The 144,179-nt window shown below is 39.9% G+C and overlaps 9 protein-coding genes and 1 long non-coding RNA gene across 13 annotated transcripts; 6 read left to right on the top strand and 4 right to left on the bottom strand.

Moving 5' to 3' along the window:
* The first annotated feature begins 42,095 nt into the window (after positions 1-42,095).
* LOC136749391 (uncharacterized) lies at positions 42,096-43,552 on the top strand. The gene is made up of 3 exons (XR_010816745.1): positions 42,096-42,207; positions 42,716-42,898; positions 43,474-43,552. It is a non-coding gene; the product is annotated as an uncharacterized LOC136749391 (long non-coding RNA).
* A 374-nt stretch (positions 43,553-43,926) lies between these two features.
* On the bottom strand, positions 43,927-56,404 carry LOC136749390 (complement component receptor 1-like protein). 3 transcript variants are annotated; one of them, XM_066703652.1, is made up of 8 exons: positions 56,260-56,404; positions 55,774-55,881; positions 47,445-47,544; positions 45,706-45,779; positions 44,904-45,083; positions 44,402-44,602; positions 44,233-44,280; positions 43,927-44,141 (listed from the first exon to the last, which is right to left on the bottom strand). In XM_066703652.1, exons 1-8 carry the CDS (start codon positions 56,327-56,329, stop codon positions 44,098-44,100), a joined length of 825 nt encoding a protein of 274 aa, XP_066559749.1. In that variant the 5' UTR covers positions 56,330-56,404; the 3' UTR covers positions 43,927-44,097. The 3 variants fall into 3 exon arrangements, with proteins under 3 accessions (XP_066559749.1, XP_066559747.1, XP_066559748.1); XM_066703650.1 differs by having other exon boundaries at positions 55,774-55,956; positions 56,260-56,403; XM_066703651.1 differs by having other exon boundaries at positions 44,402-44,578; positions 55,774-55,956; positions 56,260-56,400.
* Positions 56,405-56,925: 521 nt separating this feature from the next.
* Positions 56,926-66,435, bottom strand: phtf1 (putative homeodomain transcription factor 1). 2 transcript variants are annotated; one of them, XM_066703649.1, is made up of 17 exons: positions 66,357-66,435; positions 64,925-64,995; positions 64,661-64,717; positions 64,333-64,402; positions 64,005-64,163; positions 63,565-63,721; positions 63,298-63,394; positions 62,957-63,109; positions 62,350-62,568; positions 61,791-61,919; positions 60,994-61,263; positions 60,488-60,619; positions 60,219-60,305; positions 59,609-59,764; positions 58,876-58,971; positions 58,500-58,625; positions 56,926-58,008 (listed from the first exon to the last, which is right to left on the bottom strand). In XM_066703649.1, exons 2-17 carry the CDS (start codon positions 64,967-64,969, stop codon positions 57,988-57,990), a joined length of 1,974 nt encoding a protein of 657 aa, XP_066559746.1. In that variant the 5' UTR covers positions 64,970-64,995; positions 66,357-66,435; the 3' UTR covers positions 56,926-57,987. The 2 variants fall into 2 exon arrangements, with proteins under 2 accessions (XP_066559746.1, XP_066559745.1); XM_066703648.1 differs by having other exon boundaries at positions 65,989-66,390.
* Positions 66,436-68,439: 2,004 nt separating this feature from the next.
* Positions 68,440-90,308, top strand: LOC136749388 (solute carrier family 26 member 9). The gene is made up of 21 exons (XM_066703646.1): positions 68,440-68,501; positions 69,870-70,082; positions 70,722-70,861; positions 71,446-71,556; positions 71,889-72,064; positions 72,575-72,739; positions 73,057-73,209; positions 73,519-73,601; positions 74,021-74,168; positions 74,427-74,540; positions 74,765-74,842; positions 75,363-75,458; positions 77,816-77,922; positions 78,400-78,469; positions 78,785-78,877; positions 81,453-81,584; positions 82,554-82,799; positions 83,590-83,644; positions 84,721-84,866; positions 85,897-85,956; positions 86,814-90,308. Exons 2-21 carry the CDS (start codon positions 69,958-69,960, stop codon positions 86,823-86,825), a joined length of 2,310 nt encoding a protein of 769 aa, XP_066559743.1. The 5' UTR covers positions 68,440-68,501; positions 69,870-69,957; the 3' UTR covers positions 86,826-90,308.
* A 134-nt stretch (positions 90,309-90,442) lies between these two features.
* LOC136749387 (chitinase-3-like protein 1) lies at positions 90,443-98,994 on the top strand. Its single transcript, XM_066703645.1, has 10 exons — positions 90,443-90,491; positions 90,940-90,972; positions 91,967-92,177; positions 92,785-92,838; positions 95,141-95,306; positions 96,053-96,180; positions 96,646-96,766; positions 97,309-97,491; positions 98,059-98,178; positions 98,480-98,994. The coding sequence occupies exons 1-10, from the start codon at positions 90,476-90,478 to the stop codon at positions 98,738-98,740; spliced, it is 1,293 nt and encodes a 430-aa protein (XP_066559742.1). The 5' UTR covers positions 90,443-90,475; the 3' UTR covers positions 98,741-98,994.
* Positions 98,995-101,587: 2,593 nt separating this feature from the next.
* ora1 (olfactory receptor class A related 1) lies at positions 101,588-102,547 on the bottom strand. The gene has a single exon (XM_066705693.1). The coding sequence runs from the start codon at positions 102,545-102,547 to the stop codon at positions 101,588-101,590; it is 960 nt and encodes a 319-aa protein (XP_066561790.1).
* A 3,630-nt stretch (positions 102,548-106,177) lies between these two features.
* LOC136750526 (olfactory receptor class A-like protein 1) lies at positions 106,178-107,149 on the top strand. The gene has a single exon (XM_066705682.1). It carries the CDS (start codon positions 106,178-106,180, stop codon positions 107,147-107,149), a length of 972 nt encoding a protein of 323 aa, XP_066561779.1.
* A 5,804-nt stretch (positions 107,150-112,953) lies between these two features.
* On the top strand, positions 112,954-113,925 carry LOC136750525 (olfactory receptor class A-like protein 1). The gene has a single exon (XM_066705681.1). The coding sequence runs from the start codon at positions 112,954-112,956 to the stop codon at positions 113,923-113,925; it is 972 nt and encodes a 323-aa protein (XP_066561778.1).
* Positions 113,926-130,442: 16,517 nt separating this feature from the next.
* On the top strand, positions 130,443-131,414 carry LOC136750518 (olfactory receptor class A-like protein 1). Its single transcript, XM_066705676.1, has one exon. The coding sequence runs from the start codon at positions 130,443-130,445 to the stop codon at positions 131,412-131,414; it is 972 nt and encodes a 323-aa protein (XP_066561773.1).
* A 9,094-nt stretch (positions 131,415-140,508) lies between these two features.
* On the bottom strand, positions 140,509-141,463 carry LOC136750517 (olfactory receptor class A-like protein 1). Its single transcript, XM_066705675.1, has 2 exons — positions 141,041-141,463; positions 140,509-140,856 (listed from the first exon to the last, which is right to left on the bottom strand). The coding sequence occupies exons 1-2, from the start codon at positions 141,461-141,463 to the stop codon at positions 140,509-140,511; spliced, it is 771 nt and encodes a 256-aa protein (XP_066561772.1).
* Positions 141,464-144,179: the final 2,716 nt, after the last annotated feature.

Raw genomic sequence — 144,179 nt, 5'->3', positions numbered from 1 at the left:
CTAGTCTAACTGTCAAATTAATACTAGTCTAATGGTTTTATGCAATAAGCCCCTGTATGAAAGTGAAGGGCATCACTCTGAACTACTGTAAAAATCCGCTCATTTTAACATCATGTCCCTAATGACCCTGGTACAAAGTTTTTTGATGGAAAAAGAAGCACCCCCTTGTGAGATTATTTCTTCTGGGAATCAGATTTACCGGAATAAAAAGGAGTATATGCTGGAAAATAGGTAACTTAAAAAATTCTATCGGGCCCCTCCAATTAAGGTCAAAGCTATTTTATTAAAACCCTCTTAGAAAATGGTGGCACGGTTGTGTCCCAAACTCTCGATAATGTAGTGTGGTGCTACTCTTGCTCTCAGCCTCTCTACAATGAGATAGCAACTAAAATCTAAAATCTTAAATTTGTGGAAGGCGTGCCTGCTTTGCTCTGTGACGGTGAGCTGTTACCTCAAAGTAAAACTAATAATGGTAATCGATGATTTGATGGAAACATCTAGTGAATATCGTGAAGTGGAAAAAGCTTTTACAAAGTACACACATCATAGGAATTTAAACATAATTTATTTAGTTCAAATTTGTTTTAATCAAGTGTTACGAGCTCCCCCACTTCTTGGTCTAGGATCTAGGGGTAGAAAGTGTGGGGGGAAAACGCAACATAATGCGCCTGCACAAGTGGCTGCGGAAAGTGTGGTGAGAGGAGCGAGCAGTGGGGAGACAGATGGGGCCACGGACAATGGTGTAAAATAATAAATATTTATTGTAGACACAACAATACTGAAGACCGGGGCATGACAAATACCCCGGATAAAACACAATAATGGAGAATACACAGATCCGAAGGGAGGACGAACACACGGGTGCCAAATCAAAGAAATAAACAAAACCCCAACCTATTTAAGCCCTTACGGCAGAACCCACCTAGTCTATCCCAAAAATACACATTGCGGCACCCTGCGATGGACTAACCTGGTGTATTTCAACAAAACCCAATCCTACGTGATGAATATGTAAGCCCTGGGGCGTCTTACCTACCTACCTTGCCCTCCCCAGGCTTACTACAATGGGATTGACACAGATAAGATATACACCAACAATACACACGAAAGCTGCAGGCATAACCATAGCAAACACACAAAGCTCTCGACAGCACAGACAACATACTTAGAATAACGAGCCTCCAGCGGGACAGAATGGGAGGAGTTCAAGTAGTCAGGGATCCTCCTCTGATTGGCTGACCCAGGACAGCACGGGAAACAAACGGACCAATGACGAGTGAAGATGGAGGAACCCGGACCTGAGAGAGACAGCGGGGGAAACACAGCGCCAACAAGAAAACGACACCGCACAGAGTGCACAAGTGCAGGGTTGTAACATCAAGGTATAAAAAGAAGTACTATTAATTTAAATGCTAATTATATAATTATAATTATTTTTTAAAATCCTATGGATGAACTGCAGGTGAACATCTTGTCCCCATCAAATGTACCCCCACCATTCAAAATGATTTTTGGAATAATTCGAAGACGCGACCAGAAAACCCAATGGTTACTTGCTAGTGGACTTAAAAGCTCAAACCCCTGAAGACCTTAGAACAAATTTGTGTCCCCCAGATTGGCAGGTGATGTACGTGTTAACGAGAAAAAAATAATTAAGAATGTCTGTTAGCATTAAAAGAGATCTGCCTCTTTAGAAATGTTATTCGAGGGGAGTCCGCGCCAGAGGAAAGCTGTACTATCAGCCATCCCTATCAAGCTGCCATTGGCCCCTGCGCTCGTCACTCAGAACATGTCCTTTCCCCTTTCGGGTCTATGAAATATGACTTCAGTGCAGGTTCATACTCTTTTGCCAGGAGCAGGACTCCCACGCGACCTTGCAACCCTTGAGCTGTACTTCCTTTTTCAGAAAACAGGTTGCATTCGCAACCTATCATTATCTTTCAGTTTGGAAACACTGCCCAAGGGGGAGGGGTTACTGTATAACAAAACCGACAAAAAAACAAGAGATCCGATTTGGAGAGGTTGAGCTTGAGATGGTGTGAGTGCATCCAGGCTGAAATAGCAGACAAACGGGAAGAGCTGCGGATGTCTGCAATCTTGGAGGAGAAGAAGGAGGCGAAATCATCAGCAGTGAGAGATGAGGGAGGAGGAGGGGGAGGGGGCAAGGAGGGAGGAGAAGGTGGAGAAGAGTTTGCAGGGTTGTTGACAGTGGATTTGAAGAGTGATTGGAAGTAAGACTTCTTGGCTGAGTGGAGGTGAGTGAGGGGGAGAATGTAGACTGTAGAGAGTGGTAGACTTCAAGGGCAGCTGGGAGTTTGGTCCTTTTCCACTTCTGTTCGGCAGCACGCAGACTAGTTCGGGTTGAGTGGAGAACAGCAGAGATCCAAGGCTGAGGAGGGGAGGGACGGGCAGGACGAGACGTGAGAGGACAGAGATAGTCAAGGGAGGAGAACAAGGAGGAGGTAGCACATTTGACAGATAGATGGGAAAAACAGTCAATGGAGAGTGTTGAAGGGGAGCAGCCTCTAGAGAAGATGAGATCAAGCTGGCAACCTGCCCTGTGAGTGGGGGGAGACTGGGAGAGAGAGAAGTTAAAGGAGTTAAGGAGAGGAAGAAGTACGGCACAGTGGGAAGGGTTGGAGAGGTGGATGTTGAAGTCTCCCAGGAGGATGGTAGGTGAGGACAGCGAGGGGAGGGAGGAGAGAAGAAAGTCAAGTTCATCCAGGAAGGAGGTGAGTGGACCAGGTGAACGGTAGAGAACTAGAAGGAAGAGGTGAGAGGGAGAGGTGATTTCCAGTGCAATGAATTCAAAGCTGTGGGTCGTGATAGAGGAGAGAGAGGGGGGGACAGAGAAGAGGAGAGAAGGGGAGAGCAGGAGCCCTGTTCCTCCTACCCGCCCTGTAAGACGAGGGGAATAGGTCAGGATGAACAGAGAGGATAATGCAGCAGGGGTGGTAGAGTTGTCTGGGGAAATCCATGTCTCGGTGAGAGTGAGGAAATCCAGAGAGTGGTGGGAGGCGAAGGCGGAGATTAAATCGGCTTTGTTGGATGCTGAGTGGCAGTTCCACAGACCTCTAGAGAGTGGAATAGAGGGGAGGGAGGAGGAGGGGAGAGGCAGAGAGATGAGGTTGGAGGGATTAGGGAAACAATGGCGCGCAGGTGCATGCCGAAAAGACGGAGAGAGCAGGACAGGAATCTGAGAGATCATCATGGTTGCCTGTTGTTGCTGTGCAGCATCTCCTCGCAGTCTTTTCCTCGCTGGAGTCTCCGCAGCTAGAGTCCCTGCCCTTTGGAGATGGGGCCCTTGTGATTCCCACAGCTGGAGTCCCTGCCCTTAGGAGATGGGGCCCTTCAGAAGGGGGGCACTGAAGGCTGCTGGCGCTGACTGCTGGCGCAGAGGTGTGGGGGGCTGGTAAATACGACACCTGTAACTAATTAGGACAGTGCACACCTGTGTTGCGTTGAATGATACAAAGCTGGTCAGGATGGCCCTCCCTCCCACGCAGGACTGCTAATAGCACAATTACTTGCACAATATCCGGCATGGGCAATCAAGCAACTAATGTGGCCTCCGCGCATTATCATTGGCAGTGGACCCCTGATCCAATAGGAGCAGGGCCACAGACCCAGTGAAAATCACAACATAATACATAGCCGGCTAGTCAGAGTAGCCGAGCTGAACAACAATATACAATATATACATATTGCGTGACAGCAAGATCTTCACGTTGTCATCGCACAGCACAGGAGCATCCTACTCAATTAGTACAGAGTAGTACAGAGTGGAAGAGCTCCACTGTGCTGACAACTTAAATTTCGTACAAATGAACTATATACACCACCAGGTGCAGGAACCAACTCATGCGCCACCCATGGAACACAGGAGCAGTTGACGCCTGCTGGTTAGACACAGGCAACATCAGCCCTACTGTGCTGACAAATTAACTATATACACTGCGGAATATGATAGCCTGCTCAAGTGCTTACCGCTGAGGACAACAGCAGCGGACTCCTGCTCTATGGCACAGCCAGAGCGGACCACAGACCTGCTGACCAAGGAACTATGTACTTAGCGATGCAGCAAAACTCGAGCGCCATCAGCTGGGAACAGCAGCAGTGAGCTCCAGTCTACACAAGCTAGAATGGAGCCACAGTCCTGCTGTTTACACATATTATATATATACAGCTCTGCAAAAAATTGAGACCACTGCAAAATGATCAGTTTCTCTAGTTTTACTATTTATAGGTATGTGTTTGGGTAAAATTAACGTTTTTGTTTTATTCTATAAACTACTCACAACATTTCTCTCAAATTTATTTATTTGCAGAAAATGACTTGTCAAAATTACAAAAAGATGCAGTGTTGTCAAACGTCGAATAATGTAAAGAAAATAAGTTCATATTCATTTTTAAACAATGCAATATGCATGTTCAGAAATCAATATTTGGTGGAATAACCCTGATTTTCAATTACAGCTTTCATGCGTATTGCCATGCTCTCCACCAGTCTTTCACATTGATGTTGGGTGACTTTATGCCACTCCTAGTGCAAAAATTCAAGCAGCTTGGATTTGTTTGATGGCTTGTGACCATCCATCTTCCTCTTGATCACATTCCAGAGGTGTTCAATGGGGTTCAGATCTGGAGATTGGGCTGGCCATGACAGGGTCTTGATCTGGTGGTCCTGCTTGATTGACCTGGCTGTGTGGCATGGAGCATTTTCCTACAATCCTCAGAGCTGGGGAACATTGTCAGAGCAGAAGTTTTCTGCCAGGACAACCTTTTACGTGGCTTGATTCATACGTCCTTCACAAAGACAGATCTGCCAGATTCCAGCCTTACTGAAGCACCCCCAAATCATCACTGATCCTCCACCAAATTTCACAGTGGGTGTGAGACACTGTGGCTTGTAGGCCTCTCCAGGTTTCCGTCTAACCATTAGAAGACCAGGTGTTGGGCAAAGCTGAAACTTGGACTCATCAGAGAAGATGACCTTACTCCAGTCCTCTATGGTCCAATCTATGGTCTTTAGCAAACCTCAGCCTGGCTCTTGTTTGCTTCTCATTGATGGAGGGCTTTTTTTTCAACCCTGCCCCTAGGAGCCTGTTTTGAACTGTCCTTGCCGTGCACTTCAACCCAGCTGCCATTTGCCATTCTTTTTGTAGGTCACTTGTGCCCCGTTTCGGACGCTTAAATGGGTGATTCCACTGGCTAAGCATCTGGATGCATCCGTGTTTGTGGACGGTTAACAATCTGGTGCTAGACGTGTCCGTAAGTGTCCGTGCAGCCCACTGAGGACATGATTCGCTTTCAGAATTGGAGGTGTGCACTTGACTTGCAGACAGAAGAAGACAGGGAAGAGATCAGATACATTATGTCGGAAGATATAATCTCAAGTGCCGTGTGCGATCACGAAGAAATTACAGTTTTATTAGCAGCAAGGAGTGAAATTCACATACAGAAACAATGACTGCTTACAGTTAATATCCGAGTGTATTAAAAACTTGGATTTCACAGGACCGTTGCAGTGCCATGACTAGTTAAAAATAAACTGAAGGATAATAATCGCATCGGTATCAGCCGATGTTATTAATATTTTATGAACAGCTGGATGGTGTTTCAGGCTGTGTTTTGTCAATGGTGTGCAGGACAATCCACAGAGACAGTCAGTATGAAGGCGAACACGATTCAGTTAACGTGTGTCCATTTACAAGCTAAATTAATGAATAAATAAATACAGCAGATCTGGGTTTCATTTATTATGCTGTTTACAATCATGTAAAGCAGAAAGAATAAAATAGAAAGTCCTCTCCACGTCAGGCTGTATCGCTCGTACTGTTGTTCTCTGTCTCTGTTTTTAACACAAACACAAACACAAATCAAACCCACAGTTGCTGCTCCTCCCATCAGAGGGACGGACTTCACAACGGCCTGGTTTTGCAAAAAAAGCTCTGGGACGGCATGGCACAGCACGGACACTTAAGCCAGCGGAACCGAGGCATTGATGTCATCCTATGGTTGTTGAGTGACATTCGATTGAGTTGGTGGTCATCTCGGTCAGTGGAGAGTCATTTTTGCCCTCTGCTGGTCTGTAGCTTTGTTGTCCCCTATGTCTGCTGCTTGACCTTGTTCTTATGAACCACCATCTTTGAAATTTTAAGGATGGAAGCAACCCAACGTTCACTGTATCCCTCTGCCAGTAAAGCCAGAATTGAACGCTTCTTTCCTTGCTCAAAACTTTCCTTTTCAACTCTTTTGGCATGGTCAATAGTTATTTTGTTATTTCAGTTACTTTTGAGGTACTACTAGCACTGTTTTTGCCATACAGCTGGTCCTATTGCAAGAGGATAGTGATGACCACAGCAGTGGTTTTTCTACTTTTCCTCATTAAATAAGATTTGGTTCAGGTGATCACCTAATCAGTACCTCATTCAGTAGAATGAGATGTGCCTGTGTTGGAATTCAACAGACACTGGAATGGAATGACTGCCATACATGTAGAAATGCTGATTTAAGAAAAATTTGCAGTGGTCTCTTAATTTTTTCCAGAGCTGTATATACAGAGTGGGGTACAGGCCAGACGCATTCACCACCGCAACACAATGCATAATGAACAAATTATATACAGGGCGGCCATGTAAGGCAACGTACCTGTAGGCCACCTGACAGACCCTGGGAACACATCGACAGGGCTGTCAGCATGACCAGGAGTAGCTCGAGTGCGTGCTCGGCTGGAAGGCATAGTCCGGTGGAAGGGAAGACACGGTTCAATAGCTCCTTCAGGATAGCTCCTTGGAAAAGTGCGTCCAGCACTACATCAATCCGGACATGACATGCGGAGATGGCTGCCAGATACACTTTGAGCGTGGACTGGGACTTGCCCTGGTCCAACAGCTCCTGTAGAAATTGTAATATGACCCCAATGGGGCAATTAATTGTGTCTTGGCACCAGGTGCTAAACATCTGCCAGCAGTAGGAATACTGCAACTTCATAGAGGGAGCTCTCGCCGACTGAATAGTGGCTACTACCGCGTGACAGACCCCGGGCAATCAATCGCTCCCACTCAGGGGCCAGGCCCAGAGCTGGAGGAGGCCCGGATTGAGGTGCCAAAGTGTGCCCTGCACCTGGGACAACAAGTCCGCTCTCACTGGGAGCTGCCAAGACTCTCTGTGGAGGAGGGCGATCAGGTCTGCAAACCGGAATCTGCGAGGCCACCGTGGGGCTATCAGCAGAACTGTCGCTCGTTCTCTCCTGACCTTCTCCAGGACCAACGGGAGAAGGGGGAACGGAAGCAATGCATAAAGGAGACAGTGCAGCCATGTGTGGGCTAGCACACCAACCCCTAGGGTTCCTGAGCGGTCTCGGACGGAAAACCATAGAGAGCAGTGTGTGGATCCACGTCCGCCCTGCCAAACCAGCTCCACAGTTGCTGTATCACAAGTGGGTGAAGGCGCCATTCTGAGACCGGGGGGCCTCCCTGGGAGAGGAGGTCCCCGGCCATGTTGGACAGGCCTGGGAGGTAAACTGCTCTGATGGAGCGGAACCATGGCTGCGCCCACAGAAGCAGACGGCATGCTAGACAGTACAGTCTGTGCGACTGGCGACCCCGCAGTTGTAGTCTTTAGAGAGGGGTGGTGGGTGGGGCCCACGAGTAAGTCTCACCCCCTCTGTGCTTAGAGTTAGTTTTGGCGCTGTACACAAGCTTTCTTAAATCCCTCCTTTACAGTAATTGATAGTGTAAATTGATTGCTTAACATAATAGTGTTTTCGGGGTTCCAAAGCAATTCAATAAGCCATTTAGCTTAATGGCCTTAGTGCCCTGGCAAATTGGGCATCCCCTTAAGGCCAAGTGGCCTTGCTTTTCAAATCACAAAATTCTAAGCCTGGTTAGCGGTCATTAGTACCTGTGTGTGACATAGTTCAACAGTCCATGAAACAGATTTTTTTTAACAAACAGCAATGCTGATAATATAGTCCGTTTATATTTTTAATTATCGGGGCTCATCAGACAAAAAGCAGTTTTGTAACTAATCATTTTAATTTTAATGTCCACCCTGTTGAGCATAAGTTTTTCTAGAAAAAATGTGTTAATTAGTTAATTAATATTATTATTATTATTATTATTATTAGCTATTTCTTATCAGACGCCCTTATCCAGGGCGACTTACAAAACATAAGAGCATTATAAAAGTGTCAAGAATTACAGAACAAAATGTAGTACAAATTACAAGTTCAAAATTACAAAATTACATGACCCATTAGCTCGAATATACGGCTTTTGATTGAAAAGGCAGACATTTTTTGTAGGCCCTCGTTGGCCCCCCCTGGCTCCTTGGCATCTTTGAAGAACACCCCGGGGCTTAACTGCATGTTTAGGGTCTCCTTGCTATTATTAAGGATGCACTCCATCAAGGTTGTGTAGGGGTAGGTATTACTGCTTGGACTGATATTCCCCAGGATCACATCCACCTAATTGATGACCCCCAACTTTTGCATCCTTCTTAATATTGTCACTGTCTTCTTCCACAACTTTACAGTTGATTAAAATAAATGTGTTATACAAATCAATAAAATCTTCTCCATTACCAGCTATGTCAAACTGCAGAGGGGCCGTGTATGAATGACGAGTTGAAAGAGGCGACATCTCCACAGTTTTATCTATATGCATTAGTGCAGGTGAGGTTGGAAGTCCTAATGGGCTTTGTTACAACCTTTGTTACTTTGTGTGCTGTCGTTGTTTTTTTCGTTTGCGCTCTGTCTCTCTCTCAGGTCTTGGCTCCTCCCTCGTCACTCATCATTGGTCCGGTTGTTTCTTGAGCTGTCCTTTGTCATCCAATCAGAGGAGGCTCTGTGACTGCTTCACCCCTCCCATTTTCTCCAGCAGTAGGCTCGTCATTCTGAATGTGTTGTCTGTGCTGCTCAGTGCTTTGTGCGTTTGCTGTTGCTATACCTGTGGGTTTTGTTTGTATTATCTTGTGTATATCTTATTGTTTCAATCCCACTGTTACCCATCCCTGTAATAAGCCTGGGGAGGGCGAGGTAGGTAGGTAAGACGCTCCAGGGCTTATATTCACAACACGTAGGGTTGGGTTTCTGTTTCAACACACTAGGCTAGTCCTTCAAGGGATGCCACAATGTGTATTTTTGGGCTAGGCTAGGAGAGTGTTGCCTTAGTGGCTTAAATAGGTGAAGGTTTTCTTTATTTCATTGATTTGGCACCCGTGTGTTCATCCTCCCTTTAGTTCTGTGAATCTATTATTGATTGTGTTTTATCTGGGGTATTTGTTAACACTGTACTGTGCTGGAGCCGCTGCAGTGCGGAGCTCGGAGGCTTGAATCCCAGACGGGGAGCTCTGACCTGCATCAGCTACATCTGCAATAAGTTTGTATAAATATGCATAAAAAGGGCTACATTGTGGTAATTAGCTAGATCGTCTGGTTCATCAGGTTGGCCCCTAGTTTAAGTTAGTGAGGGAAGATGATGATTTAGTTATGTTGAAATATGAATTCCAGAGTATGGAACCTCTGTACCTGAATGAGAATTTATTATGTGAGGTACGACAGTGGTGAGGGTGAAGGGTATGGCAGTTTCTTGTGTTGTATTGATGGATTTCAGAATGAATGTGAAAAAAGCTATTGAAGGGTTCAGGTAGGCTGTCTGGCAGGGATGAATATTTGTTGAAGAAAGTGCATGACAGAATTATGTTCATGCTATAGATAGACAAGATATTACGTTTCTTAACAAACAAATATGGGTAAATCAAACTGTAGTATAGAGTTAGTAAGCACGCCTGATAACTCATACCCCTAATCTTTATGATGATACCAATAGATTTAATCACTTTGCTGTAAACAAAGTTAATATGATCTTTCCAATTCAATTCAACTAGAACTCTAGAATGTCGGCATGTTATAATACCTGTTATACAGTATGTTAATAAATATATTATAACATAGTTTAGCAAAATATATTAATACAAATGTCTAATAATATATTAATCATTTCTAATAATAGCATATATCACGACAGAGAAAATACCGTCAGCACTCCCTGGATCATATCCCGTCGGCCAGGATACACAGATGAAGAAGCAACACGTTTATTATACAAAATAATAAATACAAGTTAACTCTGAGCTCTCCTCTCACATGAAGTGAAGAAAAGAAAATAGTTATTAAAGTTGGAAGAAGCATTTTTGTATCTTGTGATGAACAATAGGTTACAATAGTTTCTATTGGATGTGATCTCATTAAAATCCAGTTGTACAGGTTTTCAGTTTAGCACATACATAATAATACAGTCATTGGTTAAGTCTCCAAGAGATTGAAAATACAAAGGACTGGTTGATTAGACTGCCCTCTCAGGGAGCAGTTGGACAAGAATTCAAAAGATTATAGCTCTATACAATTCAAGAAACAATTAACCATTTTAGAGAGATTGTCAGGGAACTAAATACACTAGCAAATAAAATTTATGACAAAACAGTTAGGCAAGATTTTATTTTGTATGATGAAAATATGAAATATTCAATATATATATATATATATATATATATATATATATATATATATATATACATATATATATATATAGTCAGGGAACTATATACACTAGCAAATTAAATTTAAATAGTTAATAAATTATGATATATATATTTATTTCAATATTTATGTATTTATGCTTCCATAATAGATTGCAATTAAAATGTAATTTATATATTTGTAATTGTTTAGTATAAAACTTAAAATCTTACATTATTGTCATTTAGCAGACCCTTTTTATCAAGGGCAACTTACATTTGTACCCATTATACAGCTGGGCATTTTACTGGAGCAATCTAAGTAAGTATCTAAGTACCTTGCTCAAGGGTACAACAGCACTGCCCCACCCAGTTATGAATCCAGAGCCCTAACCACTACTCCACAGTGCTGCCTAATAAAATAAGATTAAAATTAAAATAAGATTAAGATTTAAGATAAATAAAACTAATAAAAACACCATTATTTTTTAAATGCCACATTACAAAATATATACAAAATAATATCTTACAATATAAGAAACACACATTCATGATCTAATAGAAGAAAGCCCATAGCTTATAAGAATCTTCAGATAGTTTTGTGTTTTTAATTATATCACCAGTGTTTACCAAATATTATTTGAAATGTATTTATGCATAGGCGTAGGTTTAGGGGGGGAAGGCGGGGACATGTTCATTGTTCAGAGAATGTTACATTTCCCCCCCCAATAATGTGTGGCCGGCTCCATAGGTCCCCCTCCAATTCTGAAACCAAACCTACGCCACTCTCTTTATGCATGTTTCTTTAATTTGGTTTGTTTGTATGTGTACTATTATTATTTATTATTTATTATTATTATTATTATTATTATTCATACAATCACAGAAGTATGTTTGTGTATATATATATATATATATATATATATATATACACACACACACACACACACAGACGGGTGACAAATTAAAGGAAAAACCTGGAGTGGAGGAACATAATAAATGCAGATGCCTCCAAATAGGTGTACTGCAGGATACAATTAAGCAATTAACATCCTGTCATGCTCTGTGGCATGTATTAAAATGCTGAGCAGGCCCAGATGACCTAGATTTTGGATCAAGATTGCAAGAGGAAAGGATCTAAGTGACTTTGAAAGAGGGGTCATTATTTGGGCACGAATTGCAGGATCTTCAGTCACACAGATGCTCAACTGGCTAGTGTTCTCGACAAGTGGGCGAGTGCATGTGTGGTGACACCAAGAGAATGGGACAGGCCTGACTGCTGGATCCCTACAGTGAGGGGGTCCGGAGGCTCTGTTATGCTGTGGGGGGCATTTTCCTGGCATGGTTTTGGTCCACTTGTCCCCTTACAGGGAAGGGTCACTGCAAATCATTACACAGTTATTCTGAGTGATCACCTTTATCCTGTGGTGAAACATTTCTATCCTGATGGAAGTGGTCTCTTCCAGGATGACAATGCTCCCATCCACAGGGCACAAGGGCTCAAGGGCTCACTGAATGGTCTGATGAGTATGAAAATGATGTGAATCATATGCTATAGTCTTCGCAGTCACCAGATCTCAACCCAATTGAACTCCTATGGGAGATTTTGGACCGACGTGTTAGACAGTGCTGTCCACCACCATCATCAAAACACCAAAGGACGGAATATCTTTTGGAAGAATGGTGTTCATCCCTCCAGTAGAGTCCAGAGACTCGTAGAATTTGTGCCAAGAGCATTGAAGCTGTTCTGGCGGCTCGTGGTGCCCAACACCTTACTGAGACACTTTATGTTGGTTGTTCCTTTAATTTGTCACCCGTCTGCACATATGCATACATACATATATGCATATATTAAGAGCATGAGCTAAATAAGTTATAGTATAATTAACAATACCAGTAGCAGTAATTGACCCCATTTGAAAAAAATATGCATGCATAGGATACTACTTATCTTACAGTTCTGTATTCATAATGCTGGTAATTACCAGGGATGGAACACAAACTAAAATGCAAACTACTCCTCTTTAAGGGTTCATGTAAAAAGAAATATATTAAATATGTTAACTAACTTTTCAAGATAAAATAATACATTAAATATGATTTAATGTATAAACTGTTTAAAATTGACTTCAGAATACACCTTTTACTGTTATGTAGCAACTACATTTAAAGAGTTTACTGATGAAGAAAATTATTAATTATTATGATCATATTCTTTTGTAATGAGGGGTGTCCCTTCATTGGTTTCTTCATTTGCCTTTATTTTCCTCATCAAAAATCTCCACAACTGTCTCAGCTTCCCCTTCTGTTTCCCCCTGTTATTTTTTTCAGTTTCCACAAATTTATTTTTCTGCTCTATAATATCTCCCCAAGTTAAACCATGTTCTGCATCCCAAACCGGCTCTGATTTGTACTGGGGCAGACACACCTTTATTTCATTGATTCTGATATCTTGTCTGGCCTCTCCAAGCTCTTCGCTGCCACAGTCGGCTGTGTCATGTGTCATGACATTCATTCGCACTGTATTGGACTCGCTGGCCGTGGTGTCCACAGACCTGTACAGGCTCTTCTGGAACTCCCCAATTTTCTGCTTCACCAGGTCATGCCTGAACTTCTCCAAGGCCTCTTCGGCCTTAGTCTCCAGATCTGCCAGGTACAGGTCTTTGTGTGGAATCTCTGGCTTTTTGTAACAGCAGAAATGCAACACCAGATAGATGATCAGCAGGAAAATGAAACTCACAAAACCAATGGACTGTGGGGAGAAAGACACACAATTAATCAATAGGATCAGAAATTACACAGAGATACAGTGACACAGTATAGATACAACCACAGAGCCTGAAGTCACAAATAATCAAGGTTAGCTAAATTAACTACAGCTACCTGCTCCCAGAGTCACGGTTCTTTCTGCAATGTCTTAAGGCATCTAGACTCTGTTCTCAGTCAGGACAGAGCTTATAATGGTTTGTCCCAACAGTAATTCCCAGCACTGGTCCTGTGTGGTATCCATTCCAGCTGAGCTCTTGATCACCCAGGCTAATCAAAGTCTTTAACTGAACCTGCACAAAAGCCTTATTAACACTAATTTCAGCTCTTCATCAGATCATTTTGCATTGAAATGTAGTATTAACCTTGTGCTGTGCTGCACTCTACTGTACCAAGTTCTGGGTTATAATCAGCTGTTTCACTGACCAGGTGTGTCGAGTTTGTAACCAGATCTTAGTTTTTTGTGTATAAAAGCCTCTGACTTTTAAAATGAAGGCAGAGCGACTTTGGGATCTTCTTGATTCACTGTTCCTCTCCACGCTGCGTGTATTAAAGGCATTGCAACTAACGTCCAACCTGATTGAAGATTGTTCTTCCACAATTAACAGGAAGTGAAGATAGAAGATAAATTCAGGACAGACTGAATCACATGGTTATGGGCATATTCTTTACAGAGTGATTACAAGACTTTTTAACTATCCTGTGCATACCAATTTATCTATCTATCTATGCATGCATATATATATAGATATAGGCATCATACAGTTGCAGGAATTGTTGGTATTCATATTAGCATTAAGACAAAGAGGAAGATGTACTCACTTGAGAAATGGCTGTATACTTTGCTATGTCCTGTGTTGTGGTGTTTTTCTTCTTCCCATTCTCACACTCATCCACAAAGCAGCAAGTGAAGAATCCTCCATCGATTAAAAGGAAGAAACACCAGCAGAGGCCCGGGTACAAGACTTGGAATACTTTTATGACACTGGTCCAATTTTTGCAGTTACAGGAGTAGCTGCACACCATCCATGACTTCAGCTTCAGCAGAGCAGTGAAAATGGACAGAATGATGAATGGGCCGAAAAACCACAGGCAGACAATTAAAGTCTTCAAGTCTTCCTCGCAGGGACATTTGAACTCATTCTGCACGATCACTTTGATCAGGGCCAGACAGAGAACCACTGACACTTTCTCCAGCAATTGGTGTAAAGTTTCATTCAGGTATATAGAAGATATGACTTTATAGAGATCTTGCATTGTTGGGAAATAAAATGAGCACACAAGGCTTTTCAATTGTACTTTGTAATTTTTTTAACAATATATATATATACACACACACATCAATCTATATCTAACTCTATCTATCTATTTGACTGTATCTCTATCTCTATCTCTATCTCAATATATCTATGTGTCTGTCTATGTGTGTCTGTAGATCTCTTGTTTCCTTACTGGATCCTTTTAGTTGGGGGTGCTGGAACTGCCCAATAGTAGATCTTCTATTTTTGCAGATGGGGCTGGACAGCACAGACAAATGCACAGGATAGCAACACTGATTCCAAAATGAACCAAATAATAAAAAAATAAAATAAAGAGGTACTTAAGAATACCCACAAATGTGTCCAGAGAAATATTCCTCAAATCTGTGAGAAAACAATGAAACATACACATTACATTTGAAGGAGATTACAATGTCTCTGTAGGTCATTTTGTATTTGACAATAATGGTTTGTTTGCCTCCAAAGCATTAATAAAAACAACAGCAACAATTAATTATAAGAGTTTTGAGAATTTGCTCCGTTTTATCTGACGTTAAATCACAGAGCAGGTTTCCCTGACTGAGTACCTCCGGTGACTAAGAAGCGCAGCTCTGAATCGAGTGAAGACAATAGTAAGAAGCAGACCTTGACAGTTCTGCCTCGACATGAAATACAACTTCAGATCTCTGTGAAAGGAGCTGAATTCTGAAATTGTCTGAGTGGAACTGAATCCCACTGAGAGGGAGAAGGATGTTCAGTCAGGGTGCAAAAACAAATCAGAATATAAATCTTTCAACTTTTTATTTTTTCCTGAATTTGAAACAAATTAAACTCAAATGCTTATTCTTGGGTATTACAGTGGAGCAGTGGTTGGCGCTGTGGCTTCACAGCACCTGGGACACAGTTTTGATTTTGGCCTGCCTGTTTGGAGCTTGCCTTTTCTCTGTAACTCTGCTTAGCTTTTCTCTGTGGGTCCTGGTTTCCTCCCAGATACCAAAGACATCCTGCTAAAGTTGATTGACTTCTATAAATTGCTGTGTATGTGCTGCCCTGTGATGGACTGGCTTGCTGTCCAGGGTGTACCCTAATTTGGTCCCTGTGCCCGTTGGGTTGGACTCTGTATCACTGTGACCCTGTACTGGATGAAGTGGTTATTGATAATAGATGAATGCTTATTCTTTCTTGATAGTATTCAATTATTTTACACCATTTCATAATGCTATATAATTAATATATATTAGAGTACATAAAGAAATTTGCCAAAATGTGAAAACAAAAACAGTTTCCCAAACACCTGTATATAACCTCTCCTGTTGTACTGTCCCAGCAGAGTCACGGCTCAATATGCGATATGTAACTAGAATGGTGTTCTAAACTGCAGCCAGCTTTCCAGGACATAGATGTGTCCTATATGTGCAAACATTTAAAAATCCAGGTAATCTAACTGCAGTGTCCAATTTACAGGTAATTATGACGGCGATAAAATATCATGCTATCTTTTGAAACACTTTTTGCAAGGCAGCTGGTTTGATACAGTCATTTCTGACAGTAAATATAGAACCCACGATCTTGCTCTGATTTTTTAACTTGATGGTCCCAGAGATAAAATGTAGCGTAGCATAAAAGCAGTTCAATTTGGGTATGTAATTTCAGGCAGAAATTTTGATTTAGGGCCCTATCCAGAAGAGGATAAACTGTTTGCAATCAAACACAAGATTATTACACATAAATAATGTGTAATTTCTCATTACAGAATTCTAGATTTCATAAACAAAACTCCAGAACCTTGTGGACAATCCCTCAGTTTAACTATGAATCCTACACTTTTCATAAACAGTTGATTTAGTTTTCAATTAAAAACAAAAAAATAAGCATAATAATAATAATAAATACACACATATATAATAATAAAAAAAATAGTAATAAATTACCTGATGAAGTAAGGGAGCTTGTACATCTGACACCAGAACTCTAATGAAGGAAGATGGACTAAAAGTTTGTGCTGATATTAAATGCAACCCTCTGACCTCATGGCAGAGGAACTAGTGGCCAAAGATCTTCCATGTTATCAAAAGGAACTGAAACAGGAAGACGTGACACTAAAAGTAAAGTGGTCAGCACTGACCCACCTAGGAGAACAGCATAATTATTTTAAAAAATAGCCATAATAAAGTAATACTGGAGTTGAGAAACGTTGTGGAAGTAGTGTCCGGTTGTAAGATCTTCATCGTGAAACTGAAAATAAGTAAAATATACCGGTTTATATATTTACATTTTCTATAGAAAAAATACTGTCTTTAACAACCATGCTGTCATTGTTACAATGTATTTTCAACAATAATTACATTATTATAACACAAACATGTACAGTACGGGCTAACGCATGTTATCATGCATGGTATCTCTGTTGATAGCACTACATAAAAAAAGTATTTAACGTTTGTGCTGGAAGAAAGATCAATCTCATTTCTCATTCTATCTGCTTGATACTGTCTGAAACTGATTACTTCCAGACAGTTTAATAACTTTAAACTTGCTATGACTGTCTCATTCAATTATTTATATAAAAACAATTGCATTACTTTACACCTCAAGTAAATTCCTTATTTTCCTTCATATTCCCTTTCAATAATCTTAGAAAGCAGGCCTTAACTGATTTTGACTCCTGATTGACTCCAATCCAGTAAAAATGCAGTAGGCTTAACAAACTATTCAGGTAGAGAGATGGGAAAAAAAAAATACTGAAAATTATACACTACCGGTCAAAAGGTTTAGAACACCAAAATTTTTCCAGTTTTTATTGAAATGTACACAGTTTAATGTCTCAATGTACTAATTAAAGCATAGAACAAATAAACAATTGGAGATCAAAAATAAATCATGGAATTGTTTTGTTTAACAAAATTGAATCTACATTTTTGACTCATCAGAGCAGCCACCTTTTGCAGATATAGCAGCTGAACACACTCATGGCATTCTTTCTACAATGGAAATCAAATATTGTTTGGAAAGTTCTTCTCAACACTGTTGTAGAAGTTCCCACAACGTTCCCACAACTTGTAGGTTGCTTTGCTTTCATCCTTCTGTCCAGTTCATCCCAAACCAGCTCGATGGCCTGGAGGTATGTTTTGGGTCATTATCTTGCTGTAGGATGAACCCCTGACCAACTAGGCGTATACCAGAGGGTATTGCATGGCACTGCAAAATGCTGTGGTAGCCGTTTTGGTTCAGGGTGCCACTCACTCGCCGACTCTGGATCCAGCAAAAGAGCCCCAGACCATCATCTCCTCCGTGTTTGACAGTTGGTGTCACACACTGAGGAATCATCCTTTCACCTACTCGATGGCTAAATTATGTGGTTTAAATCAGAAGCAAGTAACAGTAAATTCAACAAGACTTATGTTCTCACGTCCGTCACATCAAAATCACGCACAGAATGCAATGTCTATGTAGCGGCACCACTTGTACTGTTTGGTAAAGAATAAACTCCCAATATTGAAAGAATATCTCCATGCTTTGCGTGCACATGTATGTGTATGTCCTACTGTCCTTAGATGCACAGAGCTTTACTGTAAGGCAGAGTTGTAATGATTGTAAACCCACACAGACTGGCATATATTCCTCAAATTAAATCAGTCTGCACTCCTTCAACCAGCCTGAGGTGTGGCGCTACAATCGGGGCTCAGTTGCCTAGCAACAGTGCAATACATCAATTAACAAATTGACTCTATTATCCCCACCACCAGAAGAAAATAAAATCCATAAACTCATGCCCACAACCAAACATTACAAAAGCCAAAAAGCTGCATGATATCATGTATGGCAAGAGGAAAGCCTGAGCTTTTGTTTTGATACTAAACATCATGATGTTCAGCAGACCCTGATACGGTCACAGTGATACACTATATGTTTTAGTGAAGTTACATGCTAATGTGGCTGTGGTTGTAGTTTCTCTTTGTTGGTCCTGGTTTCCTGGCTCATTCATATTGTATTATTTTTTCAATACTATCTTTGTAATCTTATTTTAATTTACTTTATCTTTTACTGCATTTTTCCCCTTCTAAAAGTAACATGTGGGCTTCAATCTTATGATAAATGGGATGCAGGTTGCGTGTCCCTGATATAGACCCTTTTGACTACTTTTCCCTGTGTTGACAATATGGTATTTGTAACTTCTGATTGGCTTTGTGGTGGAGCATCACATATACAGTGAGGGAAAAAAGTATTTGATCCCCTGCTGATTTTGTACGTTTGCCCACTGACAAAGAAATGATCAGTCTATAATTTTAATGGTAGGTGTATTTTAACAGTGAGAGACAGACTAACAACAACACAAATCCAGAAAAACACATTTCAAAAAAGTTATAAAATGATTTGCATGTTAATGAGGGAAATAAGTATTTGAGCCCTTCGACTTAGTACTTGGTGGCAAAACCCTTGTTGGCAATCACAGAGGTCAGACGTTTCTTGTAGTTGGCCACCAGGTTTGCACACATCTCAGGAGGGATTTTGTCCCACTCCTCTTTGCAGATCCTCTCCAAGTCATTAAGGTTTCGAGGCTGACGTTTGGCAACTCGAACCTTCAGCTCCCTCCACAGATTTTCTATGGGATTAAGGTCTGGAGACTCTCTCACTCCAGGACCTTAATGTGCTTCTTCTTGAGCCACTCCTTTGTTGTCTTGGCTGTGTGTTTTGGGTCATTGTCATGCTGGAATACCCATCCACGACCCATTTTCAATGCCCTGGCTGAGGGAAGGAGGTTCTCACCCAAGATTTGACGGTACATGGCCCCGTCCATCGTCCCTTTGATGCGGTGCAGTTGTCCTGTCCCCTTAGCAGAAAAACACCCCCAAAGCATAATGTTTCCACCTCCATGTTTGACGGTGGGGATGGTGTTCTTGTGGTGATTCCTCCTCCTCTAAACACGGAGAGTTGAGTTGATGCCAAAGAGCTTGATTTTGGTCTCATCTGACCACAACACTTTCACCCAGTTCTCCTCTGAATCATTCAGATGTTCATTGGGCCTGTACATGTGCTTTCTTGAGCAGGGGGACCTTGCGGGCGCACGGCGTAGTGTGTTACCAATTGTTTTCTTGGTGTCTATGGTCCCAGCTGCCTTGAGATCATTAAAAAGATCCTCCCGTGTAGTTCTGGGCTGATTCCTCACCGTTCTCATGATCATTGAAACTCCACGAGGTGAGATCTTGCATGGAGCCCCAGACCGAGGGAGCCTGACAGTTATTTTGTGTTTCTTCCATTTGCGAATAATCGCACCAACTGTTGTCACCTTCTCACCAAGCTGCTTGGCGATGGTCTTGTAGCCCATTCCAGCCTTGTGTAGGTCTACAATCTTGTCCCTGACATCCTTGGACAGCTCTTTGGTCTTGGCCATGGTGGAGAGTTTGGAATCTGATTGTTTGATTGCTTCTGTGGACAGGTGTCTTTTATACAGGTAACGAGCTGAGATTAGGAGCTCTCCCTTTAAGAGAGTGCTCCTAATCTCAGCTCGTTACCTGTATAAAAGACACCTGGGAGCCAGAAATCTTGCTGATTGATAGGGGATCAAATACTTATTTCCCTCATTAACATGCAAATCAATTTATAACTTTTTTGAAATGCGTTTTTCTGGATTTTGTTGTTGTTATTCTGTCTCTCACTGTTAAAATACACCTACCATTAAAATTATAGACTGATCATTTCTTTGTCAGTGGGCATATAATCAAAAGCATAATTAAACATAATTAAAATCATCCTGTAATACACTGTGCATTTTATTCCTGTTTTGACACAACCATGGGTTGGTGTTCTCCATACAGCCCTAGTCAGATCTCATTGTCTAGGCTATACTATAAGACCCAGACTGGAGCCAGCACTGTGTGAACTGTACTATAGGGCCCAGATTGGAGCCAGCGCTGTGTGGGTCTCAGTATCTGCTTATGAAGTCTAATCAACACTGCTTAGCTCATCATGTGGTTACCAATGAGACTGAAAACAAGAGTAGGAAAGCTAGACTTTCAGTTCCTCACTGACAACACAAACACTAAACCTCAGAGCAGAGGAGCTAGTGAGGACTGTTTAAGCTAGAGATTCCTTTCCCAGCACGCAACTACTTACTGATATGAAAACATATGAAACATATAGTGTTACAGGTGGAACAGCCCAGCCATCTAAAGTAGAGATATCAAGCCTCAATGTAGGCTCAATGTCGATATCAAAGACACTTGCAAACAGATACAAGATATCCCTCCCGCCCACTTGATATCACCAGATGAAATAGGCTTTATAAAAGGTAGATATTGTTGATTAAAATTCCCCAAACTTTTTTGAAACAAATACGAAAACTGTGGTGTGATGATTTTTAACTTTTTACAGAATTCACTTTTAAAGTACTGTTGGTATGTCAAAACAACTATCTGTGTGGTTTTTATTTGTAACTTTCAACACTAAGTATATAAAAAACAAGTCTGAAGATGACACCTCTGTGAATGTATGCGTGACGCCACACCAGGACAAGCTCACCAAGCTGTTTTGCTGCAACAAAAACCTTTACCAAAAATAATTATGGTAAATAGATGTATAATATATGGTTGCATCCAGGTACATATCAACAGCGTCTCTTCATTGTTAAGGCCTTAAAATACTTACACTTACAGTGAAGAAACTAGACTAGCTATTTTGTATAGAATTCCCCAGCTAGGAGAGCGCACCTTTCTCTGTGATATGCTGCTATGTAGGGTTGCCACCTGGCCCCACAATCCCAGGACATTTTGAAACAGAATGGGATTTGAAAATTAGCTGCTAAATTGAAATAAACAAACGTGTTAATTATCTCTACTAAAATGTATCTGGTTGCTGAATGACAACAAACTGAGTGCAAAAAACAAATAATTCTGATGATCAGAATATACATATACATAAATATACACAGATCAGCCATAACATTATGACCACCTGCCTAATATTGTGTAGGTTCCCCTTTTGCCGCCAAAACAGCCTTGACCCGTCGAGGCATGGACTCCACTAGACCTCTGAAGGTCTGCTGTGGTATCTGGCACCAAGACGTTAGCAGCAGATCCTTTAAGTCCTGTAAGTTGCGAGGTGGGGCCTCCATGGATCTGACTTGTTTGTCCAGCACATCCCAGAGATGCTTGATTGGACCTGGTGAATTTGGAGGCCAAGTCAACACCTTTCAATGAAAAGCTGTACATGGTCTGCAACAATGCTTAGGTAGGTGGTACGTGTCAAAATAACATCCACATGAATGGCAAGAGGTTTCCAAGATTTCCCAGCAGAACATTGCCCAAAGCATCACACTGCCTCCACCGGCTTGCCTTCTTCCCATAGTGCATCCTGGTGCCGTGTGTTCTCCAGGTAAGCGACACACACGCACCCGGCCATCCACGTGATGTAAAAGAAAACGTGATTCATTAGACCAGGCCACCTTCTTCCATTGCTCCGTGGTCCAGTTCTGATGCTCACGTGTCCATTGAACTTTTTCAGCAATTTGAGCTACAGTAGCTCTTCTGTTGGATCGGACCACACGGGCCAGCCTTCGCTCCCCACATGCATCAATGAGCCTTGGCCGCCCATGACCCTTGTCGTCGGTTCACTGCTTTTCCTTCCTTGGACCACTTTTGATAGGTACTGACCACTGCAGACCGGAAACACCCCACAAGAGCTGCAGTTTTGGAGATGCTCTGACACAGTCGTCTAGCCATCACAATTTGGCCCTTGTCAAAGTCGCTCAGATCCTTACGCTTGCCATTTTTCCTGCTTCTAACACATCAACTTTGAGGACAAAATGATCACTTGCTGCCTAATATATCCCACCCACTGACAGGTGCCATGATAACGAGATTATCAGTGTTATGCACTTCACCTGTCAGTGGTCATAATGTTATGGCTGATCGGTGTATATATATTGCTGGACAATGGACAAACTACATACAGGGCGGCCTAGCAAGGCAAGAGCACCTGTGTGGCCACGTGAGCAGTCCCGGCATCTCTGCTCTACAGGGCAGTATTTACAAGAACAGGAGCAGTTCCCATGTGTGCTTAACTGGAGGGCATAGTCCAGGAAGCGATGTGAGTTTTTCAAGCTCCCTCTGAGTCTACCAGTATACGCTGACATAGGAGGGTAAGCAGGTAGATAGTTCAAGGCTGCTCCTTCACAAGCCCATGCTATAGATTCCAGTTGAGTTCAACCAGGATTGGGTGCTGCTATTTGACAGACAGGCAGGGGGTAAAAGTGCAAACACTGACTTTGTCTAGTCATATTTTAATGAATGAAAATGCTAAAGCATTTAGTCGTTGTCATTTTGGATAATTTTAGTCATATTTTCGTCTTCGTTAACTAAAATGAAAAACAGTTCGCTGATGAACATTTTCATCATTAATTTCGTCAACAAAACTAACTGCTGACAAAGAAGGAAAATTAGGGGGCAGAGGGATTGCAAGCTAAGATGCACTAGGAACCGAGAGAGAGAGAGAAAGACCCTGACGCTACAGCCCTGAAAGTAGGCAGAGGGAAAGAAGGCTCTATGACCACGATACCTGCTGCTTTAGGAAATGCAGTGAGATTGGACATACAGTATATCATGGCAATGTCATGTCACGGATGATCCCATGCCAACTGAAGCTGCAAGTGTTATACCAGGCTCCCAGCAATGCCACCTACTGATGGCATTTTCAAGCGGACATGCAGAACGAGCCATAAAATTCCCACTGACCATTGACAATCGCCAAGTGCTGGCAGCACTGGACTCTGGTAGTATGGTCACTCTGGTGGGATGCTCCACTATCGTGCTGAAACTGCTACAGTCAAGTGATGCCCTTACTATCTTGTTTATCTATGGCGATACCAAACAATATCCAACAGCTGTGTGGGGTCAATTGTAATGTCTGACTCCTTGTAGAAGCATTATTAGTCTCTGAGTAATGGAGCAAAAGGTTAAATAAATGTTGGAACTGTCCCAGGTCTCCCCTATGAAGGTATGGAATGCCGTTTGAGTCAATATTAAATAAATAAATAAATATGGCTATAAAATAAATGAATAAATAAATAAATGAGGCAATAAATATAAAAATAAATATATAAATGAGTCAATATATATTTTTTTAATTATGTTTTTCATAATGCCACATTTCAGAAATTCATGGCACTATTTCATAATGCCACATTTCTGTATTTGATGGCACTATTTCATAATGACACATTTCCATTTGGGATATTCAAATGAATGGGCGTGGTTTCTTACAGATTCAGACCAAAGCAGCAGAACATCGAGTCTGTATCGCTGCTGTGCGTCAATACGGAGGACGGCGGAGGCTCGACACGCCCTGCTGCTCTTAGCGCAACAAACTTATCAACAGAGTTTATCGGCGGATACTATTTTGGCTCGTATTGAAGGCTTTTTTTGAAATACTCGGGCGTATAAGTGCTCTGGTGGCAAAAACACTTATAATACATGTAAACGCCTAAGACGCGAGGGTCAGTAAACAATTAAACATGACTGACATTTAACACTCATGCAATCTGGTGTAGCAATATGATATACAGAGAGATGGGAGAAACGGAGCATGAGTGGTATATTTTCCACCAGAAAATCGATATGACAGGAGACAGGTAGATAGCAAGGTTTTTCATCAGTTAAAACTAAAACGTTAATGTCAATGTCTTTACACATAAACTTGATCAGTCCACAATACATAGTATATACTACTCCCTTGATAACATCCATCTAATTACGTTTTCTTCAGTTATTATTTTCATAATGTATGTTTCATTACATTCTCAACACCGATTAGCGTTGAGGCGGGGGATGCGATTTGATTTGATTTGGGCTGATTCTCTTGGCTCCGGGAGTGGCGGTGTGGAGGCACTGCGCAGGCGCGGGCGGGATCCCTGTGTGACGTGAGCAGCAGCTGCTGGCAACACAACGCGACCTGCGCTTTGGGAGTCGAAGAGGGATGAACGACGGCGAATGCGCATTAAAATAAAAGTATAAGGATTAAGTTGCTTTTTAACCATAATTTGCGGTGCTCTGTACATATCTACTTATTCTGTTTAGTTATATTTGTATTCCATTCTATATGTAATATATAAATATTGGGGAAAATACACGTTTTCACTGCTGGCTGGTGTATTTGTGCAATTCCAGAAAAAAATAAAGATTGTAACTTAGACAATGGGGGGTGAAATGCAATGTACAGACCCAAATTGAACAGCTCAAGGGGTTAGATGCATCAAATTTATGTCATTGCAATTGTTTCTGGGCATCTAGTGGTGCCTGGGCAAAACGGTAAAAACTGACTTTTTGACTGTAAAATAAGGAAATTATTGTAATATGAAATAGAAGTAAAAATTAAATACATTTCTCCACAGTACTGGGGAGAAGAATAAACAAAAAACAAAGGCAACTGCTGACACTTATACATCTTCATTACCTAATGCATATTATGGTCCATGACTTTTGGAGAAGTTGTTTGCTTACTTTCTTCCTGTTATTCTGATTTGGTCTGATTTAAGGTTAAGACTTTTTAAACAAGAACATTCATCACCCTGAATTTAACTGAGAGAATGATCCTAATGATTGAATTTTACAATTAAAAAAATGGGTAAATACTACCGACTTCTGTACACAGGTACAAGCAAGACACGTCAATACTCGTGGCAAGTGTGGTAATACAGTAGTGACTTCTAACAATGAGTTTACCTCTATAATACATACAAGGTTAACGGATGTACCAACTACTGTTGTAAAAGTATTCAAGCTGAATTAATAGAGAAGCCCCACAAAAGTGTGTGTTGGGGTGGCCGGGATTTGAGGCTCAAAGACAGAACCACAGGTAACAAAAACAACACTTTTATTGAAGGAACACAAAGTAAACTGGCATGAAGGCCAAAACAAAAGTGAACAAAACAAACTACACACAGGATGGAAACAGTCTTCACTGTGGTATAACAAAACAACACACACACCTTGCTTGCAATCCAAACTCTCTAACCCCTGATGGTTTGCACACACAAGTATGGTCGTCACCTACAATATATGTTAAAATGTGTGATGGAAAACAGACAATACAATTTGAATTCCATTATCTAACATGTAGGGCAATCAGTCTCCCGAGGTAATTATTGGTCAGTATTAATGAATGACATAAATCATTACATTGTAATTACTGGCTATTGGTAAAACTCAAAATTTAGTAACAAGCACAGAAAGTCTGTCTACATATAACATTATATGGATCGTCTTAATTGTATAACAGCAAAACAACAATGTTACATTAGTTTATTGCAGGTACATTGTACATTTCCGAAGATTACCTTTAAGAATATACATTTGAATACTGAAAAAATTAAGTCGGCCTGCACACATCCAAATTTAAACACCAGACACGAGTTTTCGAATATCATTACCTTTCACAGTCCAGGATGTAGGAAGTCTCTTACTGTACTTGTGTAAATTGTAATTGGAATTTGTAAAATGTATTATTTTGAATTGCTATGTTTTAGCTAAGTTGAATTTGTAATGATTGATGCCTTGTACTTCTCTGTATTTTTGCACTTATGTTGTAAGTCGCCCTGGATAAGGGCGTCTGCCAAGAAATAATAATAATAATAATAATAATAATAATAATAATAATAATAATAATAATAACTTAAAGGCTTTTTAAGTAAAAAAAATCTTTCTGCCCATTTCCCTGCAGACGATATGTTTTGTATGAAACTGTTATTCACATTTGTTTAATATGGAGAAAGACAAACTAAATGTAGCAGTATACGCATGGCTAACACATTGGAAACATGTACCGATGGCTTAGACAATTATTTGTTTTTAAAATGCATTGACACAAAAGATTTGGTTTGTAAAAATCGGTATCTCTTTCCATAAAAACTGACATATCTACACATTTGGAGGACAGCATGTAGTAAGGCTCTCACGAGTATGTAGCCCTGCGCCCTCGGCCGTGCGGGAGCTGCGCTGTGAGAGCAGCCAGTCAGTTCACATTTTATAGTTTATTTTGGTACTTTTATCAATTTCAATTTTCAAATGATTTTAAATACAAAAAACCCATAAACACACATATATAAGTAGATAACTGTGTGAGAGAAAATTCTAAAGCCACTTCCATGTAGCTTATGAACTGAGACACGTTAAGCAGTTTCACTCGTAGCCCTTCAATGTTTGACCAGATTTTGATATCGCAGATGTCAGAAAAAAACACCACAGCTGATGTGAATGGTATTGCGAGTTATATCAAATATAAAGCTTGGGTATGAACTACTGATATGTTTGAACATTAAACCAGATTTTGTGAGGTCCTGCGCACTTCGTACTGCGTGTTTAACGTGCGTTTGATATTGTGTTCAGTTAAACGCCTGCTCTTTCGTACAGGACTGGCAGGTGTGGGTCTTGTCATAAGAAAAGTTAGGATCCAATGGTTAGTAGAGTAAAGCACGTTAAGCTATTCCCACATTCACCGCATTTAGCATTAGGCACAATTCACCTTGCTTACGCTAGGGATTAACACGTGGTTACGTTTTAAGTACAGTTAACCACCTTAAGGCCTTTCCACATTAAGCGATATTGACATATATGCAGCGCTTAACGTCATACTCGTATTGTTAATGTTACTTAAATGTCTCCATACTTTATTGATGGCATTAGGAAGTTTCCAAATGTAAACATACACAGTTAGAAAAGTAATGGTCATGTGTGAAGCACATTACGATTCTTTTAACGTTAGGTCTTTTAGACTCTCCCGTAAATATCACGGCACTACAGCAGGATGCTCTTTCATTTCTAAGTACAAATAATGTTGTAATGAATATCGTGTGTTTTGTATTCGACGCTACCAGTTTGATGCGCTAAGAGCAGCAGGGCGTGTCGAGCCTCCGCCGTCCTCCGTATTGACGCACAGCAGCGATACAGACTCGATGTTCTGCTGCTTTGGTCTGAATCTGTAAGAAACCACGCCCATTCATTTGAATATCCCAAATGGAAATGTGTCATTATGAAATAGTGCCATCAAATACAGAAATGTGGCATTATGAAAAACATAATAAAAAATACTATTTATTTATATATTGACTCATTTATATATTTATTGCCTCATTTATTTATTTATTTATTTCATAGCCATATTTATTAATTTTTTATTTAATATTGACTCAAACGCCATTCCATATGGAGGAGCACACCGCACATAGCCTATCTGGTATGCGTACAATGCTTGTATCTCCCCAACCACAACAGCTAGCGTTTTCAAATGAACTTTCACATGAAGAGGACCAATTGTGAATTATTTCACAGACTTTGTTTTACTTGTGAATCATAAGCATAATTTGTGAAAATCAATAACACACCGCACATTGCCTGTGTGGCATGCGTAAAATGTCTGTGTCTCCCAACCATAATAGGTAGCGTGTTCAAATCAACTTTCACACGAAGAGGACCAATTGTGAATTCTATCACAACCTTGGTTTTACTTGTGAATCATGAGAATAATTTGTGAAAATCAATAACATCACATATATGCAACCAAACTCTCTCTCTCTCTCTCAAATTCAAAACAAGCTTTATTGGCATAATATGTTTTCACACAAGTATTGCCAAAGCAATTGGGTACATTGGAATGATATACAATAACATTAAGAACTTTACAAATATAAAATAAAATATATTGTTATGTACATGTATTTTACATGGTTAGTGAGCTGTGCTGCAGGCTGTGATGTACTCACTGAGCCGCGCCTCTGTGCTGAGCTGGGGGGAGTCAGGGCGAATGCGCCTCTGTCTCTACCTCCCCGGGTCCACACTGTCTGCAAAATCGAGAGGGACAGTAGTCCCCGCCGCCAAGTTTCGAGGAACTGCAATCCCACTAGAGCTCGTATAGTTTTGGTTTTAACAAAATCACCCACAAATAACATTCAGCTTTAGATTGGAAAGGGAATATTTTTAAACATACATTATTTGTTTACGGACTTGAACGTGACAATAGGTGCATTCCCCAGTGTGTCTATAGTTAAAATAAATATGCAATGTATGTAATAAGGTAGAATAATGTTTTATCAATTGTCATCACAATTTTACACAAAACTATTCTGTGCAATAAATCAAAAATATTAGTTAATTAATGTATTTAATATTAATAATCTTTAGTTTTTAATTGCATTTAAAAACATCAAAATATATTCTCATTAACACTGTAATCAGTTTACCTCCGTGCTCTAGCCCAGCTCACCTTGCTGCAGAGTTTCTCTCTCAGCATTGGAAGCGCCGCTTGTTCAGCACATACTCTGTCTGTATTCGAAACCACATACTATAGATACTACACGTACTACATACCAACATCCCAACATTACTGAAATGTTGGTATTTAGTACGTGTAATATCTGTAGTATGCGGTTTCGTCAGGGCGGGGGTTCATCTCAGTTAGTTGTGAGAGGGCTGGCCTGCTCCAAATGATACGTTAGCTATATATTTATTTTGTAAACTCCACATTTAAAATGTATATTTATATTTAACGTTTAGATTTAATATTTATATTACACCTTTAGATTTAACATTTATTTTAAAGCTATATATTTATTTTGTGACTCAGAGATTTAAAGTTTAAGTAAAATATTTATTTAAAAGTTAAATGTTTAGTTTGCAAAGCCAATATTTAGGATTTAGCTAAATATTTAATCAAACGATAATTTATCTAATTGTTTATCTAATTTATTTAAGTGTTTATTAAATATATATATATATATTTACTTATAAAATCTGGAAAAAATCTAAAGATTTAAGTTAAATCTATGAAAAAAGACACTTGAAAAAGTGTGCACTGTTTTACTGTCATACCTCAAGCCTGACCTCACTGCTAGATGCCACCCTTGCCTCTGCCAACCTGCATCAGCTACACCATCACTCACCTGCCCATGTCCTTCCCCAGTGATGAGGCCAAAATCACCTTTATTATTACACTTCTAACCAGGAAAGCTCTCCAGTGGGCTTCTGCTGTGTGGGCTCAACATGGAAAGGTAACCCATTCCTTGACAACCTTCCTAGATCACTTCAGAGAAGTATTTATCCAGCCGACGGGAAGGACTTCAGGGAACAGCTACTTACACTTCAGCAGGGCACCCTGTCAGCAGCGGACTACACTCTTCAAATCCATACCCTGGCAGCAAGTAGCAGATGGAATGAGCGCACCCTCCTCACCATCTTCTGACGGGGTCTTTATTCAGATCTCCAAACAGAACTTGTGTGTCGTGATAATGGCCTTGGATTGGAGCAGCTCATTCAGTTAGCTGTACAACTGGATAATCTGCTTAAAACCAGGAGGAAACGGTCCACACCGGACCTGCCCCATCAACCCGCCAGACCCAGTCCCACACCCAGTCTCATTAATGAGGGAGAAACGCCTGTCTGTGGAAGAAAGACAACGAAGACTCCAACAGCGTCTCTGTATGTATTGTGGCCAGTCTGGTCACTTTTGTGACTTCTGCCCTGACCATCTCAGTATCCCCGTGATGCCCCAAGATAATGGCATGAGTATGAGACACTGTCCGCTTGTAACTGCTGTTCAATGTCGTGTTCAAGCCAAGACCCAGTTGGGTACTCACTAGCGCTTGACTTAGGATAAAATAAGTGCAGGAACTGACAAATTGCACATTAGACTATGTTCATCAAAATGTATGTGTTAAGAAGGCTTGTTCCATTAAAGTAGCCTATCAAAAAGAAGTAATATACAGTTAAGGCCTATACATTTACACAGCTTGTATAATGTGCATAACAAGAGTCAAGGTCAATAGTTTGATAAAAATAGAACTTATATTATATCTCAAATCCACAACAGAATAATAATCAAAAGCCTGCATACAAGGATCAAATATAACACTGGGAAAAATGAAGTTAACATTGAGATTCTGGAGGGCTGAGACAATTAGGCAATAACACATCGCTCTCCCGGAGCTGAAACGTCAAGAGGAACAAAACATCTGCAAAGGCTTATTTATGTAATATTTAAGAACAGAACATCTGCGAAAGCAAATAGTATAAACTGTTAAGGCCTATACACTTATACAGGCCTTATACATGCATAACAAGACTAAAGGTAAAAAGTTTGGTAAAAAATAAAACATATTATGTCTCAAATCCACAACTGAATAATAATCAAAAGCCTCCATGCCTGTACAGAATATAACACTGGTAAAAATTAAGTAAGCATTGAAATTCTGGAGGGCTGAAACAACAACAATAATGTTTAACAATTCGCTGTCCAGGTGCTGAAACGTTGAGGTTAACGGAACATCTGCCAAGGCTGAGGCATAAAGTAGATTAGTTGGTCTCCACTTCTGCCCAACCCTAACAATGGATTAAATGTAGGCGGCCTATTAGCAGAGAAACGGCATTAAATCTTCAAAACAAGCTCCACATAGGCTTGTTGTCTATATGTTCTATGGCAGCAGCAGGGCAGTCTGTTGTGTTGGCGTGTCTTCTTCCTTTACTCAGCCATGCTTTCACATATGGCAAAGGTTGGAACAGCTGGAGCGGTGGCCCATTGCATCTAAGGAAATGCAGATTGGAAAGCTGGTATATTGCAAGTGCATTTCACTTGTTTGTTAAGACGGGCCGTACAAGCCATTATTCATTCTGGGCTTCTCACATACATACATTCTCCTTTCATATACATATATTTTCACTCTCACATACATTCATTCTCCTCTCACATACATATATTTTCACTCACACATTCATACTTTAGCTCTCATGCACATGCAGTCAATGTATACATGTAACATTATATATAATATATGGATGTAAGAAGAGAATATATGTATGTGAGAGCAGAATGTATGTATGTGTGAGAGAGTATAGTGGAAACGGAAGGCAGGTCATTTATCGCGCTGTGATTGGCTGAGAAGCTTGTACTGGGTCTTGTTCAGGTCACGGTCAGCGTGGACGGTTAAAATTAGCACAGAAATACAACTTGTACGTGCAAAACTATACTTATGGTTTTTATTTTATGCTTACAATTCAATTCGCACGATTGATCTCCATTCTCATCACATATGGCTGACCACACGGCAGCAGAGGCAGTCTACGAAAGCTTAACGTGGTTTATGGCTAGACTAACACTTTCCAAACTGTTACACAAAGGATGGGATGTTTAAAGTGTCGTGTTAAGCCCTAGCCAGACGTAACTGTGCTTAATGTTGAACTCACGTGTTGTACTGTACTTTAAAATGTAACCATTTATTCAAACTTTATCATTAACTAGACTGGGACCACCCAGGCTGATAGACAAAATATGTAATTTTCAAACTGATATTAAAAGCAAAAGTAACTTGTTAAGCCTTGTTGCAGTGAAGTGTGAATCGTGCTTCATATTGAAAGCTTATACACTCACCTAAAGGATTATTAGGAACACCTGTTCAATTTCTCATTAATGCAATTATCTAACCAACCAATCACATGGCAGTTGCTTCAATGCATTTTGGGGTGTGGTCCTGGTCAAGACAATCTCCTGAACTCCAAACTGAATGTCTGAATGGGAAAGAAAGGTGATTTAAGCAATTTTGAGCGTGGCATGGTTGTTGGTGCCACACGAGCCGGTCTGAGTATTTCACAATCTGCTCAGTTACTGGGATTTTCACGCACAACCATTTCTAGGGTTTACAAAGAATGGTGTGAAAAGGGAAAAACATCCAGTATGCGGCAGTCCTGTGGGCGAAAATGCCTTGTTGATGCTAGAGGTCAGAGGAGAATGGGCCGACTGATTCAAGCTGATAGAAGAGCAACTTTGACTGAAATAACCACTCGTTACAACTGAGGTATGCAGAAAAGCATTTGTGAAGCCACAACACGTACAACCTTGAGGCGGATGGGCTACAACAGCAGAAGACCCCACCGGGTACCACTCATCTCCACTACAAATAGGAAAAAGAGGCTACAATTTGCACAAGCTCACCAAAATTGGACAGTTGAAGACTGGAAAAATGTTGCCTGGTCTGATGAGTCTCGATTTCTGTTGAGACATTCAGATGGTAGAGTCAGAATTTGGCGTAAACAGAATGAGAACATGGATCCATCATGCCTTGTTACCACTGTGCAGGCTGGTGGTGGTGGTGTAATGGTGTGGGGGATGTTTTCTTGGCACACTTTAGGCTCCTTAGTGCCAATTGGGCATCGTTTAAATGCCACGGCCTACCTGAGCATTGTTTCTGACCATGTCCATCCCTTTATGACCACCATGTACCCATCCTCTGATGGCTACTTCCAGCAGGATAATGCATCATGTCACAAAGGTCGAATCATTTCATATTGGTTTCTTGAACATGAACATGAGTTCACTGTACTAAACTGGCCCCCACAGTCACCAGATCTCAACCCAATAGAGCATCTTTGGGATGTGGTGGAACGGGAGCTTCGTGCCCTGGATGTGCATCCCACAAATCTCCATCAAATGCAAGATGCTATCCTATCAATATGGGCCAACATTTCTACAGAATGCTTTCAGCACCTTGTTGAATCAATGCCACGTAGAATTAAGGCAGTTCTGAAGGCGAAAGGGGGTCAAACACAGTATTAGTATGGTGTTCCTAATAATCCTTTAGGTGAGTGTATGTGGTTATTGGTTATTAAGTGAAGCACCTACCAGGCCTGTACAAATGAAGAGGCGTTTAACTTAACACAGTCAATATCAACTTCAAGTCAGTCTTGTCATTTATTAAATCTGGATATCAATCTGGATTTAAGTACAGTAAACCACATTAAGCACAATGCAGCTTGGCTACAATAAAATAGGGCTTAGAAAAGACAAGGCAGTTATGCTTTTAATGTCATTTTAAACATCCAATATTTTGTGTAACAGTTTGGAAAGTCAGTCTTGTCATTTATTGTTTTAATACAGTAAGTCACGTTGAGCGTTTTCTACATTAAGTGATACTCACCTTAAGTGAATTAATATACGCAGAGCCTAATGTCATAATCATATTGTTTATGTTAGTAAAAACATATCCATTATTTATTCATAGTAGGACGTGCCTAAGTAATGGTTATGCTTAAAGCACATTAATCCACGTCAAGCTTTTTTAAACCGACTCTGCTGCCGTGTAGTCAGCCATGTGTGACGAGGATCGAGATCGACAGTGCGGTGATCATCTAGGATGCCTGATCTCCGCGCCGTGTTTTAGTCCGTGTGAAAACAGTCAAAAAGAGCTGCGAGCGTGTAGAGAGAACTGCGCATGTGTAAACGAGATTGAACGAGAGCAGAATTGAATTGTAAGCGTCAAATAAAAACCGTAAGTATAGTTTTGCACGTACAAGTTGTATTTCTGTGCTAATTTTAACCGTCCACGCTGAACATGACCTGAACAAGACCCAGTACAATCTTCTCAGCCAATCACAGCGCGATAAATGACCTGCCTTCCGTTTCCACTATACTCTCTCACACATACATACATTCTGCTCTCACATACATATATTCTCTTCTTACATCCATATATTATATATAATGTTACATGTATACATTGACTGCATGTGCATGAGAGCTAAAGTATGAATGTGTGAGTGAAAATATATGTGAGAGGAGAATATATGTATGTGAGAGTGAAAATATATGTGAGAGGAGAATGAATGTATGTGAGAGTGAAAATATATGTATGTGAGAGGAGAATGTATTATTATTTTTATTTATTTATTGGCAGATGCCCTTATCCAGGGCGACTTACAACATAAGTGCAAAACAAAGTGCAAAAATACAGCTAAGTACAAGGCATCAATCATTACAAATTCAATTTAGCTAAAACATAGCAATTCAAACTAATACATTTTACAAATTCCAATTTACAATTTACACAAGTACAGTAAGTGAGGTCCTACATCCTGGACGGTGAAAGCTAAGTGCTGTCAAGATGTAGGGTCACAGTCAAGGGCTACGGGAAAGGGAGCAAGGAGGAACACAATCAAGAACGTGCTATCTAGCAGGGATGTATGTATGTGAGAGTGAAAATATATGTATGTGAAAGGAGAATGTATGTATTTGAGAGTGAAAATATATGTATGTGAAAGGAGAATGTATGTGAGAAGCCCAGAATGAATAATGGCTTGTATGGCCCCTCATAGTTTGTCAGTATGTCATTCATGCTGCTAAAAGCACATTTGCATTCACTGGTGGATATGGCAATGGTATTCACGGCCTTCATCAGAGGTGACAAAGAAATTGGCGTTTTTGTAGCTTTGGAGTCTTTGAAGTCTCGGAATCCCCGAACACTCGCAGTTCCATCTACTGTGAACACTTCACACAGGTGTCTTACCGCTTTATCTCCAAACTGAATGTCCAGCTTTTCAGGCTACGATTCTGGATACAGGACCCTTACATCTTCTATTATCCCTCTGTCTCTTTGCCTGCTCTTGGTGTCTGTTGCGCCGACGTGGGAGGAGATAGTTGGGGTTAGTCTGCTCTTCATGTTCTCTGCCAGACTTCTGAAGAATTGGGATGCATTTATCCTCATCACCTGTTTGTTTTCATGGAGCTCAACATCCTTGAAGGCCATTCCCTCAATTGCTGCTCAGCATGGGCACCTGGAATGTTGACCATTGACTCGAACACCTGTACCGTTCGATCAAGCTGCTTGTCAGCTAAAGGGAGATTCATGTCCAGCTGCTGGAACTGGCAGGAGAGGTCACTTAGCTCCACCAAAGCATCATACATCAGTCCTAAATTGTTGACAAAGGCGACAAACGTAAGGATGTCATCAAGGCCTTTGTACTTTGCTCTCTCTTTGCACTCCCTCTAAGCATCGGTGGAGGCTTTACTGAAGTGATCATGGAGCACAGCGTAATTTACCCAGACCGCACAGACACTTCTTTCGCTGGATGCTGCCCAATGGATGGAGAGAAAATGGCTGATGGTAAAGATGCGCTGTCCTACTTCCCGTGCGCACTCATTTAGCTCACTTTGTTTTTTGGGGAGGCATGGTAGAGGGAGTACAACTTATCAAAAAAGATTAGGAAATTATGAATTCTCATCACCTCTTTGGCAACGTCTCCAACAGCCAACTCTATTCTGTGATTAGAGCAGTGCGCAGCTGTGTGGCAACCCCAGCTCACTTGCCCAGCATGACAGAGGCTCCATCACAGGCAAATGCAGCCAAGCACTGCCCTAAGAATCAGTAAAACCATGTCCATGGAGACATTGTAGCAGTGCTTATACAATGTCTTCTGCTGAGGTTCCATCCAGGTCAAGCATATCAAAGAAAAACGTATCTGGTTCAGCCTCCGCGACTCCTGACCTCAGACACACAACAAGTGCAGACTTTCGGTTTACTGTTGTGGACTCGTCTATCAAAGACAAACTTTACTTTTATTTTTCACAATGTCATCCAACACTTTCTTCCTCATTTCCTATGCAATATGGTCAATCACATTGGCACATGCCTTATTAGAGTGAAGAACTCTCCCCATCTCCAGTCCATTTATCTCTTGCAACATTATATCAGTCGGCAGGTGGGTGTAAGGGGGACCCATTCTTAGCTATTTTGTAAGCTGTACGAAAGACACAAGCAGTAGTGTGTATCTCTTCTCTAGACATCTTGTCAATTTGCTTTTGCATGTTGTTTTTCTGAGCTGCTGTTATTTCGACTGCTTTTGCATGAGAAGCAGAATGTTTGTGCTCAAATATCTTTTATCGTAGAGAACACTGCTGCTTTTCTCTATCGGTGCCATACGGTGATATGGTGCACTCTCCCCATTCCAATGACAGCTTGAGCCCTTGTGTTGTGTTAGGTCCAAAAGACTTAATTCCACAGATGGTACAGCCTAAACTCATATGTTTAACTACAAGCCATTAATTCACTTTGCAGAAATATGCTGTTTGCACATCTGACCAATAAGATTGTGGTAGGCCTTAATTTTTGTTGTGTGCTGATGGCTTTGTGTTGTTGGGCACAGTAGCAGAACTCGCAGCCTTGGGTGTTGTTGGACAGTTGAGGCCAGGAATATCTGGAGCGAAGGGTCAGAAATGTCAGCGTTGTCTGAATCGAGCAATATATTATTCTGTTTATCCACTGCACTTACTAAACTAATGTCATAAATGTCTCAGAGTACATTTGAACACAGTCTGCTGTGCTAGATTCAGGGTTCGCGGCCAACTTCATTAACTGGGCGACAGTAAATCGGCTTCGCATCACTCCCTCACTGTGTGACCAGAGCACAGAGCAATTGACAATCAGCCTATCGGTTCTCAGCAAACCATCCCCATCAGTCTTCACATTGGACTCATGCACTCGGAAACTTTGCACTACCTGGTTATTGATCCCCAGGGGGCTGACATCATTCTTGGACTTCCATGGCTCACCCACCACAATCCCACTATCTCCTGGAAGAAGGGAGAAATACTTTCCTGTGGACCCCTCTGTCTTTTTCTTGCAGAGCAACACACATCGAGAGCCCTCTCCTTTCCACTCCTTCAGAATTTCCCTCTGAATACCAGGACCTGACAATGGTTTTCAATAAAACTCTGGCTTCTTGATTACCTCCCCATTGGTCATGGGACTGCGCCATCGACCTCCTCCCGGGCACTACTCCTCCCAGGGGTCGCATATATCCTCTTTCCCTCCTGGAGTCTCAAGCCATAGGGGAGTACATCAGGGAGGCTCTGGAACTGGGATGCGCATAAAACAAATGTTAGAAATGTACGGCTTTGTGAGGTCTCAGGACCTTAAAATCATGTTCTTTTTCACTGTATAAGAAACATTTTCAGTATTGATTTACAGAATGAGCAAGAGGAACAATTCTTTAAACATGAAATTGTTACTTATGTTAGGAAACTGGCAACAAATGCTACCAATGAAACATTTAGAAGACTCTGGAGCTGTATGAAACTTGGACTTGGGAGAGAATAGGGAAAGTAATTTGTTGAATTTGCAAAGCGGTATGTAGGAATGTAGGTCTCTAGGTGATGAAAGAGACAAAATTGATAGGGAACGGAAAGAGAGGGGGCTTCAATTGTATGAGGCTGAAGTTAAGATTTCTAAATTAAGACAGGAATTGAATAAGACTTCAGAAAAACAGACCCGTCTGAGAAATGTAAACAAGAGGTTGAGACGTAGAGAGGAACATAAAGAAAAGTTTCAAAAAGAGTCAGATTATTACAGAAGTGAGACTCAACTCCGACAGCAGAATATTGAGTTTGAATCAGCAACTGACTAACTAGAGAAAAGTATTGCTGATTTAACAGATGGAATGCAGAAGCTTAGGCACAGTAGAAAGAAAGAGAGCATGAAAGCTCATTACTACAAAAGGAAATCATCAATGCAATGCAGTTCAAGTTAAGAGATTACAGACAAAGTTAGTCAGTTGAACGAAGAAGTGCTTTACTGGCAGGGGGATTATGAGGAAGTTATGGCAGAACTGGCTAGGTTTTTAGAAGTAAAGACCACTACGTATTGTAAAGGCAAATACACTGATGCAGTTAGGGAAGTGTATATCGACTTGGTTACACATATGGGTATCAGTGCACAAAAGGCCTCACAGGTGTTAGGGTAGTATTGGAAAAAATGTCAGACGCTCAGGTAGTCAGACTCCCTGGGGCAACTTTCTGTAAATATATGGTTTTGGAAGCTAGACAGGTATCATTATAGCATGTGCAGAGTAAATTTCGAAGTGAAAATGATTTAACGATCTGCACAGATAGGACCAGGAAGTTAGGGCATAAGTATTGCACTGCAGACATTTTCTTTAAGGATGGTACACAGATGCATAGGGCTCAGGGAGCAAGCATCAGGCTCTGCTCAGTGTACTTTTGACACAGTGAGAGAGATGCTCCATGATGTTGTTAGAAGTGGAGGAGGTATGATAACCAATCTTGTTGGAGACAGGGCCAGTACTGAGAAGAAGTTGAAGGGTTGAAGGGTTCAATCAGTTTAGTGAGGCTGACAAGGCTAGGCTTAGTAGTTGTTATGCGGGTTACATTTAGTTGATGGGTTAGCACATCAGGCTAATGTCACACTGTCTATGGTGGAAACAAAGCAGGCAGTTTGTTTGCCTAGTGTTCACAAAATCTCTGGAGAAAGTGCGACTGTTTGATTAGAACTGTTTGCAAAGTAGTGCAAGAGAGAAGATATGAGAAAAGCAGTAAACCAGTCCAATTCCAATTCCAGTCCAAGAGTTTGTACCAATTGTACCTTTTAAAGGTAACCGCATTAATGTAACTTTTTACAATGTGGCTGGTGTTTTCTTTCTTCATTCTGATCTGCTGGAATCCACTTGTGAAATTCAGCATGAAAATAAATTGGTGGATGCAATAATGCAGGACATCAATGTTACATGGTACATGGCAGGAAGCAGGGCTCCAGAGTTAGTCTGCAAGTTTATGACAGAGACACTTTTGAGAGATTTGTCCAAAAAGGACCACATTCTTCAAATTAATGTTAGATATCAGGACCTTGTGCTTAAATGGCAAACAGATGGACTGAGATTTGTTAATGGAGACATACAGTTATTTCCTGATATTGAAGTGTGTAATGATCCAGTCTTTGCCAAACTCACAGAGGAGTCAACTCTCCACAGATTGAGTTAATTCTAGCCAGTCTTGTTAAGGTGTGCTGTAGGATGTTAGCTGATCATCTAGAGCAGGGATGGCGAACCTTTTTTGGCTGGAGTGCCCAAAGTCTGGTTTGTATACTTTGCTAAGTGGCAAAGGGTGCCAATGATAAATTAGGGATATAAGAGTTTATACAGAGACTTAACAGCATTTTTATTAATCAATATTTATATATATATATATTTTGTTGTACTTAAGTTATTAAGCTAACATGAAAACAAAACAAACTGCAATACAGAAAAATGTATAAACTATGGACAGATAGAACCATCCCACCCACCTGCCCTCATCCCTCTGTAGTCTGGAGAGCAAGTGCAGCTCCAGTCTGCTAATGGGAGTCTGCAGCAGAATATGAAGCTGAATGAAGGGAGGCACATTACCTTCCCAAAAAAAGATTATAAATGTGCAGGTCCAATTTTTGCTCACAGATTGTCAATTTACAAATATATATAAAAAAAGCAATAGTAAGAGCACTTCACTAGCTCAATCATTTTTTGAACATGTCCCTTTTTATTTTCATCATACAATGAATACATCATGTAAATGTTGCAGTATTGCTACAGTGCAGTAATCACATTTCATCATGCATTAAGTTTGAATATTATAATGCTAAAGTACATTAAAAAAAAAACATTCAAATCACGATCTACCCCCAAAACAGATTCCCACAGATTCCCCCATTGCCCTGATGTTACACATCCCAAATTCTTCTCTTCTCTGACCTTCACACTTCAGTCTCTTAATGTTCTCAGCATCTCTGTACATTCCTGCCATTGTAGACGGTCTCTTTGAGACTGTTCCTCAACGCTCTTGTTCTCTGGCCTGCTGTTCCTCCCGAAACCGTTGTAGCTCCGAGTTGCAAAGTGTCCTGCCCCCCGAAAGGCAGCGGGTCTGAGAAGGACGGACCCATGGGAAGGACCGTTCGACTACCACACCGTGCTGAGCTACAGCTGTGAGAGGGGGATGCTCTTCGGGAACAGAGAGATTCACTGCACTGAGAATGGGACCTGGAGCGGCCCACTGCCAAAGTGTAAAGGTACCAGTCTTTCTCTTGCTTTTATTCAGACTGATCTTATGTCTGGTCAAACAGGAGACCACACTAAGTGATTTTTGTCGGTGACTGCTATTTCACCTTTTCTTTTCCATTTCAAGCACTCAATCCTATCAAGTTTAAAACGGTTTCCAACAAGGGTGAAGCTATTCCGTACAGTGGCTCATTGAGGACATGAAAAAAAAAAAAAAAGCCCGAGTTGTTATGTCGTGATCACGAGATAACGTTACCACTCGCTATCAGAGAAAGCGGAAGTGATGTCATTTTCATGAGACAGTGCTGAGACTGGGGCAGTGCTGTCAACACATTCGGGTTTATTTTCAACAAGGCTAATGCAGACACATTGTTTTATGCCTTTCAATAATTGAAGTGATCCTGAAACTGTCGCGAGTTTCATTACAACACAACTTCTTGGTTGATGTATAAGCTACACACTGGACTGAAATTTGGGTAATGCATTTAAGCTTCTGTGAAGTTTGCTTATTCTCTCCGTATCTCGCTTCTTTTCTATGTGTATTGTGGTTTCCTCCCATTTCCACCAAGTCCAAAGACATGCGGTTCAGGTTAATTGTCTCTCAAAGTGCCTGTTGTGAGTGTGTGTCCGCGGTGCCAGTAGCAGTTCAGCCGAGTGGGACCGCTGCGCACTGTTCTTAAAGCAAACTGAATGCACTGCATTTGTTTTAGTTTTCTTAACACAACTCCTAAAAACTATCCAAACTACAATCATAATAATCATAAACATGTTCATAGTAGCATATTTTTTACGTGTGCCTATTCGTAAATACACTCATGCTACGTAATGAACACATTACAAATGAGGTAACCCCTCAGAACAGCTTTAAGCCTCCTTCACAGTAAGGTTATGTGTCGTGGTGTAGCGGCTGAACGCGGCGCTGGGGGAGTGAAAGCACAGTGGTCCCTTCTGATAAGCATGACATTGTTTGTGTATGGTTTTATACAGTTTTAACTGTTACATATGTAGCAGTCTCATTCCAGTGTACGTTTTTCACTTTGATTACTTTGATTAAATACACCTATATCACATTTGCACATTTTGTGTTCTCCTCCTCCAGTCCCCGTGCAGTTCGATGTTTAATTGAATAATTGAATAGAGTATTTAAAGCCCCTGTGTCGCCAGTTAAGGGGTGGCCACTCCTTTGATGTGTAGTCCTTCAATAAACCCGAATGTGTTGACAGCACTGCCCCAGTCTCAGCATTGAGAAAATGACATCACTTCCGCTTTCTGATAGCCCGTTATGTCGAGTTAACACGAGGTAATTTATCTCGTGATCACGACAAAACAACTCGTTATGTCATGATCACGAGAACCAGAGGGGCTTTTTTTTTTTTTTATGTCCTCAACGAGCCACCGTAATTCCGGTTATTTTGTGAGGAGAGTTATGCAATCGCAGGAGAGGGTTTTTGTATCTTGTGAATATATTACACCAAACTCATTCTGAACGGCAGAGGTAGCAGAAAAAAGAACAAGGAGGGATATTTATATAACATGCTGTGATGTCAGTTTTACTCAATCATACAAATTGACTTTTATTTTAGTTGTATTATAAATTGATATAGTTAAACCAGTGGTGTTTATTCATTATAAATCAGGTTGTATTACTTCTTTTGAGTGGTGGCCAAAAAAAAAAGACTTATCAAAGAATATTAGTGTTAATTTAAATAATGTTTTGAATTTCCTAATTAGATGTATAATCTACTGCCACTGCAGAATTAATGCCTGATGATATTTTTCCTACATCAATAATATTGCAGCATTGTGACAAGATATGAGATGCAACATCTATAACATACGTACTGTTCTTCTTGCAGAGATTAATTGTATGAATCCCATTGTGAGGAATGCGAGAAAGACAAGCGGACATGTATCTTATACATACAGAGACTCTGTGTCCTTTGCTTGTGAGAAGGGCTTTCGCCTCAATGGATCTGGTTCTGTGACGTGCAATCAGTACGGCAAATGGAGTCCTTGCATGCCAAAATGTGACAGTAAGTACTGCACAGGGTTTCCATTTTGAGTGCTATACCGCTAGTATAACTGGTAACCTTTCAAAGTCATTTCTCACTTTTAAAGTACAGTACAGTCTGTACGCTGACTGCACCTAATCTTAATTTTCACTGGTAGCCTCTAGGCCTCGCTTTGATGCTGAGCCGTTGGGGTTGACTTTGTCCTTCTTGCTCAGGATTTTGAATTAAACCTGAATCAGTACAGATCTGACTTCTTTTGATTTTCCATTGAGACTAAATAAATTATTTTCTTCTTTGACAGTCTTTTTTGTGTTGTTTTGTCCAACCAAAATGGCACACAACAATTTAAAGGATACATTGCATTGTGGCATATCATTTTGACGATACTTGACATAACTTATAGTATAGTGCACTATATACTAGACTTCACTGCAATACCTGAAAGGGACATGTGTATAAAAACCCTGCTGTCGTTGTGGCCTTGCGAGTTGGTCATGTTTCACAGCAGTAATTTCTGTTAATTTTACAGGAGTTGTTTGCCCTCCTCCTGTGTTGCCTAATGGTGGAATAAAATCTCGTTCCAAAAATCTAAATACACACGGATGCATTGTGCACTTTTACTGTGACGCTGGATACAGGCTTCAAGGCAGTGGCAGGGTTACCTGTGGGGACAATGGGCAATGGCACCCTTCTCTTCCAACATGCACAAAAAGTAAGTGTGAATACCAACTTTAAATGTGAGTTATTCCTTTTTTCCCATTGAGGTGAGAGGTCTCTTTTATGTACTCTTTCTATACTAACACTCTACAAACACAATGTCCTTTTGTGGTGTCGTGTGTTTTCATGCGCTGTGTGCTCTTGCAGTTAGAGATTCTCTGCCAAGCTATTGCACTTGTTAATCATGTGATCTATGATAGAGAGAGTTCTATGTGAACTAGATGTTCAGTATTCATTCACTTGGCACTGTCTGTCCTTTTTTTTTCATACCAAAGTTAATTGCCTTTATCCTAATGTATATGCTATTGCATACTAGTCTGACTTCAAGCAGCAACATGTGACTGGAGACCATACCACTTGGTTGTGAACATGGATTAAGGTTTAATAGTGAAAGCAAAGAGATCTGAGCTCAGTTGTACTCGGATCTCCCATGTTAATACAAAACTCAAAGCTGTAGATGAGAGAGATGGTTGGGAGCAATTACACTTACATGCATTATTTAGCAATTTATATACTGTCTGTGTAAAAGCCTTTTTATTTTTGAACCCCTTTTTGTGCTTTTGGTAACAGGATATAGATCTTACTCAAGATACTGAGCTGATCAGTCCTCAACACCTGGCACACAGGACTCCGCATTATTTTCTTACTGGATGCTAAGCCATGTGACTGCATTGAGAGAGCTCTCCTCTGAACTCTATACAGATTCAGCTATAAATGTAACCAGGTGTGGTTTATTAATCCTTACAGTATACTTTTCAGTGGTGAAGTGATGTGGAAAATCTGTCACACTTTCTTTTGCATTCAATTATGAATAATATTATGATCATTTGAAAATGGTTAGTTCATTGTTGTTTTTTTTTTTTTTAATTTGTCAACATAAAGTGAATTGCTACTAAATGGACTTTAAAAAGCACCCCATTACACATATAACAATTACAATAAAAAATTGCTGTTTCATGTAACTGATGCTTGTATGTATTATCACTGTTTCCCGCAGAAAATTACAAAGCAATTACTAGGGCATTTGTGTTTTAATAGTTTTATTTTATTTTTTTTATTTTTGTTTTTCTGACAGGCAGCACTGATTTTTGGTGGGCCGTCTGGCCTGAATATAGCTGCGGGAAACCCTGATTATGACAGACCTGTACACAGTAGCATTATTCCACTGAAGACTTGAACTGAGGTAGGTGTCACTCAAAGATTACGCAACCACTTCTTAAATTGGCACCACAAATTACCTGTAAAATAAAACGCATAAAAAATGTATATGTTATTTAAATTGAAAGACCAACAACAAACTACTTTTAAATAGTTTTAAAAGGGCTTTACATTCTTCTGCTGGATCTGTCGGTGGCTCGGTGGTTGGTGGCTCAAAACCTATGAAGGACAGAAGGAACCGTTACATCAATAACATATTTTTCAATTCAATCAATTCACTGTTCATAGGAGACTGTATTAGCATGTCATGCACAGTGAAATGACAGTTTTTAAAACTTACGATGACAATGAAGAATTGCTGGAGACCAGCCATGCTCCTCACATGTGATGCTTCCAGATCCTTCCATCTCATAGCCAGGATTGCAGGAGAATGTCACAACATCCCTGTATTCGTAAGGATTTTTCCGTCCCCTCCAGATTCGTCCATTTGGCAGGGAAGGATCAGGGCAGGTAATAGCTGTGATAAGGGAGTCATTTTCATCTGACAGCCGGTAAAACATGGTAAAAAATAGTTGCATTGATTTTTAGCTTGTGTTATAGTAGAACAAAATGTGAAATGTCAATTTTACACTAATCCTTTATAATGTGATTGACTGTTTATATGGACAATTGATTTATAATTACTGATCCAATGATAAAAGAGAACTGTTTATAACAAAGGCTTGCATTGGAATTTCCCTGCGACTCTTTAACTTCCATGTCCACGAAATCCCAAAAGGGTTTTCAATACGCAATGCGATATTCCCTACTGGAGTCAAAATCAAATGCATGTTTTACAGTACCTTTGCACTGGGGAGGAGGGCCGCTGTAGTTCCCATAGTTCGTACAAAATATTTCACTTTCCCCAATCAAGTGGAATTTGTTACACCTGTACTCAATTACATCTCTGTACTGCACACGTGTAGGGATAACGTTGACGACTTCACCGTGTTCAATTTGTGGAGGTGGGGGACACGTAACCACTGTAAGAAGCACACATGCAGTCAGCGTAAAAAGACAGAGAAAAACATTTATTTTATTACACATCACACCTGAGTCAAAACACCCCTCTTAATAAGTGTAATACCATGTTTTATGAGTGGAAAAGGCATCTGTGTACATTAAATAAAGTGTTCATTAGGCCTGATGTATGAAAGGGATTTGATTTAGTTGAAGCCAATGGAGTATTTGTGTCTCAGACTATGACGCGTCTGTTGTGATTTAGCCAGGTTACTGGCACACTGGGTTATAAGGCTGTAGTCGATGTAGTAAGTGTACATGAGGCAGGGCTGTTCAGGGTACATAGCACCAGTCTGGTACCTGAATACTCAGTAACCCTCTTATCAGCACCTCTTGCAGCACTCTATATTTATATCTTACAGGATGTGTGTATATACTTTATACATGTGTGAGTGAGTATGCGTTTGTGTGTATCTGTATAGACGCACATTGTATAATATTGTAGACAGTTTTATGGAAGGAAACCTTTGGAGCCTCTCTCTTGGATTCTTGTATAAGTTGTATAAGTAACCATATAGAAAAAAACATAGAGATGATATTGCTTCTGGAGGGACATGTAAATGGGGCTAGTGTGAATCTACATACCCTCACATACAGGGATGTTGACACTCCAGCCAGACTGAAGGCATTCTCTGGTTTTTCTACCTACCAAGTTGTACCTGTACACAGACCAAAGAAAAATATATAATAGATTTAATGCAAGTAAAAGGCATAACCTCCAATTACTGCACCTGAGGCTAAATATGGGTTCATTTTCCATTGTATTTAAATATATATATACACTCACCTAAAGGATTATTAGGAACACCATACTAATACTGTGTTTGACTCCCTTTCGCCTTCAGAACTGCCTTAATTCTACGTGGCATTGATTCAACAAGGTGCTGAAAGCATTCTTTAGAAATGTTGGCCCATATTGATAGGATAGCATCTTGCAGTTGATGGAGATTTGTGGGATGCACATCCAGGGCACGAAGCTCCCGTTCCACCACATCCCAAAGATGCTCTATTGGGTTGAGATCTGGTGACTGTGGGGGCCAGTTTAGTACAGTGAACTCATTGTCATGTTCAAGAAACCAATTTGAAATGATTCGACCTTTGTGACATGGTGCATTATCCTGCTGGAAGTAGCCATCAGAGGATGGGTACATGGTGGTCATAAAGGGATGGACATGGTCAGAAACAATGCTCAGGTAGGCCGTGGCATTTAAACGATGCCCAATTGGCACTAAGGGGCCTAAAGTGTGCCAAGAAAACATCCCCCACACCATTACACCACCACCACCAGCCTGCACAGTGGTAACAAGGCATGATGGATCCATGTTCTCATTCTGTTTACGCCAAATTCTGACTCTACCATCTGAATGTCTCAACAGAAATCGAGACTCATCAGACCAGGCAACATTTTTCCAGTCTTCAACTGTCCAATTTTGGTGAGCTTGTGCAAATTGTAGCCTCTTTTTCCTATTTGTAGTGGAGATGAGTGGTACCCGGTGGGGTCTTCTGCTGTTGTAGCCCATCCGCCCATGTACGTGTTGTGGCTTCACAAATGCTTTGCTGCATACCTCGGTTGTAACGAGTGGTTATTTCAGTCAAAGTTGCTCTTCTATCAGCTTGAATCAGTCGGCCCATTCTCCTCTGACCTCTAGCATCAACAAGGCATTTTCGCCCACAGGACCGCCGCATACTGGATGTTTTTCCCTTTTCACACCATTCTTTGTAAACCCTAGAAATGGTTGTGCGTGAAAATCCCAGTAACTGAGCAGATTGTGAAATACTCAGACCGGCCCGTCTGGCACCAACAACCATGCCACGCTCAAAATTGCTTAAATCACCTTTCTTTCCCATTCAGACATTCAGTTTGGAGTTCAGGAGATTGTCTTGACCAGGACCACACCCCTAAATGCATTGAAGCAACTGCCATGTGATTGGTTGGTTAGATAATTGCATTAATGAGAAATTGAACAGGTGTTCCTAATAATCCTTGTATATAGGTAGGTTGCTTTTTTTAAACATCCTTCTCCTCAATGGCTAAAAAGTCTTAAAAGTCATCAGTCACTTGGATTAGCTCTCTTTATCTCTTTGTATACTGGTGACAGCCCAAAACAAACACCTATATCAGTTTAATTTATAGCTTTAATTAATAATTGTCAACTGAATTTTAACATATAGAAATAAGGTTAGGTAAACTTGAGTCCATAAGATATTCATGTTATTTATATCCATCCATCCACAAAACCGCTCCTGGTGAGGGTCGCGGGGGTGTTATTTATATTTGCATTGCAATTTCAAATTGGAAATTGGGTTGAATGTCTGCTACTCACCCTTCATTACAAGAAGCCCAAACCGTTGACCCAAAATGGATACCCTCACTGATAATAAATTGTCCATTCAGTATTTCTCCAGGTGATCCACAGGAAATGGCTAAATAAAAAATAAAGTGAATTACTGTATTTTGCATTGTAGGGCCTGGGAATTACTACACTATACATCTCATTAATCTGAGTATGTACAAGTTTGACCACATATACATTAATATAATGCATACTGGTCCATCCCATCTATCTATATATGCAACATTTATACAGTGCCTTTGCAAAATTATTCAGACCCTGACAAATTCTCTCATATTACTGACTTACAAATGGTACAAAGTTTAATTCGGTTTGATATTTTATTTTAAAACACTGCAATTCAAAATCAATTATTGTACAGTGACATTGGAGAAATTTGTAAGACAAATAAATTGAAATATGTTGCTTGCATAAGTATTCAACCCCTGTGCTGTGGAAGCTCACAATTTACACAGATTAAAGAAATTGCCTTAATGGTCACAATTACATTATTGGCCTCCAACTGTGAACCCTTAACGTTGTTGCCACATTTTCGGGATAAAAACACTATAATCAGCCAACTAAATTATAGTTGCTACAGCAAACGAAATGTTTTGCTCACAAATTATAGTAACTACTTGCCTTCAATGTTACCTACGGAAGCCTATTAGCGCCACAGATATGTTTTTTTATTGCGTTACTTATTATGAGATAATATTGCGTCATTTCGCAATAATTAAGTAGGCTATGCTTCCAGATTCAGATCAGAAGTAGCACGGTAAGCTTTATTCAGATTTAATAATAATGTGCAAAATACAGAATGCACCTAATGTAAATGAAATGTATGAAACACGAGGCTAGTCAGACTTAACATAGCAGGATTTGCGGCATGGACAGTGGACGTGGTCTCTTGTTTTTTATAAATGCCGGTGGCAAAATTAAAGATTAAATAAGTTTATGATTGCCTGCTTTCTCCTTTTTCTGTATTGCAGATTCTCCTATATGGCAGCTCTTGACCTCTCAAGCCGTATTTTCAACTGGGGTTAGGACAGAAAGATGATTTAGAAACATTCAACATTTGGAAAGATGCAATTCAGTGGTTCGCAGGCTGCAGTATTTACGTGTGTGACATAACACCTCTGTGGAAACCTAAAACCCCCTCCTCTTCTCTCATTTGAGCCCTCTTTAACTCCTTTCTCCTCTCCTCTATCACTCTGACCTCCAAATAAGCAGACTTATCTCATAATAACGCAATAGTTATTGTGAAATTACACAATATTATCTCATAATAATGCAATAATTATTGTGAAATACCACAATATTATCTCATAATAATGCAAGAATATATATATTTTTTTCTCTATGGTGCTAATGGGCTTCTGTAGTTTCCTTCCATATCCAATTTGAATCCAAAACTAGACTGTAGTTTTCCCTTTAGAGGCTTGTAACCCTGCAGTTTGTGCGGGGATATTGTAGCTCTTGTGAATCTTATGTGATTCACCTTTATCATTTCACACAAAGTGCAGGACAGAGCAGTTTCACCGATTTTTAATTTGAGTTACTCTGTGTTACTGAATACACTGTGCATACCAGTTCTGACTTCAGTTCTGACTAGATATATGTATTAAATATGCCTACTGCATTTTAGCTTAATAAACGCAAATCAAGTTCAAGTCGCAATCTCTACCTCACCTACAGTCTACAGCAGGGGTTGTCAATTGTTTTTTGTCAGGTTCCAAATGTCTTGGTCAAGGTGTGGAAGGAAAGTTAGAAATATCTATTTTGCTCTGTTGTATACTTAAGAAAGATAAGGTCAAGTCAGAAGGTCAGGCCAGAAGGTAGCTTGTTTTCTGTTATTTACGATGAGAATCTCGGAGACAATGTCAAACAATATGATTTCAGTGTCTGCTCCTTAATCCTTGTATTGACCCATGGACTCTGTCCTTAAATAATATATTCTGCTTAGCAAGCTTTTAAGATAACAAAAGTAATTACTTATTAATTGTAACCAGATCTTTGTTTTCTGTCTATAAAAAGCTCTGACTTTTAACATGAAAGCAGAGCGACTTTTGGATCTTCTTGATTCACTGTTCCTCTCCACGCTGCGTGTATTAAAGGCATTGCAACTAACGTTCCAACCTGATTGAAGATGTTTTTTCTTCCACAAAGGTATAGTCAAGGTCCAAACTCCAGAGGGGGGGGGAAAACAATCACACCTCCAAATGCCCCTTTCCAACACACACACACACACACACACACACAGTCTGGGAAGTAGTAATATACCCCATTGCTTACATTTAGTACATTCATTTGACAAAGTACAAAAACAAAACATTAAAAAAAAAATGTAAATGTGTCAAAGCAGTTTCAGACCACTTTTAATTGTTTTAATGTGATCAAGATTATTGTAGGCATATACAGTGGGGGGAAAAAAGTATTTGATCCCCTGCTGATTTTGTATGTTTGCCCACTGACAAAGAAATGATCAGTCTATAATTTTAATGGTAGGTGTATTTTAACAGTGAGAGACAGAATAACAACAAAAAAATCCAGAAAAATGCATTTAAAAAAAAGTTATAAATTGATTTTCATGTTAATGAGGGAAATAAGTATTTGACCCCTTCGACTTAGTACTTGGTGGCAAAACCCTTGTTGGCAATCACAGAAGTCAGACATTTCTTGTAGTTGGCCACCAGGTTTGCACACATCTCAGGAGGGATTTTGTCCCACTCCTCTTTGCAGATCCTCTCCAAGTCATTAAGGTTTCGAGGCTGACGTTTGGCAACTCGAACCTTCAGCTCCCTCCACAGATTTTCTATGGGATTAAGGTCTGGAGACTGGCTATGCCACTAAAGGACCTTAATGTGCTTCTTCTTGAGCCACTCCTTTGTTGCCTTGGCTGTGTGTTTTGGGTCATTGTCATGCTGGAATACCCATCCACGACCCATTTTCAATGCCCTGGCTGAGGGAAGGAGGTTCTCACCCAAGATTTGACGGTACATGGCCCCGTCCATCGTCCCTTTGATGCGGTGCAGTTGTCCTGTCCCCTTAGCAGAAAAACACCCCCAAAGCATAATGTTTCCTCCTCCATGTTTGACGGTGGAGATGGTGTTCTTGGGGTCATTCCTCCTCCTCCAAACACGGTGAGTTGAGTTGATGCCAAAGAGCTCGATTTTGGTCTCATCTGACCACAATACTTTGAATACCTCTGAATCATTCAGATGTTCATTGGCAAACTTCAGACAGGGCCTGTACATGTACTTTCTTGAGCAGGGGGACCTTGCGGGTGCTGCAGGATTTCAGTCCTTCACGGTGTAGTGTTACCAATTGTTTTCTTGGTGACTATGGTCCCAGCTGCCTTGAGATCATTAACAAGATCCTCCCGTGTAGTTCTGGGCTGATTCCTCACCGTTCTCATGATCATTGAAACTCCACGAGGTGAATTCTTGCACGGAGCCCCAGACTGAGGGAGACTGACAGTTATTTTGTGTTTCTTCCATTTGCGAATAATCGCACAAACTGTTGTCACCTTCTCACCAAGCTGCTTGGCGATGGTCTTGTAGCCCATTCCAGCCTTGTGTAGGTCTACAATCTTGTCCCTGACATCCTTGGACAGCTCTTTGGTCTTGGCCATGGTGGAGAGTTTGGAATCTGATTGATTGATAAATACTTATTTCCCTCATTAACATGCAAATCAATTTATAACTTTTTTGAAATGCGTTTTTCTGGATTTTTTTGTTGTTATTCTGTCTCTCACTGTTAAAATACACCTACCATTAAAATTATAGACTGATCATTTCTTTGTCAGTGGGGAAACGTATTAAATTCAAGACTTTACCGCTTCCCTTCATCACTGTCTACTGTTCAAAATTAATGTTGCAAAATAAGGGGAAAGAGGATTGAGGAATTCCGGGCTGGGGGGCCGTTCCCCAAAAGAGTTGAGACCTGAAATGTGCCATTCTGAGTAATTTCAAAGTCGAAAAACTCAGATTTGGACCAGGGGCGGATCTAGAAAAATGTTGATGGGGGGGCCAGGCTGGGGCACAGACTCGGAGAAGGGGGGCATATTTAAGTAATGTAAAAAGTAAAACTGTAAAAATTTCAGCCCTATATTCTAGGAAATAATTAACTGTACATAATTAATAACAAAATTGTTTATTTTGTGTAAAAAGGAATGCTAAACAAGCAACTTCACATGTGATAACAAATAACTTACATTTGCAGAAGCACATAGCCTATGGTAGATGCAATGCAACAAGCAATGTAGTTTCCCACCATATATAGATGTGCATAGGATATAACAACTTCATTGATAACAGTAGAAATTAGCTCTTGAGCCCAGTGAGAAGCTGTAGCAGAGCATTTATTCCTCATTTCTACAGTTAAACTAGCAGCCAAATTGTTTCCCCAACATCACATAGAGGCGTATTACATATACAGAGTATTACAGTTTTAAACATTCAAATATTAAACACTACTACTACTATTACTACTACTACTAATAATAATAATAATAAGTACCTTGTACAACTTTGGTAGGCAGCATTCAGAATTTAACACATAACAGAGGCAATAAAGTGCAGTTAATTAAAGGATAAGTGGTGTTTATCTTTTCCTATTTACCCTTCAAAATGTTCATTTTAATTACAGGTTTTTGTAAACCTCAATGAATTTGTCCATTATGATTAATCTTTCCTCATTATAGAATCTGGGTTTAAAAGTTGATTTATTCTTATTATCAGTTTAACTATTTATCAGTAAAACACTATAATGGCATTTGTTAATTTATCTTTTTGTGTTCACTTCATGTGAATACAGCATAAACATTTTTTACAGGTTTACAAAGTCAGATCTGAAACATTGACCAATTAAATATTATTTTTCATTAAACAGCAGGCAGCTTTTAAAATTGTGTCATATCTATATTACATTTACAAATGAACAGTAGAAGTATTAATCATTATAACGTTACATTTACAGTATAAGGTTACACCTCTCTACAATAGGCCTAGCTTAAAAACAGGCATGTAGCCTAGCAAAGTAATTGGCAGGACCATGCTCTATTTGACATAACACTCACTTTGGCCAGGGTTTTTCTAATTTATGATATGACATAACGTTACATGTAACAAACCCGTAGTATTGATTTTTTGAAAATTACACAGAACTTTCGCTTTACTAACATGCTGGCATGCATGGTGTGTTCGTACGCCGTCGGGTCATTATGGGAAACTCTTCCTTTGGATCTGGCTTGCCAGCTTTTAACTTAGCGTTAACTTCTAGCGTTAGCTGCCCCAGGACTGTCTCCTGAGCAATGTTAGACAGTCACAGTGAGACTACCTTTCTTTTAGTCTTAACTTAGCGTCCCATAACTTTCCCTATTAAATGCTACACATACCAAACTTCAGTATACTTACTTATGCCTATGTTCTCCTTTCCTGCACCAGCAAAATCGTCTAAATAAAATTAGTTGAACGTACCTCCATGCACCGTCTTGCTAACTTTGGCTGCGCTCACTATTTACTCCGGTAACAACACGTCGCTGGAACAGTGGTTCCGCCCCGATGCGGACTATTCCACAACCACAACAATCAGAGGGGTGAATGCAGATGTCATGCTTTATGCATAAAATTAAATATAAATAATTTGGCCAACATCAAAGCAATGTAAAATTATAGTTATTGTTAAGAAAACTACTACTACTACTACTTGTAGATAGTGAATAACAACAACTTATCACATTCCTACTCTGAAGGGGGTGGCACTTGGGGTGGCTCTTAGATTCTAGGGGTGGCCCATGCCACCCCGGGCTAACCCGCTGGCCCCGCCCCTGATTTGGACTCAAACATATCTATGCGTCACAACCACACGTCACCAGCGATAAATCACACATCAACCGACATTATACATGCAGACTAAAAGCTGTTTCTGGTGCTTGTCAATCACAGATCTATTTCAGTGGGTCTCTGTGATTGAAACGGGTGAGGATGCACAATTTTATATTCGTGCACCTGCTAGAAATATGCGTCTTCATTGGAAACCAGCTGTTTCCACCCCTGATGCAGGAGTTTCTAGGTGAATACAAGCTATGGCATCGTGACCCCCCACCTCCTAGTCATATGTATGCACTTTTATATTTTGGAGGCGAGGTTTAAATATGTCCACAAGTCAAACGATCCGCAGTTGAGCTGTTTATTTATAGAAATTAGGAAAACAAAGCGAATAGCTGTGTTTCTGGCGAGTACAAAGTGCCGCTCCTGCCCCAGTCCAGAATGTGTCCAGAGACGCGAACTGGGAATCTGCGCGTCATCAACTGCTCACTGACGAACAGCAGCTCTACAGAACATGCGGTATGAATACGTCACATCCGATTGACGCATAACCAGGAAGGGCTGCTACTAGGCTCCACACAATACAAGCACTGAGTGCAACAAACCCCCGCAACAATATATACAAAAATCATGATAACTTAATTAAAATTATTCTCACGGTCCGCCTATTGACTACCCCTGGTCTACAGTGTTTTCATGTGCTTGAGAAACACAAGCATTGAATAGCTTTACAGCTGGTGTCTTCTTCCAACTGTAGTTAGATTGAGTGGACACAGAGTGATTACGCCGCAAATAAACACTTGTTTCGTGTATTTGTTTTGACTGTGAAATACACGTTACAAAAAAAAAAAGCAATTTGATGTTATTTATACCAATCACTTTAATGTTTCATGTTTCATATTTCTATTTAAATAGCCTACTCCATTTGTGCTAGTTTTATTCGATCGTTTTGGTTGCAGATCGAAATGTCGGCGCTTCTAGTGTTAACCAATCCACCAATCGCCAATCATTATAATGAAAAATAAAATAAAAATAGATCTGCTCTACTAGATAGAGAAAATATTGATCGTTGATTAATAGACCCGATTAATCGATTTTGCCCTAGTACAAAATAATATCCAAGTGCGTGGATATCCCAGTGAGTGCAGCTGGATCAGTATTCGGAAAGTGGAAGCTGCATCTCACCACCCAGGCACTGCCTAGAAAAAAACGTCCTCAAACCTCAGTGCTCAAACAAGGAGACTTGTGAGAGAAGCCACAGAGAGGCAAATAATACCTATGTAGGAGCTACAGAGTGGAGTGGGTGGGATTGGAGTAATGGTGCACCAGTCAACCATATCAAGAGCTCTGCATAACTCTGGCCTGTGTTGGAGGGTGGCAAGGAAGAAGCCGTTACTCAAATAGTACCATCTGAAAGCAGATCTGTGATGTGGGAAAAGGTTTTGTGTTCAGATGAGCTATGTGTGACACAAACCTAACATTGCCCACGCCTCAAGACACCCCATCCCTACAGTCAAGTATGGTGGTGTCAGCATCATGCTGTGGTTTTGGTTCTCATCAGCAGGGACTGGGCACCTTGTTATAACTGAAGGAACAATGGATGGAGCACAATACAGGGAAATACTACAAGATAACACATTTCAATCTGCTAAAACACTGAAACCTGGGAGAAAATTAAACTTTCAGCAGGACAATGATCTCAAGCACAAGACCAAAGCAACACTGGAGTGGCTCAAGAACAAAAAGGTGAATGTCCTACAGTGTCCCAGTTAAAGTCTTGATCTCAATCCCACTGAGAATCTGTGGCATTGTTGGAAAGTTGCGGTCCACAAGTGTCGTCCAACCAACCTAAACAACCTGGAGCAAATCTGCCTTGAAGAATGGGCCAAAATCACTCTGACACTGTGTGCAAAGCTGGTATATACCTACCCCAAAAGACTTAAAGCTGTTATTGCAGTGAAAGGTGACCTTATCAAATATTACAATTTGGGGGTTGAATACTTATGCAAGCAACATATTTCAGTTTTTAATTTTTCTTACAATTTTCCCAACATAAAACCCATGTCACCTTACAATAATTGATTTTGAGTTTTGAAATTTCTAGGTACCATTTGTAATTCAGGAATATGAAATAATTGGTCAGGGTTTGGATACGTTTGCAAGACACTGTATATGCAAAATTATTATAATAATTACCAAGAAAAAGCCACAGAGGAAGTAAGTGAGTTACTAATGCACAGGCCAAATTAAAACTCATCAACCAATCACAACTTCTGATACTAATAATTGATGGCAACCTTTAGATTGACAGAAGACTCTTCCTTTGCCCCAGCACAAAATATCAACTTCAAGCTGTGTTTATTGGCAAGTTTCATGTGGTCCAAACCTAGGTTTGCCACAATCACATTACATAAGAATGGTCCCTTTTCGTTTTTCTGCACCTGTGTCAATGGCACAATGGCTCTGTGGGTGTTTCCAGCTTTACTTACGTTTGCAGAGCAGTGTTGGTGTGGTCCAGCCCTTGTTGATGCAGGTGCTCTTGGGGGAGCCGCCACGGTTCTGGTATCCATGAGCACATTTGTATTTCACAGATGCACCTTCAGGAAAAACATCCATAGGCTTTATGTCTGTCAAGACCATGAGGGGCACTCCTGGAGGAGGACTGCATTGCCCTTAAAATGAACAAGAACACACAACTGTGTTGAGTATGTCATCAGATTACCCCAACCATTCCCTTGCCCTGCATCCCGTGTAATAAATTAAAATGACTCCAATTACATTAGTTATTATTACATTATATGTATTGGTTCTCTGTGGTGCCTTGAAGAACTATGAATAAATAACCATCCCTAAACAATACTTTTACAAGAAATGCTGGACAAAATCAAAATGTTTCAAACCAGGGATTTGCTTTCTGAAGTGCTGCAGTATGTTCATTCATGTTAAAGTAGTTCCTAAAAGGGTTTTCTACTTACCTTTCACCTCCCCAGAGCACACCACCAGAACAAGAACAATCTTAAGAGCAAAGCCATTCTGTTTGGTCATGTCTATTTGCTGCGCTTCACAGTAATCACTAGCTTTCAAACAAGAGGCTCCTCTTGTATTGCAGGGGAAATGTGTGCTGTGTTACACATTGCAAAACCTATATTTGCTCTAGATTGAACCTTGATCACTTCTGTCATTTCTTTGCATGCAGCTTGTAGTCCAGTATTCATTGCATAACATGGTAAATAGAACAACAATGCGAAAACAAAAGTTGTCTGTACATACAGTACTGTCACAATCCGAATGTTAAACAAACTGAGTATGTGTGGATTTCCCAATTTTAAAAAGTAAAGATAAATTAACCATTGTCCAATGTGTATATTTGCTCTGTGCTTAAACAGGTAAAATCTTCAGCATGAAAATATTAAGGGTGTACCACTTAATTTGTTTAGCTAAGTCTACCCATCCAAGCTGCTGTATTAAAGCTGGGTTGTTCAGCTGATTGTGTGTAGGATTTCCCAGAAGGTTACTGGTGCTTGTGAGATGAGAGCGCCATACGTCCTCCCAATGATGGTATAGGTCTGCTGTCTGTGCTCTGGACTCGCAGTGATCTGAGTCGAATCCTAATCCTTGTACAAAATTACATGAAAACGGAACAGATTTGTTTTTTATTTTAATAAAAGCTTCCTCACAAAATGTAATGTTTAACCACTCAAGTCTTTTTGTCAACACTTGTAATGTTAAAGCATTTCTCCTAGGTATGTGTCATCCTTTGCTTAATCAGGCAGCGGATGTGGGTATTTGTGCATCTTACACAACAAACTGGCAGACTTTTGTTTTCAAAAGTGGTAAATATGAAGAGTTCACTGTAATTTTTGGATCCTTGTCACAGTAAACAACAGTACTAAATTACCATCACAGATAAGTCAGTTTTTTTGTGTTTTTCTGATAAATGGAACCTCGATGATTCATTTCCTTATGATGTAGTAATTCACGCTCTTGGTCCAGCCAGGGTCAATGGACTGCAGGGAGACTTGTCAGAAAGCTCAGATCATTGCTGTATCTCACACCGTTTGCTCACTTTCTGTCATCAGCTCAAGGTCCGTGTGATTTTGCTGTGTAAATACTTCTAGAGAGAGGCCATACGTGAGTCTGAAACAAGTCCATCAAAGTTAATCAAAGCCCATATGAAGTTCATCAAAAGCTCACGCATGCTGTGCATTAGTTTCAAAGATGCACAGTGTTCAAGGCAGACCAGACCCGACATTAAATGACATTACAATGCTGTTTTATGTGTATCAGTTCTAGTAGATCTCATGTCCCACTTTTACCACATTAAGGCTTTAGTGATTGCTAAACTGGCTTTAAAATGTGCACAAGCTGATCAGGAACCCCTGGAGATAAACGGGGGTTTAATTTGGCTCTTACACAGCAGGTGCCATGGATTGATGCTTATTATATACAATCTTAGAGGTGTGTACATGTAGGCATTCGTTTCAAGGTAGAGTTTGTGGATCGAGCCCATGTATCCCGGTGTGGCAGTTATTAGTGATTTCTTCCTGGATGCCGATTCCTCATGGTTCACTGGAAGGCTGAAAAAAGTGCCATTTCTTGGCCACCGTGTCACAGTGACATCTGCAAGGCTGGGTCACCCTGAAGGCAAGCGATCCTGTAGTGTATCTACCAGGCAGCCAAAAAGCACGGTTGGTGTGGTCACATTAAGACTTTATCTTCCATAACTGAAAGACAAATACAATTACCACAACGGATAAACAAACAGATCAGAACAATCAGCATAATAAAATAAGATATATGATTGTTTTAAATTATCAAGCTCTGAGGAAACCTACACCCTTTGTGACTGTTTTATGCTCAGTGGAATTACCATTTTTATTTTTATTTATAGCCTTCCCAACTGTGCAAGTTTGACAAGAAGGATATAGACCACATCCTCCAAATGGGTTTTACCAAGCTAGTGGTCGATTCTTTCACTGCAAGCCCCCAGCACAAACAGCAGAGCCATAGCATCGTGGGGGGGGACTGACAAAAGCTCTCACCGATAACTCTGAAAAGCTCAATTAAGCAATATGGGTCACTGCTGCATAAAAAGCCAACAAAAAACATTCAACTCAAGTCTAGCTGACCCCCCAATAGTTTAGCAGCGCTGTCAGAGCAATCAAACTCAAGATGAACCACCGTAGAGTTCTTTATCTGACAAGAGTTCACTCACTCGGATGTTAAAGCCCAGTAGGTCACTGACTACTCCAGAAACCGCAGACAGGATGACCACACGGGTGATGTTGTAGATGAGAGGGTTCACAGTTAGTCCGTACAACCGGAAGGGGGTGTCTAGCTCCTGAGACACAGGGATCAGAGTGAAAACAATGATTAATACAAGAGATTGCTTTAATGATGCTGCTCTGGAATGGACACTAACTATACTTGTGACTCCCACCCACTGGATCATTTGTCACTCATAATTGCTGTCACAGATATTAACACATATTTCCAATGTCTGGTCTGGGGGCGGGGGGATTATTCTGGAAAGGCATTGTTCATTCTTGTTTTCCGCTGAATGGATTTTAAGTTTAGCAGACTAAACTTACTTTCATTAGTTTTACAGCCAGTTTCAAAACATTGTTCACGATGTTCAGCTCTTCTTTCTTGTTGGGTTTCTTTTCCATCTTCAGATACAAGTTAATCTGAAAAGGAAAAAAAAAATTGTTAAATTCTGACTGATTGCCTAGATGTTTGATGTTTTAGGTGTTAGAGTAATGCTGCACCAAACTAGTATTCAATGCTTCTCAGCTGCATGCTGGGATAGCGGTACTGTCACGGCCACAGACCAGCACTCTTCTCCCAGTCCAAGCACCTCCACTTTTCCCCACTAGATGTCACCATCAACCTTCCTTACTACTCACATGTCCCAGCTCCCTTCATTCAATCAATCAACATTCCTGAACACCATGTGCACTTGTTCAATCACCCTCTGCCCCCATTCACCATGCACCTCCCAAACCTGGTTCCTTGCTTCCCTCTGGCCCCTATATAATCCCCTCACCGTCTGTCACAAGTCGTGAAGTTTTGTTAGTGTTAGCTACATCTCTGAGCAGTCTCCCCGTGCCTTGTGTCATTGACCACCTGACTGACATCCCAACCATGACCTTGCTCTTCCTGTTTGCCTGATTGCCTGACCCTTGCCTGTGATCATGACCACATCTTTGCCTTACGACTGATAGCCCTGTCCTGCCATTATCCGACCCCCAGCCTGTCTTGACCATCCCACCAGTACCGCAACTGGGTTCCCCTGATCCCGTGCCCGCGGTACGTAACATGTACCTGTTCTGTGAGCAACACGGACACGTTGCTGTACTTGCGGTTGGTCTCCGAGCCCAAGGTGGTGAGGCGCAGCAGGAAGATGGCGAGAGACGAACCCCAGATCAGCAGCTCCCAGTTACTCACTGAGTCCAGGAAGGTGTGATGACTGTGCAGGAGCTGAGCGGAGAGGAGAAACAATAACAAGTAACCTCAGAAGCCCTGATATTATTTATTCAAATGAACGAAAAAGTAATATGCATACAACAGTATCAACTGCTTTTCCTGTGGGTTATGGTTATTTTATAACTATGGCCAAAATACACTTGCTCTCCTATTGCTTTTTATACGCATTGATTCAGTACTTAATTAAAACTCCTTAACAGTAATGAATATGTATTATAGCTGTGAAAAGACAAGTTTAATATAGTATTTCTGCAGAAACTGATGTCCTTTGTCTGTCTTTTCTCTGCCTCATTTTGTGCTTGCTCTCTGTTGCATGGCTGCTAGTTTTCATTAAGAAGAGCCGTATCTCCAGTTCAATTGAAAACAAGGGTCTGTTTTCTCTGTGTCTGAAATCCTAACGGTTCATATGCAGGACACATGTGGTGCTCTCGTTGCTGAATGTGCTGACCTGGGCACAGCAGATGAAGGCCACAGACAGAGCCAGCAGGAAGACAGAAGAGACGATGACGTCAACCGAGCGCTGGGGCCCTCGTCTCTGCAATAACAAGTCAGCAGTCAACATAAGAGCCATCAACTGCTAAAACAAGTACAATGCCACCCCCTGGTGACCACCTCAACACATTGCACTATCGAACAGGCACTATATATGTGCTTTCTGTAAGTGTATTGTGGTTGGGCGTTGTGCTGGGTGTTCTGTTTAAGCAGGTACTCAGTCACCTTGAGGAAGGAGCGCAGGGACAGCCATATCTTGATGTTCTGCACCTTCTTCAGCCTGAAGTGTGGGATCTCAGACTTCTTGGCCTTCCGGGCAGATGTCAAGTGACTGAAGAGCTTGGCAAAGAGGAGCCGCTACACGAAAATGGAAGGAAGGTGTCAAACATTTAATCTCCCCTCTAGCTAAATGAACTCGGGAAAGTCTACATGGGTGGGCAGCTTGTTCCACACCCCTAAAACTCTTTTTGTAAAGAAGTGCTGCAAGACTAGAGAGATTCCATCAATGATAATATAATAAGACATAGGGATGAGAATAAGACCACCCTCTGTGCAACATTTTGGTTCAATTCTGGTTTCATGAGCTCGGGGATCCACTGTAAAGTATATTTAAACTGAACAAGTCAGTCTGTGAAAGGTTTCCTGAAATAATGTCACAAAACTGGAAATGGCCAGCGTCTGATGTTGACAGAAACATAGGAACCTCCTGCTGGTTAAAACCGGCTGCTCACCTGCTTATATGTCCTCTCCGCCACGCACATCATGAAGAAGAAGAGCCAGGTGAGGCAGAAACGTTCCAGCAGGGTGATGAGGACAAGGCTTTGTGCACACAGGTTAGTCGGCCCCCAGGCCAGGCCCAGGAGCTCGGGGGCCGAGAGGGAGCCCAGCCGCACCGTGTCCAGCCTCCGTGCGAGCCGGAACGCCAGGGGCAGCAGAGCCAGCACCACAGTCACCCCTCCACCCAGCATCAGGTAGCCCAGGCCCTGCTCCTCATCCTTCACCTGTACCACCAGGGAACGCCACACTTAAAGGTCAATTAGCTGCCCTATGGAAAGACTGCAACAGTAACGCTTTCCTTGTGCGTTTATACATTTCGGGTCAGGGATGGCCATTCCAGAGGCATTAGAAACACACAGACGTGAGTCTGGGCAGCTAAAACACTAGCCCATAAAATGTAATAATAAAAAATAAATAATAATCCTTTTCTCTATCTCTACCTCCCTCTTCATCCCTTAAATCATTATTTGTACAGCTAATTCTGTTTCCAGTTTGCCCTTTCTACATCTCTTCAATAGCTTAAGTGATGATTTTCACTTTTCACCACCAAGCAAAGAATACTGGGAAGGGGGCTGTTTGCTGTCTGTATTTATGCTTGGGTTGAATATGGAAACCACATGAGATTACTGTTGTCTGCCCTTTAACATTTTGTTAAAAACTCCAAGAATCACATTTATGATGCTAAACCACTGCCCTGATTTGTAATTAAATGATGATGCAGAATTCAGTGGTAAGGGGTTGGGGGCCGTACCCGGCTCATGATGACAGCACTGATCTCCAACACTGACATTTCGGTCTTCTTGCACTCCCCGCCCTCCCACACGATGGCCGACACGCGGTCTGCCGAGGGGTGGCAGCTCTGCAGCCAGGACAAGTGGCTCTGGTAAATGAGAACACAGTTGATTGAGACGTGACGCCACCAGATCGGCAGACTTTGGAGAATAATTCTCCTATCTGTTGAGAGCAAAGACTAATTAAAGGTGCATTTTATTACAACTGAACATTTTCAAAAAACAAAAAAGTTAGTCACTGAAAAACCCAACCTGATTTAATCGAACATTTCTTCCAACACTAATTTTGTCACTAGAAGATCTGTCCTGATTTGACACAGGCAGCAGCTTGAACAACCATAGCAGCAGCAGGACCACAGTGGTGTCAACCTGAGTGTGGCGAGTGTTGCTGTGAAACCCCACTCATGCCACCCTCTCCTTTTCTCCCTCTTTTTCTCTTCTATTTTCTCACTGCTGCGTTACAGTTTCAAAACCACGCAAACTCCCTGGAGAGGGTTCTCTTTGAGTAGAGAGCTGTACCTGCTGGAAGAAGTCTTCCTCTAGTGTCTTGGGCATAGTAGGGGGTAGGTTGTGGCAGGGTGGGCCCGCCTCCTCGCTGTCGCTGCTGCACGTGGAGGGGCTGTCGGGCCCCTGCAGCAGCTCCTCGCACAGCATATCATCTGTGTCGGAGCCGAGCCGTGGGCTGTCTGAAGACCTCCGACGAGAGCTGCCGGCACGCTGCGGACACACAATCTCCTCCTGCACAGAACGACACACAACCTCAACAACAGGGACTGAACTTGGCCTGTTGTGCAACCATGTGCTAAAAATCAAGAAACAAGGGATGCAAATCTTGTGCTTCACTGCCAACAATTAACCACTTTGGATTTCAAGAGCCTTATAAGCTTAAATGATTAGCCCCTCAATCATTTTATGAGGCTGTATGTTTACAGTTGGAACTTCACAATGTACTGTGGAAGGAAACCAGCAAGTGGAACAACTTTTGATTTTGTGAAGAACTGGTGGACCAAAGTAAGTGCTTCAAGAAACCACCATGCTTTCTTATAGTTTCAAGCCTGCACCAATGGGCTTCCGTATTTGGCAGACGCTTGTGTTCTAGATTGTGAGGGGTTACCAGTTACCCTACCCGAGTCAGGGCGCCATTTTGTGTCGAGAAAGGTTTCCTGTTCCTCAGGATGTTGTCCAAGGTGAGTTCCTCCACACTGCATCTGCGCTGCCCTGTGTCCTCCTCGCTGGAGGCGTAGTCTGACACTTCAGCGCCTGACCTCTTTGAGCCATCCTGTAAACACCAGCACCATTACACTCCACAAAAACATAATCTCTGCTTTTCTTTTCTTTGTTTTAAACTTTGATGGGCTGAAGTTTTGCTCTGGGCCTCACAAACAAGTCTGTTACATTACCAACTACTGAATGGCAGTGCTGGATATGGCCAAATAGCAAGAATCCTTTATGTTGTGCAGCTCTTACCTGCCTCTGATCTCCCCTGGGACAACCCTCTGACGTACAGTCCAGGCCTTCATCTATATCCACTGCGTCACTGTCAACGGTCCTCCCCTTCCTCTGCCTGTACAGAAAATAAATGGCCTAAGGCTCCTATTTCCAGAGTAGACAGAGGCTAAACAACCATAATACCTAAAACAAACTCATCTATTTCGATGTCAACTGGACTGAAGTGTTCTGGTGTATTGTGGATGCCACATCCTTCATCCTAAGCCAATCAGTACCCGACCTCACCTCCTCCTCCTTGTGGTGCTGACCCCAGGGCTGCGGCTGGATGCGGTGGACACTATCTGACAGTGGACTGTCCCCAGGAGCAGCATGAGACACATGGGGCCGAACAGTTCAGTGACACTGACCGCTGGCACTTTTAAATACAGAAGCACTGCCACCACTGCAAAAAAAAACACAATTTGTGTGAGATAATGCTCAACACAACACAACATTTGAGTTCATTGTGATTTTTGGGAAAGAAATCCATGTTCTTTATTAATGTCTTAGGTATTTTTTTCCCCACTTTGGCTACTAGAAAAACTGTTTTAGCCAAGAGTTTCACATACTGTTCTGCCATTTCAATTATGTGAAAATGGCTGGATCACTAGACAACATTTGCCCCTATCCAACCTTGGCATTTGAGCACCACAGTCCATACTATAGTCCTCAGGAGAAGGTCTTACCTTGCAAGACATAAAGCACTAGCAACCAGGTGCAGATGCATCTGGAAGTGACCTGGATCCACCACTGGAAGAAGAACGGAAAGAAGATCACCCTCACCAGGCCCTTCCGGGTCAGGGCTGTCCAGGGACTCTCCGGCTTGGCCTTGCTGAACGTGGAGCCTTATAAAAAGAGCCATTTGGTCAGACGCAACAAAGCACAGATAATACTGAATCTTCATTCAGTGTTATAACTGGCCAAAACAACAACTGACCTGACTCTGAGCAGCAACTCTAAAGTCTGCGCCATTCCTTAAAATTATTATTCATCTTGATCTGAGAACATACTTACCTCTTAGCAGGTCAACATCAATGAGATCGGATTTGATGTGACCTCTCTTCTTTGGTTTGCTTCTGATACCCTTTGGGAGATGGACAAGCAAGTGAAGAGCTACATCAAGCTGAAAACCAGTATGTCAACAGTTTGGGTACTAACAGTCATAAACACACAGTTTTCAGTAGACACCTCACAACATTTCTAAAAGTGACCATGTAGAATTCGTTTTTGGGATATATACATATATACCCATATCCTTGTATACAGTTATATTCTATCAGGACATTATAGGGACTGTCATGTATACATACTGTTACAGAAATAACATTCATTTTCTGTTTACCTTAACCTCTGTATGTTCTAAGGATTTCTCCCATATCTGCTGGTCATATGCTCGGATCTGAAAGAACACACACACACACACACACACACAAACACTTTAGGGTTTGGTTTCCCTTCATTAAAGAACACAAGTTGTCAACAGAGGAACAGAAGATTATTTTTCCCTTGCCCAGCTCAAAATAGTTGATTACAAAAAGGAAATATTTTTAAATGTTGAAAGCTCATTGCCAGAGACTCATTCTAGTAATTATTCACTAAGTCTTACCTTCTCCTGATACCATGCTATTGCATCTTTGTCAAGGGATGCCATTTAGACTCCAGGTATAGGTCATTTCACTGTGGACAGAAGCAAAAGGTACAGAGAAAGTACTCTCAAGCCATTGCTGTATCTCACACTCGTTCAAAATGTGAAAGTACGAGATATATTAAGGTTAAACTAGATATAGGACTGAAATGAATGCTATGGAATACATAATCACAAAGCAATCCATTTAAACATGCTAAAGAGAAGGCAGTGTTAGTCATGTCTTTATATGTCTACAAGCTAAATATATATGCATTATATGTGTTTACAGAGACAGGAAACTCTTTTTCAACGTGAAAGATTATTTGAAATCTGAAGCATAAACTGCAAACACCTGGCAAAGCAGTACAGAAAGAAATTAAATTGATGGGGTGGACTGTATTACCAAATCCTTGCACAACACCACATAGCAGCTTCTCATATTTCACTCACAATAATGGCTTTCAGATCACTGTCTGGGACATAATACAAATGTTTATTGTCTTAATAATTATACTATGACAAAACGACACCCTACACTAACAGAAGACAGTCCAGACAGAACTATCTTCGATTTGTTTTGAAATGTATGCGTCGTTTTCATAGACGTCCAGTAACAAATATGGTGCTTCATACGTGTCGGAGTATTTTTAAACATATCTACTGGTTTCATGAGTTTTGCAGTGATGTAGTTCTATTTCATAAGTCATTGCGCAATGACGTCAGAGGCGCACAGCCCCCACTAGGTTAATATGTAGGAGTGGTTATGTAGTATTAATGAGAAATATTATTACAATGAAGACTATTCCTAGGGATTTGAAAAATGATCGGGGAGGTTTGGAGACTTTGCAATACGTTAAACCGCACATTGATGACACAACACAACGTATTTACCCCCCATATAAATACTATACATCGATATTTCCAGAGTCCATGCAAACACGGGCGGTAATATATGGATTATGTTAAAATATCAAGGTTTTACCACAGATCGATTTTTTCCTATTCAAAATACAGCCTGTCTGTAAAGAAGAAGTGAAACTTACCACGAACAGCTGCGTCGCTCCTGACATGTATGGTCATGTAACTAACTAACTTGATTTTCATACTAATCACGCAATTCAGAAAATGCCGAGCAATTTTTTTAACACTAACCCTATCTTAAAACGCAAAGATCAGCTCATCTGCACATCTAATTAATTGTAATACACGTCTACACGTCCCCATCGCCGCATGTTTTCAGGAAGCTCGTATGTCGTTATTGTAGAAAGACAACAAACATTGCTGCAACTGGTCAACTACCCAAAAGTTTTCCTAGGAATGATTACAAAGCAATGTCGGATATAATTAAAAGATAGTTGCCCTTCATGAAAAAGCAGCACCCTCACAATACCCGTTGAACTGGTCCACTCACCGCAGCTGCAGAGACAGCAATAACAACATGCTTTTACTTTTACTTCCTTCTTCCGGGTTCACATCCAAGCCTATTATCTTGACAGCGTTGTTTTAAAAGTGACAGGTCAGTCGGATGCAGCTTAACCAGAGAGGATCTTCTGATGTGTGCCATTTAGCACAACCACAGCCTGGGACCTAGTCATGGTTGGCAGTGAACATCTTGGCAAAACCACATAAAGACCAAAACATCGATTGATTCGTTTAGCAACACAGGACATGTCTCTAATTTAGCATTTTAAGGAAGCATGTTTATTGATCATAGAAGGACATTGACACTGACTCGGACTGAACATGCTCAGTAAATGGTTAGATGTGTTGCCTTCCAGCTTCATTTCAAAGATATGTTAAATTAGAGTTTCCTCAAAAGAAATTATACACATATTACATATTTCCAACATTACATAGTGTTTTCACTATAATAAAATGCATTTTATACATGCATTGTTCTTGTGTTGGAAATGCACTATATTTTAGGTTAGACTAGCAACAAAGCGAGCAAAATGGGCCACATAATCTCCTCCCCTCTGTGATGTTAAGCAGGTGTAGGCAGGAGCTATGGTCTCCAGAAATACAAAACACCACCCAGGCAGGGGGCGCCGGGGTCAGGTGGACTGTGATTTGTTTTTCTTTTTGTTTTTTTGTGTTGGACAGTAGGTGTCACTCCTTTTAAAAGTTTTATATTGAACCATAGTCATAGGCTGTGATACTGCTCAATTTGAAACTGCCTGTTAATGTCAGTTGTCAAAACCTTACTGTGAATGTGCCTCAGTGTGTCCTGTAGTCATTGCTGAAGAGCTGCATATTTCTGATGTCTTCAGAAGCATCGCAGCAGCATTCAGTCTTTCTGTTAGTCATTTGGCCACCAGATGTCAGTTAAACTCAAAGTCAAGATTATTTACACAATTTAGATATTTGACAAGGATGATTATAAAACAGTGGCTTTTATTTATATTTATTTATGAAAGTCATGCTAACTCTCTTTGTCTTTGGCAAGTATATTATTAACCAAATTGGTAATATAATATTATTAATTAATTAATTAATTCATTCATTTATTACCAAGTGACCAAATAAATGTATGTGCTCAACTGGGATTGAAATAAATCTGGTACTGATTAGTTTAATTGCCTAATGTGTTTCTTTGAATGGATTTTAATTAGCAAGATCAGCATTACAATTAAATCATTAACATCCCTAATAAGCAGTAGGCCTATAGCAGGGGTGTCTTAATTACCTATTATTGGATACCTTGAACACAGGGACATTTTCCCTAATTAAGGCACACAATTGGTTCAATTAAGCAGTTAACAATCTGGATAGAACAGAAGCCTGTAGACCCTGTGGCTCACCAGGACCAGGATTAGCCACCCCTGGCCTATAGCTTGTTAGATACAATGAAAACCAACTGAGTCCCAGGAACATTACAGTGAACTTTTTATTCTAGTAGTCTGAGTGTTCCTTCCATGAAATCTGCCTTTTAAACTATAGACATGTCAAGTCTGTTACAAATAGACACACCATTTGCACAACATTAAAAAAAATAATTTTAATTATTGTCTTTGTTAGTTATGAAATCTATGTTTTCATTGTATTTTGCATTTCCTTGGCATTCAAACTTCAAGTGGATGTATTTAATTGCTTAGAAATGAATAATACAATTTGGTAGGATATTCATGAATTTATTAGATATATTAGGTACATTAGAATATGTACTTGCAAATGAATAACAATTAAAGAAAATGAAAAACATCATGTATGAACTCCATTTGTATTTTTTATTTATTAAAATGTTTCACTTATTCCTGTATCCAAAACTACAAAAATGAAAACACAATTAGTAAGTATATAAATTATTAAATAATGCAATCCACACTGTGAAAGAAAATGTGGAGATTTTCCAGTACAGGTTGGTGATGTAGCTGTATTTTGGTTTTATGCCATCAAATCAGAGTTGGGTTGGGTTTTTAACTCCCTCCCCTAAAGAGCGAGAAGTCTGTGTTAGCAATCTCCTTGTATTAAATCAATATTTAACACAACTGTAAGGGAACTCTACAGACAGGCATCTGATGTGGATAACCAGCTTCACATCACTCGTTTAGAGAAGGTACGTACTTCATAAATATATAGAAATGTATGTGATTTCATTTTTTGTCAGTAAGAAATGTGCTTCCTGTGCTTATTGCATCTTAAGATCAATTTCTGAATGGTGGTGGGGATTTGTTTATTTCTTACTAGTTATACATTTCTTCACTTCATATCTTTATTCAAGAGCATGACTAAATTAAAGCATATGTATGTATATGCATATGTATATACATTTACATATATTTCAATCTAAATGTTCATCATAAATCAGTATCAGTTAGATACCAATAATTGATTAATGTTTCAGTTTCATTCTGATGATTAGTATAAATCTGCAATGAATTCAGTTCTTTAAATATGTAAATTGTTATTACATTCTGTGTCAGTGTCCAATTCTGTTAGTTCTTCATATGATTCTGCTTTATGAAAATTCATTTTGATACTTTTTCTTCTCAAACTTGGTAAACATGAAGAAAAACATTTTTTAACACTATGGACATTAGTCATGTCAGAGGCTGGGTTAAAGTAACTGGAGGTATGCGTGTGTGTGTGTGTGTGTGGGGGGGGGTGTTCAGTGTTCGTGTTTTGTGAGGTGTGTGCTGTAATCTAGTTTTCTGCGAGTGGTACCTGGTGGGATATTTGAAGGTCAGATAAGAGAACGATTTGATAAAAACTGCTTGAGCTTGGAACCCTACTGCCAAGGAGGCTGGTGCAAGAGAGCTTGTCACGTGACTGCATCCTCTGTAAAAGATACCCTGCTTTTCTCCTGTGCCAACCTCAGTATACAGTTCCTACAGATCTCAAAGTGGACTCCTAAAGAACAGTACCATGCTTTACAAAAAATATGATGTCACAGTGCGAAAAGGGTAAATACGTATTTTGGTATTTTCTCCCCTTGCTGCATTTAGTGCTTTCATCCTGCTACCATATGGTCAACAAAAAGCTTTAGTCCAATCTGTTTGGTAACGTATGTTTCTATAGCTGGTGTGAATCTTTCCGTCATGTCGATCAAATCAGTGGGATGAAGATTATCCCCTTTGAGCCAACCATGCCACCTGTGTCATTGTTTTGTAGTCATAAAGTCTTCAGTTTTCAGTAGATATATACAGCAGGTCATTTGTTATTATTATTATTTAGAAAAACACAGAAATCTCTTTAAACAGAATGTCTTCTTCATGAACATGACTAAATAATAATTAAAAATGTTTACTGAATTAAACATTTTCATGGGGACTCTGTTTCCTCTTTCTGAATACTGCACTGACCAGATAGCTGACTGGTTTAGAAGTCTTTGAATCTTTAACATCAACAAAGGAATATATATTTTTTAAGAATTGAGAAAAACAACAACCAAATAATAATCCCAAAATGTTCTCCTCTGTCTAAGGTAGGGGTAGCCACTGTAGTCAGTCACACTCCCCACTCTCCTCCCTGCCCCTTCTGCTTTGTGATTGGCTGCTACATCCTAAGAAGCCATGTATCAGGAGCGCCCACGCTATGTGATTGACAGGCCAGCTTACTCCCTCCCGGGATTCGATGAAGACTTCGACAAGAGGAACCGAATTTTTCCCACGGCAGAGAAAGTCAAGAAATTATTCAGGTATGTTGACTTCTCCTCTATCCACTTTCCCTCCTATCACATTTCGAACTCCAACTGTTAGGACAGTGCTTCTCAAACACTTTCAATTTGAAAGATTTGAATGATTGAGTGCCAACAACAGCCCCCTCCCCATTTATAACACTACATATGATCATGATGTTTAATGTTTGATCTATATGGCAATCTTCCACTGTACACTGAGTTTCTAGGCAAGTGTTTTTCAGTTGCTAAGCATACATATGCACAAAGAGGATTTTGTTAACAGTCATATTATTTCATTGACCCACTGGAAAGGCTAATAACCCTAGTTTGAGTCATTTCATCTCTCCCTTGTTTATCTAGCTTTTGCTTTAACTTAAACTCAGCTTCTTTGTTCACATTTCCTCCATCTCTCCCTCTCTTTGCATCTAAGCCCTCTCTCTGGAGTTTGTTAAATGCCCAATACTCCCCACAGTGTTAACCCCCCTCCCTCACACTGTCCCTGACCTGTGAGTTAAATGCACTAGTCCAAGCCAGGTGAAATAAGTTTTAGTGCCAGTCTGATATCATGCAGCAACATTTTTCCTGGTTGTGTTTAATTTCTAAGGGAAAGATTATTTTTCATCAAGCACAAATTCTGTTTCCACTTCTGTATGCTAGGTGTTCGGGGTCCAGGTTGAAAGCCATAGCGTTCTGCCTCTTCCCCATCCTCAGCTGGCTGCCCAAGTACAAAGTGAAGCAAAACCTTCTGGTCGATGTCATCAGTGGGGTCAGCGCTGGCACCATACAGGTCCCGCAAGGTCAGTGTGTGTTCCCAGATACATTTGATGGATTTTTCTTTGTTATAATTATTTCTTGAGCACTGTACATCAGCAGGTTTGTGAGATTTGATCTAATCATAATCCTGAAAAAGAGTAGAACTGGCGAGGGAACCCAAATGCTGTCTTCAGAAGAAGCCTCTGCCAGAAGCAGAGAGTCTGTAATTAATTATTCTCCATTCCCAGCTGTGCAATTTTCAGCTTTAGACAAGAGTTCCCATGGGGCTGGTATACAACGGGCCAAGGAATTATTATGAATCACCGTCCATTTGTGGTTGAGCTGATAGCGCTGTATATATTAAGATTAAGGATTCAGATTTAGAGTTTTAACTGTGCTTTATCATGTGGGGCAGTACTCCAAATTGTTTCTTTAAACAGGGTGTAAACAATTACAGTGGCCCCCTTGGACTTTTCCACATTTAATTGTGTTACAACATGAAATCAGAATGGATTTAAAAATGTCTATAATGTCAAAGTGAATAATATAATCTGCAAATTGTTCTTAATTCATTTCAAATACAAAACTCTTTGTGCAGAGCTTTATCCATTGTACTTCTCTTTTCCAGGCATGGCTTTTGCCCTTCTGGCAAACCTGCCCCCGGTCAATGGCCTCTACTCCTCCTTCTTTCCCCTCATCCCCTACTTCTTCATGGGAACTGCCCACCAAATGGTGCCAGGTAAGAAGTCTTCCTCGCAAGAGTGCAATGGAATCTGACTTCCCGTGCAAAAATGCTGTTTCTTCAGAACCTTTTAATCGTGACTGTGCTATGCGAAATTGGGAAAAAATATTTAAAAATAAATGCATTGATTCCAAGTTGACTTCATTCATTTCACTGACACTTAAATCTAAAGCAACTTACAAGACATTAAACTTCTGCTGATTTTTTGTGTGCTTTTGTCAAGAATACAATAGAGATGGGATTGAAACCAACAACCTCTTGGTCTCAAGTGGAGAGCCCTAACAGATATTCTGAACTGTCCTCTGCTAAAGCGCCTCTTTCTTGCGCAGGTACCTTTGCAGTGCTCAGTATCATGGTTGGAATGGTATGTATGGATCTGGCACCCACTTCTCAATTTGAGCACTACGACGCCACCCTGAACGTCACAGTTCTGAACGAGACTGTGATGAACGAAGTCCGCCTGCATATCTCGGGGACACTGGCCTGTCTCACGGCTCTCATACAGGTAAACAGAGCCAGAGGGAAGAGGTCTAATATCTCTGTCCGGCATGTCTGTGTGTGTCTACTGTAAGCTGATGAGTTTATCCGTGTCTATTCTGTTAGGGAGTCTGTGTGTGGGTTTACAGGATCGAGTTGGTTTAGGATTGTGTGTGGCGTGATAGTTTCCCCATAATTGTGATGTAGTGGTTTTGTGTATTTGCACTAGTCACAATTTATTAAAAACATATATAAGGCTGAGATATGTGAAAAATTTAACAAAAATCTAATACCAAAAAAATCTAGCAAGGATAGTTTTTTTCTAAATGACCTAATCAGAATAGACACACCAATAAAAAATAACCAGTGGTGTAGTTATCCCGTATGTCCACTACACTTTGGAAGTTTATACCCTTCTATAAATCCTATAATTTACATAAGCTCTAGATAAGGAAACTTCTTTGAAAAATCCTGATGTGGGCTGGACTCCTGATGGCCAGCTGGTGTGTGTCTCTCTCTCTGCTTCCTGCCTGTACAGATGGGACTGGGACTGATGCAGTTTGGCTTTGTGGCAATCTACCTATCTGAATCCTTCGTCAGAGGCTTCATGACAGCCGCGGGGCTACAGATCCTCATCTCAGTGCTCAAATATATCTTCGGTATCTATGTGCGCCCGTACAGCGGACCCCTGGCTGTCATCTATGTGAGTCCTGTACATCACTCTCTCTGATCTATTTCTTTATTCATTTAAACTTCTTCCCCATCATTTTCTACAAATGTACATTCAATTTTAAATGATTTATAAGCTGCAAATGTGAGCACTCATTCTGAAACTACTGAATACAGTATATATCGAAGCCTTGTGATATATTTGGTACTTTCAGGAAGAGAAGGTGGCAATAACCTCTGAATTCAGTAATTAAGGGTGAAAATGATGTATAAAACCAAATAAGTTTGAATAAAAGACAAGTGGCCAACTGTTGTGCACATCCTCTGCTAACAGGCCTTCTTGTCTCTTAGACTCTAAGGGATATCTGCCTTGGCCTGCCCAAAACCAATGTGGCGTCTCTGGTGTTTGCTGTGGTCAGCAGCGTGGCCCTCATCCTGGTGAAGGAGATCAGCGCGCGATACCGACATAAGATACCCTTCCCCATCCCCATGGAGATCATCATTGTGAGTTGGGGGAAGGCGTATGGTCAACAGAGCTCCTCATAGCAGGCCACTCTTACTAAAGATATCTGTGACCAAACAATAGTGATGCACATTTGGTGACATGAAATGTGAACTAGTAAGAACCTAGCATAAATCAACAGATAGACTTTATTTTCTATTCCTCGTCTTGGGCAGGTTTGATTCTAGATTGATCAAGTGTGATTCGTACAATCAATGACATGTACTTGATAGGGATTTCAATTTAGAAGAGCAACAGTCAACTGTGTCGTGTTCTGTATCTCCAGTGATGTACTCTCTCATTTATATAAGGTGGTAGTGGCTACAGCCATTTCTGGCCCCCTGGACATGCCTAAGAAATACAAAATGGACATTGTGGGGCAGATTCCTCTGGGGTAAGAATCCTGAATTCTGACATTCCATATCTTCATAGACTGGTTTTTCCCTACTTTCGGTGTTTCCTGGGCAGCATATTCGTTTTCCCCTGGAAACCTGTTTTACAATAAATCTGTACTAGTGAATATATATATAAGTAATGTACATGATTATTTATATTTATGGATAATTGCATACTTACAAATACAAGCAAGATATTTCCACTGTTCAATGGGTGAAGTGTGTTGTCCTTATATGGCCTGGAAATCAGTCAATCACATTTATAATGAACATACTGTAAATGAGTCTTGGGTTCTACAGTATAATGGTAGCCAAATAATCCATTGTGGTTGTCAACCGTCGCATAGTTAGACTCACAGCCTTATTATTCATAGATTAAGAATAGAATGTATAAGAGTCCCTGTGTCTCCCCACCCAGGTTCCCCGCTCCTATTATCCCAGATGTGAGCCAGTGGGGGGATATGATCGGCACGGCCTTCTCTCTCGCCATTGTTGGATATGTGATCAATCTGGCCATGGGGAGGACCCTGGCGGCTAAGTACGGCTACGACGTTGACCCCAACCAGGTACAACCAGCCGGGATAAGGGCCTGGACCATGGGGTTCATGCATAGCTCTTACAAAGGTCATCTTTCATTCAGCTTTCTATTAATTGTTCATCCAATATGAAAAAACACTGTCTTGGCTTCATTTATGTAGCCTGTAACAATCACATATTTCCACGGTAGTTGGTGGTATGGTAATAATGGTAGTTGCAGCGGTTCTTTATTCTTAAACAACACCTCTTGGAAGAACCGTTTTGATTCTTCTTTCTTTGTCATGCAGGAGATGTTGGCTCTGGGCTGCAGTAACTTCTTGGGCTCGTTTTTTAAAATCCATGTAATTTGCTGTGCCCTGTCAGTCACACTGGCTGTGGACAGTGCAGGAGGCAGTTCACAGGTAAGACCAATGGCGAAAAGAGATAAAGACCTCTCTAATTCAATTCACTTCTGTGCTAACATGCCAGTCCACCAGCACTAGAAATGATGTAAAAAACTTGATTAAACATCGAAAAGTCATTTTATTGTTTATAATTTGTTTTGGATAGTGGCCTTAGAAAAATCAACACCTTTTATCAGAGTCTGTACAATGGTAGTACTTACCTGTCTGCTGCTCTCTCACAGTTTTCTAGTCTCTGTGTGATGCTGGTGGTGATGGTGACAATGCTAGCATTAGGAGCGTTCCTCAAACCACTGCCCAAGGTAAGATCCTCTTGCTGAAGCAGGACTATCAATGAAATGTGTTGTATTCCAAAACTGTTTTTTTTTTAGGAAATTTAAAACCATTCAGACAACTGAATGAAATAACTGAATATTTTAAATACATATTTTTATTGCAATATATGTATTTGTGATATCAGATTGACGGGGGGATTAAATTACAAAATAAGCCTGCATCTAAATACAGAAAACATTTTATTCTATTTCAAAGAAAAATGTGCACCTTTTTGGTTGTATCTGTGTTTATGATATCTATATAGATGTGCATTGCTTGCAGCATTTAAGACTAGTAATGATAAAGCAGTCAGAACGTGCACTTTGCACATTCAGTGTCTTAATAAACTGCTTTCAAAGGCTTTATATCAAATGTATTATTTGTCCATGTTCTGTACCTACATGTAAAGTGAATTGCTTACATACATTAGGTAATAAGAATCACTTAATGTCCGCCTTCTGAAAATCATGCTCTGCATGTGCCTATCTGTTTTCTGTGTGGTAATAGTCGGTCCTGGGAGCCCTCATCGCGGTCAACCTGAAGAACACCCTCCTCCAACTCTCAGATCCCTACTACCTGTGGAAGAAGAGCAAGCTAGACTGTGTGAGTGGATCTCCAGGGCTTTCCTCAGTTCTCAGTATCCGCAGAATTATCTACTGGTCATTCCACTAAGCTGGAATCTTATTTACTGGCCTTCAAACTGATTTTATTTATGATAAACTTGCCTTGTTTGGCCTCTAGTTCCAATGATTTCAGCCCTGCATTGCAAAAAATAAAAAATAAACATAAAAACTCAAGTAGAAATATCTTCCAAAGCACTTATTATGTTAAGTACTTACGTATACAGTGAGGGAAAAAAAGTATTTGATCCCCTGCTGATTTTGTACGTTTGCCCACTGACAAAGAAATGATCAGTCTATAATTTTAATGGTAGGTGTATTTTGACAGTGAGAGACAGAATAACAACAAAAATCAGAAAAACGCATTTCAAAAAAGTTATACATTGATTTGCATGTTAATGAGTGAAATAAGTATTTGACCCCTTTGACTTAGTACTTGGTGGCAAAACCTTTGTTGGCAATCACAGAGGTCAGACGTTTCTTGTAGTTGGCCACCAGGTTTGCACACATCTCAGGAGGGATTTTGTCCCACTCCTCTTTGCAGATCCTCTCCAAGTCATTAAGGTTTCGAGGCTGACATTTGGCAACGTCAGGGGGACCTTGCGGGCGCTGCAGGATTTCAGTTCTTCACGGCGTAGTGTTACCAATTGTTTTCTTGGTGACTATGGTCCCAGCTGCCTTGAGATCATTAACAAGATCCTCCCGTGTAGTTCTGGGCTGATTCCTCACCGTTCTCATGATCATTGAAACTCCACGAGGTGAGATCTTGCATGGAGCCCCAGACCGAGGGAGACTGACAGTTATTTTGTGTTTCTTCCATTTGCGAATAATCGCACCAACTGTTGTCACCTTCTCACCAAGCTGCTTGGCGATGGTCTTGTAGCCCATTCCAGCCTTGTGTAGGTCTACAATCTTGTCCCTGACATCCTTGGACAGCTCTTTGGTCTTGGCCATGGTGGAGAGTTTGGAATCTGATTGATTGATTGCTTCTGTGGACAGGTGTCTTTTATACAGGTACCGAGCTGAGATTAGGAGCACTCCCTTTAAGAGAGTGCTCCTAATCTCAGATCGTTACCTGTATAAAAGACACCTGGGAGCCAGAAATTTTGCTGATTGATAGGGGATCAAATACTTATTTCACTCATTAACATGCAAATCAATTTATAACTTTTTTGAAATGTGTTTTTCTGGATTTTGTTGTTGTTATTCTGTCTCTCACTGTTAAAATACACCTACCATTAAAATTATAGACTGATCATTTCTTTGTCAGTGGGCAAACGTACAAAATCAGCAGGAGATCAAATACTTTTTTCCCTCACTGTATCTATCATAGTCACCAAATGTGATTTTAGACAACCTGAGACAAGTTGATCTGATGTATTTCTCATTGCACTGCTTGTTCTATTGTTATTTAATATAGTACTTGAAAGATTAAATCATTATTTTAGAATAGAGTAGGAAGTATGTATGTTACATTTAAAATAATAGTAAGCATTGTGCATTATGAAAATAGAATTAATACAATTAAGTTTCAACATTCATGTTGGTGCCATGTGTACATAGCTATATAGATACAAAGCTAGATAAGCATACTCCTTAGTACATACATATATATGAATGTGTCTGGTCACAATTACCCGATGTGGACTTAAAACATCCCAACGTCCCAACTCTCTGTTTATAATGTAATGGCTGCAACAGGATACTTAAATAAATCAAGATAATAAAACAGTGGATGTTGTGTAACAGGAAAATATGACACAATTCCAGTAATAACAGATCTGGATAAAGCTAATCTATTGATGATAAAACTGAAAGGAAGTTTGGATATTGTATTACTTGAAGGTAGCATTAATTTAGTCCATAAATCAATTCCTATTTCCTTATCAGAAGTCATACTTTCCTTTGTTGACGTTTACACGGATTTTAGTGTTTAACCATGAAGTCATATTGCTATTTAAATACTTGAAGAGAACAATACGAGGGTTGTAGGCAGACTTCACTTCAGGAGTGAATTTAACTTTGTGGGCCTAATAAGGCTAGAACAGGTTAATAAATAATAGAATACATGGTGCTGTAATGTAACATGTCTTCTTGATTTCCTGTATGGCTACTTACGAAGGCATGACAGAGGCTAAATTCCCATATTAATATAGTTTCCACAAAATGTACACCCCTTATTTATTTTTTTGGACTTTCCATTTAATTGTCCTCCAAACTGTAAGCTTCAGTGAGCAGTAGCCATATTTTCTACAGATTATAAAGTCTGATCTTTACATGTGATTATAATACATTGACTCCACTCTCTCTCTCTTTCTCTTTCTTTCTCTCTCTCTGCAGTGTGTCTGGGTTGTAAGTTTCCTCTCCACATTCTTCCTCAGTCTCCCGTATGGGGTGGCCATTGGAGTGGCCTTCTCTGTGTTGGTGGTGATCTTCCAGACACAGTTGTGAGTTGTTGTTTTTCTTAATTTTGAATCTCTCATTGTCTCCTTCTCCCAATTCCCCCCCCCCAGTTATTTATCCTCAACCCCTAGATTTTTCTGTTTTAAAGCACACTGGTAGTTTAATGCCCACAGCCCACTTGTTACAGTACATCAATCAGAAGAACTACAGTGGCTAACAACCTGAACCTGCACATGACCAAGAAGAAGATTTGCTGGCTTGCAATGACCTGAAGAGTCTTCCGGTGACTTCGGCACACCTGACCCTCTGGAAAATCCCCCTGGAGATAGCTCAGATTAGTGAATAGCTCAATCTAGGATATAGGACACATTCTGCACACTGTTATTCACAAGTCTCTGTGCTTTGTTACTTTAAAAGTGTGCAGCACTGAATAAAAATGTGTGTGCATCAGGAACAGACATCTCTGCTTCCATAATTCTTGCTCAGCTCACAGTTTATTCTACTTCCTCTGCTTTTTGCAGCCGAAACGGTTCAGAACTTGGACAGATCTTGGACACAGATCTCTACAAGAACCCTAAGGTGTACAGCAAGGTAGGAAAGGGAATTCCAGTGTGTATGATGAAAAAATATTTTGGTATCCATCAATCATAATGTAGTGGTGTGTTGTGGGGCTGTGTTGCTATCCAACTACAATATTCCATTACCTGGCAGACATTTTGCAAATGGAATTCCCATGACATGACCCACTATAAGGGTGGAGTGTGTGGTATTATCTAATCTGTTCCAAATTTAATTATTAGCTCAAAGTTTTGGAAGGCATTCTTACCAATCATCAGCTACATAGACCGTAAACAGGAACGGCAGAGAAGGTTTTTCATCCATCTGTCTTTTTTTTCTCTCCTGCAGGTGAAATATGTTGAAGGGGTGAAGATCGTAAATTACTGCTCTCCTCTGTACTTTGCCAATGCTGAAATATTCCGCAGAAAGGTCATCAAAAAGGTGAAGTGCAAAAAAACATAAAATGAATGTGCTAAATGGTAAATTTTGCCGATCTGAACATCTCAGTCTCCGCTACACTGTAGAACAAAATGCAGATATGATGGGGACATGAAACTGCATTGCAACCAAACAAAAATCAATAACAATATTTACAATAAAATACTGAGAACTAGAATATTCCATTGAAATATATATAAACCAATATATGTAATTGTGTATATAAATACAGGTTTTACCCCCCTCCCAATGACAGATCATCAGCCTGATCCCTTTTTTTGGATTTTCACACCTGCCCTCCGAAACTCTGTACATGTTCATGGATGTAGTTTATTTTCACACATAGGATTAGTATCAGGTTCTCATAGCAAATAAAGCTGAAGCACATACATACAATGATTACACTGGACTGTTTCATACTACAACCCCAATTCCGAAAAAGTTGGGACAGTATGGAAAATGCAAAAAAACAAACAAAAAGAGTAATTGGAAAATTCAATTCACCCTGTACTATATTGAAAAACGACATATGCAACCCCGGTTATCTGAAAAAGGAAGCACTGCCCAAGGGGAAGCGGTTTCGGCGCACTGCCATAGGAACCTGATAGAAACGTCACTCTATCAAAGCTGCCATTGGCCCCTGCGCTCGTCACTCTCTGATTGACCCAAAGGCCCAATTCGGAGAGGCAGCCTAAAATCAGGTTTGTGTGTTCCTGAACCTGCTCCCTCGAGTGAGAACAAACCAGCCAGTCGTCTAGATAGTTGTGGACATGGACCCCCTGACAACGCAAGGGGGCTAACACAACGTCCATGCACTTGGAGAAAGTGCGTGGGGCTAGCGACAGGCCGAAGGGGAGAACAGCAAACTCGAAAGCTCGGCCCTCGAAGGCGAAGCGGAGAAACGTCCTGTGTGCCCGCGCAATAGGGATGTGAAAGTAAGCATCTTTCAGATCCACCGTGGGATGGCCTGGGACATGGTGCACAGGTTAAGCAACACCTTGAGGTGGCAGTTCAGGCGCCTCAGATCCATGATGGGGCGGAAACCGCCATCTTTCTTGGGCACAAGGAAGTATGGGGAATAAAATCCCTTGTGCTGCCCCAGTGGGGGCACTTCGTGGATTGCTCGCTTCTGCAGGAGAGTGGCGATTTTGGCGCGCAGCACCGCACACTGCAACGGGTCCCTTACTCGCATCCACACCACACCTTGGAAGGGAGGTGGACGAGCCTGAAATTGTAGGGAGTAGCCAACTGATATAATTTGGAATTTTTCCCCATTCATCCATTATTCATTTCTTCAGCTGTGCAACTGTACGGGGCCTTCGTTGCCTTATTTTGCACTTCATAATGTGCCACACATTTTCAATCGGAGACAGGTCAGGACTGCAGGCAGGCCATGCTAGTACCCACACTCTCTGCTTATGCAACCATGCGCTTGTAATCCTGGTTGAATGTGGTTTGGCGTTGTCCTGCTGGAAAATGTAGGGACGTCCCTGGAAAAGACAACGTCTAGATGGCAGCATATGTTGCTCCAAAATGTGTACATATCTTTCTGCATTAATGGTGCACTCGCAGATGTGCAAGTTACCCATGCCATGGGCACTGACATACACCCATACCATGACAGACACTGGCTTTTGGACCTGACGCTGATAACAGCTTGGATGGTCCTTTTCCTCTTTGGCCCGGAGAACACGACTGTTGTTTTGTCCAAAAATGATTTGAAATGTTGACTCGTCAGACCACAAAACAGGATTCCACTGTTTTAAGACAGTGACGTCTGAGGGATCACGCGCCTTCAGAAGTGGTTTTCAGCCTTGCCCTTTACGCACCGAGATTCAACCGGATTCCTTGAATCTTTTAATTATATTGTGCACTGTAAAAGGTGAAATGTCCAAAATATTACCGATTTGTCTTTGGGGAATGTTGTTCGCAAAGTGTGGATTAATCACTGATGCATCTGTTGGCAGATTGGCAAGCCTCGACCCATCCTTGCTCTTGAAGGACTAGGCCTTTTTTGGAGGCTCCTTCCATCACCTTCTTATTTCAACTTGTCACATTGCTATTAGTCCTAAATTGCCCCTGTCCCAACTTTTTGGAAAGTGTTGCATGCATCAATTTCAAAATAAATGTTTACCTTCAAAAAACTATGCAGTTGATTAGGTAAAACATCAAATACCTTGTTTTTATAAGTTTTTTGTTTAAATACAAGTCAAAGTACATTTACAAATCACTCCTCTTTGTTTTTATTAGCATTTTCCATACTGTCCCAACTTTTTCGGAATTGTGGTTGTATGTCATGGCTAGACAACACTGGTTCTGAAGAACCACAGTGTCTTCTGCTTCTTGTAAAATCCAAACCATTAACTACTTAATTGATTGAATTATTGGGCTTCCACGGTCAATTACCATGTGTTCAGGGTATTACATGACTGATCACGTTGAGAGACTAAAAGCTGTAAGGTTGTGGCTCTTCAGAAACAGGGTTGGCCACCACGGCACTGTTACACTTTTCTTTATCACATTACATCATTTAGGATCAATAGTGTTAGTGCAAAGTGACATTTTCTTCTGTTTACAGACAGGGCTGGACCCTGGGAAGATGCTACTTGCCAGGAGGAAATTTCTGAAGAAGCAGCAGCAAGGAATGAGGGAACAAGAAAAGAAGGAGAACCGGAGGAAGAAGAACTCTCTTGTCATTATGAAAAACCAGGTGAGCATAGGACATACGCTACTGTACAAACAACAATTTCATGCCTGTGAAATCAGACACAATAAATAATTATAAACTCATATGAATTTGAATGAATACATTTAGGGCTTGGTTTGTTTGAATTTGTGACCTTAAGTAACACTAACCAGATGGTAACAGACCATACAGACTGTGCAAAATGGCTGTGTGAAGGAATTGGAAATGGCTGAGGGAATTAACATTTTAAAAGCTAGGCCTAAAAGTGTAAAAAAAATATATATGAAATGGTTAGGTATGTAGAAGAAATACTCCTACCCTTCCCTTCCCCAGCTCTTGAATGCAATTCGGGAATTTTAGCTAGAGTGGAATAATAAGTAACTTAATAGAATTTCATGCCAAGCAGTGCATTTGCAACTACTGACGCACAGCTGCTTATAACAGACCCCCATTTCTACTTCTAATCCAAAACACGCAACACAAGAAAGTTAAGCAACTTGCACAGTGAGTCAGTTGCCAACAAGCCCTTCACCTTATTTTAGCATTACTTACCCTGCTATTTGACAGAAGAGCAGGTTACATTTTGCAAAGGTGCAAATGGTGTTGACCTTAAGTTAAGCGTTGCCAAATATCACTTTATAAATGACTTATAAATGCACAATTATACATTTATAATGTGTTTACACAATGATACAATGTAGATCTTTATCCTAATATGCCATTAATCACCAGTGGATGTCAGTTAGTACCTGATTAATATAAATACTGTGTTAATGTGTTCCAAATTATACAGCTTTTATAAAAACAAATTAATATATTGTAACAATTGTACATTGGCCTGGATAAGGGCATCTGCTAAGAAATATAATAATAATAATAATAATACAAATTATAAGCATGCTTTTCAGCAATTGATCTAAGGTGTAACACTTGACTGAAAGTTGTGGGCTGTATCTGGATCCTCTGAACCTTTTCTTGTCTTCTCCTATCCAGACCACCTCCCGGCAGGAGCTACAAAATGACTTTGACAGTTCCAGTATCAACAAAATAGAAGGCGGTCTCCCCGCGTCTTATGTCAATTTTAACTGCAGTGTTGTGGACCTGGGAGGAACGAGTTCTGATGACCCAAATGCTCAACCAGTTCAAATTCAGCCCCCTCCCACTCCCTTCCACACCCTGATCCTAGACCTGGCAGGAGTCTGCTTCATAGATCTCATGGGCATCAAAGTGCTGACCAAGGTACAGGTATCTCTGTCTGATTATTTTCCCAAAAAGCAATTTTGAAATGTGATAATCCTTCTTCCTTCTTCCTTCTTCCTTCTTCCTTCTTCTATCTCACTTCTTCTTCTTCTTCTTCTTCTTCTTCTTCTTCTTCTTCTTCTTCTTCTTCTTCTTCTTCTTCCTCTTCTTCTTCTTCTTCTCTTTTTCTCTGTCTCAGATGTTAATGTTGCATGGCTACAACAGTGCAGTCAAAATGGGCATAATTACCAACAATAGAGATACAATTTAGGCAATTTTGAGGGCAACAATAACAGCAGATATAATAAGTAGCAATAGTAGGGAATATCAAGGTGGGGAACAATGTAAGTCATATATGTCTTTTGATAGATTTGGATCTGTAACATTTTAAACTACATGATACTAAGGCACTTTATTATTATTATTGTTATCATTATTGTTATTGTTATGGTTATTTGTTTATTAGCAGACGCCCTTATCCAGGGTGACTTAAAGTATATGCGAGAGACATTTCAAATCATTACAGAGCGCAGCAATTCAATCAGTACAGTAAACATTAAACTACAATAAACATATGTCCTAGTACACTGAGATAACCAGTGCCGACATAATACAGGTAAGTCCTGGATATGAGCTAAAGGCAGGTCTAGGCATAGGAGAAGTTGCAGTAAAACAAGAGGTGCTAACCACAAATAAGTAAGCAGGAGCAGAATGAAGCATAGTTATGAAGAAAGCATCTGTTGCTGTAGACTATCTGTATTCAAAGCCCAGTTTCCTCTTCCTGCTACAGATGAGCTCCAGCTACGAGAAGCTCGGTATCAGGCTATACCTCGCAAATGTTCAGGGTAAGGTGTTTCTCATAATTTAATCATTCGACTGAGAGCTGACATTGGCACACTTATAAAAACCTGCAGGAGCAACAAGGTCCCCACTTCAGTAGTTTTTAGTAGAGAGGAAATACTTATTTTTTGGTATTTCCAGGAACATGCGAGATGCAATAAGAAAAATATTTTTCAGGTTCCTCCTTATGGCCGTATTACTAGTACTAGGGTTGAATAAAGTGCAGGTGCTTTACTGATAAGGTCTGTGTGGCAAATGGTATACTGTACTCTTGTTTCATTATGCCTTTTCCCAAAGTTTAATCACCAAGGTTATGCGTCAGAGTACAGTTTCTTTTGTTCTCCAAATCACTTTACTTGTCACAGAAACCCCCCAAGAAGGAAAATCATAGACAGGCTGTCATAGTTATCAGCAAGGTTCCTAGTTTTCCATGATAAAAAAAACAAAAATTCTCTGATAAAAAAAAGATTAAAATATAATGTTAAAATTAAATAGTCCTAACCAGAATAGACACAAACACTATATATTGAGTTAGACAAAACATTTTTTAATCAATCATTAATCATTATAATCAAGGTTGCAGCTCATAGAAAATCATTATCTATGTTATTCAGCAAACAGTATTCACTATTGTCCTTCGGAGAAAACAAGCACCATGTTTGCCATACAAACCAAACTAGATGTGAAATAGGCATTTTTAGTTTATCCCTACAATCGTTGTCAACATTGTGGTTGCTATTGAAGTAGATCTGCATATTCCAGCCACAGTTTCATCTGAGACATTAATGTTGAGCTCAGAAAAGTTAAATAAATAGTATTTAGGCACTCATCACAAAAGGATGATGTTGCATAAAATGCAAAAATGTTATTATTCCTGGAACAACATTACAGACACGGTTAAGGTTAGGATTAGGCTTAGGTCCAGGGTATATTGTTTCAGGAACAGCCACACAGCAAGACTGTACAACACATACCACACCGTGCCAGTGTGAACATTTCAACTCTATCAGGCCTGTATTGTGTGATTGACTGTATCGATTAGAATGGGGTGAGGTGAAAGATCTGTCTCTTGCTGCTATAGCTCAGGTTTACGAGGAGCTGGAGACAGGAGGGGTGTTTGAAGAGGGCAGCCTGGATCGTAGTCACCTGTTCCTGTCTGTTCACGATGCCATCCTCTTCGCATTGGAAGAGTCGCGCCATGACAAGGACCCTGGAGAGCTAGACAAGGTAGGAGAAACGGACTCTTCACTCTCTTTACTGAAAGAGTTGAGTGGTCTGGAACACCCTAATCAGTTGTGTAGTTCAAGGTTCCTTCAAGAAGCAGCTGGATTCAATTCTAGTGGTTGATTGGGATAAAACCAAACAAGAAAAATCACCCTGAATGGCTTTTCATCTGTGACCTTCCTTACATTCTTAGTGAGCCTCTGTAAGGTCCTGTCTTTACAGCCAAAGTGCTGCACCCTTTTAGAAAGCTCTGTATTTTACAAAGCTGGTCTCGGCAGCTCGCGTTCGGCAGGGTTTGGCGTTGTCCTTGGTGAAATGACAAGGCCTTGACTCAGTGCCAGGGAACCCATCCAGATCAAACAGCTCAGTGATGACCCCATGCTTCAACAGAAGTGCCATTTGCAACAAAGACACAGAGCAGAGCAGAGCACACGACCCTCCATGCAAAACAAGTCTCCTATTGTGTCTCTGAGTCATGTTTTCTCTAGTCCAAATGCTGTCCTTTAAAAAAAAATAAAAAAAATCCCTATTCGATTTGTCTGCTCTTATCTGTGATGGAAGTAACTTTACAAAAGTAGGAGAGAAGAAAAAATACAAAACTTGATACTGAAAATATAAGCAGAGGTGACATTTACTTTTCCTGGAAAAAGGTTAAATTGAGGATATATTTACTAATCTCACTTATGAATAATTGTTTTGGGGGATGTATGCTGTTGTTGATATCTAAATCAATCAGAAAATTATATTAGGTCAGTCAAGGAAAAACTGAAATACAGAAACAGTTGTCCTGTTTTGGTTAAAAATGTGTACAGGATTTAGAAAAGATCAGAATCCCCCAAAAAATAAAGTATGCTTTGAAGATGTAGAAGAAACAGTTTGGTTTTAGTAAACTACCCAAGAAAGAAAGACAGACATTTTTTTCATTTTTTGAAATTCATCATTAAGTCATTCATTGATTTATTCACTCAGTCCTTTGTCACTAAATGTCGTTGCTGCTCATTTGCCTGACAGATGTGTTCTGATTGGTTTCCAGGGTCAGAGAGAGAAGTCAGACCTGGCCTATGATGAGGAGGAAGAGAAAGATCTGGAACAGGTAAGTGAGACTCTCTATTTGGCAGTTGGTTAGTCAGCAAAAATAACAAAGGCTGCTATTGTGTTAATGTAACTTGCAGACAAATCCAAGATTACATTCATTGCAAGATGTCACTGTGCTGCAGCCCAAAGCTTAACCCAACCCTCAGAGTTTCAGAAGCATCATTCTGCTGAATTATGGAACGAACTTGAGTTTTGTTTTGTTTTCTACTGAGTCACAAGATCACTCCTTAGTGCACGTTAAACACACTGATGTAGTGTAAATTTGTCTTTTAAAAAGACAATATGCACAGTCCTTTATTCGTTGATTATATTTTAACTTTAGTGGCTAGCCACACCGCACCCCAAATCATGTTTTATGATGCACCAAGGGACAAGAATTCAACTGACTCACCGTTATATTTAGAAACTTCAGCTGGACAGTGTAGTGAGAGAGAGATATGATGAGATTTCCCTTACAAAATGCTGAGAGGATGTGTAGCGAGAAAGGGAATGCATTCTTTGGGTCAGGCTAGTATGGTTGAACAAATGGTCGCCTCTTGACTGAAGCGTTCACTCTTATCTGTCCTAAAGGGGCAACTGAATAGCATTTATTGAAAACAAATATTGAAAACCAAAAGACACTCTCTCTGCTGGTTTCTCCCTACATGTAATATGGAACTGTGCAATCTTGGAAAATATTTTCCCAGCACTCCCAGCACTTCTATATTAATATAGTAATATCGATTTTTTATGAGGTTATTTTTTCAACAATTACTATGCAGTTGACCATATAAGTGAGTGAAATGGTATTACCAGATTTCTCTCTCCGTGTTTCTCATAGCCATGCTAATACACGCCTCTCCTTGTTGCTCTCAGGAAATGTTCTGAACAGCGGTCAGCAACACGTGAGAGAGAGGAGAGGAAAGGTTCAAGATCAACTCAAAACACGACGACAAAACACCCTCCTCCGTAACCATGAGTGGAATGATACGGTATCAAAAACACGATGATGGGGGATGCATAATTTTTCAGTTTCTAATATCCATTACGGTCTACCTGACAAAGACAACGTGTTAATGAGGAACAAAGAAGTCAAAAATCGCGTGACTCGCTTGCTTGAGTGCTCTCAACACGGAACTAGTTCCTGCCAACTACAACCTCAGTACTCCTCCAACCTTTCTTATAGAGAGAGAGTTCTGATCGATGGAGATCAACGTGCCCATCTTATTTACATAAGGCATACCTTCACTGCTCTTTTAAGCATCTGTATTTTCAACATGGCATCATATGTTTGCTCATTGCTACCCAGTGTGCCTCACACCCTGAACATGAATGCAAGGAGCTGTGATTTCCCAACCACAAAGCAAAGAGAAGCCATTCTCCCAAACCAGTGGAGACTTCTGCTGTAATGTTTGCTGAAGGGTTTCACTTGGAACTTTTTTGTCATGCGTTTTCTACAGTCTTCCTTCAGGTGTTGTTAGATTTGGAGAAAGGGGGTAACTGGGGGATGTTTAGTAGCTAATTCAAATAATTCAGTCAGCATTGACACATAATTACAAGCTATAAACAATCACTCAAATATATATACATATATGTTTGTATGTTTATATGTATACACACACACAGTTACCTCCAAATGTATTCATACCCTTCATAAAGTGTAAACATTTAGTGTAGAATGCAGGTACACTTGTAGTATTTCTTACTTGAATCAATGAACATGTAAATAAAAGTATGAGAGGGTCTGCATGGAGACAGAGATTCAATCTGGGATGTGCATGAAGTTATCAAAGCCTAAATTGTTTCACTTTTAAATTAATTAATGTCGAGAATTTCAGTTACATTTGGAGTTAACTATATAAAAAAGTCACTTGTACTGTCATTCAAACTACTGTATATGGAAGCTGTACTTAGGTTTAGTTTTTATTTTATTTTATTTTATTAGGTATGGGCTCTGTGGATTTCTTTTTCGGTTCAACACACAACAAATGAGAGTGTATTTACTCTGCTAAGTACACTCGACCTCCACAAACAGACCCAGTGCGCTCAGCAGCAGGTACAGGGTTTTGAAAGTGAATGGGAGCAACTCTGATAAGAAACAGAGTGAAGCAGCTACTGTAGTCAGTAGCTCATAAACACTTTCTTCATTTGCTGTATGATTTCTTTTTTCCATTCATAATGCCAAAATTGTCCAATGCTATACACCAAAAGCCTGTCAAGGTATCTTCAGACTGTTGGATCTTGGATCATTCCCACTAAGAAGCCATTTAATCAAATTCTATCATCACACACACTTCTTTGGACACCTGTTGAAGATTTATTTATTTGTTTATTTGGATGTGTGTGGGGGAAAACTGTGGGAAATATTTGCAATGTTGTATGTGCAGTTGAAAGGTTTAAAACAATTATATCAAAACTAAAATGTCTATGGAGTGGCAGTCAAAAGTTTACAAGCTGTCTAAACTCACTTCAATCTATCGGAGTTTAGTTTTTTCTAGACTGAATCAGTGTTCACCAAACCCTGAAACCATACCTTTCATAAATAAGTATAATGTAATGATCAATATTCAACTAAAACAATCACCATATAAGATTGTGTCAAATGATGGTACGAATACTGCAACTGAATGTATTTATACCAGTCATGAAAAGTATTAACTACATTTATAATGGGGTGCACAGTGATGTTTTGTTAATATTTAAAAAAATTAATAAGTCACAATGACCTGTTTTAATTGCTATAAAGTGATTAGGATGGAAATTAATTTAACTAGTTTTGGGTATGGACTATGTTGCTGTATTTCAGCAACATTAAAATGATATTCTGTAATAACATTTAGGTGTGATTTTTTAACATATATAAAATAGATAATCAGGATAATCAGGATTTGGGTTACTAACAAGACGATTCTTTGAGCTGTAGTATTATTATAGTTTTTTTATGTCTATATAAACGATCAGTGAAACAACTCTGTGAATAGATTACTCAGGAACATAAAACTTTTAATTAAATCTGTGATAGTAATATAATGTACAGAAATGCTGCTTAAGTGTGTCTGTCTTTCTTATTATTTTCTTTTGTTTTCTTGTTTAGTGGACCATAGACCGAAAGCCAATCTCACGGTCACCTGTTTCTTGGCCTTACTCATTTTAACCTCTGAAAGAACACTGGCGCCCTCTGTTGTGGAATCAGTGCCCATGCAAGGGAAGATTCTGGGAACTGTATATTGCATTTTTAGTTCAATTAAGTATTCAATAACCTAATTAAGACCTCAGTTGGAATAAAAACCAGCAGGGCAATTTACCATTAGCTAAATAACATTTACATTAAAAACTCAGTGGCCATGCTGTACAGGTGCTTAACTATTTACCCAAAAATACAAACAAGAAACAGTGTAAATTCTTCTTCCTTCCGGACCCCCGGTAATATTCCTTTGATTTCACGTGTGTATTGGCTTTTACTCTACAGGGTGGTTGCAAATAATAAGTAAATTACATTTCTAAACTTATTTTTGACAGTCAAAATGTGTTCCTAACTTGAATATATATCTTGTGGACAGTCAATGACATGTACAGAAAAGATCTAATCAGAAACTTGTTTGCTGATAGGAATTCCAATATGAATGTCCCAGGTTGGTCTTGGCTATGTAATAAGCAGGACGTGAATTGAAAGGTGCACAGTACATTACAGCCTATATATTGTCATAGCCTCAGTTTCACCAAAGACAATGCTCTCTAACAATCCCCTTAAAGCTTAACATAAGTAACGTCACATTACCAACCCGTCAAACTACATTCTTCAATCTAGAGCCTAGAAATAATCCTGTTAAAATAAGGCAGTGCAATAGAGTACGCTTGCAGTGTTTGCTTTCCATGTAAACTAATCCTGACCAGTTTGGTACACAGCTCAAAATGGATGTGTTAATGACAGGTGGGAAGGAAAATTTGCACACTTCCACATAACCTAAAAAAAAGAAGAATTGTGTTAAATAGCATTCATATTCACAGTAACCCGTTGCACTTTTTGAATTATTTTGTGATATTAGTTAAAAATTAATAGAAATATATTATTTTGAAGATGCATTTAATCTTATCAATATAAAACATAATACTAGGATGACTTACATTTATTAGCTGGCACTGTAAATTTAGCAAAGGATTAACGCTCAATAAATGCATGAATGTTTTTTGGTTGAGATTATATCAATTCTTGTACTGCTGCACTGTGTTCTGGACTCATGGGGTCAGGTGCTGAATGCTTCATGTTTGGACTGGCTCTTAATAAACCCCTCTAAGACCCTGTGCAGTCTCAACAACAATATTCATACTCATTTTCCCCTTTCCTTAGCCTTCAGTCATGCCCTGTATCTTACAGGAGAGATCAGACCTATATATGTGTAGCAGTATAGTATCTATATAAACAATTGCCAGTAACAAAAAAACTAAAAAAAAACGACACTTCAAACAACTCTGTCTACACCGATAGTCCCACCCCGCCACACACACAAACACACCCAGCCCTGCAACAAGGACACGACATGCACCTCAGTACAGGTAGGAAAATACTTTTTTATTAACATTTTTATTTTCTTCACAGAGGCCGTGCAAAGTTTCACAACATCTTTTATCTGTCTCTCTTTATTGTGTTTATTTGACAACTTTTTCATGATTGTAAGCCTCAGATGGAACTTGATATGTTTTCAGAATTCATTTGTAAACAAACACAGACTCTGGACCAAAACCTTTTGTGCTATTGAAAAATGACAAAATAGCCCTTGTGTGTACTGGTCCCATAGAGCTTAGCCTAGCAGGATCAGACTGTTTTTGTACAAACCTCATTGTTTTCCAGTGGCCATGCTGGAGTGACAGGAAGTGACACTCAGGAAACAATAACTGTGCATAGGGCTCCATATAAAAAATGCATAGATCTTGTTTTTCTGTCTCCTTAACTTAATAGTGCAGATTGTTTTCCTTCATATTTTGATTTCCTCTTCTTCTCTAGTTTTTGTGGCAGTGTCCCTATTCTTTCATCTAGGTAAGTGCAATTGTTCCTCAAAGGAGGGTTACATACTGATAGAAATGCATAGGGAAAGCAAGTCTGTGACAAATAAATGACATCAGGGATTACATCACTCCAGGGGGATTAAAAAAAGATTAAATAAGTGTTGAGCAAAGGGTTTGCTTTGAAAATCTAAACTATTCATGATCCGATTCCACATAAAGATAAAAATAGTGTTCAAGTGGGGAATGCTGAAAAACTAGTTAGGAAAATCTGTTATGAACAAAAACAATCCAAAAGTAATGTGACTAAAGAGGTCGGGCGTTTTGTCATGTTTGTTTGCTATGCACATTCAATTGTGCAGGCTGTAAGTGTGTCCAGGATTTGTCAATTTATTAAGTTGACCCTTTTAAAGTTGACATTCATTTTAGAATTAATTTGCACAGAGAATTAAAGTTTACTTGAATATAAATTCTACTCCCTGCTTTAATGGAAGTATTCACAATCCAATATGATGTATTTTCATTTAATTTCACAAAATAAATATTATTCAGAACAAGAGACAAATTCACGTGGGCCATTGAAATGAGGGTAATGTCAGGCCTTATTATTATTTGTATTACTAATAAGAGGTAAAGAAACCCTATTTGCATACTAGTGAAGCAACTCCCAGTGACTAAAAGTAATTTTAACTTCCAGAATTTTTGTCTTTGTCTCTTCTAGCTGTCTCTCAGTCAACTTAAATGATAAATTGATTAATTGATTTGTAGATATGAATTGATTTGTTGCATATAATTTTATAAAAAGTATATATTTATGATCAATCTCTGGCTTTTAGAAACATTTATCCAGAATGTTCACACTGTATTTTATGTATATTCAAAAAGGCTGTTTATTAATAACTAAGAGTTTAATGTTGGATATTAACTTTGCTCAAATTGGGAATGTGGCTCTTCAAAATCACATGGATATGAACTTGCTGTGATTGATCATGAACACTGCCCTCATCTGGCCCTGTCTGTGTACCCAGCGGTGGGCTCCCACTACAAGCTGGTGTGCTATGTGAGTAGCTGGTCCCAGTATCGGCCTGGTGTTGTGCGCTTTACCCCCGACAAGGCAGATCCCTTCCTGTGCTCGCACATCATCTTCGCCTTCGCAGACATTGACGAGAGCTATGTGATCAGAGCGGCGGAGGTGGCTGACGAGGACCTGTACCGCTCACTCAATGTCCTCAAGCAAAGGTTAGGAACCCCAGCCATACAGTACTGCCAGGGCACGACATCCCATGAATCAATAAACCACACTGAGTAAACTGCCAGTGCCTTAGCCACATCTATATTGTATCTTATTAGATAGGCAGTTCCATTCACCACCTCAGGAGCAAACTTTATACATCACTGTGAGAATTACCTGTCAGGTGATTTTTCCCTAAAAAAATTGCTTAAGTCAGTATGATTCAGTTGCTCATTTGATGGAACCAAAGTTAAGTGGATCTATCTATTTATAATCTTTATCTCACTCCCAAATTAGCTCTTTGCTTCTCATCTCAGCCTATCATATTCTATCTGCTTCTGTTGTGGGAGATGACTGTATCTGTCCAATATTGTGATCTGAGGTGTCACTTGGAATGATTTATAGAAATCTAAAAATGTGGAAATGATTTCTTGAAATTCATAAGCTTCTACCCATGTTTCATAAAAGCAACACAAGACAGGAAACTAAGGGGGCTAACTGTGATGTTTGTCATGATACATACACATTTTAAGTGTCATCTGAGGTATACTGATGTCCCTTTAGACCCACCTCCAAGGTTACATTAAGTGAAGTTCTCCTGTTCTTCTGTTACAGGAATCCAGCTCTCAAAACTCTGCTGTCTGTTGGAGGGTGGAACTTGAATAGCAAGTAAGTTTCAGATAGAGCATTGTTTTCCATTTCCACTGGCTGCACATTAACAGTGCTGAAGGAGTTGAAATGCACGTTTTAAATTTAGTTTATTCAGGCTCCATTCTACCGACCAAATGGTTTGTCAATGATTGAAAGTTTAGTGTTTACCAATTTTACTAGCTTTATTGACATTTTCTTTCAATCATTGCTTTGTTACTTTTATTTTTATTTTCTTCAATGATCTTTTACTTTATTTCTGTCCTTCTCTCGCTTTCTCCCTTTCCGGGCAATTCTGATCTGTTTCTCGTTAATTTAAATGAAAAACATGATACACTAGGACTTTATTCTATAAATATGCACGAGCATTCAGAAAATATTACTATACATAGTGTAGCGTAAGGTACACTTATAAAATTCAATTAAAGCAGGTGAATTTATAGTATCACCTTATCACGAATCCTGGAATCTTGTAGAACTCAATTTCTGTAATAATTGGACGCAGACACCAATTCCAAAGATATAAATTGTCAAATTTATTCAAAACAAAGACTAAATGTAGCACTACACTAATTATACAAAAGGGAAAAACTAATAAAAATTCAACTCTAGATCAATAAATCAAAGACAAATCACTTCCGTGACCAAATCAAAGACCATGGGATCGCATATGATAACACACAAATCGTTAAACAAAAAAAGGTTATAAACACATTGACTACAATACCGGTTAGTAAGACGAAGGGGAGTCTCTCGTTAGTATTATTAGTCAGACATTAAATAACTACACAGGTTAGTATTTATGTCAGGTAACTTCTCGTTCTATATATATCAGTCTCATTTTACGTTTAGGTGCCGAGAAAGATCCTATCATTACTTGTTACCACAATTTCCCTTAACTGATTATTATTCAATGATTAAGGATAGGCAGGGCCACCAATAATCTAATGTCTATTAATTTGTGTCAATTTCAGACTAAACAGTTAAACAGGAGTGAGAAGATATTTCTCGGCGTTGACAGATTTTATTTCTAAAATTATCAACAAAACAGTTTAATGCAACACACATTTATATTTAAGAAAACTAAATGATATTACACATTCTAGAGTTATGAATCACAGATTAACATTTCTAATTGATTTCTCAAATGTCATGAATCATGAACTCCAAACTGTTAAACTTATCTGAACTTCGTCGCAGAGAGGCCTCTCTGGCTTCGGGCTCAGATAACAGCACACGGCACGAGGTCCGTGTGGTTGGAACAAAGGCAGTCCGGTTCGGCTTTGTCCAAGAACTTCCGCTCAGTCGATGCACCTGGAAGTTGGGGTTTCGCGAAAGTAGAGTCTTTTCCAAACAGATTTTCCACTGGTTTGAAGGCTCCAAGGTTGTGCACAAAATCTTCTTGGCAAGCAGGGTCTCTCACCGTACTAATTTGAAGACAAAGTCTTTGAGGAAAGCAGGGCCCTGTTTGTTCCAAGGGTAAAGTTTCTTAAGACTCAAATAGCTATTTAAATGACTGACACTTTCGTATACAGTCGACTTAGTCAATTGTCCAGCTGTAAAACTCCACTGATCAGGTGGGCACAGGCGGGCAGCGCAGTATGTAAAGTTCTTTATTTAATAAAGTCCTTTAAAAGAATTCTTCGTACGGCTCAATCTCCTTCTCCCAGTTTAACTCTTCTGTTGCCGGCAAAGACTTAGTTGGTTTCTGGTTCCGGTTCTGGCAACAGAGCTACAGGTTGAGCTGTGGCAGCGAGTTACTGGTTCAGGTGAGAGAGAGAGAGAGACTGACTGTCCGCTGTTCCTTATAGTCTGTCAGATCAATAGGTGATTGGTTCCTGAGTTCTTGAGATTGGATTTCGGTTTCAGCCCCCAGTGTCCTATTGGAGGGGGCCTTGATTTATGACTGATGTCAATCCATGCCATCTTTTGGAAATGCCGCTTGGCCCGGGTTCGTAGCTCTATGTCGGGATTTCGGCTCTCGTCCACTTCAAAGAGTTTTTATCACCTACAGGCCCCTTTCTCCAGACATCTCATAGCAGAATTCCAAACTATTTGGCCTCTTCTTGGTGCCATCCTCCCCAAAACTGTCACTTTGATGCAAACCAGTTCCAAGCTGATGAGCTAAGGGAATCTGATAACTTTGGGGGGGAGAGGTTTTCTTTAGATCAGTGCTTCAGCTCAGAGCCCAAATGCTCTTATCCAAATACACCCAACATAACGCTACAATAGCATCTGGTTTTGCAACATATTGTAGACCTATCTCCAGATATTTTTTACTTTGATAATTCCCACTGCAAAAACACCATGTGCTTTGCCCCAGGTTGGCTAAGATGGCATCCAAGCATTCCCATCGAACCAAGTTTGTGAGCTCAGTCCTGAGATTCCTGCGATTCCATGGGTTTGACGGCCTGGATGTCGTGTGGCAGGATCCTGGAGCATTTGGTGGAGAACACAGGGCCAGGAAACACTTCACCCATCTCTTAAAGGCAAGAATACAGTTCTGTTCCAAAACCCCAATTATTTTAGCAGGCCAGATTATTTACTATGAGGGATACAGTGGTAAACAGTAAACAGTGGTTCCACTCACCACTGAGTGATTTGTAATGGTTGGCACTGAATGATGTCAAAGATGATCTCTGATGGCATTCTCTCTCAAACCGCCCTGGGTGATACTGGAGATACTTAATATAAAAAGATAATTCTTAATATCACAGCATAAGCCTTCTGTCCTGAGAAACCAATGATGTCTAGTATTGAAGTGAAAGCTAAAACACAATCTCATTAACAAACTTATTTTTACAGGCATCCTTTGTTTTCCATTGAATAGTCTAATACATTGCCTAACTCCACCCAGATTAAACTACATATTTGTGCTGATTTGTGCCATATTTGATTTGTTAAAATAAACAAATAAAGGATATTTGGAAAAAGAGTTTATGGGGCTGCCAAGTGGCTCAGCCAGTAAAGACACATGCTCACACAACGGCTGTAACTGGGGAAGGTTTTGACAAAATTTCAGATTCCAGATGATAATGTATAGTGATTGTTTTAGTTGACAGTGTCTCATTTCAAACTTTTCCCCAAAAAGAAAACTTACCACACACACACACAAGCACACGCACACGCACGCACACGCTCATGCACACACACATGCATACACATGCTGTGCAGTAGATAAAGCCCCAGATAGTTCCATTGCTGCTAACATTGAAGAATTTTGTGGTGTTTACAGGAGCTGCATGTTGGGTTCAATGAGGAGGCTCTGCTGTTGACTAAGAGACACAAGCTTCTCCTCTCCACCGCAGTGTCTGGCTTGGAGGAGTATGCTAGAGAAGCTTACAACACTCACACCTTCCCACAGTAAGTCAGAATTAATACAACCTTTGCAATCAGTGGCTCGTTCAAGTGTTTACACTTCCTTTTGCACCTTGGATTAAAGAGACGTTTGAGTTATATTGCTTTCAATTGGCAAATGGGTTTATTATATCCCGGCTTCTGGACCCTCAAAATCCAGCACAGAAGTTGGAGTTTGATTGGAGCCTGTGAGAGCAACAATCTTTAAAGGCTGTATCATCATCTTAATTTTCCGTGGATCCATCTTGAAAGGGTTGAGGATATGTGTCTTCAGAGCAGAATTGCAGTCAGAGCATTTTCAACAGAAGATCTTAATTAATATGGATTGCAACCTGTTTTCCCTGATCTTAGAAATGGAAAATACTAAAGACAGTTTTCACAGAGTTATTTTATTGATGTGGTCTTAATAAGGCCCTTGTGGAAGACATAGCGCTTGGTCATAGATATGCCCTGATGTCTCTGCTGTTGCAGGTATGCCGACTTCATCAGCTTGATGACCTATGACTTCCAAGGACCATGGCAAAGGGTGACCAGCCACACCAGCCCCCTCTACAGCCACACCCATGACCCCCGGGACCAGGAACTGAACATTGTATGCTCCCTCATTGCTATTCTCAATATAATTGTTACTTTCTGCTCGAGTGCTGCTATTATTCAACTGCAAATGTTTATTCCGTTTACACAGGTTAAAGGCAAAATCCTACCCCCCCAAAAAATGTATTCAATTTCATTATTTATATATTATATATATATGTAAGAATTTGCTAACTTAAAAACTTTCCTGCAGATTTAGCCTTAACTGTACAACAGTATAAAAGGATAATATTCACTCCAATTTAACTTAACACTCCTCAGTACTGCAGGACATGTAATGCCAGTGAGGTTGCCTAGATTAAGAGGCCTGCAGAGGTCTTCTACTTGGGTCTCAAATTTGAAGCCATTGTGATCAAAACACATTGCTCGAATGACCAACAATGCCAAAAGATCATTCCCCAAGTGAGCACAGTTTAGAGGTGTGATGTCACCATAACCGGTCACATACATAATAGACCACTCTTTCGGCTGCCTTCATTACTGTCCACATGAATGTGTAAGTGTGTGTCTGTGACTTGAATGCTGCTGTGTTTTCCACAGAACCACGCTGTGAAGTACTGGCTGTCCCAGGGAGTGGAGCCCAGGAAGCTGATCCTTGGTTTTCCAGCATATTCCCGCACTTTCCAGCTGAAGGGAAACGGGAGTCATGGAATGGGTGTCCCAGCGCAGGAGGGACATGCAGGAAAATACACCAAAACTCCTGGATTCATGGCCTCCTATGAGGTAAACAATGTTTTTACTGTCAAGTTAGCTTCCTGGCCCCCTTTATTTTGTGGGCCATATTCATTTTACTGTTGGCCTTCACACAAAATTAGTGTGTGCTTTTTCTCATGAGTAAAGCAATCTGCTAATTTAAGAAACACATATTTGTTGAATGCTTTATTTTTTTGATCTTGTGTCATTGGGTTTTGAATTTTTGATCAATAAACAGTGATAAACTTAGCTAAAATAGGTAGCTAAATAGACGTCCAGTTCACTTATAGGTTGACATAGTATGACCTTATTATTAAAATCAGTGAATAGAATATGTAACAATATGTAATACATATTTTCTGCAGGCATTGATATATATCAGAGCACTTTCTGATAGCTTATGTTTTATTATTCAAACTCAATGGAGAGAAACCAAAGCCCATTTATTTACTGTAAAGCTGTTGATGTCTCATTTACATCTTAAAGAAGTTATTAAGCCTTTATTTATTCAAATTAAATCAAACACAGGAACCAGGTCTTTACAGCAGCAGTCTCCTTCAATGATCGTTAACACACGCTCTTTCTTCTGAATGGCAGGTGTGTCAGCTCATTAGGAGTGGCGCTGTAATAAAGTGGGACAGAAAGCAGAAGGTGCCCTATGCCATCAAAGGCAATCAGTGGGTCGGGTTTGATGATGGACACAGCCTGAGGAAGAAGGTAAGAACTGAATTGGGTATTGGAGGCTGCTGAGCCCTAGTTATCCTGAGAGTTGGAGACTAAATCACATGCAGTCATTCATGCGATGAAGTGGCTTTTGAGAATAATAAAGTAATAACCACACCATCCACTGGCCTCAAATATACCCCAATAATGAAGCACAATAATTTTAAAAAGAACTGTACTATGTCCAGATTGTACCCTGCCTTGCCCTATGTCCAAACTGAATTATAAAAAATTGAGAGAGAGAGCTTTGTGCATATGTGAATTCAAGCTTTCCCCCTCCCCCCTCACTCTTCAGACAGAGTGGCTGAGACGCCAGGGTCTGGGGGGTGCCATGGTGTGGTCTATGGACCTGGATGACTTCACTGGCACTCTGTGCAAGCATGGCACCTTCCCCCTCATCCGGCTGCTGAAGAAATCCCTTCTGGCCAGACACAGAGGATACCACCATCACAAGCTGGGAGCGAGCCATGCAAGCTGGCGCAAAGGACACCAAGCAGTCAAACACTCTGCATCCATCTCCTCTCTGTCTCCTTTTGCCTTTCTTAAAACACACTAGACTGGGACACCTACTTCCCCACCTTTTGCTTCCTTCCCCACTGTAGTGTTAATTCCTGTAACCTGTCTATGTATCTGCACGGAGATTACTATGTGTTAAGCTGATAGAAATGAAAGAATACATTAATACAACAAATGCAAATTATGGGGCATGGCTTTTGTTTAAAACTGACACAATATCCTCATTGACACTTATGAATTTGATGCCATTATATTCTACACTTCACCATCAATAAAAGGTGCATTCAATCCTCAGTGAGATTCTTTATTCTTGCAACTATTTTTATTATTATTATTATTATTATTATTATTATTATTATTATTATTATTTATTTATTTATTTATTTATTTATTTATTTATTTATTGGAAGGCACCCTTATCCAGAGCAACTTACAAAACATAAGAGTATTACAAAGTGCAAAAATACATTCTCTTACATTTTAGGGTCTACCAATCTCCTTTAGCTGTTATTACATATATATTGCAGGACCCTTTCTAAACTAACTCCATGGTCCACTCATTTGATCTGTTGGAGGTCCATTTTTCCTGGTAATCAAAAGTATGTTTTTTGTGTACCAGTCCAAATTAAATCTAACCCTACTTGTAACTTGTACCCTAATCTAACACTGGCTTTAAGTCCTGAACTTTAACTAATGTCCTGAACCTAGCCAAACCCCTAACCTGGTCAAATTAACCTTATATTTCATCATCTTCTCAGTAATGTAATATTCTGACCATTTAATAATGCAAATGACTAGCTATGACCATGGCCGTATGCAGGGTTTAAAAAATACAGAGGTCCAAAAACTAAGTTTGCTAGCAGGGTTGGGAGGCGAAGAATATTGATTTCCCTGATTGACATATGTGCATTTTAATAGCTTTAAAACCATGTCAGTATGCAGTAGCATAAATTATCTGTCAAGCAATAATACATGAGAATCAGGTTTAATGTTACAATGAATGATCCACACAACAGTATGGAAATACAGAAGAGGCTAATCTATATGAATGTTCATTGTTGACAATACACCATCTGTTAGTGGCTTATTTTTAAACTGGGCTGGATCAAATTCGTGTAGAAATGTGTCTCTTGAACTGACATCAGCTCTCATCTCAGCTTGGTCTACTCCAGTATTGCTCTGCTTGTGTGGTCTCTCTGAACCTTTTCCTTATGTGTCTACTGTGCTCTTTCTCTCAGCCTCTTTTTCTGTATCTCTCTGCTCTCCATAACCTTCTCCCTGTTTCTCATGTCTTCTTGTCTCTCTGCCTTCAACATTACAATCTTTCTGTTAATTTCTCTCTGTCCTCTTCTACTCTTTCTTCTCTCTCTCCCTCTGTATTCACTGCTTGTCCCTTTCTTTGTGACTCCTCACTTGTGTCTCCTGCCAAAGTGTAAAAATAATTTACCCAATAATCTGAACCTATAGGCTTCACTGTAATTACCAAAGAACACATTTCTCTGTGGTAATTAGCCTACATTGTTTGAATGAGATCAGGTCAGTTTTTGTTGGTGTTAAACAGCACAGTAACATAATGCTAATCATATTTTGGGCACAGTGGGTAGTACCTGCTCTTCCTCTCTCATCTCCATCATCTTCTCTTTTTCTTTTTCTCTCAGTCTCATCTAGTTGTTCCCTGTTGCTTCCCTTCCCAAAGCTGAGCTTTAATTGATATAGTATTTTCATTTTCGTCTGTGTCAGTGAAGAAAGTAAACACAGGGTAAATTGATATTTATTTGCAAATGTTACCGGCCTCTGCTAGGATAATCTTGCAATGAAAATAAAAATATATAGTAGTACCTCATCATTTTAACATGCATTTCAACCCTAACTGATATGAAAGAAAAGCATATCATAATATCAGTCCGTCATTGGATGGATGGAATTAATGTTAGGTGGTAGCTAGCTAGTTTACTCATGATGGACGGCCACTGTTTAACGAAGCGCGACCGTGTAGTATACTGATGATCAATTAAAATATAAGGCAAGGCAATGTCACCTACTGTATTTCAGCAGACATAAATAAAATTAAGTCAGATGGGATAAACTCCACAGTATGCATGGCTTAAAAACTGCTGATGAAGACCGTATGTTCCTAGCTCTCTGCTTATTAACTCACAATCAGCATCGAGACAGCTGTGCAGTCAAGGTTTGCTCCGTCTCTGAGGGAAATTTACAATAGTGGAGAGGAAAATTCATTGCCATACACCGTATATATATTTTTATATTGAATGGATTTTCTATTAATTAATATGACATGGTGTTTAAATTGTGGGCATACTGTATGTTTTGTTGATTGATTCAAAAATAAAACCTGCCTACTGTTTCACACCTGAGTATGGAACGGGTCCTTTACATCTATTCCAGGGCACTGTTTATGTGTGAATAAAAGATGTGTCGTTATTATACTGTGTATATTATCTTTATACTGTGTAGTCAATCATATCACAACAAAACATTGCTCCAAGCGAGGGATGTTTCCTTATTTATTTCATAGTATTTTTCATTTCAACTCACTTTTTCTTATATATATATATATATATATAATATATATATATATATATATATATATATATATATATATATATGATTTTTTGGTGACTATGGATGTGGCATCCAGTTCCACTCTGAAGCCCTGAATGAATTTGTACTTTGAGCTGAGAAGAAAAACACTTGCAATGCTGAAGTAGAACGATTTCAACACCAAAAGGAAGTATATGCAAATCATCTATTTATCCATCCATTTTCAACCATCGCCAGTACCAGGTCAAGGTGTAGAAGTTACATTTAAATCTATGCAGTTAATGCATACAACATGTTTTGTGCAGGGGAGCACACATGTTCTAGGTCAGATGTTGACCTTGGAGTCTTCAGTGTCCAGAGATGGTGGATTGGGATCCGTGGCAGCACAGCTCAGTCTGCTTTTGATCTTCTTGTTGGAGGACATCAAGAGGAAGGGGCTGAGTGAAGCATAGCAGGACGAGAAGAAGACCCTCATGTCTCCAATGACGGGGGGCACCTGCACCATGGTCAGCATGTAGATCCAGATGATGTTATCGATGCCGAAGAAGACTACGTAGAGAGTGACAAGCGTGACCACAGTCTTGGCCGCCTTGGTCTCGGCTGGGCTGCCTTGGGAGTGGCGCCCCGAGCTGCGCATCCCTCGGACCTGCTTGCCGTGCCGGTGCAGGAGCAGGAGGATGTGGCCGCTGGAGCACAGCATGAGGGCCACGAAGGCAAAATCACGTCCCGAGACGGCCACTCCGTTGATGACGTACGAGAGGTTGTCCCGGAAATTCACGTGGCAGAAGCCGAGGTTGAGGGTGAACTTGGGGATGGTTCCGTTTCGCGGGGCGACAGAGAAAAAGGGGGCGGCGATACACACTGCCATGTTGATCAGCCACAGTGCCACAAAACAGGGGACAAGGAGCTGGGGAACCCGGAGTTTGAGGTGGCCCCACCGGGAAGTGGGGGGGGTGATGGTAATGGACTGGAAGACGCTGAGCATGCAGGTGATGCAGACAGAGAGGGCGCGGGCAATCCTGTAGGCATAGATGACCACTTTACACCCCGTGTCGTCCAGCAGCTCTTGCAGCCCAAACACAGTCATGGTCTGGGGGACGCAGCGAGTGAGAAGGAGCATCAGGTTAGCAAAGGCGAGGTGGCACAGGATCACATCGACTGGCTGCATTCTGTGGTCACTGTAAGCAATGTGGGCATACACCAGCAGAACCAGGAGGTTTCCCAGGATTCCCAAGCCTGTTTGCAAGAGGAATGACACCCCTTTAATGGTGACACACAGATCCATCCTCCACAGAGCAGGGGTGACTGAAACCAGTTGCTGTGAAACAATGCTATTAAGAAGAAAATAAGCAAATAATTAAGATGATTTGTTAAAAATCTGTAAAAAAGGTGATGAAGTATATTAATGAATTGCATTGTATGTAGCTCTAACATGATACATGGAAATTGCTTTTCAATTCCAAGTGAATGTACTTGATTGCTTCATATATTAAATTCATGAGAGCAAAAAAACATGAAATATGAACATCTACTTCAGGATGATAGATTTCATGCATGTCTATAGAAAGCATATCATTTTACAAACCAAACAGGAAAAATTAACATAGGACTCTTACCTCTGAACTCCTACCTAAATCTAGCTGCTAAAATCAGCAGGTCTGTGATGAATTACCCTTGTAAGCTTCATTTATAGTTTCATCTGAACACCTCTGGGGATAAAAGAGATGTACATACCCCTGAACTGGAAGTAACACAGAAGACATACAGACACACAAACTACAACCCATAGATTATATATATGGATTATTCCTACTATGCCATTTAGGTTTTTTAATATGGGGAATGTGGAGCTGAAAATTCTGACAAAATGTTAAATTATACAAAGCAAGGTGCAGGAACATATCACAAGGATAGTTGTGTAAAATTAAATTAATTAATTCACAACTGGGAAAAGGCAGTTTGTGAAAGAAAAGCATTAGACTTTAGAGGCTGTCTCATCAAATCTGTAATTACCACTATGGGGAATCCTACAAAACCCGAGGGCTTTTAAACGTTTGTGTGGATTATCCATTTTCCAGCACTGGGGGCAATTAAACTTATTTACCAATATACTGATAGACATTGAGTTACATATTGTGTCTGTGCCAATTTCACAAATATGATCAGACATGAATGATAACACTTTCAGGAACATTCAGTCAAGGCTTTCTGTTTTTATTGTCATATCCACAATTAATTTCCCTCTTGTATTTTACAATATTCTCAGCTTCCAAGTTTGCTAATTTGAAAATCAATAACAGAAATATTTTTGTATGTGAAGTACAATATTTATCCATCACTTTTTAAAGTTGAAAAGAGCATTAGTATTCAGATTAAGCAAAATTGGTCTCATGTTGCTTGTTTGTATGCACTATAGTATGAACACAAACCAATATAGTACGCACACAAACCAATATAGTATGCATTCAAACCAATATATTATGCACACAAACTGATACAGTACATACACAAACCAATATAGTACACATGCAAACCAATACAATACACGCGCAAACCAATATAGTATGTAATCCGATGTATTATGGCCTGTTTGGCCACCCATACTTCTCTATCTGGTCTCTTCAAGTGCATATTACACTATTCTTACTGATGAACCTAACCTAAATACAGCAGTTTATCACTTTACTAGTGTATTGACACAAATTGGTGCTTTCGTGCACCTGCCTTAAACTCAACAATTCTTACTGGGAAAAGGAGAAACCTAAATCAATTGCTTCAGGCAACTGGACCCAGGAATTAAATCTGTTTGCTTTGTACTCTTTCTAGAGCTTTACTGTAATTATATCATTATAACATTACTATGAATGCATTATCTCCCTTGATTTAAATTCGATGCATTTAACCATATATCCAACCTTTTTGGTGAATTGTTTCTGAATTGAATTGTACTTTCATGATTGGCCAACTTTGTTTCAATTTGCGGGTTCATCTCAACTTTAACTTTATTCCTAACCAATGACCTGGCAGTGTAGCGCATGCAGACGGGATTTGAACTGCAGAAGGTGCAGAAAAAATGTAGTGTTTGTTTTTTTGGTTGATAAAAATATTCAATATATTAGAAAAACTTGAATCCCCATTTAACACTGTTTTGAATGGCTCAACACTTGACAGCATGGCGAATGTATTACAGTGTGGGCATGGCTTCCCTCGTGAAAGAGCTGGGAGGAAACGAAACGTCCATGCACCTAATTTACAATAGGATGTTGTTCAGAACAGGAGTGGGAGTTGATGTGAATGCAATTTGGAGTGTATATAGCAATGCTGAAATGATGCACTTGAATGTCTGGTTTTGCATTGGTTGACAGGGCTGAACTCTGCTCTAGTGTGCTTTAAACGTTTCTGAATAAATGCAGTGATTTTGGATGTTTTGTACTCTGCTGCATTTACGAAGAATTCAGCACCACCTATAATTGCTGTAAAACACTTAACAGTAGCAAAGCAGAAGGCATTCATTTCCTTTATGAAGTTCACAGGCAGATATACTGTGAGGAATTCCACTGCTGAACCTTGATGTTTTTTTTAGTTTTAGTTTTTTGTTTATTTTAAGTTTTGTTCATTTTTTCATTTTTTTCTATACTTGCGTTATAGGATGTATTAATGTAATCTAGATAATCATTTAAAGATGTTCCAATTGCACAAGAGGCTTGTTGATTTCCCACTCCCCTTCTCATAAGCTCAAGGAACCAAAGGTAATTAAATGGTTCTAATAACTCCTGGTTTTAATTGGGAGCAGGGGGAGAGTCTGTACAATCGTGGTGTTTTTTCTCTGGGTCTGTAATGGCATACCAGGGGACGTGCCATCTTGTTGGTTTCAATTGCCTACACATTTGTCACCTCTGGGGTACTTCATTGGATCCCACCTCATGTCAAAAATGGCATGCATTCACTGGCTTTCAGTTGTTGTTTTAATAATAATATATAAAAACAATAACATGCTTTCTATTTCAATTTAATGTTGTTGTTTTTTTGTATAACAGCCCATTTCATTATTATTAGTAATATCGCATGTAAGCACATTTCAGCATAAGCAAAAACTACACTAAAAAAAATAAATAGGCCTATATATTAAGAAGCCACATCAGTATCACAAAACGTATATTTAAAATGTTTTTGTCTTTTCAGAAACTTCACTTAAAATTATTTCCCTTGTAAAATATTTGACGTTTCCTATAACTATTCTACGGATTGTAATGATTGTGAATTACATTAATATTCATCAGGGTATATATTAATATAATTGGGGGGTCCATTTCCCTGGTGTACAATCATCTTTAAATACAGATGCTGAGCTGTGCTGCTGTATGATCAGCTATACACTGAGGTATGTATGTGCAGTCTGTTATACATGGTCAAGAACATTAAGATATTAAGAACATAAAACATTGTCTATTTTACGAGCATTTCTATAGTATTCAAGCCAGTGATCAGAGATGTTTTTAAAAATGAATAAAGATCTATGTAAGTTGGAGTGAATTTGAATCTAAAAAATATGTGATCTCATGCAAAAGTTGTTTTCTTCTTTAGATGTCAAATTTCATAGATCACTAGAAGACACATTATAAACCTGTAAAAATGATCTGTAAACCTGTACAAAACTGGTCTTTTGTAGTATAGAAGCATGAGTAAGGAGTTGATTGTTTTACTTGAAATAGACTGTGTCTTTTGGTCTTTTATAGAAAATACATTTGCTAGCATTTCATTTCAATGTTTCAAGGATTGATTTCAGTCATGTACAAAGTTATGTCTATATCCTGAGATGGAAGTCCTTTTCATATTTAAATAAGGAATATCAATAGGAGGCTGGTAAGGACTGTACTGTAGAGAGAGGGGTACTACAGGGATCCGAGAGTTCACGATGGATCTGCGGGACCTACTGAAGGTGCTCACCACACTGGCCCAGAATACGATCGGTATCCCGGCCAACCTCGCCGTACTGCTGGTGTTTGTCCACATCGCCCGAGCTGAGCACCGGCTCCTGCCTGCCGACATCATCGTCTCCCAGCTGGTTTTCGTCAACCTGGTACTGATCCTGAGCCGGGGCATCCCTCAGAGCCTCTCTGCGTTGGACTACAGAGGCTCCTACAACAGGGCCACATGCAAATTCCTCATCTTCACCTACCGCACAACCCGTGCCATGTCCATCTCCCTTACCTTCCTGCTGAGCGCCTACCAGGGCATCACCATCACCCCCTCCTCCTCCCGTCTGTACAGCCTGAAGCCTTGGCTCTCGCGCTGCCTGCTGCCCCTCAGCCTCTTCTTCTGGCTTCTAGATGGGGGTACTTCCTACTCCAGCATCCTCTACACCAGCCAGATCCATAATGTCACGTTCAGTGCACTCACACTCAACCTGGGCTACTGCCTGGTTGAGTTTCCTAGTGAGGAGTCCTACTTCGCCAACGGAGTCATGTACCTTGCCCGGGACACATGCTTCATCCTTCTCATGGTGCTCTCCAGCCTCTATATCCTTTTCATTCTCTACCAGCACCGTAAGAGAGCGAAGGGAATCCGCAGCTCTGTCCAGAGTCAGGGCTCATCGGCCGAGAATCGGGCGGCTAAGACTGTGGTCACCCTGGTCACCCTGTACGTTGTATTTTTTGGGATTGACAACCTGATTTGGGCATACACTGTTACCATTGGGAAAGTGCCAGTGGTCATGAATGACGTGCGTGTTTTCTTCTCCACTCTCTATGCCACTGTCTGCCCGGTAGTCGTGATCGTTTCCAACAGGAAGGTGAACCGGAAGCTTCGATGTGACAAGTCTGCACAAGACTCTCAGTCAAAAGAAACCACTATTTCCACTGTCTCGGTCAAGTTCCCCACATTTTGAATTTGCCTAGTAATTTATTTTTAAGACGTTAAGAAGGAAGAACTGTGAGCAGCTTGCGTACCCTGATCCCAGTGTGGTTTGATTTCTCACTTGTTTTGGAAGCTAAAGATGTTGCAAGAACGTTTCACTTGCCCATCTCTTCTTGGGGTTGCTGGCTATTCTAAGTGTACTATGTAAGCCACTGAAGAGTTTTAGAAGCCCTTTTGACTTGGTACTTAGTGGGATTCTCACTGTGTTGTTTTTGCAAGTAGATGTGCCAGTAGTCTGTGGACACTCGTTTTTTACTGCTCTACAGCTGCTGCAATTATGTAGCCCATAAAGACATTGCAATATGTTTATTATGAAGCTGGATTAATTTGTTGATTGTGAACACAGTTGTATGAAGTTCTTGATCTTCACAATGGGTCATTTCAGATATTGTCTGTATTTGTTTTCTCTGTAGATTTGTGAACGAATTATGAACATTTCATAAAAACACATTATTGAATTAAACTCACAATACTCTTTCCATATTCAAGTTTTAATTAATTGTATATACTGGGACTTTATTCTGTGTACTCAGTGCTCATTTATTTGTTCTATTTTAAAAAGCTAAAGTCTAATTGAAAAGCTGCTCCAGACCTTTGACAGAAGTCAAAGAGTGTTAATGGAAATCACAGTGTGAGTGGTACATCTGATTCTTGTTCTTTATTTAATCAAAAGAGTCTTTTGGTCACAGTCTGTGGGTAGAGTTGTGAATATGATTTGAATAATAGCTAAACATGTTCTATATAATAATTATGGACCATCAGATGTATCAGAGGACCAATATTATCGGCCAATATTTGCCTTTTGCATAAATATCTGTATCGGCACATATTCCACCAATAATGCACCGATATATTTTCTCAAACTATTGGCTAAATATATACATATTTTTAATTATCATGAAAACCTTCGTCAGACTTCAGACAATAAATAAATACCTGTTTCTGTGATTTTACAGTCATTATTATCATTATTTACCATGATTTTTTAATATAGTTATGGTGCTTTAGTTTGGGCTAAAAGCGTCTGACTCCACACTGATTCTCATGTGCAGCGGCGCCACGTACATTACATTATTTGTCATTTAGCTGACGCTCTTATCCAGGGTGACTTACATTTGTACCCATTTATACAACTGGGCATTTTACTGGAGCAATCTAGGTGAAGTACCTTGCTCAAGAGTACAACAGCACTGCCCCACCTGGGATTTGATACACTACTGAGCACCGCAGTGAAATAAACACTCACCTACCTGAGAAACACAGGGCTCATATACCAATAAAAACATGTTTTACTAAAACCCTCATAACCAACAGAAAGTGTTTTTGAAAGCTGTGCTGCATTTGAGTATCCCTGGTTTTGATTGTTTATTTTCATCATGACTGAAGATTACCATATTTTGAATGAAAAGTTAATTAAATTGCTTTTCAAAATTCACAATAGCAATTAAAATAAAATAAACGGTAAATGTTAATTGAAGATATTGACTTGGATATCAAAAACTTTCTCCAAATGACAAGCAAGCTCAGATCACAGAGAACAATCTAAAGAAAATTAGTGAAAAGCACATCTCTCAGACAATGTTGGATAAAACTGATCCTACATCGTGTTTTGGCTCTGATTCGTATTGCAATACGTTTAACATACATATTAAGTAAGTTTCACTTTTGAGGGCATTTTTAAATACATTTCTTAAAAACAAATGCAGCTGTGCTGTGCTGCCTGCACTATAACCTGCCCCTGTGTGATCAGTAGTGTTGAGCACTGAGGAAGACTTGCGAACCTGAGAGAACCTGACCATTGTAAAATGCAAATATAATCTAGAACAGCACTTAACACTATCTTATTATTTGATCTAATGTATATAACATGCACATTTTTCTATTTGTGTGTGAAATTGCTCATATACCTTGGACTATGTTCTAATGTATAAAACATGCATATTTTTCCTTAATTCCCCCTTATTCTACTTTATTTGTACAATGGTTGATTTGTGGTTGTTATTTATGATGAAAATTAATGTTACGTTTTTATGTAAAATGTAAAGATGTGAAAGGTCTGCCTTCAGTGCATATTTGACACAATTTCTCTCTGACAGGGAGAGATTTGAGGGATCCATGCTTGAAAATGTTTGTTTTGCATGCTAACAAAAAAGTAATTATCGCCAGATATATCGGTAATCGGGAAAATTTGCTTCACAATTATTAGTATCGGACCTAAAAAACCTGTATTGGTCGGGCTCTAATAATAATAATAATCTTATACCAAATAATTCAGCTTACTGATGGACATGATAATGTTCTTAGTTAGTCAATCTGCAGTGAATGCAGCCCTTCACACACACACACACACACACACACACACACGTCATTTTCCTCCATTCAGTACATACTACAGCTGTCCTGTTGGTTTAACAGTATTAGTTAGCGCAGTATCCCCATTCCTTTGGGGAACGACTTGTGTTTTACTGTAGGCTGGGACATCTGGTGACATAGTGGCAATTATTTGTGTTTGGCCTGTGTCCATCTAAATCTAGCTGCAAAAACTGATATAATTAGTAGTATTTCCCTCTCCCAATAGAAAACTATGGACAGATTGATTACAGCTAATAATAACTACTGCAGTTAGTTACATATTAATTATATGCCAGCTTATATTTTGTGAATATGAACAGATGTTTTTTTCTTTGTTTCCTCACACAAGTCCTCAGTGATATGGGCATGTTTTGTTTTGTTTTTGCTTATAGCATTGCATCTCTTTATTACTGTTATCAATTAGGCCTAACTGTAAATTAAGTTTAATAAAGACCCAAGTATTCTATTTTTAATATAAATAATGCCATGATGATTTGTGGACGTATAGGACTGACTGATCTATTTTGGATGTAGAGTTCTCTAAGCAACTATTCTTTTGATGTATAGTCTAAATCGCTTAAGAATTTTTTTTGAAAAACTGTCAAACCTACAGTATGTAAAACTTACGGTATTCCTAAATTACTTACCACATTAACTTTCTGTGACTTATTATATAGTAAATTAGCACTTTTTCCTTTTGCATGTTTAGAGGCTTAATGGGTTTGCTTATAGCAGTTTTGTCAATAGTGCCACCTGTTGGAGACCAAACATGCTCATCATGATTTCAGAAATCTTAAAGGGATTCTAAGTAACCTGAAGCAGTTACAGCACATCTAGTATCCATCAGAATAGGTCCTCTACTAAGTTGCCATCCCAGTTTAAGTTTTTAGTCTTGAAAGGAGTAATGAAGCACTGTACTTTGGGCAAATGTACAACCCTTATCTGTTAGATCAGGGATAGTACAGTATGGTTCCAGACTTTGCTTATTTCATATCTCAAAAGATAATTGAGAAAATCTTCTCTATCTATCTAAAATACATTAAAATTAGAATAAATACATAGAAACAAATAAATGTTTGTTTTTAAGTGATTTTGATATACAAATTAACACTAATATGCCAATCAGGCACAAGAGGCCAACTCTGAGGTGTGGTCAGTACAGTCCAAGCGGGGCTCTGACCCAGTGGGCTCAGCAATTGACTATATTTACAATCAAGGTCCATCTATCTGAGCTGTAATTTGGATCAGTAAATAGACAAGAGGACAATCATCTTCACGTATGCATGGTGCACTGGCTATGCCAGTGATGTCCAACCCTATTCCTGGACTGCCACAATCCCACCTGTATAATGTGGTGTCAGTGGGACACAGTTAGGAAGAAAATAAGGCAAACCTAAATCTGGGATTACTTAATATACACTATATAACGTAATACACAGTTGTTCAAAAAAATAGTACTTGATTTAGGATTAAGATTTGTATTTGTTGCTATGTATTAACTTTTTCTTTCAATATCTGTGTGCAGATATTGACTTGCAAAGTAGGGGGAAAAAATTTACTTGGGTTCGAGGATTGTTATTTTTAATAAATGATCATAACTCCTACATTTTGTCACAGAGTTTGTTTTATAAGTTGCACTTTTTCTAGTACTTTATTGAAAAAAAAAAACTTTTATTTTTCATAATCATAACTTTCATAATTCAAAATTGTTATTAATTATGTTAAAGAGGGTGTAGTGTTGTAATATAGTGTCTAATCATGATCAACAATTCAGAAATGTATTCTCTATTTTGTATGCTTTCATTTGTTTGGTCCTGCATGCTTGTGGCCGTAATAATGAAATAATGGCCCTTCTGCACACATTTTGTTGTACAAATCCTCAATACATTTCCACATAGTCTAGGTTCTTTCAAATGCACATTATTCCTTAATTTCGTATGCCATTGTCACCCAACAACTTCTACAAGTTTCAATTTGAGTTGTATTGCAACATAACATTTTCATCTCAAAATATCCCATAGATTTTAATGGAGGAAAAGGTAAAAGATGTAAATTTCAAAAAATGCATTTCTGTTTTTTGTGTGCAATATAGTTTGTCTAAACATGATCAACTATGCAGAATATTATAGTACAGTTTGTCTATTTTCATTTGATAGGTGTCACACACCTGTATTCCTTATTAAGAACTTGCGCTTCTAAGAAGATCAAACCAGGTGGAAATGGGTTTAAAGATTTAAAGATTTAAGCTCAGGGAACCAAAGGTAATTAAATGGTTCTAATTACTCCTGGTTTTAATTAGGAGCAGCGGGAGAGTCTTGATGATTTTTCTGGGTCTGTAATGGTTTACCAGGGGATGTGCCATCTTGTTGGTTTCACTTGCCTACACATCTGTCACCACTGGCTTCATTTGATCTCAGCTCATGTCACAAATGGCATGCATTCATTGGCTTTTAGTAGTTGTTTTAATATATATCTATAACAACACATTTTCTTTTAATTGAATGTAAATTAACACTTTAGCTTTAAAACCATGTTACCCATTTAGCAAAAACAGATGCTTCTGTTTTTCATTTATTTTTAAAATGCCCATTTATTTATTATTAGTTATATCACATGTAAGCATAGTTTAGCATAAGCAAAAACTACACCAATAATATATATATATATATATATATATATTAAGTCACACTTGTCTTTTCTGAAATGTATCTTTAGTGTCCCCTGTACGATTTGTTACCCTATTACTATTCTACTGATTTTAATGACATGCAAATTAAATTAATATTCTTCAGGGTATATATTAATAAAATTGGGGGGTCCATTTCCCTGGTGTACAATCATCTTTAAATACAGATGCTGAGCTGTGCTGCTGTATGATCAGCTATACACTGAGGTATGTATGTGCAGTCTGTTATACATGGTCAAGAACATTAAGATATTAAGAACATAAAACATTGTCTATTTTACAAGCATTTCTAAAGTATTCAAGCCAGTGATCAGAGACGTTTTTAAAAATGAATAAAGATCTATGTAAGTTGGAGTGAATTTGAATCTAAAAAATATGTGATCTCATGCAAAAGTTGTTTTCTTCTTTAGATGTCAAATATCATAGATCACTAGAAGAAACATTATAAACCTGTAAAAATGATCTGTAAACCTGTACAAAACTTGTTTTTTTTAGTATAGAAGCATGAGTAAGGAGTTGGTTGCTTTACTTGAAATAGACTGTGTCTTTTGGTCTTTTATAGAAAATACATTTGCTAGCATTTCATTTCAATGTTTCAAGGATTGATTTCAGTCTCGTACAAAGTTATGTCTATACCCTGAGATGGAAGTCCTTTTCATATTTAAATAAGCCCTTCAATAGGAGGCTGGTAAGGACTGTACAGAGAGAGGGGTACTACAGGGATCTGAGAGTTCACGATGGATCTACGGGACCTACTAAAGGCGATCACCACACTGGCCCAGAATGTGATTGGTATCCCGGCCAACCTCGCCGTACTGCTGGTGTTTGTCCACATCGCCCGAGCTGAGCGCCGGCTCCTGCCTGCCGACATCATCGTCTCCCAGCTGGTTTTCGTCAACCTGGTACTGATCCTGAGCCGGGGCATCCCTCAGAGCCTCTCTGCGTTGGACTACAGAGGCTCCTACAACACGGCCACATGCAAATTCCTCATGTTCACCTACCGCACAACCCGTGCCATGTCCATCCCCCTTACCTTCCTGCTGAGCGCCTACCAGGGCGTCACCATCACCCCCTCCTCCTCCCGTCTGTACAGCCTGAAGCCTTGGCTCTCGCGCTGCCTGCTGCCCCTCAGCCTCCTCTTCTGGCTTCTAGATGGGGGTACTTCCTACTCCAGCATCCTCTACACCAGCCAGATCCATAACATCACGTTCAGTGCACTCACACTCAACCTGGGCTACTGCCTGGTTGAGTTTCCTAGTGAGGAGTCCTACTTCGCCATTGGAGTTATGTCCCTCACCCGGGACACGTGTTTCATCCTTCTCATGGTGCTCTCCAGCCTCTACATCCTGCTCATTCTCTACCAGCACTGTAAGAGAGCAAAAGGAATCCGCAGCTCTGTCCAGAGTCAGGGCTCATCGGCCGAGAATCGGGCGGCTAAGACTGTGGTCACCCTGATCACCGTGTATGTTATATTTTTTGGGATTGACAACCTGATTTGGGCGTACACTGTTACTATTGGGAAAGTGCCAGTGGTCATGAATGACGTGCGTGTTTTCTTCTCCACTCTCTATGCCACCGTCTGCCCAGTAGTTGTGATCGTGTCCAACAAGAGGGTGAACCGGAAGCTTCGCTGTGACAAGTTTGCACAAGACTCTCAGTCAAAAGAAACCACTATTTCCACTGTCTCGGTCAAGTTCCCCACATTTTGAATCTGCCTGTTTTTTTAATTTAAGACTGATGTTAGGACTGAATAAGAACTGTGAGCAGCTTGCGTACCCTGATCCCAGTGTGGTTTGATTTCTCACTAGTTTTGGAAGCTAAAGATGCTGCAAGAACGTTTCACTTGCCCATCTCTTCTTGGGGTTGCTGGCTATTCTAAGTGTACTATGTAAGCCACTGAAGAGTTTTAGAAGCCCTTTTGACTTTGTACTTAGTTGTTGTTTCTGCAGGTAGATGTGCCAGTAGTCTGTGGACACTCTTTCTTTACTGCTCTACAGCCGCTGCAATTACGTAGCCCATAAAGACATTGCGATATGTTTATTATGAAGCTGGATTAATTTGTTGATTGTTAACTCAGCTGTATGAAGTTCTTGATCTCCACAATGGGTCTTTTCAGATTGTCTGTATTTGTTATATCTCTCTATATTTGTGAATTAATTGTGAAACTTCTATAAAGTGTCTGTGAGTGCTTCCAGTCTTACAGAAAAATTTAACTATGGAGAATGTGGAATGACACATATGCACCAATTCATGTTTATTGAATTAAACTTGGAATCCTCTTTCCATATCCAAGTTTTAATTAATTGTGTATACTGGGACTTTATTCTGTGTACTCCATGCTTGTTTATTTGTTCTATTTTAAAAAGCGAAAGTCTCATTGAAAAGCTGCTCCAGATGTGACCTTCAAACACTCGACAGAAGTTAGTTAATGGAAATCACAGTGTGAGTGGTACATTTGATTCTTGTTCTTTATTTAATCAAAATAGTATTTTGGTTACGGTCTGTGGGTAGAGTTGTGCGTTTGATTTTAATAATAATTAAAAATGTCCTATATAATAATAATAATTATGATAATAATCATTAAAATAATTCAGCTTATTTTCCCCACCCCCCCCACACACAGACATTACTGTTGCACAGTATACTGAAAACATACCGCAGTACTAGAGTTTTGAAAACAGTACTATATTAGCATTAAAAAAAAAAAAAACATACTTTTTTATTATGCAACTGACGATTTCATCTAATAGGCATCTGTCTCTTTAAGAAGAACACTGACAATTGTGATGTAGGGCTATTGGCATGTTAACAGCGCAGACTCTGTGTAATATGAGCTGCACAGAAAGAGTGAAGTGGTTGCGTTCATGAAGTGCAGTTCTGCACAGAAATTCAAAGATGCACATTTGTGTACATGAAGAGCAGTTCTGCGCAGTTCTGCACCGACATTCGGAGATGTGAGTTCTTGGATTGTTTCTGCATGATGTCACTAAGCCCCACATGCAGAAATGTGTGCAGAATTGGTGTAGCGCAATGCAGCTCCAAAAGTTGCTGCGGGAGGTGAGCTGTGGCTGTGAGACAAAATACTATGTAGAAATCAAGCATATATTTTTAAAACTTAATACACAATCTTCATTACAGCTAAATAAATGTGCAAATGTGGGATGGGAAGCCCCGTATCTTTTACTTTTCTTTTCTTTGATGGCTCAAATGTAAGTTGATACAACTGCATGGGTTTATGATTGGATTGTTTACAAAAGCACAACATTCTTCACAGATCTAGCCTCTTCTTCTCTTAAAGTGCACAAGGTTGATACATTTAACTGTTAAAATGTACCACATTTTCTCATGGGGAGGGGGGCATGTCCCTGGACCCCCCTAGTGGATGCAGAGTCCCCCACCAGTTTCCCAAAATCCTGTGGGAAACACTGGGTCCCACATATTTGTGGCCCTTATAATGGAATAATGGCCCTTTTGCACGCATTTTGTGGTACAAATTCTCAAAACGTTTCCACATACGTTATATTATCTTTCAAGTCGGAAGCACTGCCCAAGGGGCCGTTGGAACCCAATCAAAACATCTCTCTATCAAAGTTGCCATTGGCCCCTGTCTCAGTCACTCAAACAGGTCCCTTCGTAATTCCTGTTTGCATTAAAGGTGACGTGCACACAGGAACTCTTCACCTTTTTTACCATTGACACGTGTGTTTGTTTCCAACACAAACCTGCATTTTCAGTTGGCCGGCTGCACAAATAGTGCTGTTAACCCACTGATTCACCACATTTTGTCTGTCTCTGTGTGTATTTTTAGTTAGTTTATTAACACCATTCTCCCTGGGTCCCCTCCTCCTCTTCCTCACCATCATTGGCTCCCTCCCCACTGAGGCATTGGTGCAGGAGGTCCAGTTCCACAGACAGGCAGTGAAATTCGACCATCCTAGTTCTGAACAGTATGATGGACCAGATTTGAGCCATCCTGTCTGCGCAGGCAGCCCGAGCAACAGCCCCGGCTTAGCCCGCCTCACGTCATGAGACTCCACTGCCGACCCACACTGCACCACTGTAGTCTGAGGGGAGCTTCCCTGCTCTGTCTCTGGACGATGGCAGCAGACAGGCGGCCTGGGAGGAGGACCACCTATCACTCAGCATGCAAGCGGGCTTGGAATCGGAGGCGGAGCTCATGGAGCAGAAATGATCCAGAAGGCCGTGGACTGTTTTCATATCCTCTGGCCCTCTGACCCCAGCTGTTGAACCCTTTTTAATTAAGCAGACTACAGAGAATACAGAGAATAATATATTTACTTAACATGCCCGGCATGGAAGCCCCTGACATGGGGCTCCCCAACCTCAGTTGATTCTCTCTGAACAACAAAATGTACATTTTATCATAGAGGGGAATTTCTAATGTTGACTTTTGCTAGCCTGAGAAATCTAATTTGCTCGGTCTGTATACATGCTAATATTAATATAAAACATTATACAGTTAATATGGGGTCACCAGCCCACACTGCAGCTCCCACTGCTACCGGACCTCCTGGACGAATTGAGAGCCACCTGGGACCACCCGGCGATGGCCCCCGCATAGGCTCTGGCGGGAGAGGCCTACACCAGAACCCAGGCTGAAGTGGGCCTGGTGGACTTCCCCCACGCTGTCTGTGGAGTTTCATGACCCGGCCTGCCCCAACAGGCAGTGTCTTAATACAGAGAGCTTGCTGGCCCTCTACCTGGCCCAGCTGGCTGAGGCCCTAGACAAATCCACTTAGATAGCGGCAGCAGCCGACCTGCTGGTCACTGTGATGCGTTACAGCTGAAGGGCAACTGGGCGCTCCTTGGCAGCCATTGTGGTGGCACGCCACCAGGTCTAGCTGTCAGAGGCAAGGTGGGCACCTGAGATGGACAGGGAGGCCCCCTGACCTTGGCTGCCAGGCAGTAGCCTGGCCCCTAGCCGATCTCTGCCATTGCATTTCCGGCAGGCAGGGCTTGCTGGCCTGACCCCCGGCAGTCCGGCACAGCATGTGCCAGGAGTACAGCTTGCGGAACCTCCGCCCCCTCCCCCTCCTGCGCTGTGGCTCTTCGGCGTTCCAGAAGCATCTTGCACACCCATACACACCCCAGCAACTCTGCACCCAGGACTATAGGAGCTCCAAACTATAAGAGTTAGGTACTCCCTACAGTTTCAGACCCGGTGTTGGCGTGAGGGACCCGTTCCAGTTCAGACTGAAATCTCTCTTGGAGAAATGAGCATTCCACGAAATGCCCTCTCTGGGGCAGCACAAGTGATTCTATCCATCTTGGATCTGAGGCGCCTGAAGCGCCACCTCAAGGTGTTGCACTTCAAGATGCTCACCCTGTGCATGTCACAGACCATCAAGTCCGGTGACTGGTTCATCACAGTGGATCTGAAAGACACTTACTTTCACATCCCCATTGCACAGGCGCACAGTAATTTACTCCGCTTCACCTTTGAAGGCCGAGCATATGAGTTTGCTGTTCACCCCTTCGGCATGTCGCTAGCCCAACACACTTTCTCCAAGTGCATGGATGTCATGCTATCCCCCTAGCACCTATATACATGTACATACAGTGGGGGAAAAAAGTATTTGATCCCCTGCTGATTTTGTACATTTGCCCACTGACAAATAAATGATCAGTCTATAATTTTAATGGTAGGTGTATTTTAACAGTGAGAGACAGAATAACAACAAAGAAATCCAGAAAAACGCATTTCAAAAAAGTTATAAATTGATTTGCATGTTAATGAGGGAAATAAGTATTTGTTCCCCTATCAATCAGCAAGATTTCTGGCTCCCAGGTGTCTTTTATACAGGTAACGAGCTGAGATTAGGAGCACTCTCTTAAAGGGAGTGCTCCTAATCTCAGCTCGTTACCTGTATAAAAGACACCTGTCCACAGAAGCAATCAAACAATCAGATTCCAAACTCTCCACCATGGCCAAGACCAAAGAGCTGTCCAAGGATGTCAGGGACAAGATTGTAGACCTACACAAGGCTGGAATGGGCTACAAGACCATCGCCAAGCAGCTTGGTGAGAAGGTGACAACAGTTGGTGCGATTATTCGCAAATGGAAGAAACACAAAATAACTGTCAGTCTCCCTCGGTCTGGGGCTCCATACAAGATCTCACCTCGTGGAGTTTCAATGATCATGAGAACGGTGAGGAATCAGCCCAGAACTACACGGGAGGATCTTGTTAATGATCTCAAGGCAGCTGGACCTATGTCACCAAAAAAACAATTGGTAACACACTACGCCGTGAAGGACTGAAATCCTGCAGCGCCCGCAAGGTCCCACTGCTCAAGAAAGCACATGTACAGGCCCGTCTGAAGTTTGCCAGTGAACATCTGAATGATTCAGAGGAGAACTGGGTGAAAGTGTTGTGGTCAGATGAGACCAAAATCGAGCTCTTTGGCATCAACTCAACTCGCCGTGTTTGGAGGAGGAGGAATGACCCCAAGAACACCACCCCCACCGTCAAACATGGAGGTGGAAACATTATGCTTTGGAGGTGTTTTTCTGCTAAGGGGACAGGACAACTGCACCGCATCAAAGGGACGATGGACGGGGCCATGTACCGTCAAATCTTGGGTGAGAACCTCCTTCCCTCAGCCAGGGCATTGAAAATGGGTCGTGGATGGGTATTCCAGCATGACAATGACCCAAAACACACAGCCAAGGCAACAAAGGAGTGGCTCAAGAAGAAGCACATTAAGGTCCTGGAGTGGCCTAGCCAGTTTCCAGACCTTAATCCCATAGAAAATCTGTGGAGGGAGCTGAAGGTACGAGTTGCCAAACGTCAGCCTCGAAACCTTAATGACTTGGAGAGGATCTGCAAAGAGGAGTAGGACAAAATCCCTCCTGAGATGTGTGTAAATCTGGTGGCCAACTACAAGAAACGTCTGACCTCTGTGATTGCCATAAGGGTTTTGCCACCAAGTACTAAGTCGAAGGGGTCAAATACTTATTTCCCTCATTAACATCAATTTATAACTTTTTTGAAATGCGTTTTTCTGGATTTTTTTGTTGTTTGTTGTTTTTTGTTTGTTGTTGTTGTTATTCTGTCTCTCACTGTTAAAATACACCTACCATTAAAATTATAGACTGATCATTTCTTTGTCAGTGGGCAAACGTTCACAATCAGCAGGGGATCAAATACTTTTTTTCCCTCACTGTATATATTAGGGATGTAACGGTTTCATGGTGCACCTTGGTTGTAAAAACAGACATTTCTCTTACTGTTGCCATTTTCTCATTCAGGGTATTGCATTAAAGTTGTACCTACCTATACTTTCAAAATATGCCCTGAATGTTTCATTAACATCAGTTGCTTATAAAATGGAAAAAAAACATTTTTTTTGTTAGACTGATTTAAAAAAATAAACTCTGACCCAGAAGAACGAGAGTGTGTGATGTCAGACCAGGTATTTCACTGATTTAAACCACTGGAGCTCAATGGCAGATGACAGTGAAAGTGATGTTACTGGGTCGGTTGTTTCGTGTGAAAGTGCTGATGTGGACGACAGTTCACCCCCACAGTCCACAACATCAGATACAGCAGAGCTGGATGACATATACACTTTTTATTTTATTTTATTTTATTAATATGCAGTGGAGCGCTGTTGTAATCATGGCACACTTTTGAGACAGACTCCTTAAATGATAGAAATTAAACTGATAATTAGCTCCTGCACCTTCGCTCAAATAAATAATAGTGCTTAATTATCATGCATGGCAAATAATGGTATTGAAGACTCTGTACAGGAAAGTTGAAGAAAGTGTTTTGTGATAATTATATAATGTTTTATATTAATACTAGATTTAGAAATAACTTGTATACAGACTGAGCAAATTAGCTTTATCAGGCTAAGCAAAAGGTCAACAAAGTTCATTTGTTAGAAATTCCTGTTAGTAATAAAATATCACACAGTGCCGAAATAGCCTACAGCTGTTTGTTGAAAATCTGTTTGTGGACTTAATCGTTTCTCCAGATAGGCTGGCACTGTTTTTGTTAATGATTGATTGACAGTTGTTAAATGACAACCGTGGGATCGAATCTTCCTGGTGCACATCAAAGCCAGACATCTGGTTTTTGGATCCAACACCTCTCAATGGGAAGACAGATAAACAGACTTGCACTTGTACCTTCTGATTGGGTGAACGGCCACAACATTCTAGGCCATCTTCCAATAAAGCTGCACTCATGTTTGTAAACACTAAGTTCTCACTGAAGGAATTCCCTGACGTGGTGCTTCCAAACTAGCTTGTTATTGAAGTTCTATTTGCTTTATCTCAACAACTTTTCCAATTATTTCCAACACGGCTTCTACAGTATACTACTACTAGTAATGTATATAATATATTTACAATATACTTTTTATGGATTTCATTATTATTAATCATAATAACATTTCATTTGTTAATATGCAGACAGTAATACATTAAGGTAGTTTAGTTTCTGTTTGTTAAAATGTATTAACAATTGCCATAACCTGCAATTACTCTCCCAATCAGTAACGTTGCTCAGCGGTTCGGAGGTGGGATGTTGAACTGATCATCACAATGATATGTTGCACAGTCAGTCATTTAGAAACCTGATTAATTTTAGCGAACATGTAGGGATAATTAACACGTTCATTGATTTAAATTTAGCAGCTAATTTCGAACCCCGTCCTGCCTCAGTGTCCCAGGATTGCGGGTCCAGGTGGCAGCCCTGAAATGGTCATCAGGGAATTAGGGGAACCTATCCCGACTGGGCAAAGCTGGGAAAGACTGCAGCACAATCCCTGTGTCCAGTGTGCCTGCAGAGCGTGGATTCTCGCTCCAGAACAGCATAAACACAGCCCTGAGGAGAGCCACCTCACTAAGGAAAAGGTGACAAGGTTGATGAGAATAGCAAGTTGTGCAAAGGGGTTGGATGGCTTCAACATTGCACAAGCAGCGGAGTACTTCTATTCAATTAAGTTGCTCCACAAATAAATGGGAATTTGACAAACGCGGAATTCGGACTGACCAGCCTATTATTAAAATTTTTAGACCTAATTGCATATTTAATGCATTACAACATTAATTTCTAATAATATTAGCAATACACCATAATACCGTGATAACATAATACCGTGATATTTTTTATGACGGTTATCATACCATGAAAATCTCCCAGCAGGCAAAATACATTAGAAACAATGTTGTTTCAACGTCATATTTCAACGTTGAATATACATTGAAAATGGATTGGATTTGCAAATGGAATCGATGTGGAATTTTCAACGTTGGATCAACTTCAAATAATCTATGTTGATTCCAGGTTAGATAGGCAACGTTGAAATGTCATTGAAAATTGGTTGTATTTGCAAATGGATTCGACGTTGAATCATCTACGTTGATTCACCGTTGAAAATTCAACGTCGATTCCATTTGCAAATCCAATCAATTTTCAATGTATATTCAACGTTGAAATATGACGTTGAAACAATGTTGTTTATAATGTAATCTAATGTATTGAAATTTAGTTGCAAATTGGTTGGATTTGCAAATGGAATCAATGTCGAATTGTCAACATTCCTTCAACATCAATTTAATCAGCAAATGCAAACAACAACAGAAAGAGAGAGTGAGTGATGACAGAGAGTAAATCTGGGGGGTGTAGCGTAAGGTACACTTATACATTTCAATTAAAGAAGTGAATTTATAGTATCACCTTATCACGAATCCTGGAATCTTGTAGAACTCAATTTCTGTAATAATTGGACGCAGACACCAATTCCAAGGATATAAATTGTCAAATTTATTCAAAAACAAAGACTAAATGTAGCACTACACTAATTATACAAAAGGGAAAAACTTATTAAAATTCAACTCTAGATCAAGAAATCAGAGACAAATCACTTCCGTGACCAAATCAAAGACCATGGGATCGCATATGATAACACACAAATCGTTAAACAAAAAAGGTTATAAACACATTGACTACAATACCGGTTAGTAAGACGAAGGTGAGTCTCTCATTAGTATTGTTAGTCGGACATTAAATAACTACGCAGGTTAGTATTTATGTCAGGTAACTTCTTGTTATATATATATATATCAGTCTCATTTTACGTTTAGGTGCCGAGAAAGATCCTATCATTACTTGTTACCACAATTTCCCTTAACTGATTATTATCCAATGATTAAGGATAGGCAGGGCCACCTATAATCTGGTGTCTATTAACTTGTGTCAATTTCAGACTAAACAGTTAAACAGGAATGAGAAGATATTTCTCGGCGTTGACAGATTTTATTTCTAAAATTATCAACAAAACAGTTTAATGCAACACACATTTATATTTAAGAAAATCACAGATTAACATTTCTAATTGATTTCTCAAATGTCATGAATCACAAACTCCAAACTGTTAAACTTATCTGAACTTCGTCGCAGAGAGGCCTCTCTGGCTTCGGGCTCAGATAACAGCACACGGCACGAGGTCCGTGTGGTTTGGAACAAAGGCAGTCCAGTTCGGCTTTGTCCAAGAACTTCCACTCAGTCGATGCACCTGGAAGTTGGGGTTTCGCAAATGTAGAGTCTTTTCCAAACAGATTTTCAACTGGTTTGAAGGCTCCAAGGTTGTGCACAAAATTTCTTTGTAAGCGGGTTTCCACCGTAGTTACTTGAAGACAAAGTCTTTGAGGAAAGCAGGGCCCTGTTCGTTCCAAGGGTCAAGTTTCTTAAAACTCAAATAGCTATTTAAATGACTGACACTTTCGTATACAGTCGACTTAGTCAATTGTCCAGCTGTAAAACTCCACTGATCAGGTGGGCACAGGCGGGCATGCGCAGTCTGTAAAGTTCTTTATTTAATAAAGTCCTTTAAATAATGATTCGTACGGCTCAATCTCCTTCTCCCAGTTTAACTCTTCTGTTGCCGGCAAAGACTTGGTTGGTTTCTGGTTCCGGTTTGGGCAACAGAGCTACAGGTTGAGCTGTGGCAGCGAGTTACTGGTTCAGGTGAGAGAGAGAGAGTGAGAGAGACCATGCGCTGTTCTTTATACATCCGTCAGATCAATAGGTGATTGGTTCTTGAGTTTTTGAGATTGGATTTCGGTTTCCCCCCCAGTGTCCTATTGGAGGGGGACTTGATTTATGACTGATGTCAATCCATGCCATCTTTTGGAAATGCCGGTTGGCCCGGGTTCATAGCTCTGTGTTTGGATTTCGGCTCTCGTCCATTTCAAAGAGTTTTTTGGCCTATTCTCGGTGCCATCCTCCCAGACTTTTGATGTAAACCAGTTCCCAGCTGATGAGTTAAGGAAATCTGATAACTTTGGGGGGGAGAGGTCTTCTTTAGATCAGTGCTTCAGCTCAGAGCTAAAATGCTCTTATCAAAATACACCCAACATAATGCTACAGGGGAGAATATAAGAAAACAACTAAAATACACTTTCTTTGTGTTAACTATACAAAAACAGTAGAGGAAAAAACATTGTACAACTCCAAACATCGTTTTTTTGTTGGCTGAAATTACTTTATTTTCATGTACCCTGCACATATTGTGTAGAAAATAACACAAAATGTGTCATAGTACTATTATCACATTATTTGTGTAGAATTTCTACACTGTATATTAAACCTGAAAAACAGATTTTAAAAATGCTATAAAAAAGCACTTTTATACACACCTACATTTTTTCCAATTTTATACAGGTCTCCAGTTGAATTAAAGTTGAAGTAAAAAACAAAAACAAACAAAATATGCACCGACATTTTTCAAATTTCATCAACGGTCACTGATAAAATATTTTAATTGTAGTTACTATTTTGATAATACATTTGATTAATGCACACACAACACAATTTTGTTATCCTGCACTGAAATATTTTGCTAGTAAAACTAGCCTTTAATGACTTATTTAAATTAACAAAACTCACAAATATTTTTCCTTTAGAGGAATGTGGTTAAATTCTAATTATATACCTTCATCATTTTCTACAGTATATAGCAGTTAAACATTTAAGCAGCAAAGACCCTTTCAATAGCCTACACATATATATATATATATATATATATATATATATATATATATATATATATATATATATATATATATATACACTCTTACATGAGAAATCCTTACTCCATACTCACTAAAATCAGTTGGGTTAAAAATGACCCAACACATAGCCCAATGGTGGGTTGATATAGCACCGACCCATTGTTGAGTCATTTTAACCCAATGCATTGGGTAGCAAGGTTATAAAATGTTGCTTTAACCATCCTAGTATTATTGGTACTATTATTATTGCCTCACTCACATGTGAATCTGCATGAATCACAGAGCACCAGAGTGATTAATATCACAACAACTTAAGCCAGGGGTATCAAAGAAGAAGCTGAACTATTCAGAACAAACACAATATGGGTTCCAGCACCAACATAATTAAGTTAAAGGGATAGTTTACCCCAAAAAGTTGTTTGATCTGTAATATATTTAACTAGTTGACCTTATTGGCTACGTTCACACGGTCAGTGTTTGGGATTGACAACCATATTTAATAACAGGTGTGACAAACTGTCCCGTTCACACAACAGTTTACATGCAGTATTTAACTTACTGCATGAACAAGTAACCAATGTCAATTCCCTTTTTTGTTCTCACAATAAACATGAACATCACGTGTAACCAGTGAAAGTGACTAAAGTAACAAACACAGCTACGTCCGTAATATGAAATATTATGTATGATTTCCAAATGGTCGGGATGAACACAGAAAGTGAGGGGAGCATCCCAATTAATAGTTTCTATGCTACAGTTTCAAATAGGCTGGCTTTATAGCAAGTATTGGTGTCGGTAGCCAAGTGAACAGCAATAGCAGACCCAAAATTACTCGGAAGGGTAAATTTAATTATTTAATTAATCAGCTATTATTCTATGTTGCTAAAGAAAATGAAATGCGTTAAAATATAACGTAATATTATTAACTTACCTCTGTTTCATCTGTTGGCGGTGGCACTGGTCGACCGTTGAAATTTAAAATGTCCTTGCAAGACCAGTTTTAACCCAACTGGGTGCCTTATTATAGAAACAACCCAGAAAACGATAGGAATAACCCAACACAACGACCCAATATGTTTAACCCAGCTATTGGGTTAAATAAATAACCCTACGTTTTTTGGAGTGTACAGCCAGTGCAGTTAAAATAGAGGTTCTTCCCAAGCTGTTCAAGTTTAGTCTTTCCCGCTTTCATCTAATTGGCTGATTACTTGACCCTTTCCGACTCTGATTCGTCAGCTAGGCGGTTTGTCATAGAGTACCATTATATATATATATATATACACACACACACATACATAAAGATATATGTGTATTTATGTATGTATATTAACAGATATATATGTCTGCTGTATATATATATATATATATATATATATATATATATATATATATATATATATATATATATATATATATATGTTTTATTTATTAAGGGGAATTTTGCGCATTTTTTACTGTGTCACTCAAAATATACCCATGAAAAATGTACTGTCTGGGGAAATACATTTGTTTGAGCAGTTGTATTCTTGTTGATCCACGTCGCAACTAGATTTCAACCACGAAACAACGTGGAAATGCCGTCGAGTGCCTGCTCGGCTCATACGTTACACCCCTAATTTATATATATATATATATATATATACATATACACACACACTCAAGGATGCCGGGACTACCAAAAATTGGGACTGGACTACCAAACTGTAACGTCCCAAAGCCCGCGGGACTCCCACAACTATGAAACAATATTGTTTATACATTTCTGGTCTTGATTGACGCAACACATGGGGGCAAGTTCTGTGTTGAATGTGAGTTGTGATTGGCTCTTAGGCCTATGGGGGAGGGCTTTATACTGAACACAGAGCTGTGATTGGTTATTCCAATAGGTTTGGCTTGCAGGATGGTGTTTGTGTAGTTGTCTACATTGCAGAAGATCCAACTGAAACGTTAAAACTGCATAAAATAAATAACATAAAGTAAAGGTAAGGCAAATTTATTACAAACTAACTTAAAATCAGGAGAATCAGTTTTGTGGCCAAAAAAATTGGTCAATCCACAATACTCCAGTAAATGTCTAACAATGACAAAACCATGGGGTAAAACATGCAAATGCTATGGACATAATCATATATATATATATATATATATATATATATATATATATATATATATATATATATATATATATAATATTTGTAGGTTTCAAGGTAAAGTAAGTAAGTTGCGAAAGGACGTTTCGTGGTTTGCAATGGTGTATTTCAGGTTAATTAATCATTATGCGTTCTGTATTGTTGTGCGCTGTTCAGTAGTGTACATCGTGTTGTAATCCTAATAAAACATTTATATTCATGGCTTGCTGCTCCATCAGTGACGTGAAAAACTATTTAATTTGAACAAGCTGTCACATGACGACTATGGATTTGATTATGCCAGTGGCTGTATTCGAAATTGCAAACTACACGCACTACATAACAACACTTCAGTAATGTTGAAATGCTTGTATGTAGTATGTGTATGATGCGGTTTTGAATACAGCCAGTGTCTCCAGTATTGTTGTCGAGCATGTAAACCTGTTCTGATGTCCCTGCCACAGCGCGAGGCTGTACGTAGAGATCATTTACATATTAATTCACTCATTCGCTATGAATCTGCATGACGTCTGGGAAACAGCAGCTTGTCCCGACTGCAATAAACTTAAACCATGTAAACCCCGAGAGGGAGAGGGGCATCTCATCTGTGACTCGAGCACATTGTCTCCAGTTATGTCAAAACACAGGTAAACTCGACCATTGTATGTGTTTTTGAAGATCACTTGCAGTCTTTGTATTCTGGGGGTGGAAAGGGAACGTTTGCAGTAACGTGATGTATTTTATTAACTGTAGGGTAACAGTAAGTAGTCTATGTAGGGATGAGTGCTGACATTGAGAAGGAGAGCATTTATCTGAGTCCTTAACTTATTAACACTGACGTGAGTCCAATGCATCAGAAATAAAACTATGCCAAATTTAATTACTTTATGATCTACTACTAGGTCTACTGTTCTAACATTCACAGATGTTTGGTGTTATGGTGTTGTTGAAATGACGTTGGCTACTTTTTGAAAATACATGGACCCAGAGTTTCCATATTCAATTGGTTGGCAAAACAAATGAGTGAACATTGAAAGAAATGTGCCCTTGTTCTTGCCACTCCCCCCGACTCTCATTCGCAACAAATTTGTCAATGACACTGACTATGCCTATGCCAAGCCTATGCAATTTGATGATGAACCTTGGATAGACCTCTGTCTAATTGAAAATAAAGATTTAAAGCACTTATTTTATTTTGCAATGAAACTTACAAAACAGTATAATTTGTTTTGAAAAAGCTTGTATTTTAGTTTAACAAAATGTATGTAGGGCAGACCAAGCAATACACAGGCCTTTTTATCTATGCATAACATATTACTTTCATTTGATTTATAATTTTTCTGTCAGGGGTATGTTGTTGTCAAGTTTATATGACATTTTAAATGTAGAATGTTTCAACAAAACAAAAATCGTTTATAGTTTATGTACTTTGGAGTGTTTGTGTTTTTCTGTTCTGAACCTTTTACCACCTTGAAATCTACAATTTATTTATTGGAACATTAAATGGAAATGAAAAATGTGGGTTACCAAAATCTGTGGTGGGCTACCATAGTTTACCTTTTGCTAGCCCACTGGACTACCACATATAGACGTGATTTGTCCGCCCCCGATACTACCTTTAAAAGTCAAAAGTTTTAGTACACCCCCATTTTTCCAGTTTTTACTGAAGTTTAAGCAGTTCAATTCCAGTGAATACCTTGAAATGATACAAAGGTAAGTGGTAAACTACCAGAGGTTACAAAAACGTTTAGGTTACCAAAAACTGAAAAATAATGTACATTTCAGAGTTATATAAAAAAAGCCTTTATCAGGGAACAAGTAATGGGTTTTAAACTTACAGCTGATCTGCAGCAATGGAAGTAAATTAAGCCTTGAAAGTTGAAGCTAACAATTCCTACAGGTGTCCCAACTTTTGATGATTACTTACAAACCCTCTGTCTGTATAAAAGCAGTGCTAGAACAGACTGTTACTACACCCTCTTAAGGATTATTTGGAAGTAGTATATTGCTATCATAATGGAGAGAAAAAGGCAATTAACAAAGGAAGACAGACAGACCATTATAACCTTTATAATGGTCTTTCCTTTAAATAAATTGCAAAGAAAGCCAAGGTGTCAGTGAGTACAGTTTCCTACACCATCAAAAGGCACTTAGAAACTGGAGGAAACTCTGACAGGAAGAGGTCTGGCGGTCAAAGCCACAACAGAATCAGAAGACAAGTTTCTGAGAGTCAACAGCTTGCATGATACACAGGACAACAGCTTCAAGCACAGCTGAACACTGGTCGAAGTAAGCAAGTCTTAGTTTCAACTGTGAAGAGAAGACTTCGAGCTGCAGGTTTGACAGGTCGAGTGACAGTAAGAAGGCCATTGCTAAGATGGCAAAATAAGAAAAAGAGGCTTGCCTGGGCCATGAAGCACCGCCAGTGGACTACTGAAGACTGGAAGAAGGTTTTTGTATGCTGGCGAGTAGGCGAAAGGATGGTTCCTCAGTGTGTGACACCAACTGTCAAACATGGAGGAGGAAGCTTGATGGTCTGGGGCTCTTTAGCTGGATCCAGAGTCGTCGACTTGCACATAGTGAGTGCCACCCTGAACCAAAACAGCTACCACAGCATTTTGCAGCGCCATGAAATACCCTCTGTTATACAGCAAGATAATGACCCAAAACATACCTCCAGGCTATGTCAGAACTACCTTAGAAGAAAAGAACAAGATGGTAGGCTTCAAATGATGGAATGGCCAGCACAGTCTCCAGACTTAAACCCCATCGAGCTGGTTTGGGATGAACTGGACAGAAGGATGAAAGCAAAGCAACCTACAAGTTGTGGGAACTTTGTGGGAACTTCTACAATAGTGTTGGGAAGAACTTTCCGAACAATATTTGATTTCCATTGTAGAAAGAATGCCACGAGTGTGTTCTGCTGTTATATCTGCAAAAGGTGGCTACTTTGATGAAACAAAACAATTCCATTATAAATTTTTATCTCCAATTGTTTATTTGTTCTATGCTTTAATTGAGTACATTGAGACATTAAACTGCGTAAATTTCAATACAAACTGGAGAAATGTAGGTGTTCTAAACATTTTGACCGGTAGTGTATATATTAACAACATATTTTCTTTTAATTGAATGAAAATGAACACTTTAGCTTTAAAACCATATTACTCATTTAGCAAAAATAGACAAAAGAGAAAAAGGACAGTCCATTTCTTTATTATTTTCATATCACATGTAAGCAAAGTTTAGCATAAGCACAAGCTACACCAATACATAATATATATTAAAAAGTCACATTGGCATATCAGAAAACTAATATTTAAAGTGTTGTTTTGTCTTTTCTGAGACTTTACTTGAAATAATTTCCCCTGTATAATTTGTTACCCTATTACTATTCTACTGATTTTAATGACTGCGAATTAAATTAATATTCTTCAGGGTATATATTAATATAATTGGGGGTTCCATTTCCCTGGTGTACAATACTCTTTAAATACAGATGATGCACTGTGCTGCTGTATGATCAGCTATACACTGAGGTATGTATGTGCAGTCTGTTAGACATGGTCAAGAACATTAAGATATTCAGAACATAAAATATTGTCTATTTTACGAGCATTTCTATAGCATTCAAGCCAGTCACCAGGGAAGTTTTTTTTTAATGTATAAAGATGCTTGTAAGTTGCAGTGAATTTGAATTTCAAAATCTTAGTCATGCAACATTTTCTTCTTTTAGATATCAAATTTCATAGATCACTAACTATGAAGAAACATTTTAAACCTGTAAAAATGAACAACTGGTGTTTTGTAGTATAGAAGCATGAGTAGTAGGGTAGTTGCTTTACCTAAAAATAGACTGTGTTTTATCTTCTTTTATAGAAACTGAATAGATTTGCCATCACTTCTTTTCAAGGTTTGATTTCAGTCTTGTATGAGGTTATGTCTATATCCTGAGATGGAAGTCCTTTTCATATTTAAATAAGCCATTCAATAGGAGGCTGCTAAGGACTGTACAGAGAGAGGGCTACTACAGGGATCTGAGAGTTCGCGATGGATCTGCGGGAATTACTGAAGGCGATCATCACACTGGCCCAGAATACGATCGGTATCCCGGCCAACCTCGCCGTACTGCTGGTATTTGTCCACATCGCCCGGGCTGAGCGCCGGCTCCTGCCTGCCGACATCATCGTCTCCCAGCTGGTTTTCGTCAACCTGGTACTGATCCTGACCCGGGGCATCCCTCAGAGCCTCTCTGCGTTGGACTACAGAGGCTCCTATAACACGGCCACATGCAAATTCCTCATCTTCACCTACCGCACAACCCGTGCCATGTCCATCTGCCTTACCTTCCTGCTGAGCGCCTACCAGGGTGTCACCATCGCCCCCTCCTCCTCCCGTCTGTACAGCCTGAAGCCTTGGCTCTCGCGCTGCCTGCTGCCCCTCAGCCTCCTCTTCTGGCTTCTAGATGGGGGTACTTCCTACTCCAGCATCCTCTACACCAACCAGATCCATAATGTCACGTTCAGTGCACTCACACTCAACCTGGGCTACTGCCTGGTTGAGTATCCTAGTGAGGAGTCCTACTTTGCCATCGGAGTCATGTACCTTGCCCGGGACACATGCTTCATCCTTCTCATGGTGCTCTCCAGCCTCTATATCCTGCTCATTCTCTACCAGCATCATCAGAGAGCGAAGGGAATCTGCAGCTCTGTCCAGAGTCAGGGCTCATCGGCCGAGAATCGGGCGGCTAAGACTGTGGTCACCCTGGTCACCCTGTACGTTGTGTTTTTCGGGATTGACAACCTGATTTGGGCGTACACTGTTACCATTGGGAAAGTGCCAGTGGTCATGAATGACGTGCGTGTTTTCTTCTCCACTCTCTATGCCACTGTCTGCCCGGTAGTTGTGATCGTGTCCAACAGGAAGGTGAACCGGAAGCTTCGCTGTGACAAGTTTGCACAAGACTCTCAGTCAAAAGAAACCACTATTTCCACTGTCTCGGTCAAGTTCCCCACATATTGAATCTGCCTGTTTTTTTAATTTAAGACTGATGTTAGGACTGAATAAGAACTGTGAGCAGCTTGCGTACCCTGATCCCAGTGTGGTTTGATTTCTCATTAGTTTTGGAAGCTAAAGATGCTGCAAGATTAATGCATTTGCCCATCTCTTCTTGGGGTTGCTGGCTATTCTAAGTGTACTATGTAAGCCACTGAAGAGTTTTAGAAGCCCTTTTGACTTGGTACTTAGTTGTTGTTTCTGCAGGTAGATGTGCCAGTAGTCTGTGGACACTCTTTCTTTACTGCTCTACAGCTGCTGCAATTACATAGCCCATAAAGACATTGCGATATGTTTAAATGAAGCTGGATTAATTTGTTGATTGTTAACACAGCTGTATTAAGTTCTTTATCTTCACAATGGGTAATTTCAGATATTGTCTGTATTTGTTGCATCTCTCTATATTTGTGAATTAATTATAAAACTAATAAAAACACATTATTGAATTAAACTTGCAATCCTCTTTCCATATCCAAGTTTTAATTAATTGTGTATACTGGGACTTTATTCTGTGTACTCCGTGCTCGTTAATTTATGTTCTATTTTAAAAAGTCTCATTGAAAAGCTGCTCCAAATGTGACCTTGAAACACTCGACAGAAGTCAGAGTGTTAATGGAAATCACAGTATGAGTGGTACATATGATTCTTGTTCTTTATTTAATCAAAACAGTATTTTGGTCACAGTCTGTGGGTAGAGATGTGCATTTGATTTGAATATTTTAAAATGTCCTATGTCCTATATAATAATAATATTCAAAACAATAATTCAGCTTAGTGATGGACATGATAATGTTCTTAGTTAGTCAATCTGCAATGAACGCAGCCCTTCATACACACACACACACACACACACACACACACACACACACACACACACACACACATATGTCATTTTCCTCACTTCAGTACTTACTACACCTGTCCTGTTGGTTTAACAGTATTAGTTAGTGCAGTATCCACGTTCCTTTGGGGAACGACTTGTGTTTTACTGTAGGCTGGGACATCTGATGGCATAGTGGTAATTATTTGTGTTTGGCCTGTGTCCATCTAAATCTAGCTGCAAAAACTGCTATAATTAGTAGTATTTTCCTCCCCCAAATAGAAAACTATGGACAGATTGATTACAGCTAATAATAACTACTGCAGTTAGTTATATATTAATTATATGCCAGCTTATATTTTGTCAATATGAACAGATGTTTTTTCCTTTGTTTCCTCACACAAGCCCTCAGTGAAAAGGTCATGTTTTGTTTTGTTTTTGCTAATGGCATTGCATCTCTTTATTACTGTTATCAATTAAGTTTAATAAAGACCCAAGCACTCTATTTTTAATATAAATAATGCCATGAAGTTTTGTGGACGTATAGAGGACTGACTGATCTATTTTGGATGTAGAGTTCTCTAAGCAACTATTCTTTTGATGTATAGTCTAATCGCTCTACTAAGTTGTCATCCCAGTTTCAAGTTTTAGTCTTGAAAAGGAAGTAATGAAGCACTGTACACTGGACAAATGTACAACCCTTATCTGTTAGCTCAGGGATAGTAGAGTATGGTTCCAGACTTTGCTAATTTAATATCTCAAATAATCAGATAATCTTCTCTATCTATCTATAATACATTAAAATTATAATAAATACATAGAAACAAATAAATGTTTGTTTTTAAGTGATTTTAATGTTCAAATGAATACTAATATGCCAATCAGGCACAAGAGGCCCTCTCTGAGGTGTGGTCGGGACAGTCCAAGTGGGGCTCTGACCCAGAGGGCTCAGCAATTGACTCTATTTACAATCAAGGTCCATCTGTCTGGGCTGTAATTTGGATCAGTAAATAGACAAGAGGACCATCATCTTCACGTATGCATGGTGCACTGGCTATGCCAGTGATGTCCAACCCTATTCCTGGACTGCCACAATCCCACCTGTATAATGTGGTGTCAGTGGGACACAGTTAGGAAGAAAATAAGGCAAACCTAGAACTGGGATTACTGGGAAATACATTCACTGAACATATATTGTATATTTTTGTACAATGCTTAAACTGACTAGACCCTCTCTCTCTCTGTCTCTCTCTCTCTCTCTCTCTCTCTCATATATATATATATATATATATATATATATATTTAAAAAACTAAAGATAAGTACAGTACTGGACTTTAGGATTAAGATTTGTATTTGATGGTATCTATTACATTTTTCTTTCCATTTTGAAATACAACTGTACAATTTGAAAACATTCTCACAATTCCCACTGCTTCCAATTAAAGCTGAGGACAAAATTGTAACTTGTTAATTGCTTCTTGAAATCTGTGCTGTGCAGCTATGCCATAAACATCTGAAGCAGGTGTTCAATTAGACCAATCCTGGGTGAATTCAGTAGTTTCCCTGAATCCAGGTAGGCAGAGATGGAGTATCTATTAAGAGCACTGGCACAGTCTAGCATTTCAACATGCATGTCATATTTCCATTTACACACACACACAGTTGTCCAGTTGTTATGGCTTTCATATTAAAATAAAAATAAATTAAGTACCTGAGTTTCATAGGGGAATTTATAAAAATTATTACAGAATTAACTCCCTTATTACTGGATATGTTTAAGGAATCATATAGAGTGAACTCTCTGCCGTGCACTCTGTCACAGGCTCTTATCTCACTTATTTTTAAAAAGACAAAGACCCAACACACTACAGGCCCATCAGTTTAATTTATAATGAGGGGAAATACTGTCAGAAATTCGCTCATCGTTAGGATAAAATTATGACCAAATTGATCCATTCTGACCAAGTGGGGTTTATTAGAAGTTGATGCTTATCTGAAAACATAAGGCGTCTTATTGGTATTATGTGGGCTACACAATGGCATAAAGCTTCTTTTTATTATTTCATGCTCCTACAGAAGTCCAAAACATGTAGTTAAGTATTAAAATCAGTATGGGAGAAAGAGTTAATTATATCATTTACTAAAGAAGAATGGGCTAATGTCCTAAAGAGAATCAAAATAATGTCAAGGGAGCTGCGAACCAGGCTTGTCCAGTTTAAGATCTGGCACAGGTTCACCGGACCCCCACCAGACTCCCCTGATTGTTGGAAGTGCCAAACAGAAGTGGGGACTATAGTGCATGCTCTGTGGTCTTGCCCACGGATTCAAACTTTTTGGGCAGGAGTCCAAAACATTTTGCAGAATGTAGTTCAGTTGAATTTCCATTTTTGCCGTAGACTCTATATTCATGTGGATCCTTCTAGACTGGAGGGTCTTCCTACTCAGGATGCAGACTGGATTCAGGCAGCCCACCTGACCAGGAGGAAACTCCTAGTGGAAGGGGTGGAAATCTGCTAATGCCCCTTCTATGCACAAATGGCAATTGCATTTGGGTAATATTGCAGCCTATGAGCGGTTTTCCTACAAACTGATTAACAATCTTGACAAATCAGGCTGTCCTCAAAAAATAGAAAGAATATCCAGGCGAGAAGAGCACTACTCAGGGAGGCCACCAAGAGGCCTATGGCAACTCTAAAGCAGTTAGTCTTCCATGGCTGAGTTGGGTGACACTGTGCATACTGCTACAATACCCCGGGTGCTTCACAAAAGTGACCTTTATGGGAGAGTGGCAAAATGAAAGCCGTTGTTGAAAAAACTCAAATCTTGGCTAGAGTTTGCCAGAAGGTGTGTGGGAGATTGAGACAAAGTGGAGGAAGATTCTATGGTCTTACGAGACCAAAATAGAGCTTTTTAATAAGCACTATGTTTGACGCAAGCCTAACACCATCATCCTGAGAACACCATCCCTACTGTGAAGCATGGTGGTGGCAGCATCATGCTATGGGAATGCTTCTCTGCATCAGGGCCTGGAAACCTTGTAAAGATAGAGGGCAAAATGGATGCAGCAAAGTACAGAGAAATCCTGGAAGAAAACCTGCTGGAGTCTGCAAGAGATTTGGGACTTGGGAGAAGATTCATCTTCTAGCAGGACTATGACACCAAAAATACAGCCAAAGCCTCACTGGAGTGGCTTAAAAACCAAAAAGTCCATGTCCTGGAGTGGCCCAGTCAAAGCCCGGACTTCAATCCAATCGAGAATATGTGGAAAGGGTTGGAAATTCCTGTGCACCCAAGGTCCCCATCCAGCTTGATGGAGCTTGAGAAATTTTGCAAAGAAGAATGGGCAAAGATTGCTGTGTCCAGATGTGCAAAGCTGGTAAAGACTTATCCACATAGACTCATGGCTGTAATTGCTGCCAAAGGTGCCTCTACCAAATATTGACTGGAGGGGGTGATTACTTATTCATTCAATTATTTTCTATTATTATTATTTCTAAATTATTATTTGTATTTTTAATTAATGTAGAACAATTTTCTGATTATATTTTTCACTTTGACATTATGGACATTTTCTGTGTTGATCAGTGGCAAAAAATCCTGATTAAATCCATTCTGATTTCATGTTGTAACACAATCAAATGTGGAAAAGTCCAAGGGGGGTGAATACTTTTGAGGTGAATACTTTTGAGGCCCACTTGCCTCAGATCATGATTAGTGTAGTGTGTGTACATGTCTAGTCTAGTGTGACGTGAACTATCATTTTTTTCTTTATACCCAGGGGGGAACCCTGTGAGAAATGTACTCCAAATGCCCACCGGCTTAAATAAGCTCCTGAGAATAGTGTGGAATATCATGGGGCTGCCTGTGGTTGTATTATTAGCTGTACTATAATAACACAATATTCATCCTGTTAGATGAGACAAATGTTTAGACTTGAATAATGTATTTGAGTACCCTTATAAAAATCCAATTTAAAGAGCCTTGGTGCATGAGCAGCATAGAAATATAGCTCTGGAAAAAATTAAGAGACCACTTAACATTGATTTCTGAACTTGGAGTGTTCTCTTAATTTTTTCCAGAGCTGTATGTCAGTTGTGTAGTGTTCTCTAATAACAACCACTCCCCTTTCCCCAATATCAATTTAAACATTTAAAATAGTATAAAAGAGTAATGATAATGAACTATAGTAATTTTTAGTGTGGACATATTTCGTTTTTTACCTTGATTGTCAGACTTTTAAAGGGTATGAGGGTGCTAACCTTTCACTGTGACTACTTATCCTACCATAAAGTGAAGTGCTCTATAAATCATTGTCTTGGAGCTTTGATTCATCTTAAACCTTTTAATGTACAGTTACAACACTTCAGTCCTTAGCCCAGATGGATGCTGGGTACAGGCCAGGGTTAAATGGGATGCAACTGATTTCCATATTTTCTGTGCTTCAGCATCAAACTGGACACCAGCTTTAAGAAATTGAATTCTGACACTGAGTATCAGGCAAGAGCAATATTTTAATATAGTAATATACAAGGAGGAAACATTTACTTCTGCAATTTACAAGGTGTATGCTTTCGTAAACATCAATAACATAAGCCTGTATGTCTAGTATGTAAATAATACATATTTATTCTGTGATCGGTTATTTTTCACAAAGTTGCTGTAAAATATCTGGCCACTAAAGGCTAATTTTAATGATGGTTACACACAAATAATGCTTTTGGCATTTACTCTGGGGATTAATTAAGAGCTACACATAATGGAGGCTGCTTCTAGTAAGATGGTGGTTAATTACTAAACTTCTGATTAAGCTACAGGCCAGATCATGTTTTAGAATAATGTTAAAACAATATTTTAATTTGCTGAAAGCTTGAGGATGGTCTATTAATGTGCTAACAGTTATCAAAGGTTGTATTTGTTCAATTAAGTATTCACCTGTACAAGGCACTGGTGTTCTGTCGCTTACATCGGTAATTCAGCCTCTCGGTCATTCACCAACTGTGTATTGCCACAGTTGCCCTCCCTCGGTACTGTATCCTTGTCATTGCTCTTTGTCCTGTCCTGTGCCAACCAGTCAGAAATACACGGCATTGAGTTATCTTGGCATGGAGACGAAACTTCCTGCATTGCATGTCTCAATACATCATTTGACAGCCAACTTGACCTGTGCATATTGTGTCTATGTGTCTTTAAAGCTTAGGAACACAGATAAAGCACACAAGTCATACATTCTAGAAATAATATTGAGTAGTTTGTTTTAATAATAAGTATTTTAAATAAAGAAATATATAGCTTAGGTAATTACACATTATGTAGGTAATTATACATTTATTAGGTATTTTAAACGTTATATTGATTACATTATACAGACACCTACACTTCTATCTACCAGCTATACACTGTACATGACATGAAATTATACTAGAAAAATCTTGTTGTTTCAAAAGTCTTGTAGGACTTGTAGAATTTAGGGCTGTCCCGAAGGGTCTGTTTTAACCTTCAAAGGTTCGGAATACATTATAGAACAAAGGTTTGAAGCTTCATTGGTGCTAATTTGCATATTTGATCAATGACATCACATTAACTGCTAGTGTATAGATTTGATTGAACAACCTACTTTATATACACTCACCTAAAGGATTATTAGGAACACCATACTAATACTGTGTTTGACCCCCTTTCGCCTTCAAAACTGCCTTAATTCTACGTGGCATTGATTCAACAAGGTGCTGAAAGCATTCTTTAGAAATGTTGGCCCATATTGATAGGATAGCATCTTGCAGTTGATGGAGATTTGTGGGATGCACATCCAGGGCACGAAGCTCCCGTTCCACCACATCCCAAAGATGCTCTATTGGGTTGAGATCTGGTGACTGTGGGGGCCAGTTTAGTACAGTGAACTCATTGTCATGTTCAAGAAACCAATTTGAAATGATTCGACCTTTGTGACATGGTGCATTATCCTGCTGGAAGTAGCCATCAGAGGATGGGTACATGGTGGTCATAAAGGGATGGACATGGTCAGAAACAATGCTCAGGTAGGCCGTGGCATTTAAACGATGCCCAATTGGCACTCAGGGGCCTAAAGTGTGCCAAGAAAACATCCCCCACACCATTACACCACCACCACCAGCCTGCACAGTGGTAACAAGGCATGATGGATCCATGTTCTCATTCTGTTTACACCAAATTCTGACTCTACCATCTGAATGTCTCAACAGAAATCGAGACTCATCAGACCAGGCAACAGTTTTCCAGTCTTCAACTGTCCAATTTTGGTGAGCTTGTGCAAATTGTAGCCTCTTTTTCCTATTTGTAGTGGAGATGAGTGGTACCCGGTGGGGTCTTCTGCTTTTGTAGCCCATCCGCCTCAAGGTTGTACGTGTTGTGGGTTCACAAATGCTTTGCTGCATACCTCGGTTGTAACGAGTGGTTATTTCAGTCAAAGTTGCTCTTCTATCAGCTTGAATCAGTCGGCCCATTCTCCTCTGACCTCTAGCATCAACAAGGCATTTTCGCCCACAGGACTGCCGCATACTGGATGTTTTTCCCTTTTCACACCATTCTTTGTAAACCCTAGAAATGGTTGTGCGTGAAAATCCCAGTAACTGAGCAGATTGTGAAATACTCAGACCGGCCCATCTGGCACCAACAACCATGCCACGCTCAAAATTGCTTAAATCACCTTTCTTTCCCATTCAGACATTCAGTTTGGAGTTCAGGAGATTGTCTTGACCAGGACCACACCCCTAAATGCATTGAAGCAACTGCCATGTGATTGGTTGGTTAGATAATTGCATTAATGAGAAATTGAACAGGTGTTCCTAATAATCCTTTAGGTGAGTGTATATATATATATACAGGTTATCCATATAAACAAAATAAAACATCCCTTTTTATTTACTTTTTACAAGCACACGGTTTATATTGATTTTACTTGCATGAAACAGGCTAACCTTCCAGTAAAAGCACCTTACTTATAATAAACTGTATGCGCAGTGATGTATGTATGTTAACTTTACCTTTTAATTTTTATTTTATTCAATACAGATAAAGTGTCAGAAATAATGAATCGGTGTAAAACCCTTGATGAAAATATCCCGGTGTTCAGTAACATTGAAAAAAGACATTACTATACTTAAAGTAGTAAATACTAAAGACACCAGAACAGAGTAACCCATTTGGGTTAACTATATTAAAAAAGACTTCCTTCTACAGTTCAGAGTTTGTCAACATTATATATTTTTCATTATATTATTATCATCATTATTATGAGTCAATCGCAACGAACTCACAGAGTTAGTACGTAGCTGTATACTAAACACGGGATCATCTCCAGTCTGCTGCTTTCAGCTCTATGCTACTGAATAAATAATGCATAATAATTAACTTACATTGGTTAAATGATCCCAGAGATTGCTTGTTCCTTCATGTTATACACATTTTCAGTAGAAAATTTACATTAAGCTTTTTGGGGGTCTTCTGTGCATTTAGTAAAAATACAAGTTTGTGTTTTGTTTTATGTTTCTATTATATTGCAGAATAACGCACAGTGGTCCACAGGCATGTTGGGGGATAGTTCTCTTTCAGAATAAGAAAAAAAAAGTGTAATTGTATATTTTCAAAATACATTGTTTCAGTTTAATCTGGTCCAATACCTGCTGGCACAACTGCGGCAATTGAGTTTTTTTCCATGACGTTTTCGAACTTAGTTATATCCAGCCACTTTTATTTAAGTAATGGGCAGTATACTAATCAAATGTTTTAATTTAGATAGTGGTTTAGTGTTGTTATGCTTGTGGGGTTTTTCCTAGGAGTAGACCAAGCTCATCATTGCAGTTGCAACAACAAATCATTTTCTTTATTATAACTGCAACACACAAATTTCAGGTACTGAACACACTCACACACTGACTCGTTCTTCCGCCTCCCTTCACCTTTTATGCCCTCTCCCTACACTCCTCCCCACCGCACCATCTTTACCCCATTAAGCCTTTATTGGGTGCACTTTATTCAAGTGTCAGTTTCAATTAACAAGAGAAACAAAATTGTGACGAACCTTTACATTACGTTATTTGTCATTTAGCAGACGCTCTTATCCAAGGCGAGGTTCCTTTGAAGACAGTCCTAGTAGAATTAGAGAAATTTCCTACTCAATGTTTACCACATCCACATTTTTAGTTAAATTAGTTATTTCTTGCACTGCAGACACTGAGAGGAATAAGTGTCTGAGGCTACCTATTTCAAAGCCCTGCGGGTATGTGGGAGACGGTGGTTACTGTAGTCCCAATGTTTTCTTCCTGGCCATGGGAATAGCAGTTCAGTCTGGCTGCAAACTTTTGGTTGGTGGCGATGATGAAAACTGGGCTGAGGGCAGAGTAGCAGGAGGCGAAAAAGACACGTGTGTCATTGACTGCAGGGTGGACACGGGTGACACAGAGGGTGTAAACCCACATTACATTGTCCAGGCCAAACAGGATGACATACATGGCCACAAGCATGAGCAATGACTTGGACGCCTCTGCCGTTTTTCTCTGGTTCCGATCCGAGCCATGCATGCCCCTCATCTGCTTCCTGTGGTAGTACAGAATCTGGACATTATAAATTGCTGCACCAGCCATGATACCTACAAACACAAAATCACGAATTATTGACATGACTCCATTGGCCATGAATGCCTTGAAGCCGGGGAATGCCATAATACAGAACTCCAAGTTCAGGGTGTACTCTGGTATGGTGGAGTTGGGAAGCATAGACAAATGCAGCAGGGCACACCATAAAATTCAGCCCGTAGAGCAGCAAGATGATCAGGGGGATGTTTCTGGGGACGCTCTGCTTCAGCACCGTCCACCGGGTTGATCCAGGGGCGATGACTATGCATTGGTAGCAGCTGAGGAGGGAGGTGATACAGATGGACATGGCACGGCCTATTCGGTATGTGAAGATGACCACTTTGCAGCCATATTCCCCAAAGAGGTTCTGGATGCCAAGTGCAGTTAAGGCCTGTGGGATTCCACGGCACAGGACCACCACCAGGTAGACAAACGCCAGCTTGCTCAGGATGAGGTCATTGGGGAGAAGCCGGCCATCAGACAGACGCAGGTAGCAGAAGAACAGGAGTACGGTCAGGTTCCCTGGGATGCCCACCATGTCCAGATAGATGAAGCCAGCTGCCTTCAGCACAAGATGCACTTCCATCTTCTAGAGAAACTGACCTGCAATTCTCCAGCAAAATTGTGGTAGGGGTGAGAGTCATTAGATTAATGCTGGATGAAAAGCACAGACCTGTATTATTTTGGAATAATCTGTTAAATGTGAAAAAATTATTCCTTTTTGCTTCAGTACTCAATCAAATTCTGAATTTATTCATTTAGTCTTTACAGAAAAAAGGAGGGCAAAATGTATAACCAATACGCAAGTTTTGCCAAGAGAATAAAGTACTTAATTACGTATTGTTTTTAACCATAGTTAGTTTTTAAAAGCATTAAGTGTAAAATACAATAAATAGTGACAGTTCAGTTGAAATTAGTTTAACAGTACCCCTTACGGTACTAATAAACCCCAGATCAACAGCATAGTTCTGTCATATTATACAATAATACATTATTGAACATCATCTTGTTTTTCAAATAAACTAGCTTTATCGCAGCAATAAAATAAATATTAATGCTATGAATAGATTCTGGTTGGTTTTATGTGCATCAGCAATGTACTAAGCCACACTTACCATTATTAGATTGTGCTTCTTTAAAAATGAATCAAGATAATACATTTTAAATGCACAATTGTGTTTTGCCCCATACTAATATGATTGTTTAGTTCTAGAAAAGCTGATAACTCATGTCATGCCAAATGCCCATTGTTTAGATCACAATTGTGTACTCCAAGTCTGTGAATTACTGCAAATATCAATTATGAGTAATTCAAATTGTAGCAGTTAAATTGAAAAACAGTGGTAATCTTACCTTGGCTTGTGCTTGAGTTGATATCCAAAGGTCTCCAACTTTCTTCCTTCTAAAGACTGTAAATATCAAATGTCTGAGTCCCTTATTATAACCCAACAGGACTGAACCAATTCCTGAATATTGAGTATTTTTTTAAAACATTTTATGTTCCACTTCTGAAATTCAGGGAACAATACATTGATAGTAGACAGTCCTGGCTATTGATACTATGTAACATTTAAGTTACACGTTACTGTTAAGGCTACTTGTCTAATATGCTACTGCAGTCTGAATGTATGTAAAGAATCCAAATATGAAACACCTTTAGTGTAGGGCTGTTCCTTGTATTTGTTAAAGTAGGCTACCTTTCACTTGAACTCATGTGACTGCTTTAAACAAAGGAAAGGATTAGGCTTATTTTAATTTATGTAATCAAAAAGTATGGTGCCTAATACTTATACTGAAAACATATTTAAAACAAGCAGACAAAAAAAACACCTCCATACAATAATGGCATTAAATTGTATTGATTTCTGAAATGAGTTCCTCAATCTACCACTTGGTCACGCTCTCTTCCGTCAATGGTTCCTGCAATAATGCAATTATACAATGCAATTATTATTATTATTGTTGTTGTTGTTGTTAGTATTTTGGGTGGACGTTAAGTATTCATTCCAATGCAGATCACAGCTTAAATACTTTTTTTTTGTATCCTGAGTTGGGATGGCCACGAGTATTCAAATATTTGCAGGGACGTTTTTTTCAATTTACTTCTGAGAGTATAGGTAAATTCTGTTAGATAATAAAAGAAAAGAATAACCTTTGTCTAAATTAAATATAAAAATAAGGTATCCGTGTGACATTGTGTAATTGGAAATCACATGGTACCTCTAGCACTGCCTCCCCCAACTCTACTGCTGGCACTAGTATGATCATATGTAATGTTTTTTACTCTCAAAAGAAAAAGTCATTTTTTTTTCCAGAATGAACATAACGAATGCAGATGCCTCCAAACAGGTGTACTATATGATACAATTATGCAATTGACATCCTGGCATGCTCTGTGGCATGTATACAAATGCTGAGCAGGCCTCGATTCACCTCGATTTTGGATCAAGATTGCAAGAGGAAAGGATTTATGTGACTTTGAAAGAGGGGTCATTATTGGGGCACAAATGGCAGGAGCTTCATTCACAGAGATTGCTCAACTGGCTAGTGTTTCAATAGGAATCAGTAAATAGGGTTGGAAATTGTGGTCGACAGCGCACATTCGATGACTGATGCTTTTGCATTACTGCGATATGTAAGAAAAAACAGAAGAGCAACTTTTTCCCAGGTGACTGAGAATGTCAAGACGTGATCAGACTGTATCAGCAAGAACAGTCCTTGGAGAACTACTCAGAGAAGGATATTATAGGGTTGCTGTGCATAAACCCCTCATTACAAAGACAAATGCACATTAGAGAGTTCAGTGGTGTGGAAAAAAGTGATATGGTCATATGAGTCATCCTTCACCATATTCTCATGGGTGAGTGCATGTGTGACGTACACCAAGAGAACCGGAGACTCTGTTATGCTGTGGGGGGCATTTTCCTGTCATGGTTTGGTCCACTTGTCCCCATAGAGGGAAGTGTCACTGCAAATCATTACAAAGTTATTCTGAGTGATCACCTTTATCCTATGGTAAACATTTCTATCCTGATGGGAGTAGTCTTTTCCAGGATGACAATGCCCCCATCCACAGGGCACGGCATATAATGTGAATCATATGCTATGGCCTTCACAGTCACCAGATCGCAACCCAATTGAACACCTATGGGAGATTTTGGACTGACGTGTTAGACAGCGCTCTCCACCACCATCATCAAAACACCAAATATCTCTTGGAAGAATGGTGTTCCATCCCTCCATTAGAGTTCCAGAGACTCGTAGAATCTGTGTCAAGAGCATTGAAGCTGATCTGGCGGCTC

The sequence above is a fragment of the Amia ocellicauda genome, chromosome 5 (assembly GCF_036373705.1).
Source record: "Amia ocellicauda isolate fAmiCal2 chromosome 5, fAmiCal2.hap1, whole genome shotgun sequence".
Classification (NCBI taxonomy): domain Eukaryota; kingdom Metazoa; phylum Chordata; class Actinopteri; order Amiiformes; family Amiidae; genus Amia; species Amia ocellicauda.
Note: the sequence above shows the minus strand (reverse complement) of the source record. Positions and strands in the feature narration are given on the sequence as shown.

Excerpts from the sequence above, each read along its gene's own strand:
- ora1 (XM_066705693.1), bottom strand. The coding sequence starts at position 102,547 with ATGGATCTGTGTGTCACCATTAAAGGGGTGTCATTCCTCTTGCAAACA.
- LOC136749390 (XM_066703650.1), bottom strand. The coding sequence starts at position 56,329 with ATGACCAAACAGAATGGCTTTGCTCTTAAGATTGTTCTTGTTCTGGTG. Across the intron at positions 55,957-56,259 it reads GTGCTCTGGGGAGGTGAAAG|GGCAATGCAGTCCTCCTCCA; the intron begins GTAAGTAGAAAA and ends GTTCATTTTAAG. Across the intron at positions 47,545-55,773 it reads ACCAACACTGCTCTGCAAAC|CCATTTCCTGTGGATCACCT; the intron begins GTAAGTAAAGCT and ends TTTTTTATTTAG.
- LOC136749387 (XM_066703645.1), top strand. Across the intron at positions 92,839-95,140 it reads GGGTGGAACTTGAATAGCAA|GTTGGCTAAGATGGCATCCA; the intron begins GTAAGTTTCAGA and ends GCTTTGCCCCAG. Across the intron at positions 97,492-98,058 it reads GATTCATGGCCTCCTATGAG|GTGTGTCAGCTCATTAGGAG; the intron begins GTAAACAATGTT and ends TCTGAATGGCAG.
- LOC136750517 (XM_066705675.1), bottom strand. The coding sequence starts at position 141,463 with ATGGAAGTGCATCTTGTGCTGAAGGCAGCTGGCTTCATCTATCTGGAC. Across the intron at positions 140,857-141,040 it reads TCTACGGGCTGAATTTTATG|ATTCTGTACTACCACAGGAA; the intron begins GTGTGCCCTGCT and ends TATAATGTCCAG.
- LOC136750525 (XM_066705681.1), top strand. The coding sequence starts at position 112,954 with ATGGATCTACGGGACCTACTAAAGGCGATCACCACACTGGCCCAGAAT.
- phtf1 (XM_066703649.1), bottom strand. The coding sequence starts at position 64,969 with ATGGCATCCCTTGACAAAGATGCAATAGCATGGTATCAGGAGAAG. Across the intron at positions 63,722-64,004 it reads AGTGCTTTATGTCTTGCAAG|TGGTGGCAGTGCTTCTGTAT; the intron begins GTAAGACCTTCT and ends TTTTTTTTGCAG. Across the intron at positions 63,110-63,297 it reads CCAGGGGAGATCAGAGGCAG|GATGGCTCAAAGAGGTCAGG; the intron begins GTAAGAGCTGCA and ends TGGTGTTTACAG.
- LOC136750518 (XM_066705676.1), top strand. The coding sequence starts at position 130,443 with ATGGATCTGCGGGAATTACTGAAGGCGATCATCACACTGGCCCAGAAT.
- LOC136749388 (XM_066703646.1), top strand. The coding sequence starts at position 69,958 with ATGTATCAGGAGCGCCCACGCTATGTGATTGACAGGCCAGCTTACTCC. Across the intron at positions 72,740-73,056 it reads GACCCCTGGCTGTCATCTAT|ACTCTAAGGGATATCTGCCT; the intron begins GTGAGTCCTGTA and ends CTTGTCTCTTAG. Across the intron at positions 73,210-73,518 it reads TCCCCATGGAGATCATCATT|GTGGTAGTGGCTACAGCCAT; the intron begins GTGAGTTGGGGG and ends CATTTATATAAG.
- LOC136750526 (XM_066705682.1), top strand. The coding sequence starts at position 106,178 with ATGGATCTGCGGGACCTACTGAAGGTGCTCACCACACTGGCCCAGAAT.